Raw genomic sequence first — 144,179 nt, forward strand, 5'->3', positions numbered from 1 at the left:
TATCCATTGCTTAAAACGCGAAAATTTGCCTGGTTCTCCAAAGCTTAACTCGTCTTGAAAGCGACAGCGGTGAAGACATCTTTAAGTTGGCAAAAAGGTGCATATCATTCCACTGATCATATGGATTACAATTGAAACAAAACCTCCCAAGACGTTGAACATCATATTTTTCTCTCTTTTACTGATCCCAACTGTAAAAGCTATGTATTCTTTGATGAAAAGGGAGCAAAGGATTCATGTAAAATATGTTCTTATCACATAAAAAAATGTAAAATGCAGCCAAACAGATTCCATCGTAACAAGCTCAGACTTTCAAGTCTGTAACTCCGGGGTGGTGGAAGCTTAGAATTCTTGGGATGCTGATCCAATATTGCCTTTTCCTTTCCCCATCGACTTGGGCAAGAGATTTTGATGGATATTTGGCAAAACACCACCATTAGCAATAGTGACGGATCCCAAGAGCTTACTTAACTCCTCATCATTACGGACTGCAAGCTGAATATGCCTTGGAACAATGCGATTCTTCTTGTTATCTCTAGCAGCGTTGCCAGCAAGCTCAAGAACCTGTAACACAACAGCACATGCAACAAATAATGAATTCACACCATCCATCAGCATGATTGCCATGGGGGAAAATCCTCCCATAGATTAAACTTAAAAGTATGCATATATCGAGAAACGATTGAAGATTAGATGACATTATGACAATGCGATGCGAGTCCCCTAACTGAGAAAATCAACAAAAAATCCTTCTCACTGCTTCTCCGTCTTGGCTTCATTAACAATCTCTAAACACGAATGCCATTGAACCAGAATATTCAAACCAAAGCCAGTTCTTCACTGAAAAACTTAAAAAGACAAAGCAAATTATACTATAGACTGTCAATGACAAGATGAGAATTGATAGCTTAGTATCATAATTCATGTCTTGCTTTGTTTGCATTGTTTCCCGCGGACTTAATAGAAATGATACCACGTAATTTACCTCAGTAGTCAAAACCAAGAAATCAAATCCATACTCGCAAACTTATATATTGTTTAAAAAAATTTCGTTCTCGATTAACCCCCCGATTCCCCGAGCATGAGATTTCGGAACTCCCTTCTATAAAAACGAAGCTAGCAGCATGTGGATTCAGGGAATCTCACGGAAAAACCAAAAAAACAGAACAACTGTATTGCATTGGACGGAATGGAGTCGTCACTTATCCAATGCGAATACATCAAATCTATTTGAAGAACTAAACATAAAATATCGTGACGAACAAACAGACAATAATGGGATAACACAAATCGAAGATCGCACGGGAGACCGGAGACTGACCTCAGCGGCAAGATATTCCAATACGGCAGCGAGATAGACGGGAGCACCGGCACCAACACGCTCGGCGTACTTACCGGCCTTAAGAAATCGGGCGATGCGGCCAACGGGAAACTGAAGACCAGCCTTCTGAGACCTAGAAACAGACTTAGAGGATTTGGGCTTACCCCTTCCACCTTTGGCTGATCCCGTGGAACTCATCGTCGCGCAGACGGCCTTCGAAGAGTCAAACTAGGGTTTAGCAATCAGAGAATGAAGGCACTATTCGGTTTCGTTTCCGTCGGAGTGTTCCTCTGTCTGGACTTCTCCCCTCTCGGTTAAGCGCTCCGAGATTTAAAGCCGAGAGGACCAATACACAAATTGTGCAAAACTCTGCAACAAATGGCAGTATCTGATTGGTTACAATTAAGCGGCTCGGATTGCCATCGTGGAATGCCGCAGACTAGAACCAACGCAAGATCAAGGCAAAGCACCTCACGCATCTGATTTAAATTGATTGATACTTTTGAAATTTTTATGTCATATTCTTTTTATTTCCTTTTCTATTTTCTCAATACAGGCCGAAAGAAATTAGAAAGCTTATTCGCGCGAACCTTAATCATACCCCAATTAACAATAACGATGACAGTAACGTTTGACGACATATATTTAAGCCAACTTTATACCATCAGTCCTGGCCAAAGCATTTTGTGATCACTCATTCTGTTTATCACTCTCCACAATTTAAATTACTCGGACCACCTTGATTTGAATGTTAATAGAAATTATATTTCCATTTCCTTTGGAACAAAATAAAAGCCCTTTCCGCCAAACAGGAGACCCTGAACAAACGTTATTAGTAACTTTGCAGAGTTCCCTCAAAGCCGATGATCTCGAGATTTTATAGACAAAAAATAAAAAGCAAGAATATCGAGTCCATCAACGATGTCGATTTGCGTTTCGGCAAATTCAAGACAAATGCATTGACCAGAACAAATTAAATTTCTTTAATTTGGAAAATATGGATATACAAAGACGCCACTACACCCTACTTATCAGTTGAGAAGAAAGAAGCAAAAGATAATTTACTTCAAACTTTTGATAGATAACTAGCTAAGCTGTGGATCGCGTCTAAAACTCCTGACTCGCAGAGCCAACTTCAGGTTTGTCTTTTAGATTCTTCTTGGGCAATAAATTGGGATGGATTTTCGGCAGCACACCCCCACTTACAATAGTGACAGAACCTAGCAGCTTGCTCAATTCCTCATCGTTTCTCACAGCAAGTTGAATGTGCCTAGGTATAATCCTGCTCTTCTTGTTATCCCTGGCAGCATTCCCAGCCAGTTCCAGAACCTAGATACAGCAAATGATTATAAACAAATACAAAATTGAATAAAATACTAGTAATATAAAACCATTGGCAAACGAAGGAGGCATAAAATTACAAACCTCAGCCGCGAGGTACTCAAGAACGGCAGAGAGATACACAGGGGATCCAGATCCTACGCGCTGAGCGTAGCGACCAATCTTAAGATAACGGGCGACGCGGCCGACGGGAAACTGAAGGCCGGCTTTATGAGACTTAGACACCGATTTGGCCTTAGGTTTGCCCCTGCCACCCTTAGCCGTCGTTACCGTAGCCTCGGAACTCATGGCGGAAATGACAGATTTGAATTTGCAGAGAAATATGAACTGGTGACGAAAATGATGGGGACTTGTGAGTACGAGCAAGTGGCTTGGCTTTATATAGAGACTGAGCTACCCAGTGATTAGCTGAGCAAGGGTGCTCGTGGATCGCCAGCGTGGCAGACTAATTGATTTTTAAGTTTTGAGTTTGCGCTTTGAGGCGGGAAACAAATTCCCAATTCTCAAAATGTTTTTAATGGGTCGCATTCCAAGGCCCAAAAACAAGAGCCGTTTTAAGCTTCTCTTCTCAGTTGACTGAGCTTCCTCAATGGGCCTATTGGCTTTGCCTACTTAAAATCATGCAATCCCAATTACCAGTATGCCCCAATCTAAACTAAGTCTCCTATCATCATTTCAGAATTTGATTTTTAAATTTGTGTATGAAAAATATTACTCGTAAGAGAATAATCTTTTAAATGGCACTCAATTTTTTTGAAAAATAATCTCACAACTTTCAGCTGTAGAGATACTTTAGGCAACTAAAATAAATAAATAAATTGTGTCACCGGTCATATCTTTTTGGGGGAAAAAAACAAAAGAAACTTGAAATAATATATAGATATGTATATGTATAATTTATTAAAAATTATATTATTTATAAATTTATTTGTATTACTTTAATCCTTAAATTATTCACGTCGCCATCTTTTTAAGTTGGCCCTACAAAACATGATTTTCTATTCGATAATTAGGCGGATCTTGTGTATGCTTTAAAAATTTTGATATATTGTTTTTTTATTCTTCTATTTCCTAAATCCAAATTGAAGAGAAGGATCCACAAATCCAATTTTCTGATTGGTACAATGTTTTACCCTATGAAAATGAGGCATCTTATTTTGAATCTTGATCCCAAGTGCTAATTATTTGACAACCCTTACTTGCCTACACAGCATATTCGTCATAGTCTACTTAATGATCCATCAGGGTACAATTTTTAAATATAATGAATGACATGAAACTCAGTAGACATGTGTCAGTTTCACTAGTCTTTTTATTTTTTAATATATAGAAATTTTTGTTTAAGTTTATTCCTTAAAACTTGGATCAAATCCTCATCAACTTAGTTTTGTCTTTTGTTACCTTAAGACACCGAGCACCAAACAGGATATTAAACTTCTTATGTGCCACTTGAACATGGGAGCTCCCTTAGCTCTGGTTTCATCTCAAGATTTGTCATTTATACGAAAAGTGCACGTGACAAAAAGCTTAAAACACACAATGAGCGATGAGGTTTGAGAAAACCAAGCCGATCCCATAGCTTGCCTTTGTCATCCAAAGCTATCGTTCTTTCATTTCGTCTGAGTTATATCAGTCATGGCAATGAACCATGACGTAGAAGCAATGCAAAATAGAAGCAGGGCTGAGTTAGGAGAACCACTTATAGAGAAAAGATCGATCAAAGGCCAAAACTCCTCTCACGGGAATATCAGGGGCGAAGAATCTCTAGCATGTGTTTTCATAAGCACTCTTTTTAGTAATTGTTGGTTCATATGAATTTGGTTTTTGCGTGAGTCACTTTCATCCTTTCCAGCCATTTTGATTATGAATTCAAACTATGCTCTTCAGTTTAGCCAAGTCCAACCACCTTCAAGTACAAGCTGATAAACCAATAAATCAATTATAGTCAGGCACACATTCTTCTTAAACGTAATGCTGTTCTGTTATTGTTTCATATGTTGTTGTCATTATTTGGCTCATTGGTTACTGTCGGTGCAGTAATCGGTGCCAACACAAGCAGACATATGGCAGGCCAATGTGGTTGGAAATTGTCGCGAGTCCCATATCAAAAAGCCTTACAAGAAGTGTGATTTTTATACGTGTGAGGGGTTTTTTCACCCAATAAGCTGGTTTTTGGAATGAGCTCTCCCTTTCGAACCCCCTCACACATAGAAACCTCACACCTCTTGTAAAGCTCCTCGATGTAAGACTCATGACAAAAAGAAAGGGGTAAGAAAAAATTGAAGCTGAAGACTCTAAATTGACTGCAAAAGAATTGGTGGGTTAACTCAAGCAAGTGGCATTGAAGCTGACAATATTCGAGTTTTTGTATCCAGGCGCTTCAATCCCAGATGATATTTTTGACTCAAGCAGGCAATGAGTTTTGCTGGTTGGGTTGCAATATACTTTTCAAAGGTGTGGAGCTTTTTTTTCACTTCCAAAAACTTGTGAAACCCTAAGTTTAATGCCAATTAATTAACCAATGTAGTTTAAAAAATTACTTGTTTATTTGATATTAGGGGTCTTCATTGCTTTGTATTGGGAGGTTCTTCACGGGATACGGCATTGGAGTTCTCTCTTTTGTGGTTTGTTATGGATGACAAAATTTCTTGCTTTATATCTTTCTTTATTTCTCATGTATGTGTTCTCAAAAATGTTAATCCTAATATTGTTAGATGCCTATACATTTTGCTGAAATAGCACCAAAAGAACTCTGAGGTGGCCTGGCTACATTGAATCAGGTATGAAATTCTACTACTCCAGGCAGATTATTTGACCATAAAGAACTTAACGATTATATTTTTCTCTCATGCTAGGGACTGTAGTAACATGGCAAGCACTGCCTCTTACTGGTACATGATATATATAGTGAATGAGTGCAACCAATCTTTCCCCCTTAAAAAATTCAAATAAACTAATTAGCTAATATTTGTGAAGGCATTGTCCCCTCTCTACTGCTCCTAGGCCTTTATTTTTATTCCAAACTCGCTCAGGTGGCTAGTAGTAGCCATATTCAACCAGAAATTTTATTTCTGCCGAAGCAAATTATAACGTTACCTTAACCACAACTTTCAGGCAAAGGCTGGACATTAAAAAGAGTTCACAAATACATTAAGAAAGCTTCGAGGAGATGATGCTGACGATCCAGGTTTTGTCTTTCACCTTCTATGTGAAATAGTTGCTTGAGCCAAGTATGATATTTACGTAAAAGCAAGAACTGGTGGCTTAATTTCTGGGCAGGAGTATCTGCAAACCCTGACGTGCATGCCAAAAGTTGGAATGTCGGATTTACTCCAAAGAAGATACTTGCATGCTGTTATTATAAGCACCATATAATATGATTAAAACTGTTTACCAATCCACTGAAACTTCTATTTCAACAGAATAGGTACAAGGATAAATGAGACTAAAACAGCTTCTACTTCCTGCAATTGTCTATGATAATAAGTTTGCTTCAAATGTCCACCTAGGTTTCACTTCTGGCAAGCTCGGAGTAATAGCATTTGGCTGTATTCAGGCTTGATAATCCTTCTATATTTTGTACTTTTCTTTTTGACAATCGCAAACGGAATCAAAGTAGTCTAAGAGATAAAGAGGATTTCTTGCAGGTTCCCGTAACAGCATTAGGTGCTGTCTTGATGGATAATTGTGGCAGGAAACCCCTTCTTCTAGTAAGTGTAGATTTACACGGTGTCCTATCCCCCTAAACTTGTGTACAATTAGAAATCTTGTTCATATTGTATTTCAGGTATCTGCTATAGGCACATTCGTGGGGTACTTCCCAGCAGGAACATCTTTCTTTTTAGTGATTACATCAATTTCTTAAACATCAAGAAAAATAATGGTTTGCCACAACTCACGCGTGTGAAACTAATTTTTTGATTTTGGAGCCTCTCACTTGGGATAATCTGATTTAAGCCTTTTACACAGAACGATGGCATGTTACAAGGACTGGTTCCAATACTTGTTCTTGCTGGAGTACTAGTAACATACACACATACATTATCTCAATCCCATTCCCCTCATATTGACACACTTTTGTGAGCTCAAGTGTTATATATTCTCATCATCATTTTTGCATAATGCGTCAGATCTATTGGAATGAGAGAGATTCCATGGGTTATAATGTCTGAGGTCCGTTATCATTCTCTCTTGGCATAATATTCCCTCTACTTAATGCTTAAAGGGATAAGACATAGTCACTGGAGGATATGGCATTGCTTCATATATTTGCCATCAACACAAAGGGAGCAGCAGGAGGTTTGGTCAACCTTATGCATTGGTTCAGTGCTTGGGCCGTCTCCTACAGTTTCAGCTTTTAATGGAATGGAGTCCTGCAGGGGAATCTACAATCTACACTTCTTCACATGAAATTAGAGGAAACAGAAATAAAATAACATGGTCTTTCTTTCAGGTACCTTCTATGTTTATTCAGGATTCTGCACTATGGCTATATTGTTCGTGATCAAGGTGGTTCCAAAAACAAAGGGAAAAACTCTTGAAGAGATTCAGTCCTCCCTCAATTCAGAACATGAGAACAGATGAAATCGAGGCTGAGCCCATTGATGAATTTATGGTGTTCTGGTCGGGGGGGATGAAAGTTAGCAATGTGTGGTCATGGTCTTGATCTTGAGTGTTGGGATATAATAATGGCCGAGGCATAAGGAAAACATGGGGAATTCATGACATCGTGTTTCCATTACATTCAAGATTGAGAGTTGCTTCACGAAGTTAAAGCATCCGCAAATGGTTCCACTTGACATGACAATCATTCCTGAGTTGTTACTTTCTTACCTATCTCCAATACAAAAATCGAGGGATCAAACTTGATTAAAAAAACGTGCTCAAGTTAGTGAACCACCTCTTGTTATATAATTTGGCCAGGAATTTTTTCCTCAATAAAAAACAAAGTTAACTATGTAACGTGAGTGATTCTTTAAATGGTTGGAATGACCAACTTGTGATTGATATTATTTTGCTGCTTATCAAAGTCGTTCTTGATTTGCTAATCGGAGAGGTAGCACATTCAACGCTTGCCTGTATCTCGAACATGATTGTCTTCAAAATCATCAACTGTACAACAACAATAACAACAAGAAGTGGCACTGGATTTATTACACAATGAGAATTGCCAGAATGCCTCATAACTTAGCTACAGTGAGATGGAAAAATGCAAATAATAGAAGTCCAGATGATTGACCCATCCCTCCATGGACCTTTTCCTCTTTATTTTATGATAAAGTAAATTTTCATGTCTTCTTTTTTTATTATTTATGAGTGTGTGTAATAACAAGAATTGTTCATTTTCTTTAAATAAGTTATTCATGCATTTACCTTCACTTGTTTATATTTATAGTGATGTTATACTAATAATAAAAGTTGTAAATTTTATCTATGTTAGTTGTTAATTTTTTATATATCACTTGTTCATATTTAATACATCAGCTGTTTATATCATCACAGATAATAAAAAACATTTGAGTCAGGTCATTAATTTCATTTCATTCCTCCAAGTGCACAGTGAATTTTAGAATTTTAAAAAATTCATTGAAATTAAGTTAGGTTAGGGGGCTGCTGAAAATTTTCACAAATTTTTTGAACCATGTAAAGCTAAGTTGGAACCACACGAGATATGAAACATGAATACTTCAAATTATAGGGGCTTTTGCATAGATAACCCATATGCCAATTTGAATATTTTCTAAATTTAACTTTTATTTTTAATATTTTTTATAAATATATATAGGGGCTTTTGCATAGATAACCCATATTATAAGACCAAATAAAAGAAATAACTTATCCTTTTTTAAATTTCAAAAATAACTTTTTAATATCTAGATTATAATTAATTTATAAAATTGCCCTTTTTAATATCTATTTTTTTTTCAAATATCAAGAGATTCAAAATGCAATAAATCTCTTGAATGAAGAGACAAATGCGAGAGAGAAGATGGAACTTGATGCGAAAAAGACGAATGCGAGATAGCAGCAATGTGAGTGAGCCATCGTCACGATGGCAAGAGACAAATACGAGGCAAAATACATCGATAGAAAAGAGCACGCTAGCAGGGAAACAGAGCTACAGATTCATAATCTTTTATTTTATTAGTTTAGACATTTGATTTTCTACGATAAGCTACAAGTCTAAATTTTTTTTTATAGACTATGTTTGATTTGTTTTGGGCAAATTATTGTGTGTTTTTTGTATTACTGATCTACAATATTACATCATTGATATACAACTATATATCAATTATAAATACGTTTACGTTTGATTGTTTGGTTATATTAATCTACGATACTATTATATATCACTGATGTATAAGTCATATCAGCGAAAACCTACTAATTTGTTTATCATTAATATACAATCATATATCAATGATGTAGTATCGCAGATCAGTAATGAAGTTTTCTCTTCAATGTTTAATGTCCTCTTCGAAATATATGGGAGTAATAGAGAGGGAGAGAGGAGAAAAACTTTGCGATAAAAATAGTGATCTAGGCAAATTCGATTGAAAATTCTGATGAAGAAAATACTATACAAGAGATGCATATAATGATTTAGGAAAATCAAATCAAAAAATTTGATAAAGAAAATATTCATAGATAACAAATCAAAGAGAAAACACAAACAATATAATTTTTTATGATAAAAATGAAAGATCCAATCAATTAAAGATTAGTTAAATTAAATATATTTTATTTTGATAACAAGGATTAAAAAACACATCTAATTAATTTTAGATATTTGAATATCTCAAGAATTCTTTTTGAGATATTTAAAGCTAATAGAAGCATTTTGAAAGTTGAAAGTGAGATAAATGAGGACTTTTATAAATCATAATTATTTCTTTTCTACTCTTTAATTTTTTTTTGCAATCATGTTTCATGATTGGAGATTTTAGAACGGTGTTATTTAATTTTATTATGTATTTTTAAATTATTCAGTTAAGGTAGGGATGTAACTCAATTCAGGAGCTAGTTTTTTACTTTTTTATTTTGACTCTTTGTATTTATATTTATGAATATTTTTACTTTTTTCAATTATATTTATTTCTCTTATTCTTTATATTGATTTAATGACTGACCATCGTTTAATCAAATCTATGGGTAATATTGATGGACTAGGAGGTGAAGAAAGAATTTAGATATATAAAAATAAACATAAATAACTAGGTTAGAGATAGTTTTAGAAACTTGTGGTGACTTAAACTATAACTTCACAATTTAATTAGTTGCTTGAGTATCGTAGGAACGAATTCAATACTAATTAAAAATGGACTAATAATTTGAAAGAATATTAGAATATTTTAGGAATAATCATCACTATAATTGATTAAAGATTCAACTAAAAGAGTAAAACCTAGCAACTTATAGGGTAAATTCTAAACCTTAATACTTCAAATAATTGTGTTTTCATTAATTTATTTTTATTATAGTTTCATCAAATTATCTATTTTATTTATTTTTTCAAACTATTAATCATTTTTTATATTAAAAGATAGGTCAGAGGACATGAAGGTCAAACTATTAATCATTTAAAATAATAAACATGTAATTTTTCTATGAGTTCAACATTTAAAATACTTTGAATAGTATATTGCTGTGATCTTCTATACTTGTGAGAGCGATCAGTATCGTATCTTATATTTAAAAAAAATGAAAGTATTGATGTATTGAATATATATTGTATCAGATAAATGTATCAGTATTCGTCCAATCTAGCACGCGAGCAATGTTTTAACAGTTATTGATATTTTTTGTAAATTATGGATGATAAAGATAAAATTATGAATAACAAAAAATTTAGGAAGAATTAAAAATTGAAAAACTAAAATTGGATGAGGCGGGGCGGGAATGACAGAATCGGTTCTGCTGAGGAGCGCATAAATCATAATGATAAGGGGTCAGGATTCACCAACCTGCAGTGGAGTGCGCTTAAACAATATACATATAACCTAATCCTAATACTGCATTTTAAAGGAAGGTAGTAAAGTGGGGTGACAGAACGGGCACAAGAGTCCAAACCTCTTGCCTGCTTGTTGACCAAACGCGCATAACGCCAAAAACCTCCTCCACGGTGCCGCTGCCTCCCACGTCATTAACACCAAAGCCCATCCTCCATTGATTTCAACCCGCTGCGTTGGATTTATTTGGGTCAAGTTGAAATTCTCCAACGTAAAGAACCCCATATAATCAAATCCAATTCTAACACCTGAGTGTTAGAACTAACATGAAAATTAGATTATTAAATATTATTTTATTTTATTTTTTTTAGTTAATTTCACTTTTTATTTTAAAAGAATAAAAATTTTCAAGCAACATAATATTATGGTGTAGTTTTTTTTTTTCCTGTCCCTGTTAAAGGAAGACCAACTATTGAAAGACTAAATACGAAAGCATATTAAATGACATCTCGTTTTTATTTTTTCTTGATATTTTTTAAAAATATTCAAAGCAAGTAATTATCAGAACATTGAAGCTTCATTAAGGAGTGTGAAATGTTTAAACTCAAAGTTTAGGAAAAAGTTTATGAATGCAATTTTTATTTTATTAATAATAAAAAAGGAATTGGATATTAAAGCTAAGCTCATTCCAGTCTAGATTAGCTTGAATTTATTTAGGTTTATTTAGGCGGCTAAAATGAGTTTAAAATAAAAAACAATTATAAGTACACCCCTAAAACTTTTTGGATTTATTCAGGTTGACACAAGATTTGATTATCCACTCTAATCTCCTATGTTGAATATAAAACAAGTTTTAATTTTTTTTAGTTTTTATTTTCAATTAAATGGCAAAAGGCCCTAAAAAGCCTGGCTTTCTAAACTATTTTTGGAATACTTTTACTTTTAAAAGTTTTAAAAATAGAGCATTTTTATCCATAAGTTTAAAATGTCATATGCTTTTGAAGAAAAAGTGCCAATAAATTTTTTTTTCTTTAACCTTTTAACTTTCAATTTGACTCCTTTGTACAAAAAATTAACATAGTTATTAATATAAGAGAACAAAAATTGAAAATTTACATATTTTTTAATAATTATAAATATATAACTTTTATTTGATAATAAGTTTTAAATTGAATACATTTATATTATAATAAACACAACAACAATAATATTATTATTGTTATTATAATACTGAGAGGCAAGTGAAGTCAACAGACAACGTACAAAATGCAAGGTTTGGCTTTGGCATCATCGTTGAGGGACCATGTGAACGCGTGGTGCTCGTATAGCCGCCCTTCTCCATTAGGACGCGGCATGCCCATTTAATTACGACATCCCCCACCTTTTTTACCCATGCCACAACCCCAAAAATTAAAAATTAATTAAAAAACCAAAAATCACAACAAAGGTGAGTCCTAATTCCTAGTATGTGTCCTCCGCTGGTTTGGGGCTTAGGGCTTTCCACGGAGCGAAGGAGAACAAAGGTGGGGAGGAAGGGGTCCCACCACTCAAACGTGACGAGAAAAATCCAATCAATCAAATCACAACAACATAAAAGGAAAGCTCCCATGACACGTGGCAAGAGGCACGCTCCTCCACCCACTCAGTACTCACGACGCCTTCTTCTACATCCTCATCACGTTCATCGTATCGAAACTCGCCCTCCACGCCGCGGGACCCACACTGGTGCCACTTGTTGATCTCTCCCCACACCCCTTATGATCCTTAATACGACAGAGCCCTCCGCCTCAGCCCTAACGACATGAATTTTAAATGAAAATCAAGGGAAAAAAAAAACCTAGAAACCCGGTGACATCACGCCCTACTCGCTACCAGACAAGGTATGTGTCGCCGTCGCTGGTAATTTGATTTGCCAGTTGAGGGCATTGCTGTAAATTCAAGAAAATGCGTGCAGAGGAAAGCGGCAGGGCTTATTGTCACTACGTGTCTTGGCGTCGGCCGCACGCAGGAAACTCTTTGTCCACTGCCACCCCCCAACTTTTTTTCTTTACCTTTGTTTTTTTTTAAACTGCTTCTAGCCTTCCACCGCGTTACCTTTCTTGTTCTTTTCTTCATGTATAGTAATCAATCTTTATCTTCTTTTACTTTTTTGTTTCAAAAACATTAAGAATTCATATATATATATATATATATAAACATGCTTTGTTTAAATGAAATGCTATCGTGCACTGGAACATATAATTCATTCATTTGGTATGTATCAGAACGATTTATACAGAAATGAGAATGAGAATATTTAATATCTCGTTTAAAATGGGTTAAATAAGATATGAATATTTTTAAATTATCGTGTGCAATAGATTGAAAAAATGATAGGAATATAAAATATATAATAGCAATTAACTAAAGGCGAATTTAATTTTTGAGTCCTTTTAATTTTCATCAATTTTAAATTAAATTTTTATAATTTATTTGTTTTCAATCTACCACTTATAGTTTAATCGATTAAATATGTTAACTTCTAAAAATTATTTTTTTTTCATTCTTTGCAAATAAAATAAAGAAGTATATATTTTCAATCAAATATTATATAACTTTAGAATAAATTTAATTTAAAATTAAAAAAATAAAAGGGCATGCAAATGAATTTTCTAATGACTAAATTACTCTTAATAATATTATTATACATGTAAATAACGTGGATAAATTTATTCAGGGACAACCTCGAAATTACATGACTTATTATATTTACTCCCAAACAAGAGATTGCACCAATGACCTTGTGGTTTAAGGGCACCCTTGACATCTTTATGGTCTTATCATGTGGAGAGGGGGGATTAGAAAAACAGAGAAACATGACACCGCACTTCGTGTATTAATTATATTGAATCTCAACTATAAGCCATATAATTCATAGTGATTTATTATAATTATAAAATAGCTTTTTTAAATATTCAATAAGCCTCTTGGTCTAATGATATCTGCCACTTGGAGGACGCAAGTTCTCAATTCTGCTCTTAATGGTGAAGGTTGCAAGGTGTGTGCTTTCTATTATGGAGCACAACGTGCATGTCTAAATCATGACATAAAAAGAAAGTCAACCAAGTGTGAGAAAGTTTTGATTAATCCATGTAACTTGAATCATTAATTATAAATTCAAAGGTAATTTGAATTTTAAACCTGTATTGGTTAAAAAAAAATTGTAAACTCATAATTGATACATTTTAAATCTTGAACAATTAAAGTAAGTGTTTCATTACCCTTATTGTTAATTTTAACAGCTGCTATTTTTTAAAAGTAGTGGGACTCACATTTTTCATTCGCCCACCTTCTCTATTTATTTTCTCTATCAATTGAAACCCAAACCTTTGAACTTCAATTTTTACATCTAACACATCCCTTCATTTATTCATTCAAATTCAGATCCCTCTCTTCTCCTCCTTCTATTTAGATCCATTAGACTTTCCATCTCGAGGATTGGGGTTGTTAAGCTTCATATTCAAATCTAGCAACTATGCATGTGTTTGAAGGCATTATGAAGAGAGTCATTCTATCATACACCTATGTCGCCATATGGATCTTCCTCAGTTTCATCATCATTGTTCAGGAAAAGTACATCATTGACCGCAAGATGCACAATTGGCCTTGCTTGATTTCCTTCACTATGATCCACATAGCTTTCCACTCCTCCCTTGCTTACCTCCTTGCTCTTGTCTTTAAGCTCGTCGAGCCTATTTCAATGTTATGGGAGCTTTACATCAAATTCGCTGTACCTACTGGTGCTCCATACTCTCTTTCTCTCTAGTTCTCTAATTGTACTCATGCTTACTACTTTGTTTCCTTCATTTAAATGCTCAAAGCCCTTGTGCTTGTTGCTATTTATTCGATTAGGACTCTGTTCAAGAAGGAGAGTTTTAAGAGCACAACCTTGGCTAATATGGTGTCAATTTCTATGGGTGTTGCGATTGCATCTTATGGTGAAGTAAAATTCCAGGCATGGGGTGTGACTCTGCAACTTTTAGTGGTTGTTGTATGTGTGTCAAAAGTGTGTGTGTGTCAAAGTCCCACATTGACTAAAGGAAGACATCTCCTAGTGAATATATACTAAGGAATGAAGTGGGCTAGTAAAATGGGCTTGGAGGAGAAGTGGCCTCGCGCACATGAGACAGGCCAACTCAGGGCAATCGCAGTTGAAATCAGCCGATTCGCCCCCCCTGCGTGCGAGTTCAAGAGGCACTGGGTTCCTTTTACCGGGTTATTTTTACAAAAAATGGTTAAATAAATAATTATTTTTGCTTACTCGAAAAACCTCTGATTTAGCTGTTTTCAAGTTGAACTTGAGGCGTTGGGCAGTTTTTTGGAAACCGAATCCTGTGCGTTAATATTTTGCCTGCCAAACGTCTCCAGGTTGAACGCTGAACATTTTTAGATTAATGGACGTGCACGTTTCTGCTGTTTAAGGCGTGTAACTGAAGCATTAATCCATGAACGTTTGTTGTTTAATGTGTGTATAACTGAAGCATTAACCGGTAATTATAACCCAACATTTGTGTCTCATTCCTCAGCCTATAAATAGACATTGGTGTGGACAGAACAGATAGAAAAACATTCTCGTCCTCTCCTCTGATCTTCTGTTTGTCTGTTTTCGTTCGTAGTCTCCGCTGTTCTGTTTCTTTGCTCTGCCGCAGGAAGTGCTCGTTTAATCCTGGGGGACTGCCGGTCCACCGTCCAGGTGTGTCGAAATAGTTCTTAAGGACAGTGTTCATCCGGACACGACTTGAGCAATTAGTAGCTCGTTGTTCACCTCTGCATTTGCTGTCTCCAATATTCTTAAGAACTATTCAACCCAATGGCGACCGACGGTGCTGAGAATGTCACTCCCGAAGGTGTGCTCAGTGGTTCGGCTGGAGGTCAATTCATCCCTGCTGCTGTTACCGTTCCCCTGCCCAAGGCCATTCCCTGACATATCAATGATAGAAGTCTTTGATGGCCAGAACTTCAAACGCTGGCAGGAACGTGTCTTCACTATTCTTGACATGCATGGTGTGGCCACTGCTCTTGCTCAATCTGAGCCTCCTGCTGATACTGATCAAGCCCAGAGAGTTGCATGGACTCATGCAAACAAGGTATACCGACACACTATCATTAGCACTTTATCTAATGATCTGTTCGATGTCTACTGTGTCTACAAGGAAGCTTGTAAGATATGGGAGTCCCTGGTGACAAAGTACACTGCTGAGGATGCCGGCAAACAAAAATTTGTTGTGGGCAACTACTACAAATGGGAGATGACCGAGAACAAGGATGTCAAGGAGCAAATCAACGAATATCATAAGCTGCTGGAGGAGCTTCGTGCTAAAAACATCAACCTTCCAGACGAGTTTGTTGCTGGGATACTGATTGAGAAGCTGCCAGAATCATGGTCTGACTACAAAGAGCAGTTGAAACACAAGCAGAAGCAGCTGTCCTTGACTGACTTGATCACTCACATCATCATCAAAGATACCAACTGCAAGGGCAATACGTGCAGCTCGAACCAGAGAAATGACATCCAAAGCCAACCTGGTGGAGACAAAGCCTCACAACAAGAGGTATGATTCTAAAACTAAAGACAAGAAGAATAGGAAAACTGATTACAAACCCAATGCTTCTAACCCCTCTTTCAAAAAGAAAGGAGACTGTTTTGTCTGTGGTAAACCAGGATACTATGCAGCATAGTGTAGGAAGAGAGCAAACCGTGATAAGCCTCGAAAGCCAAATGTAAATTTGGTACAACGAGATGGTGACAGTGATGATGACATCATTGCTACAGTGGTGTCACAAGCTCTCTTGATTTCTGATGTGAAGAAATGGGTGGTAGACTCCGGGGCTACCAAGCACATATGTGCAAGCCAAGAGATGTTTACCACCTATAATCCTGTAAAGGAAGGGGAAGACCATGTTTACTTTGCTGATTCCCGAACTGCTAAAGTTTAAGGAAAAGGAAAAGTGATCTTAAAGCTCACATCAGGAAAGACTCTGGCTCTGAATGATGTTCTGCATGTGCCTGAAGTTATAGCTAACTTAGTGTTAATTGCTCTTTTAGGGAAAGCTGGGGTTAAAGTGTCATTTGAATCTGACAAGATTGTAATGACAAAAAATAATGTGTTTGTAGGCAAAGGGTATTGTAATTAGGGACTGTTTGTTCTAAATGTTGATGAAATGAATAAGACTGAATCTTCTGAGTATATGTCTGTTTATATGGTTGATTCCTTTGATTTGTGGCATGCTAGATTAGGTCACGTTAGTAAAGGTTATATAAATAGGATGCGACAACTTGGACTACTTTTTGAAATTAAAAACAGAGATTTTGGAAAATGTGAAGTATGTGCAGAAACTAAACAAAGTAAAAAACCTCATTTTTCTAGTCAAAGAGAATCTGAATTACTATCTTTAATTTATACAGATTTAGGTGACTTAAAACAAACCATGACTAGAGGTGGTAAAAAATATTATATCACTTTTATTGATGATTTTTCAAGATATACTAAAGTATACTTGTTAAGAAACAAAGATGAGGCTTTTGAAAAATTTCTGTTATATAAAGCAGAGGTTGAGAATCAGTTAAACGAAAGAATTAAAAGGGTTAGATCGGATAGAGGAGGAGAATATGTTTTGTTAAATGATTTTTGTGAAAAAGAAGGAATTATACGTGAGGTAACACCTCCTTATTCTCCCGAGTCTAATGGTGTTGCAAAAAGAAAAAATAGAACATTAAAAGAAATGATGAATGCTTTGCTTGTGAGTCTTCTGCCCCTGATAACTTGTGGGGAGAAGCTATTTTGTCTGCATGTTTTTTACAAACTAGGATACCTCGTAAAAAAATGAAGAAAACACCTTATGAGTTATGGAAAGGGTTTACTCCAAACTTAAAATATTTGAAAGTGTGGGGGTGCCTTGTAAAAGTTTTATTGCCTGATCCTAAAAAGAGGAAAATTGGCTCTAAAACTTCTGATTATATGTTTATTGGGTATGCTGAACAAAGTGCAGCGTATCGCTTTTTAGTTTTAAAAAGTGATGTCTTAGACCAAAATACAATTATAGAAACTAAGGATGCTGAATTCTTTGAACATATTTTTCCTTTGAAAATTAAGCATGTTTCTAAACCTGTTGAGAATTCAGAGTTTGAACAAAATTTTAACGAGGATTTGGTTTTAAGGAGAAGTAAAAGGCAAAGGAAAGAAACAAGTTTTGGAGATGACTTTTACGTTTATCTAGTACAAGATGAACCGTTAAATTTTTATGAAGCTATTTCTTCTCCTGATGCTAAATATTGGAAAGAAGCAATTGAAATTGAAATTGATTCTTTAAGGAAAAATAAAACTTGGGTTTTATCAGATTTGCCCCAAGGAGCTAAGCTATTGGGTGTAAATGGATTTTTAAGAAAAAATATTTTCCAGACGGTTCAATTGATAAGTATAAAGTAAGGCTTGTGGCCAAGGGTTTTACTCAAAAAGAAAATATAGATTATTTTGACACTTTTTCTCCTGTGACTAGAATCTCTTCTATAAGAGTTCTTATTGCTTTGACTTCAATTTACAAACTTTTTGTTTACCAAATGGATGTTAAAACAGCTTTTTTAAATGGTGATTTAGAAGAAGAAATTTACATGGTACAGCCTGAGGGATGTGTGATTCCTGGGCAAGAAAATAAAGTTTGTAAACTTGTAAAGTCTTTGTATGGCTTAAAACAAGCGCCTAAGCAATGGCATGAGAAACTTGATCAAGTTTTGACAACTGGTGGATTTTCTACTGTTGAAGTAGAAAGATGTGTTTATACAAAGTTTGTGAATAGTGAATGTGTGATTATATGCTTGTATGTGGATGATATCCTGATTTTTGGCTCTAAAATGTGTGTTGTTAATGAAACAAAAAATTTTCTTTCTTCAAATTTTGATATGAAAGATATGGGTAAAGCCAAGGTAATCTTGGGTGTAAAAATCATAAGGAATGGAAATGGAATCTTGCTTTCCCAAGAACATTATGTTGAGAAAATCCTCAAAAAGTTTGGACATCTTGAAGATGTTCCTTTGAGTACTCCTTATGATTCGAGTGTGCAATTAAAAAAGCACAAGGGTGACCCAGTTGCTCAATCTGAGTATGTACAGATTATTGGGAGTCTGTTGCATTTGATGAACTTTACTAGGCCTGATATAGCTTATGCTGTAGGCAGATTGAGTAGATATACTCACTGTCCAGGCAGTAAACACTGGGAGGCTCTGGTTGAGAGTCTTGAGATATTTGAGAGGTACCATGAATTATGGTATATTGTATAGTGGATTTCCTGCTGTATTGGAAGGATACAGTGATGCTAACTGGATTTCGGATTCAGAAGAGACAAAATCCACTAGTGGTTATATATTCACACTTGGTGGTGGTGCAATAACCTGGAAGTCAGCAAAACAGACAATCAACACAAAATCCTCAAGGAATTCTGAGTTCATTGCAATGGAGCTGGCTGGGACTGAAACTGAGTAGTTGAAAAACTTCTTAGCAAGTATTCCAATAGGTGAAAAGCCCACACCATTAGTGTCTTTACATTGTGATAGCCATTCTGCAATAGCAACGGCTAAAAATAAGACCTTCAATGGCAAAAGTAGACATATTTGATTGAGACATAATATTATAAGGCAGCTGCTTAAAGACGGGATCATCTCAATCGATTATGTGAGATCAGAGTTAAATCTGGCAGATCCGTTAACTAAACCTCTAGGGAAGAAATTTATTATTGAAATGTCGAGGGGAATGGGACTTAAGCCTGTTTGAAATTAACGGTGATGGCAACCCAACCTTTGTGATTGGAGATCCTATGAAGAAGGTTCAATGGGTAAGAACAAGTCACTTGTTAGTTCTGCTAGCACTGAATTTTGTCCCTTCCTATGGCTTGAGAAAGTGCTAGAATGCATTGAACGGAGGCTGAGCGAAAGCTCTTAATATTTTCATAGTCCTTACAGATGGTGTATTCATTGCAGATACACTTGATGAAAACACCTATACAAATGTGGAGTGGGGCCGCTCCTATGAGATTGTGGCAAAATCTCTAGAGCATTTGTTAAAACCAGGCGAGCGCATGGCCGATAACGTGCAAAACTATCGTTAACAGCAGAGACTGTGGGGGTATAATCCGATTAATAAGACCTCTAGCACATGCTCAAGATCTGTTGGTTCAATAACAAAGTTACACTAATTTTTTTGTGTGCTAAGTTTTATTAGTCTAGGTTTGGTTCAAGTCGACAGACATCAAATTCAAAGTGATTATCCTCCGTGTGAATAACACAGACGAATATAGATCCTTTTGACACATGTGGGGGATTGTTGTATGTGTGTCAAAAGTGTGTGTGTGTCAAAGTCCCACATTGACTGAAGGAAGACATCTCCTAGTGAATATATACTAAGGAATGAAGTGGGCTAGTAAAATGGGCTTGGAGGAGAAGTGGCCTCGCGCACATGAGACAGGCCAACTCAGGGCAATCGCAGTTGAAATCAGCCGATTCGCCCCTCCTGCGCGCGAGTTCAAGAGGCACTGGGTTCCTTTTACCGGGTTATTTTTACAAAAAATGGTTAAATAAATAATTATTTTTGCTTACCCGAAAAACCTCTGATTTAGCTGTTTTCAAGTTGAACTTGAGGCGTTGGGCAGTTTTCTGGAAACCGAATCCTGTGCGTTAATATTTTGCCTGCCAAACGTCTCCAGGTTGAACGTTGAACATTTTTGGATTAATGGACGTGCACGTTTCTGCTGTTTAAGGTGTGTAACTGAAGCATTAATCCATGAACGTTTGTTGTTTAATGTGTGTATAACCGAAGCATTAACCGGTAATTATAACCCAACGTTTGTGTCTCATTCCTCAGCCTATAAATAGACATTGGTGCGGACAGAACAGATAGAAAAACGTTCTCGTCCTCTCCTCTGATCTTCTGTTCGTCTGTTTTCGTTCGTAGTCTCCGCTGTTTTGTTTCCTTGCTCCGCCCGCAGGAAGTGCTCGTTTAATCCTGGGGGACTGCCGGTCCATCATCCAAGTGTGCCGGAATAGTTCTTAAGGACAGTGTTCATCCGGACATGACTCGAGCAATTAGTAGCTCGCTGTTCACCTCTGCATTTGCTGTCTCCAACAGTGGTTTCATTCAAGGCTATTCGGTTGGTTTCAACCTAGATTTTTTTTGAATTCTAAAAGGATTTCTCTTAACTCTATCACTTCACTCAACTATATTGCTCCTTATTGTTTGGCTTTCTTATCTATCCCATGGATGAACATAGGGTACTTGTATTTGAAAGAAACCTTTAATTTCCACCCTGACTTTGTCATTTTTGTGATCAATTTATTTTGTGCCCTTGCTTTGAATCTTCTCATGTTTTTGCTTGTTGGGAAGACAATGGCTTTGACCACGAATGTTGCCGAAGTGGTGAAGGATTAATTGTTGATTTCTTTTTCTTAGTCTATGATAAAGGACATGGTGACGCCCATCAATTTGAGTGGCTACGAGCTTAAATTCTTAACCATGTGTTCCCTACTATTTTTAAAAAGTCTCTGCTATAAATTTCAAATTAACTGTAAGGGTAAGTATGCATTTATTTTAATTGTTCAAGATTCAAATGTATTAATTACGGGCATATGATTCAAATCACTTTTCGACATATAATTCAATGTTCAAATTACATGTTAATCTATTCATATATTACCTTTTTTTGCCTACTCACCTTACTGATTTAATCGGAGCTGGGAATGTTGGAATTGATAGGCTAAGCTGCAGGGCATAAGTTTTAAAATGTTGGAAAATAGTTTTGTGCTATTTTTTTATCAACATGTACTCAAATGTTTAAATAAAATTTAAATCTAAAATTTAGAAAGATAAATATAATCTTAAACCTTTGTCTACTTTGAAATGTCTTGCACATTTCTTGTAATTAATCTTGTTTTTAATTGGGGTGAAAGCTGACAAATATCAGCAGCATAAAAATAACGAAGATGTCACTTGATGGCCTGGCGGTGGAGTTCAAGCCAATGCCGAAACTATTCCTTGAAAGAGTGAGACCCCTCCAACCATTCATTTATATTTTCATACTATCAAAAGCTATATTACATCTATTTTAAATTATAAAATAATTTTAAAAAAATTAAACGCATTAAAATATCAAATATTTTAAAAAAATTTTATTAACAATATTTTATAATATTATTATTTTCATTATATTCTCTCCCTTTAAAAAATAAAATATTAATTAAAATTATTTTTAAAATTTTTATTTTTTTAAAAACAGGTTATAAAATATATATTTAATAAATTTTATTATTAAGTCTGATTTTGTTTAAAAGTGTTGAAAGAGTGTTATATTTTTGCAAATATTTTATCCGCACGTGATTAGAAATCACAATCATTCTTGCTATGCTTTAATCTCATAAATTCATCATTATCCTTTTTCTCAGTTATTAACATTAATAGTGAGTATATAATTACTTATTAAAAGTTAAATCAAAGTTAAAGACAGCGATGTTTTTTTTTCTTTTTAAATATAGAGACGTTGATGTTGTATCATAATATGAGCAATCTTTTAGGGTAACGACAAACATAAGGGTTCTGAATGTCTATTTTAATTTTGAAAAAAGAAAAACCTAAACACATCTTGTAAACGAAGCCAAAACGGACTTGTCAATAGCCATCCACAAAAGCTTTGTAGTTCGTACACGGGTCGCAAGTCACCGGTCATTTATCGCTTTCTCTCTCGCCACCCAAACAAAAAACAAAATGAGATACGTGTGTCATGTTTTGGAGGAAATCAATTATCTAATCATTTAACTATGATACTACATGTTTACTTCAAATTTTCAAATCCAGTAAACATAAAAATTAATTGTAAATAATTTTGTTTATAATTTTAGTTAAATTACTTAAGTTTTCCTAAATTTATTATATATGCAAGTCATCATTTGAATATATTTTATTAATAATAAAAAATATAGTTAATTTTTATAATTTAAAAATACATAATCTACTTCTATAAAAAGTAATTATAAATTCCATATCATGAATCAAAATATAAATTTTTACTAAAAAAAGTGTTTATATTTAATATCCAGTCATATTTTAAACAAGACTGCTTCTACTAAAAGGATATATATAAATGATAAAAAAATTAATTATAAATTAAAATATTTTTACAATTTAAATATGTATTTATATTAATTTTATATTTTAAAAATATTAATAAATCAATATACCCTCCGTCATAAATTATAACACACTCTTTAAAAAAGTTATCATTTAAAAATATAAGATACTTTAAAAAAATTAAGATTTTATTAAATAATTTTTTTTTAATATTACTCTTTCTCTCTCTTTAATATTAATTAAGAGTAGATTTAAGATTATTAAATAAATAATATTTTTAAAAATTTATATTTATATTTTTTAAAAAATAAAATTATTAAGTGTATTTTATAAAATTTTATTTAAAAATATATTACAATTTGAGATAATACAAAATTTTTGGCCAATGTACATTTTAATTTCCGAAGAAAGGATAATTTAATAATATATGCATGGGATTGAGAAATAAATAAGGGGGGCGGGACCCACATAAACAGTTTAATTCGGCCGCCTGCTTTGTCGTCTCCCTCGTCTCCGTTCATCCATCCCCGTCGCTCCTCTGCGTTTGACCCTCCTCTTCCTATTTCTCTCCTCTCTCTGTCCGTTTCTCCCTGCACTGCTCCCTGTGAACTTTCTTGCTCTCTCATCCTTCCCCCCCCCCCCCACCTCTCTCTCTCTGTGTCTGAAATCGTTGAACTTTCTCAGCTCCTTTTGTTCCCTTTGTCCAGATAGTCGTGTCTCTTCTTCTCAAGTCACCTAAATCCCGCTTTCCATCACAAGACCCACATCCTACTCCTCTACTTCCTCTCATTTCATCGCTTAAATCCCCTTTTCATCGTCTTCTCGTTGTCTTCAAATTCCTATAATTATTATGAGGAGGCATAAAAGGGTGCCTCTTCCTGCCTGGCTTGCTCTTGTTGTCTAGGTGTCTTCTGTGCTTTCCCTTCATCTTCTGCTGTGTCCTTAGGGAGATAAACAGACATGGCTGGTGGCAATGAACTCAACCTCAATGAATCCAAGGTACCTACCTTCCTTTTATCTGTATCATTGGACATGACATTTTGGTATTTTGACAGAAAAAAGATGTTCTGGTTGAGCTTGTCCCTTGCCTGCTTCTTTCTTTTCTACTCCCATCTTTTCCTTGTCTAATTATGTGATGCGGGTCCTGATGATCTCAAGTTTATGGAGAAAGTTTTGATCTTTTAACTTTAATTGCAAGGGCTTGATGATGCGTCTGTCTCTCTCTGATCGCTGGCGGTGTTTTTCTTCATGGTTTTATTAAATAAGATGATGATATGATTCATGAGTCGGTTTGAATTTTTTTTTTCCCTTGTACTTTCCATTTCTTCTATGTAGGCCACGGTTTCTTGTTCCGGTAAGTTGGAAAACTCGAGTTTCATTTGGTGCGACAAGCTGAAAGTTCTGATCTTTCTTTTGGTGATTGTGAGTTTTCTTTAGGGATACATCCGTTTGTTTTACTTTCTCTGCATTAATTTCCCATTTCTCTTTCTCATTAACATTTCTGGATCGTCGTCTGATCAATATAGTCAAACTGCAGTTCAATAAATCTCTGATTAACGTTCTAATCACCAAAACCTACATTCTTGGCTTTTGCTGTAGTGTATTGTTCCACTCAACACCTGGGTTCTCATCTCCAATTTCAAGCTGGCCTACAATCTTCTTCGTCGCGCAGATGGAACATTGAACCGCGAGCTTGCCGAGTTCCTTGATCGGAAGGTCCCTGCCAACACAATTCCAGTCGACGGAGTATTCTCTTTTGATCACGTCGATCGAAACACTGGCCTGTTCAATCGAGTTTATCAACCAGCTCCTGATAACGAGGCTAAGTGGGGCTACATAGAGCTCGAAAAGCCCTTGAGTACCACCAAGGTTGTCCCTGTCATCATTTTCTTCCATGGCGGAAGCTTCTCTCATTCCTCCGCGAATAGCGCCATTTACGACACTTTCTGCCGCCGCCTGGTCAACATTTGCAAGGCCGTTGTAGTCTCCGTGAACTACCGTCGTTCGCCGGAACACCGGTACCCCTGCGCCTACGAAGATGGCTGGGCTGCACTAAAATGGGTGAAATCAAGAACATGGCTTCAAAGCGGAACAGATCCCAAGGTTCATGTGTACCTAGCCGGGGATAGTTCTGGAGGCAACATTGTTCATCATGTGGCGGAGAGGGCAGCCGAGGAGGATGTTGAGATTCTGGGTAACATTCTTCTTCATCCATTGTTTGGCGGAGAGAAGAGGACGGAGTCAGAGAAGAGACTGGATGGGAGGTACTTCGTGAGATTGCAAGACCGTGATTGGTATTGGAGGGCTTTTCTTCCTGAAGGTGAAGATAGAGACCACCCTGCGTGTAACCCTTTTGGCCCCAGAGGAAAAAGTCTCAGGGGACTCGAGTTCCCTAAAAGTCTTGTTTGTGTGGCTGGTTTGGACCTTCTCCAAGATTGGCAATTCGCATATGTAGAAGGTCTCAAGGATTCGGGTCAAGATGTCAGACTCCTTTTCCTGAAAGAAGCTACGATCGGTTTCTACTTCCTGCCAAATAATGATCATTTCTATTGCCTCATGGAGGAGATAAACAAGTTCGTCAATTCAGACGGTTAATAAACCACCACTTAACCTTACCTGCTACAACAAGGCCATACATAACAAAAGCGCCACACTTCACATGGGTTCTATTTTTGTATCATCTTTTTCTCTTTGCTACTTTATAAATATGGTGTGTAGTTACTAGTTATAAAAATTGCTATAGTAAACATCCATGGCGGTCAATTTGAGAGTTCTGAAACTCCGGGACTCTTGTCTGTTATCTGCCCATGTCTCTCTGAAGGGTAGTTTCAGCAGTTTGAAGTAGAAAGCTCTGTTCAGTCAGGTGGGGGGTTCATCAAGCTTGCCCTGCTCATCCTTAGTGACCATAATCACTGAAGGAAGATAGAGGATGAAGCTTGGTAGTCGGTCACTTTGGGTTAAGGAAACGGGGTTCCTATCGTAGCACTAATTTCTTAATGTAAAGTGGAGCAAATCCCATATTATTATTATTATTATTATCATTATGGACTTGTATCTTATATGGCTTTACCTTGTAGTTTTATCGAGCTGTTAACATTATACGCAGTTATTCTTACTGTTTTACACTGTATCCTGCGATATTAAATTGTCTCAACTCCACGGCTGTCACACAGCTCTTTCCTTTTCCTTGTACTAATGTTACATCTTAATGTCATCGGGATGAGTCGTGTCCGAAGCATTATTCATCACCAGCCATACTGTAGTTAAAGTTCTTGATTCATTCTCTGGTTCCCCTCTCTCTCTCTCTGGGCAATTACGTTGGTCAGGTCAAGTCGCCTCGAAAAGTTGATACACATGTTGGTAAAGAGGAACAAGGTCGTTTGTTGGGCGTAGTTAGGGAACTGTTAAAGAGTAATGAAGGGGCTAGTGGGGGAGAAAAGCCAAAGCCCTCCATGAACAGAAGAAGACATGAATAACGTCAAGAGAAAGAAGAATGATGGGTAGGAGATTAAAGATTGAATCAATATGGGAATTCGCCATCTTTCACTTTCAAGTTTCAACATCGAAGTGGAGTAATTCTTGTCATCTCCTCAATGCCCTATTGTAGAGAGGCGTGTTTGGAGCCTGGGAAAACAGCAAAAACAGGAATTTGGCTTTGTTTTGATGAGGGGAAACCCATTTCTGGTAGTGGTTGCGACTCTTGGATGTATTCTCGGGGACCACTTCTAGGAACCCACAAAACCCCACAAGCGTCCAAACAAAACAAGAGATGGAAAAAAACAGTTATAACACTGAGGTTTGAGATTACTTTGAAGTCTAAAACTGTGATATTTAAATGGTCACTAAACGTGGTAGGCACACCTAGGTTGGGACAAAGGACATGGAACGGTGTCTTTTTATTGACTTTGTTGGGCTCCTCTGGCATCATAGAAAACCATAATTTTTTCCTTGACAGCGAGCAACACTGAAAAGCTTTGGGATTTTTCCTTCAACTTTTCTTGTGCAGATTATGCCTGCAGTTGTGCGTGTCTTATTATGGGGTGTCCTTAGTAAATTAGCTGTTTATGTCTTGAAATTATTCCGCAAAACGACAGAGAGGGAGGTCGTTGTCGAGAAATGGGGCTTCTCTTTATTGACAAAAGAAAGGCTTCATCTGTTTGGTCAGTAGTGAGTAACTTGCTTTTTTAAAAGCATTAATTAAACTACGTCACTTGCTTCTTGTTTGCGCGTTTTCACCATTTCCATTTCATTATTCTTCCATTCACCCTCTCATTAATGCCTTTTTGTTCCTTTATCTTCATATCTTACTTCTTCCCTCAAACACTCTTTTACCTCTTTATTTATTTCTGGGTAGGTTATGAAAATCTGAATTAACTTACCTGGTTTAAATCAGTGTCTTAACTGATTTAATAAATTACTTTATTTATAATTAATTTAATTATAATTTAATTATAATTTTAATCATTAACCTTTGAACTAGTATCTTGATCAATTTAAATATTACTTTTTTGTCATTTAAAACTCAGAAAGTTTCTCATGCTTATTTCTTTCAAGTCTTAATAGTTAAATCATATTCAAGTATATGAATTTTATATTGGACACTGCTCTAGTTGTTTATATTCTTATCCTATGGCATTTTAAAATCTGGTGCGGGAATCTGGAATTATTTTAAGCCGCGCGGTCAACAGTTGGTGATTTGGAAAATGGAAGCTAAGCCTTATCCTTTGAATAGCTTAGTTATTAAGCCATTGATGTGCCTGTATTTTCAAACTGTTGGTGACACTTGGCCTCCTAAAAGCAGATCGATTCGGAAACAACTTAACAATGGGAAAGCAAAATATATACGCAATGTGATATTTCTTTTTGTGTGATGGGTTCATGGTGGAGATGCAAAGCAGTGTATGAATACAAAATATCATGACCACATATGAAGTGACTGAATTTGTGGCTTGTAGGAAGGAACACGAGAACATACAAAAAGTGGGATGGTGGTAGGTATGATTACGGAGGGAAGCACGAGGAAGAGGATGTTGAGGAAATACGAAGAGGGTGGTCACAAGAAAACATGGCAACAAACAAACAAACGTAGCTCCCACTCGTTACCTTTGAAAATAAAAAGGCCATCTTTTCTTATTTTGTCGGTGCACTGCATTGCTGTGCTTTTTTTCACCTCTTTTGCTTTCATGCCTATCCTCGACTCTTTTCATCCTCTTTTCTCGTTCTTAATTCAAATCTCAATTCCCTGCGTATTTGTGCTTGATATGTGAGGAGAGAACAAATGAACGAAAAGTAATAGAACGGACAGTACATCTTGATTTAAAATTTTAAATTAAAGCTCAAATTTATAAATTGTTTTACCTTATTTAATATTATTTATTGAGTTTAGTTTCATTCAATTCCTATATGGATTCAAATTCACTTTTATTTGGACGGCTTAACATGTATAATCATTATTGAAAAATATTGAAAAAGAAACCATTCATGAAGTGTTGACTGATTTATGTCAATCAAAGGAGGTGAGAATGTGATTTAAGGAAACAATAACTTCATCAATTTAGTTTGACATTTGCTGGTGAAAAAATAAACCCCCCCCAGCACAAACAATTTATTCAAAGTAACAATTATTTTATCGGCCAGATAAGGGAATCCACGCCCCTTGTCAACCACATGAGAAACAATAAGATAAAAACAAATAAAATTGTTTTAACTGCTCTCATTAAAAAAAAAAAAAATTGTTCTAACTGCCACAGAATACATGGCTTAAAACTCGCCAGCTTATGTTACTGGATTTAAGGAGTTAATGACCCGAGTGGGCCTGAGGTTGGGCCCATTTTGATAGTTCCTTGTTCAGCCCAATGACTATAAATATCCTCGGCCCAAAGAAACAACAAAAGAGCAACAACCAAGCTTCCCAGCACGCACGCCATGATTCATGAAATCAAATCCCCTAAGAATTGGATCGAAGCCCCACCTGAAGTTTCGTCTATGTTTTACCAAATAAGGCGTTCTGAACCAAACTCATACATATTTTCAGTAAAACTTCATGCATATTGGCCTGTGCTTAAAAATGGTTGTTCTAGTCTGCTTTCATTTTTCAACGTCACGAAAGAGTTTGCCTTTGCCTTTGACATCCATGTTCGCCAAAATACTTGCTCATGTTTCCCTTCGATCCTTTTTAATGTTTATAAGAACAACTTTAAAATGCCTGTTAATTTAATTCCTAAACCCCGCCCTCGTGAAATCTGACAAATTTATGTGTAAAAGCATACTTGTCATTGGCTTAATGCGAGTCAATGTGAAAACCAAACGCTTGTAGGATTAGCACGTAGCAAATATGATTTAAACCTTTTCTTGTTTTTTCCCCTCAAAACAACCCTCCCAAACAATTGAATGCAAGACTAATCTATCATCGGGCAAGAGCACAACGGGTTGGACTGTCGGTTCTGGGATTGAAATATATGAACATATTATCGAATTCTTAATTGAAAGATTAAACTGCCAATAGTATAGCAATGCCATCTCAAATTAGAAAGAATTAACTTGTTTCATAATGAAATGGAGATTAAAAGGGTCCCGAGCCCATACTGAACGAAGGGCAATTATACGACCCCAGACAACTCAAACTCTTGCCATTCACGCATGCTTGTGTGTGTTTGGCCAGACACACTGATGAAAAGTTAGCGATATCAGCTCTAAAGCTGGACTGCAGCTTAATATGCTTTCTAGCTTTGATTCACCAACGATCAACTCTCATCCAGGCACTATTACAAAGATGCCACAATGCTACTTAGTATCATTATGGTTGATCCCTACTCCAAATCATGGTCGTTCCAAATGTAGTTGACCTATTAAACATCATCCATGCTCTTGAAAAGTTCCACAACTTGAAGCTTTTCATAGTCTCTGAACCGAAGCAACATCTGCACTATTTCATCCAATTGTAGTTTTTACAGGATTCCATGATTATGAACATTGAATTATTGGCAGACAAGCGATATCAGCCTAGGTGGAATGGGGATCCGATTTAGGATTCTGGAGGCAACACCCTTCATCTGCCAAAGACTGCACCTATACAGCAACTCCACAATAATTGATGCCTGCAAGTCAAACCAGCATTTTTTTTTTTGGTTTTGTTTTGGAGAAGGGGGAGTAATGGGCAAACACATTCAGTTTACCAATTAGTTTTTTTTTTTTAAATGAAAAAAGTACAACTAGACGGGGGACAAGATTTCTTCCAAGGCAGAAAACAAAGCCGTCCGATCTCCACAGCATTATGCACCAGAGCATTAAAAAAAATTGGGGTTTAAGTAAAAACGCAGCTCCTTCATAAAAGCTCGTAAGTGACACACTTCGAGAAAAGAGGCATACATATAAACTGTTTAAGACCCCCATGCCACAGAGATGGTTGTACATTAGAAGCAATGAAGAGCTTTGCTCAAGCATTGGCACGAATATCCATTAAATGTATTCCCATCACGAAACATACTGCAGGGGGTTGCGTATTGATGTCCAGCAGCACAGATGCATTCAGCAGACCAATGTAAAGATATTCATTACACAATTAATTCATCTATCTGTGGGTCGCCAATAATGCTCCAAAAAATGTTTTTTACCATGGGACTGCACTCACTGGAAAATCAAATCCATGCTTGCACATGAGTCCCAATATTTTCCCAACCTTGGACCATTGATCACAACTTACATAAGCTTTATACAAAATCCACAATGTTTTCTTTGTCAAACTCAAGTTGACACCTACCATCTCATTCAGGACACTTCCAATTTCCTCAAAGCGCTTTTGTGATCCATACATGACCATCTTACAACGGTATAAGGAGAGGCAAATTTTCCAGTTGGAACATTCAGCACGCCTCAAAAAATTTTCTAACCTGTCCACTAAGTTTTTCCTAAAATAAGTCGCAGTGATGCATCTCATTATACCACTTGTTCTTACTAAGACTTTGTGCTCAAATGCATCATTGAGTTCTCCAGTTCCTCTAAGGAGTGCTCTTGTGCATAAAGCCTAATTAACAACACATTTAGCCATGCCCTGTACTCCTTTTCCAGAATCAACACCAGTAATTCCTGTATCTTCTTCACTCTATCAGGCTCGGAACTTTTACTATATGCACACATCATGCACCTGATCAAAGGAATTTCATTCTCATTGACATAATCCCTCACTAACTGATATGTCTCTTCCATCTTCTTCAGATTACCTGAATTAGCATGCCCACGTATCATCAGCAGGTATGAGTGTCAGGTATAAAAGGGTTTGACTTTAGCACTTGAAAAGTTTTTCCCATTCTATCCCACCTCCAGGCTGTAACATACCCAGCAATCAAATAATTATAAGTGCTTATATTCGGGGAGAGGCCTGAATTATGTAGCTCCTCAAATATTGCTTCCATACGATCTATGAGCATCAAGCGGCCAAAAACAGAAATAAGAATATTGTAGGTTATTACGTTAGGGCTACAAGTTTCAACCATCTTCATCCGCACAAATAATGACCGGCATTTCCCAGGAAGACCATTTAACATCTGAGCAGCCATCAGCGAATTATAAATACCTGTTGTTTTTATTTGCTTGTTTGCAGCTTCATTAAACAGGTCAACTGTAAGATCAATATTTCTAGATCTACCTGCAACTTTGATACCCTTAGAGTACTCGGAAGGAGCCATGGGAGTGCCAAGAAACTTTTATGGTCCAATATAAAACCTGAACGTTAAGACGGATAAACAGAAGAAAAAGTCAGCAGAAGAATTTTAAATTTTTATTTGAATTAGGTTTAAAATAACACCACTATACGGTTGTTGTCAGTTGTCACCTATCACCAACTTGAAATGTCCTGCCACACTTAAAAAACCTTAATATCTCGCCTAATATCCAAGTCAATTTTGCGGATCTAAATAGTACTAGTGGACAGAACTGAAAACATGTAACAAGAACCGAACAAGGCCTCATATCATGGTCACGTACCACTCAGAACTTATAGTTTCTCTTCTCGAGTGTCCAAATATGCTGAAGAGCATTCATTCACGAATTTGCAAGTGAAAACACGTATTTCTCATACAAATGTTATACAATACTCCAAGTGTGTGTCCACACTTTCAAGAGATATAGACGAAGTAAAAGTGGGACACACTAATTCTACCCATCAAATTAGACATGAAATCAGATCAACTGCATCTGTTGAAATTCAAATATACCATTAGAGACAAGTGAGACCATGATTCCATCACATCCAAAAGATCAACAAGGGCTGTCCCATCAGGACACCTCCAAAACAAAAACTGAGAATTCTTCTCCAAAACATTAAGAACTACACTAGGGTCATCGGCTACCCGAACCAATTTACATGCCAAGTTCATAACTTCCCTTTTGAAATCCTCTCTGGCTATCCAATTATGGAAATAGGGATTGTAGGAGAATAAACCAACGATCTCACGGAGCATGGAATGTTCGGAGGATTGAGTGTAGGTATTGACTTGGGTGGTGCATACGTAATTTGCAGAGCTTAGGAGGAAGATAGGAAAGGGGATAAGGGGTTTTGGTTTTGCAGAGGTTCTGTGGAAGCAGAACAACTCTGCTTGGGCTGCGTTGGAGAGTTTCCATGTGTGCTTCATCGTCTGGTGAGGGCAGTGCTGACCATTTTAGGGTTTCTGGGAGATGCATTGGCCGCCACAAATGGCAAGGGAAGGGCTTCTCAGATTTGGATCCAGATGGGCTTTGGCCGAAGGGAGACAGCTGTTTCACCAAGAAGTACAAAAACTATCAAACTAGCAGCTTAGCTGCTTGAAGAATTAAGACAGGCTTCTCTATTACCATCAGTTCTCTGGAACTCCTTCCCCTGTTTTCAAAACTCAATTGCCTGCCTCAAGAATAAGACTTGCTCAAAAGAAATACGTCTAAGCTGGACACAGAGATTAAACATAATGCTATTGCTATGGATGATTATGCTCCTCAGTCCTGAGGCCAATAATATTATGCGCAGCAAGATCATCAATGGTATAAAGCAGTTAAAGCACCGTTATCTTATACGGACTCACTAATAGGCTACAATGGTTGCTACATTGAAATTAAAAAAAATTACAAATTTTCAGCATTCTCACACACATTGTGAGAAATCTGAAAAATCATTTATACATATAGTAAATTTTACATACGGTAAAGTGCGATGATACAAGCTGGCATCAATTAAAAGGAAACAAATAATATTTTTTTACAAGAAAGTAAAATCATCTTTGGAAATAGTTACACTCCAAGTCAATAGACCTTAAACTTTAATTCTTGAAAATTAAGGAGCCACCACACCACACTGTTCATTAAGCTTCTCATCCTGAAAATAGAGATGAGTATGAACATCTTAGATATTAAGAATAAGAGTAATAAGATAAATATATAATATAAGTAGAAGTTTTAATTTGGACGGAAGCATAACCAAAGTAGAAGTTTATTTAAAGTATAATTACACAATTATACAATCTAAAAGACTAGCAAACTAATCCTCAGAGCAAGAAAAGAACTTTCTGAATTGATTAAAAAAAAAAAAAGACATACACTATACACATAAGAGATGTGTCATGTGTTAAGACAAAAAGGAAATTCTTGCATATCATCATTGCAGACTAGCATATATATGTTGTGGATTCACGTGTAAAAATATTGGTTAATCAATAATCAATTTTGAATAGACGCTTTTTCATAAAAGAGCACACAGGCCAACTCATACACACTGTGCAACCCTGAATATCCCCTTAAATGGGAGATAATACCATAACAATTTGTGACATGAAAGATGTACCATTAAGAGATAATGCATTATCAGTTGATTCTTTTCACATGAACTCCAATATGGATCAAGCAATATGGGTGAATACAGAGATGAAAAAGAATAGTAACGAGTGAAACAGTCATTACACTAAAAAAAAAAAAAAGAGCAAATTCAACATACCCAAGGTGCCAAGACTTCCCCGCTCAAATCAAAGGAGCCAAAGACATCACATTACTAACAGAACGGGTCTGGAACATCAACCAAAAAGTTTTGAAAAACATAGCAAAAAGGTGTAACTCATTTATAATTAGAAAACCAGAAATATAACTTCAACCATATTTTAAATGAATCAAGAAGAATTTCTTTAAATAATATTTAGCACTAACCAGAAGCTTTTATGTCTTCTGAGGATCTTTTTCAACAGTAAGAGAAGAGTTGGCCCGTCGAATGCCATGATTTTGAATAAAAAAGAATGAGCAATAATAAAAGCTCCAACATATAAAGAGGATGCAAATATGAATGTTGTCACCTTAATGGTCAGTGCTTATACAAGGTCAGTTTCTACTGTTATTTCTAGACTAGGGCTCTTGGATTGTATACCAAAACAATTGCCATTATTGAAAAGAATAATTGCTGCAACAACTTGAGGGTGGATGAGCTTTAATCAAATTAAGGATAAGGATTTCAACCACAGAAGGAGAGAGAACTCACTGAGAAGGGAGGGAACTTTGGAAATTGGGGATTTTCGAAGAAGTAAAGAACAGCGTGAGAATGGTCTTCGAACGCGAACACAAGACCGGAGCTGAGAACGGCGAGTGGAAAAGGAATCAGATGCAACTGCGATCACGGCGCTGAGGTTGAGCGGCAGCGAGCGTGGCGGTAGCTGAGACAGCGAGTTAAGTGACTGAGGGCTTGAGCGTTAGATGGAGTGCTAGAGGTTGAGGGACAATGACAGATAGATTCAAAAGGATAAATTAATTCATATCAAGTTTCAAGGTTCGAGAATTTATAAGTTCATTCAATTTTTAAATTTTATTACGATACAATTTATAACTTATGTTTCAATTTCCAAATTTTAATGTGAGTTAATATGTCTCATTAGGACCTCTATATTATCCTTCCTAAAATAAACCCGCCGGTTTCATAAAAAAAAAAAGAAGAAGAAGAAGAGGAAGAGAAAATCAAACTTAAATTCCTCACAACAAATATAACTACTATCAAACCCCACCAAGTGGCAAAAATATTGTGTAATCCTTTGATTCTTATTTGGCAAAAAAAAAAAATTCCTTTGATTCTTATATGTGAATATGTTTGCAAGCAAGATGATCCATTTATCCTAATTGAATTAATAGGAAAGAATGAAGAAAAGAGAGGCGTTCATGTGTGATGGACAAGAAAAAAAAAAATTAGGTAACAATAAGTTGAGGTTTGAATGGCTAGGCTGAAGTTGAGAAGGAGAATTGAAGCAAGGGCATATTCAATCCATTTCCATGCATATCAATTCTTAATATTAGTTTTTGATGGCTCTAGATGTTTTGGGGTCTTTTGGTAATAGTTTCAGTGAGTCTTTTATATGTTTATCAATAGCCACTTAAAGAAGAATATTGGAGGGGTCTCATCTCAAATTAATATATTTGCTTTTGTTCATGAGTCTAATAAGGTTTCTCTCTTTCCCTCTCTCTCACTACCTTAACCTGTAACACCCTCAAATTTACAGACCGATTTTTCGCAAATTATTAAAACCATTATCATGGTAGAAAAATTTCTACCACGATACATCCAAGACAATATACCACAGGTCTTAAAATATCTCAAAAAAAACAATTAGAACCATGAGGGACAGACATGATCCTCATAGCATGTTATTTAAATTAGGTCATGAATCAAAAGGGACAGACATAATCCTCTTGGACATATAAATGCATTTAATAAAAAGGATTAGAGTTTACATGCTCCATAGACAAGATATGTCCTAAGTTGGCACAAGATACATTGTATAATCCAAAATAAGAGGCAACGTAAAAGATGGTGTCTCATACACCATAATTACACCTCTGGTGCTTTCTCGGCCGGATTCGCTCCTGTAAAAATATTAACCACGGGGAATGAGACTTAAAAGTCTCAGTAACCAAAAATTAATATGTAATGATGCATGCGGATGTAACTAATCATGCGATTGCTAAGTGGGCACACAAAACATTTAACCGAACAATATTTTCAAACAAACCGAACAAGTATTTAATTGCATGACTGCACCTTATATCCTCCTTTCACCATGCTCGGACGCCAAATCACCCGGCCAAAGGTGAGTTGGACCAAGCGACACGCCACTCATTGGGTCCAATGAGGGCTTACCACGTGGTAATAATTAACCGAACAGAAATTCCCATTAACACCATACATTAAAATACCCTGACAAGTCATGCATCATTCAAATATCCAAACAGGAATATATCCGAACAATAATATCTCATCATGATAAACAAAAATAAATTTTTAACCCACTTGGCAATAATTTCAAACAAGTATATACAGTATTTATTTTCAATAATTCATAATTTTTCCAAACAACAAAACAACACATAACCATTCACAAACACACTCATCACAACACATTAATAATGGTTACCTTGTGTCTTGAATAACAAGTTCCCCTTCACAACTCCTTTTTCACCACTATCTTTGTCAATATAATCTACATAATTATTTCACAATACTATATATTAATTTTACATTAAAATAAATAACTCTAATTTAAAGAGTTAGAAAGTCTTAAATCTATAGTCCATATTAACACTAATTTAAGATTTATGCCTTATTTAACTTCCCAAATTCTTTTCTAAAATTCTCGTACCCTAATGAACTATTTTTTTTTATCCTCAATTCACTTCTAGTATCGCAATTTCATCCTTCTACATTCTAAAAATTCATCTAAAATAAATTAAAAATTTTAGAATTATCCTGAAGCCTCAAATCACCTTTCTATAACCTCAAAAATACCTATTCATACTTAAATAAATATTTAATAATCATAGATTTATCCCTACATCTCAGATTCCACATAAATTCAACCATATAGATCTAGATTTTAACTCAAAAATTCTTAAACATGAGTTTCAACCTTAAGAAAATATTCTATAATATTTACTATATCCCTAAGAATTTTAACCTATATTTTTAATCCATCATATCATCAGATTAACTATCCTATAGAAAAATCCTAATCAAAATATTTACTCTATCCTACAAAATAATCATATCACTAGAAAGCTAATATTATTTAGAAAATAACTATAAAATTAATTTTGTAATTAAATAAATTTTTAAATGCTAATCTAAACAGGAAAGTTAGAACATACCTGAAGAAAAAAGAAAATAATCCCCCCTTGCGAGAAAACGCCGAGCAACGTGAGAGGAAGAGAGAAAAATAATATAAAAATGGGATTGTGAGTCCCAAAATTATATTAAAAAAAAAACTATAGGTTTGAATTTAATTATTCAAACCTTTGGGCCCAAAGTTGCAATTTTCTCTAAATTGCATCTTAGCCTCTCATGCTTCCTAATGCACACACCCCCTCCTTTTTATACATGAAGGCACCTCTTCTCTTCCCTCATCTAACCAATGTGGGACTTAGAAACAACAACCTTCCACCCCCCCTTTTTTTTGTTCCTTCTACCTTCTCTTTTTTTTTTTAACACACACAAAAAAAATTATTTATGTATTATATCTTAACTAAATATTGCTTATGTGGTTTTAAATTTAAATTTTTAAATTCATAATTAAATACCTAATCATAATATTATTTCTAAATAACCTCAAATAATATAAATTCCTATTATTATCATTTTTTTTCTCAAAACCTAAATTCCACAATTTCTTTATTATATAAAAATCAGGATGTTACAATTCTCCCCTCCTTTTAGAAATTTTGTCCTCAAAATTTAATAGATAAGCTTAGAAACTATGTACCTAAGCAAATAAATGTGGATAATCTCGCCTCATACTCTCCTCGGTCTCCCAAGTAGCATCACCTAGGGCTCCACCCTTCCAAATCACCTTCACGAGTCGGATGGTCTTATTGCGTAGTTGTTTGTCCTTAAAGTCCTCAATTCGCTCCGGTTCGGATCTAAAGGTCAAATTCTCCCTCAATTCTACTTCTTCAGGTTCAATAACATGGGAGGGATCCGGGTTGTACTTCTTCAACTGTGATACGTGGAACACATTATGGATACCTGCAATCTGTGGAGGTAATGCAACTCTATATGCAGTAGATCCAATTCGCTCCAAGATCTCATACGGGCCCATAAATCTAGGTGTCAATTTCTTTGCCTTAATGGATCTACCAATGCCTGTCACTGGAGAAACCTTCAAAAATACATGATCTCCTACTTCAAACTCTAACGGCCGTCTCCTCTTATCAGCATAGCTCTTCTGTCGGCTCTGAGCGGTTAGCAATTTTTGCTTAATCATTGCAATCTTCTGGGTGGTTGCTCTACAATTTCTGGACCAATGATACTCCTCTCACTTAATTCTGTCCAACATAAAGGCGATCTACACTTCCTTCCATACAAGGCCTCATAAGGCGCCATCCCAATACTAGAATGATAGCTGTTATTATAAGCAAATTCAGCTAATGGCAAATGATTATCCCAACTACCTGGTAGTTCAATGGCACAAGCTCTCAACATGTCCTCCAAAGTCTGGATCGTCCTCTCTGTTTGTCCATCTGTTTGGGGGTGGTATGCGGTGCTAAAACTCAGTCTGGTACCCATAGCCTTCTGTAGCGCACCCCAAAAGTTTGAAGTGAACCTTGGGTCACGATCTGACACAATTCTAGAGGGTATACCATGAAGTCTAACTATCTCCTTAATGTATATCTCAGCAAATTTCTCTAATGTAGAGGTAAACTTGATCGCCAAAAAGTGAGCTGATTTGGTGAGTCGGTCTACTATCACCCAAATAGCATCCTTACTCGAGGGTGTTCTTGGCAGTCCAGTGATGAAATCCATAGAAATATCATCCCATTTCCACTTTGGAATATCTAACGGTTGCAGTGTTCCAGCTGGCTTCTGATGTTCTATCTTTATCTTCTGACACGTTAAACATCTAGAAACAAATTCAGTTACATCTTTCTTCATTCCTGGCCACCACCAACCTCGCTTCAAATCATGGTACATTTTAGTTATACCGGGATGAATTGTATATTTGCTCCTATGAGCTTCTTCTAAAAGGATATTCCTCAATCTTGGATCATTAGGTACACAAACTCTACCTTTATACTTCATCACTGTGTCCTCAGAGATGGTAAAATTTGGGGCCTTACCTACCACTATCTCCTTCCTTATATTCCTTAAGTAGTCATCACTTTGCTGTGAGACTCTGAGATCTTCCCAGAATTTGCTCTCAAAGTCTGCTACCTGGAGTGCGGCCATTTGATGTTCAATCACATCTACTGGAACATCATGAAAACTGTTCCATAAATGATATTCATGAACCATCAAATGTGCAGCATGAATAGTCTTTCTACTTAAGGCATCAGCTACCACGTTAGCCTTACCCGGATGGTAATGTAATTCAAAGTCATAATCCTTTAGAAATTCCATCCATCGTCGCTGCCTCATATTAAGCTCTTTTTGATCAAATAAATACTTCAGGCTCTTATGGTCACTGAAGATTTGAAACTTAGATCCATACAAGTAGTGTCTCCATATCTTTAGAGCAAACACAACTGCAGCTAACTCCAAATCATGAGTAGGGTAATTTTCCTCGTGTGGTCTCAACTGTCTGGAGGAATAGGCAACCACTCGGTCATTTTGCATCAAAACACATCCTAAACCCTTTAAAGAAGCATCAGTGTACAGAGTGTACGGCACCACAGGGTCAGGAATAGTCAATACTGGAGTAGTGGTTAACCTCTTTTTCAATTCTTGGAAAGCAGCTTCACATTTGTCAGTCCAAATAAATGGGGCATCCTTCTTAGTCAGCTTAGTTAAGGGCATCGCAATTTGCGAAAATCCCTTAATAAAGCGACGATAATAACCTGCTAAACCTAAAAAGCTTCGTATCTCTGTAACAGATTTTGGCTGTTCCCACTTCATCACTGCATCAATCTTGCTAGGATCCACCGCAACTCCATCTCTGGACACAACATGGCCCAAAAACTTTACTTCTTGGAGCCAAAATTCACACTTGCTTAATTTGGCATAAAGCTTATGTTCCCTCAAAACTTGCAAGACGATTCTTAAATGTTCACCATGAGCCTCCTCATCCTTTGAATAAATAAGAATGTCATCAATAAACACTACTACAAACTTATCTAAATAGGGTCGAAAGATCCTATTCATGTAATCCATGAATACCGCAGGAGCATTCGTAAGTCCAAACGGCATCACCATGAATTCATAATGCCCATATCTCGTCCGAAATGCTGTCTTAGGTATATCCTCTGCTCTCACTCTCAATTGGTGGTACCCTGACCTTAAGTCAATCTTTGAGAAAACTGCGGATCCCACAAGCTGATCCAGCAAATCATCGATTCTCGGAAGTGGATATTTGTTCTTGATGGTTACTTTGTTCAATTGTCTATAATCAATGCACAATCGGAGGCTTCCGTCCTTCTTCTTTACAAAAAGGACTGGAGATCCCCAAGGTGAAACACTCGGTCTGATGAAACCCTTCTCAAGTAGCTCTTCGATTTGCTTTTTCAGTTCCGCTAACTCTGAAGGGGACATCCGATAAGGAGCCTTAGAAATTGGCCCTGTACCGGGTACCAATTCAATTGAGAACTCTACCTCGCGCTTTGGGGGTAAACCGGAGACTTCGTCTGGAAATACATCCGCAAATTCTTTGACAATTGGGATATTCTTCACGCCTTCATCAATCTCAGCTTGGATAGAGAAGAAAACCATGTAGGCCTGGCAACCCTTCTTCATACATCTATCAACTTGCGCCGCCGACAAGAAAACATGATCTTGAGTCTCGACTGGGGTCACCGACAAAGAAGATAAAGACACACTCCTCTCTCTACAATCTAGGATAGCACCATTTGCAGCCATCCAATTCATTCCCACAATTACATCCATACCTCTCAGTGGTAGGATAATTAAGTCCATAGTTGTTTTCCTATTTTTAAACTCGACTACTAGGTTAAGGCATGCCTTAGCGGTCCTCACAGATTCTCCCGCAGGAGTAGACACATTCATATCAAAGGTAAAATACACACAGGCAAATCAAGGTTCTTTACACAAGTTTCAGAAATAAAAGAGTGTGTAGCACCCGAATCAAATAGTGCAACAATATCATGATGAAGGATTTTGATGTTACCTCTAATGGCATCTGGGGAGTTCATGGTGTCCTGAGTAAGAGCAAACACACGACCAGAGACAGTAGGATGTTGGGAAGGGTTCTTCATATTTGAGCCCTGGTTGTCCCCACAAAACTTTGCAATGTGACCGGGTTTCCCACAAATGTAACAGACCCAGCACTGTCCGAAATGACGACGCCCGCATTTAGTGCACTGTTGAGAGCTCGCTGTACTCGGGGCAGGGGTAGATACTGTTGGGCTCCTCTGTGACCCGTAATAACTACTATGATAGCTCCTCTGTCCTTGGCCCCTTTGAAATGGACCCTTCTGCCTTCCTTGGTTCCATGAGCTACTCGAACCCTGATGGTTTTTCTTCATAATGCCTCCGGTGGGTCGAGGGTAGGTTGGGGGTCTACTATATGAATAACCCCTCTTCTCTCTCTCAACCTCCTTCTTACTGCGAGCTACTACTTGTAGTTTTATGCACATTTCATCATAATCTCGGATATCTAGATGAGCCAATTGTTCCCTCAATTCTGGTCTAGCCTTCTCCAATAAGCGCTTAGCCTTCCATTCGGAATCATCCCTATACTGCAGGTACGTGGAGTATCTAGATAACTCCTGAAACTTAGCAATGAATGTGTCCTCATCGAGGTTCCCTTGCTTAAAGGCATGGAATTCCGCTTCCTTCTCAGACCTTAACTCTGATGGAAAGTAATGCCTGAATAATTTTTCCTTGAATTCCTCCCAGGTGAGTGTAGAATCATCCCTGGGCCCTGCTGTCTCCCACCAATCTCTTGCTCCTTTCACTAGGAGCACTAATGCTACTTGTACTTTTTGATTGCTGGTGCATGTGACTACTCGAAAGATGGATTCGAGTCTCTTCACCCATTCCTCTACCACGGATGGTTTAAGGTTACCATCAAACGTAGGAGGGTTAAACTTCCTAACAGTTTCCCACACATCAGTAATGGTCGGTGGGGCTCTCTGTTCCTCCTGCCTAATTTCTTTCCTTCTAGACTCATGATCTCTCAGAGTGGCAGGATGTGAGGAACTGCCTTCCCCCACATGACTCTCAACATGAGCCCTATCTCCATTTTCAGTTACCTTTTGCCTCTTTAGCTCCGTCAACTCTTGTTCGTATCCTTGAACCTTGTCTGTTAATGTTTTTACAAGCATTCTTAATTCCGCCAAGTCAGGCTCCTCATTTGGCAGTGGCGGTGGCAGGTGCTCATGTTGGAATCCTGAGTTACCACGAGTAACAGGCATTTTCTCTCCCCTCCTAAAGGATACAAGATATAAATAATAAAATTAGCCTAGCTATATCATGGCCATACAATGAGAAGCACCATAACAATGTATATTGCCAACCGACTATATGCTCTGATACCAATATGTAACACCCTCAAATTTACAACCGATTTTTCGCAAATTATTAAAACCATTATCATGGTAGAAAAATTTCTACCATGATACATCCAAGACAATATACCACAGGTCTTAAAATATCTCAAAAAAAATTAGAACCATGAGGGACAGACATGATCCTCATAGCATGTTATTTAAATTAGGTCATGAATCAAAAGGGACAGACATAATCCTCTTGGACATATAAATGCATTTAATAAAAAGGATTAGAGTTTACATGCTCCATAGACAAGATATGTCCTAAGTTGGCACAAGATACATTGTATAATCCAAAATAAGAGGCAACGTAAAAGATGGTGTCTCATACACCATAATTACACCTCTGGTGCTTTCTCGGCCGGATTCGCTCCTGTAAAAATATTAACCACGGGGAATGAGACTTAAAAGTCTCAGTAACCAAAAATTAATATGTAATGATGCATGCGGATGTAACTAATCATGCGATTGCTAAGTGGGCACACAAAACATTTAACCGAACAATATTTTCAAACAAACCGAACAAGTATTTAATTGCATGACTGCACCTTATATCCTCCTTTCACCATGCTCGGACGCCAAATCACCCGGCCAAAGGTGAGTTGGACCAAGCGACACGCCACTCATTGGGTCCAATGAGGGCTTACCACGTGGTAATAATTAACCGAACAGAAATTCCCATTAACACCATACATTAAAATACCCTGACAAGTCATGCATCATTCAAATATCCAAACAGGAATATATCCGAACAATAATATCTCATCATGATAAACAAAAATAAATTTTTAACCCACTTGGCAATAATTTCAAACAAGTATATACAGTATTTATTTTCAATAATTCATAATTTTTCCAAACAACAAAACAACACATAACCATTCACAAACACACTCATCACAACACATTAATAATGGTTACCTTGTGTCTTGAATAACAAGTTCCCCTTCACAACTCCTTTTTCACCACTATCTTTGTCAATATAATCTACATAATTATTTCACAATACTATATATTAATTTTACATTAAAATAAATAACTCTAATTTAAAGAGTTAGAAAGTCTTAAATCTATAGTCCATATTAACACTAATTTAAGATTTATGCCTTATTTAACTTCCAAATTCTTTTCTAAAATTCTCGTACCCTAATGAACTATTTTTTTTTATCCTCAATTCACTTCTAGTATCGCAATTTCATCCTTCTACATTCTAAAAATTCATCAAAAATAAATTAAAAATTTTAGAATTATCCTGAAGCCTCAAATCACCTTTCTATAACCTCAAAAATACCTATTCATACTTAAATAAATATTTAATAATCATAGATTTATCCCTACATCTCAGATTCCACATAAATTCAACCATATAGATCTAGATTTTAACTCAAAAATTCTTAAACATGAGTTTCAACCTTAAGAAAATATTCTATAATATTTACTATATCCCTAAGAATTTTAACCTATATTTTTAATCCATCATATCATCAGATTAACTATCCTATAGAAAAATCCTAATCAAAATATTTACTCTATCCTACAAAATAATCATATCACTAGAAAGCTAATATTATTTAGAAAATAACTATAAAATTAATTTTGTAATTAAATAAATTTTTAAATGCTAATCTAAACAGGAAAGTTAGAACATACCTGAAGAAAAAAGAAAATAATCCCCCCTTGCGAGAAAACGCCGAGCAACGTGAGAGGAAGAGAGAAAAATAATATAAAAATGGGATTGTGAGTCCCAAAATTATATTAAAAAAAAACTATAGGTTTGAATTTAATTATTCAAACCTTTGGGCCCAAAGTTGCAATTTTCTCTAAATTGCATCTTAGCCTCTCATGCTTCCTAATGCACACACCCCCTCCTTTTTATACATGAAGGCACCTCTTCTCTTCCCTCATCTAACCAATGTGGGACTTAGAAACAACAACCTTCCACCCCCCTTTTTTTTGTTCCTTCTACCTTCTCTTTTTTTTTTAACACACACATAAAAAAAATTATTTATGTATTATATCTTAACTAAATATTGCTTATGTGATTTTAAATTTAAATTTTTAAATTCATAATTAAATACCTAATCATAATATTATTTCTAAATAACCTCAAATAATATAAATTCCTATTATTATCATTTTTTTTCTCAAAACCTAAATTCCACAATTTCTTTATTATATAAAAATCAGGATGTTACAGGTTCAAGGTAAATAGCTGGTCTTTTCTTCTCCCTTTGTTTTTAACATCTAAACCAAATCATTCTCTCCTTCTTTGGTCGATGGATAGAGACCCCGTTTTTCATTGTTGTTGTTGCGTTTTAGGAAGGGTAATATTGCTTTGACTAATGTTGGAAATTATTTGATGATGAGGTTGAGCTAAACTTTACGTTTTATGATTCTGATTTTAGTATGATATTTCCCCATAATTTCTTTTAGCTCAAACTTGAGGAGAGTGGTTGTGATTTGAAATTTCTTTAAGCTTAGTTGAATTTTGGTGGGGATTTAATTTACTGAGTTAAATTGATTTGATTTATTTTGAAGAAATGAATTTAAGAGGCTGATTGATTTAAATATCTATATTGTGAAAATTTGGGAGATGGAGTCAAGGAAGAAAACAATTTAGTTGGAGTTTATGAAGTAATGCATGAAAGGTGGTTGCCCAAATGCTTATTAGGAGGAACTTTGTTTGAATATGTATTTTATGAGATTTAACTAACTCTTGTATGAGAAGCATATCTAATTGGATTGTTGATAAGTTATAAATTTAATAATAAACTTATTGGGTATGGATTTTTAGCTGTGATGTTGTTTAGAATTGAATTTAAATACCCACCAGGTGTATGGAAATTCCTTGATAAGTGAGATTAAATGTTGTAGTGAGAAAATGGAAATGTACGAGGGAGGTTTGTTTAAATGCTTAAGAGAAGGGTAAGATTGATTGATTAATATAGTTAAATTTAGGTTTATTGACAGGAAAAGAGAAATTTATATTTGGTTTAAAAGTTTATATTGTTGATAAGAAAGCTCTTAGAAATTTCATTTCAACATAAAAGTGAGCTGGTTAGTTTTAAATTAAGATGCTTGTTCTTGGATTTGATTTGGAAATTAGTTAATAAATGATTTTACAATTATGATTTATTTGTCAAAAAATTAAGAGCATCATTAGAATTAAAGTATAAAGTTAAGAGAAGCAAGCTTTAGAATTCTTGAGAATCCCTCAAGTGCGTGAGTGTGTCCCAATTATCTTAAAATTTTTCTTAAACTATCTTCATTTAATGCTTTCTTTAAAGTCTTTGTTATTATTTTCTCTGCGATTTATATAGTTCTCCCTATTTATCTTATTTTTATTCAATTGGGATATTATTGAAATTATTCTATTTTATCAAGAAGTTATGCTATTTTATCCAATATGTAATAAATTGATTATTTATTCAAAATAATCTTATTGTTTAAATTTAATGTTTGATTTGAAATCTATTTTTACAGTGATTCGTGCATAAAGAAATATTGAAAACGGAAGTTGACAGTTGAATCTTAAATTTTGAAAGGAATGATTTTTAAAGTGGATGTTTAGATCCATGCACTCTTGATTTTGATTAAGGGGATTGAGTTTAGAACATTAGTTGCTAATGATAGTTCCTTTAGCCCTTGATGTGCCATGGTACACTTAACTAGCAGGGTATTTGTAGAAGGTGCTAGCTCAATGCACAGGCCAACGCATGTGGAATAGAGGGATGGATATTTGTGAGTATCGTACTCACGATTGTTTTGTGGGCTTTATGCTTGTGTTTGTTTCATGACTTTTAACCATGCTTGATTATTTCGTGGCTTCTAGCCGTGCTTGTCAGTAACTTACCCTTCTATTTGAGATACTGTACAGAATAGGTATTGTTGTTTACTGTCTTGCCTTGTCTCAAGAATTTAGATGTAATAGCCCAAGAATTTTTAACAAAATTATAATTTATGATGAGATAATTTAAGTGTATTTTTATTAATTTTGGAGTAAATTTAACAAGATGTATTAGTGGTTAGTAGTAAACTTGCTTACTAAATACCCTCATGTTCTAGGTTCAAATCATCTTTTGGCCCAAGTGGAACATTTTATTTTATGTTTGCCCTACCTTACAAAATTACCAAAATGCCATTAAAAAGAAAGGAGAAAGTGAATCGGAAACCCAAAGAAAAACTCTCACACATAAACTTTCATCCTCTCCTTCCTCATTTTGGGGATTGTTCCAGAGCTAAGGGAGACAACTCAATCCTTCATCCTTCTATTCATCTTTTTCCATTTCTGATCGTCTATAGCTAGCAATAGTTGGAGTGTTGGCTGCCGCCGCCGCTGCTGTGGGTTTCGTTAGCTCACAATTTTTTCTTCCTCTATTTTGGCATCACACACTTTCCTTCTTCCTCTCATAGCTCCGCAACGTTACTGTCTTAGGTGAGTAGAAGAGTTCAATTCCTTCTTTCCATTCCTCCTTGGTGAGTTCAAACTCAATCTTTTTCCCTCTCAGGCTTCGAATCTATGTGATTGTAGTTGTTGAATAGGTTGCTGTAATAGGGGGAAAAACTGATTGTCTCATTGTTCTTGCTTGATGCGTAAATGGGAGAGTAGTTTGGACTAGGCAAACTGCAATTTATGTTTGAAGAGCATGAATTTTGATAAAAAATTTCCACTATAATTGTTTTGGGTTGTTGTTACTCTTGCAAGAGATAGATTAGATTAGATTAGATTAGATTTGGTTTTATTGAGTTAAAATTAATTTTGATGGCAAATCGAATTTGAGAAGCTTGATAAATTTAAATATTGATGCTAAAATTGCTGGGCGTGAGACTTTACGATTAAGGACTTGATCAAATGGTTTGGAAATTTAATGTTGAAATGTTTGATAGAAGAATTTCAGCATATGGTAGCCAAAAAAATGGCCTGGAGAAATATACTATTGTTGACTAAATTATTATAGTTGACAATTATTTGGTTGGAGATAAAGTTAGGAAATTTTAGAAAAATATATTTGGTTAATAATTCTATGTTAAAGTTTGTTTATTCTTATGACTTTTAGGTACATATATATAAAGTGTCCAATAAAAATTTTAGGGAAAGAGGTTTATGAAAATTGAATGTACATGAATGGCAATACCGATTAAATCATAGTTGTTTATTTTCTAAAGAAAGGCTTGGAAACCTTGAATGATATTTACATACGTATTCGTTGATGATTTGTTGATTTAAACTTAGCGTAGCATTTTATTTGTAAAACGTTGATGATGAGATTTTCTTTCCTAATTCTCAAAATTTGTTAAAAGATGTAACAATAATGTATGGTTAATTAGGAGTAAGTTATTTGTTTAGGAATGTCTCAGGTGAGTAAATAACGTTCAATAATTTGATAGTATATTCATTTTTTTGAATTTTTTTTATATAATATATGTATCTAATGTTGTGGTTTAATCCTGTTATTGACTATTATATATGAAAAGTTTTACTTTACATTAAATCTTGTGAACGGAATTGGAGTTTGTTTTTCAAACAAATATTTATAAGTATTACCATGCTAATATTGATTGATTTTACCAGTTAAAGAATGATTATTTATCATGATCAATGTGAAACATATTGAAATTTTTAAGATCCAGATTTAATTAAAATAATAATAAAAATAAAATATGCATAATTAAATTAAAATTAAGAATAATTTGATAAAGGCTCAAAGTTCAAATTCTACTTAGCAAAAGTTTAATTTTATTTTATTTTTAATAATGAAAAAAATTATTAAAGTTGCCCCAAGCTTTTGTGTTATAATAAAAATATTTGGGCCATTCTTTGTAATTTTTTCAAATTATTTTGTTCAGTTTTTTTTAAGGGTAAAGCATGTAGAAAACTAGATGTAACAAAGAAAGGAAAGAAACGAAACAAAGAGCAAGAACAGACGAGAGAGTGAGGGAGGGAGGACGACAAGGAAGTTAAGGCTCAGATCCAAGAGATTTTGCAGCTATTACAAGCCTGGTTACGCAATAGGAATTGTTGGTGAAACTTATTAAAAAGTTAAGGAACAAGCCAGGTCATATTTTTGTACAAGGAGAAGCTTTTTTGGTATAAAAGGGTTGAGGTAATACGAAAATTTATATTTTTTATTGCTTTGTTTAGCTATTTTGAGTAGATAATTTTATCTAGCATGCGTTACATCTTTTAAACAATTAAATGTAAACAAATATGTTTTAGGAGGGTTTATGAGGTATTATTTTAATAATAATATATTTATGTTTACTATTTATTTAATAATGATGTTATTTATGGAAATGAGATTATTAGCATACATTGTGATCATAGAGATGAAGAGTTGCAATTAAGGGTGTTCAAAACCGATCCAAACTGAACGGACCGATCCAAACCAACCCAAACCGAAAGGAACCGATTAAAACCGATCAACAATCAAGTCTGCTTCGGTTTTTAGGATAAGGAAACCGAATGGTTTGGTTCAGGTTTCGGTTTTGAAAATTAAAAACCGAACCAGACCTGATTAACAAAATATTATTCATTTATTTATAAAATATGTAACCTTAGTTTCAATCCAAATAAACCCAAACCCCCTTATGCCTTACCCAGCCCATTACCCAATAAATAATTAGTAGCCCACTTCCCAAGCCCAAATGAGATCAGGAGAGACCATCAGGCTCAGTCAAACTAAACTTCACGTCATGCTCATGCTCACGCCTCAGTCCTCACGGTCACGGATTCATCACATCACGGAGTGGTTCAGCTTCAGCCTGGCCAGAGAGAGTCACGACTCACGAAGACACGAACGACTCACGACCTACCTTCCCTTACGTGTGGCTCACACTTTAGGTTTAGGTTTCCTTAATGCTTGAGCCAGGCTTGCACAATACGCATCACACAGATAGACACACACAGACTACAGAGAACCTCAGAACCAAGCCAAAGACGACGCAGAGCCAGAGATAGACAGAGTCAGTCTTGGACGACCAATGACGGACACAAACGCAAAGTCCAGTACCCAAGTCACACACAAGCCACAGTCGTCGGCCACTCATAGCGTTGCACACAAGCCACAGCCGTCGCCCGTCGATCACTCACAGCGTTGCAGACCAAAGAGTTCGTCACAGAGCAAAGTTCACCGTCGGCTACTCAAGTTCGGTTTTCACTTTCTGCAGTTCCACTTCCAAGTCGCACACACTCACACAGGCTACAGCCGTCAGCCACTCGCGGCATCCCAGAACAGAGTCTACTCGAGTTTAGCTTCTACAGTTCCACTTCCAGGTTCGAGCCACAGTCTGAATCACTTTCTGCATTTTACTTCCCTATCTCAGTTGCCTGGACTCTGGAGCTTCGGTTGGTGTAATAATCTTGTTTCCTAATCCTAGCCGTTGCCTAATTACCTTGCCACTATTCTTATTCTTATCTTGGTGTTTAGGTTGACTTAGATTTATAAGTTATATGATGCGTTTGTTGATCAAAGATTGTTACCTAATTAGGTTGACTTGCTCTGTAATTGATAAAAGATTATTGCTTTGATTTTAAAACAATATAAGTAAGTGGGACTGTGGGGTAGACCGGTAGAGCAAAGAGACCAAGAGGGACCACTTAGGTAAGCTTTGATTTTGTTTTGATATCATATCAATGATATGCACATGAATACAATAGGTAATAGAGTAAACATAATTTTTAACTTTTTTAATAAAGAGGATAGCATATTGTCTTTTTAATAGAACAACTTAATTTAATTTACTTTATTAAATTATCTTTCCTTTCATAATATAATGCAGGATTATTTGTCTTTCTTGAAAGGCCACTTGCACAGTGCATATCCTAGAGTTTCAATATGAGTAAAAATGAGGTAAATGTTTTATATGGTATTTTTTTTACAAAAAGCATTTAGTATCATATTTGATTGATATAATTGCTTATGTTTTTTTCAGCAAGAAACATATATGGAGTTGATGGATGTTCATGATGATGATGAGCAACCTAAGAATAACAAGCCGGAATTGATTAACAATGCTCATGTAACTATGGATTCAAATCAACAAAAAGAGAAAGAGAAAGAGCAAGAGAAAGATCAAGAGCAAGAGAAAGACAAAGGTGAAAAGCAACTAGAAAATTCAAAAGTTACAGGTAAAAGAAAACCAACTAGACCTGAATCTTGGGTATGGAGTCATTTTACTTTGATGGAGGGTTGTGATCCTGAATTTCCAAGGGCCACATGTAATTGGTGTGGCTTTGATTATGCTTGTCATAAAAAAAGAAATGGCACTTCTAACATGGCAACACATTTAGAAGAAAGATGCAAGAAATTTGGTGCTAGAGATACAGATCCTAAACAACCTAAACTTTCCTTCCAACCAAAAAAAAAGAAGAAGGAGAAGGTTGTGGAACTAGTTTGAAGGGGGTGACATTTGATCTTAATTCTTGTAGGCAAGCTCTTGCTAGAATGATAATTATTGATGAGTTGCCTTTTAAATTTGTTGAGAATGAAGGTTTTCAATATTTCATGAGTATTGCACAACCTCTATTTCCCCTTCCATCACGTACTACAGTAGCTAGAGATTGCTTGAGTCTTTACTTGTCTGAACAAGCTAAGTTGAGGAATGTATTTTGTAAATCAAAACAAAGTGTTTGTTTGACCACTGATTGCTGGACATCTTTACAAAATATGAATTACTTATGCCTCACTGGACATTTCATTGATGATGAGTGGAAATTGCATAAAAGAATTTTGAACTTTTGTCAAATTGCTGATCATAAAGGTGAAACTATTGGTGAATTGATTGAGAAGTGTTTGTTGAATTGGGGAATTGATAGAGTTTTTACAATTACAGTTGATAATGCCTCAAGTAATGACACTGCTATATCTTATGTTAAAGATAGGATACTTGATTGGAATGGGCACATTATGAAAGGAGAATACATGCATGTTAGATGTTGTGCACACATCTTGAATTTAGTTGTTAATGATGGGTTGAAAGAGATTGGTGATACTTTAACAAGAATTAGAAATGCAGTTCGATATATTCGTGCATCACCATTACGGTTCCAAAAGTTCAAGTCTTGTGTAGAGCAAACAAGAATTCAAGAAAAGGATATTGTGAAGTTAGATTGTCCTACAAGATGGAATTCTACTTACATGATGCTTGAAAGTGCCTTGAAATTTCAAAAGGCATTCAAGAGATTAGAAGAAAAGGATACTACTTTTGCAATTGATAAGGAAGGACCCCCAACCATAAAGGATTGGGAAAATGCACGTGTTTTTGTCAAATTCTTGAAAATATTTTTTGATGTCACCAAAAAAGTCTCTGGCTCATTGTATGTTACATCTTCTCAATATTTTCATGAGTTTTGCTTGGTAGTAAAGACTTTGAATGATATGTGTCTAAGTGATGATCCTTTATTGAATTCAATGGCAAGGAAGATGAAACAAAAACATGACAAGTATTAGGGGAATGTTGATAATTTGAATATGATGATCTTTATAGCTGTGGTACTTGATCCTAGGTACAAGTTGAAATTTGTGGAGTAGAGTTTGAAAAAACTCTACGATGAAGATATGGCTGAATATTTCACTAGGCAGGTGAAAGAGTTGCTCTTCAAGATGTATGATAGATACAAGTCTTTTCATGGCCTTAAAAAAAGTTCAACCAATACTCAATCCCAAGTGAAGGAAGGTGTTTCCTATGATGATGGTGAAAAAGATTCATTTGCAATGGAGTTTGATAAAGTTATGAATGAAGATGATAATGTTGAAAATCAATCAGAGTTGGACCTCTACTTGATGGAGACTAGAGAAAAAACAAATCCCAAATTTGACATACTTAATTGGTGGAAAGTGAATTCATCTAAATATCCTGTCATTGGACAAATTGCTAGGGATGTATTAGCCATGTCTATCTCCACTGTAGCTTCTGAATCTGATTTCAGCACTGGGGGTCGTATACTAAATGAGTATAGATGTTCATTGGGTATCAAGATAGTGGAAGCCCTTATTTGTGCAAATAATTGGTTTCGATCTACTCCATTAGCAAGTGATGTTGAAGAGAAGGTGGATGAAATTGAGAAAATAGAAATTGGTAATATTTTTACAATTGAAAAGTGATGTTTATTTAGTTTAATTATTTATTAGATTATTCATTGCTTTGACAATTTGTTTTATTATTATAGATCTTGGTGTTGTCACGTTGAATGAAGATGATGATAATTAGCTATCAAGATCTTCTAACCTCTTTTTGTATATGTAATTGGTAATATTTTTATAAATTAAAAGTGATATTTATTTAGTTTAATTATTTATTAGATTATTTATTGCTTTGATAATTTGTTTTATTATTATAGATCTTGGTGTTGTCACTTTGAATGAAGATGATGATAATTAGCTATTGTAACATCTCAATTTAAATTTTAATAGTTAATTTGGGTTAATAGAAATTTAAAAAATATTTAGAGGTAAATAAATTAGTAGAAAATGATTATTAAATCTAACTTAGGATATAATTCTAAAAAAAATAATAAATAAAAATAATAATAATAATAAAATATTATTAAATTATTATTATTATTATAAAAAAAAACAAAAGAAAAGGTGTAAAAACAAGAAAGGAGAAAAACAAGGAAACTTTCGGCCGCCGTACATGAACAGTAAAATAAAATAATAAAAAAAAAGAAAGAAAGAAGAGAGAGAAAAGAATAAAAAAATGTGTGGGACCCACTGAATTTTTATAAAACTCACCCGTTTCCTTTCATTTCTTCAATTCTTTTCCTGCGCGCAAGCTGAGGCGGAGAGAAGCGAGTTGCCGGTGCGAAATATCTAAATTTTTAAGGTAAGAGTTTTTAATAGGATATTTAGGGTGTGATTTTAAGCTTTTTAAGACTAAGTAAGTGTTCTGAAAATTTTTCTTAGTCATCCTTCTTCTTTAGTTTCTGAGTTTGTAGTGGTAGAAAATTTAAGATCTGGAAGAGGGATGAATTTATGTTGAATAAATATAGTTTTTGAGGTTGTCAGTAGTATAATAAATGTTCTAGAGTATAAATTTGTTGATGATCTTTGAATCTGTGGCTTATGGATTAAATTCTAAACTAGATCTGAAAATATATGTTGATTTATTGAGGTTTAGATGATTATTTGGGATGAGAAATGAATTATTATGGTTATAGGATTATGATTCTAAGCTAGAGACTTAATTTTTAATTTTTGGGTATTTTAGGTACGAATTTATAAAATAAAAAGAAAATTTTGATAATAGAAATTAGTTTAAAATTTGATTTTTAGATTATTAATGTTTATTGATAATTAAAAGAGGAGTTAAAAATTTTACTTAATAGTATTAACTATAGATTTGTATTAAGATTGAAATTAGGAATTATATTATATTTTTAATTCTATTATTAGAATTATTTTATTAGTTTCAAAAATTGAAACTAATATTTATAAATAATATGTTATTTGTAGATTGTATTACTGGTGAAGATTGTGGTGAGAGAGAAATTTTAAGGAATAATTTATTGAAAAAGCCACAAGGTAACCATGCTTTTAACTTGTGATTAGTGTTACTTCATGTTAATTGGGTGATTATTGAGAAAATTATGAATTTTGTAATATTGTATAATTGTGCAATATTATTATGAATTGTTTAATTATTGTGGGAGGTGTTGGGAGACTTGCTATTGTTGTTGTATTTATGTGCCACGTGGTACACCCCTATTGGAGCTCAATAGGTGGCTTGTAAGGGCTCGGGCTAATCTACCTTTGGCCGGGTAATTTAGCACCGAGTGAGGACTACGGCTCGAGGTTAATGGAGGGATATAAGGATGGTTGTTTGTGTTTATTATAATATTTCTTATATTTGTTGAAATTATATTATTTTTAATTCTCACTTAGTAAGCACACACTTAACTGTTTGTATACACTATCATAAATTGGCTTTGGTTACTGGGACTTTTGAGTCTCATTATGTGGTTAACAATTTTCAGGAGAAGAGCCACGAGTGACACGTGGAGGAGTCCCAGAGGCTTAGTGGTATAGATCACTGTCTCTTTTGGGTATTTAATTTATGATTTATAATGTGTTATATTGCCAATATTAGGGCTTTTTGTTTATTGTCAATTATATGAATATATAAATGTAATCATGCCTTTCAAACTATTTCTACTTTTAGTACAATTTGGATGACTGTAATTTTAATATTTGGTTTACTTTGGATTGGTTAAAATGGCATGATTATAAGGCCAAATAACTGGCTTGTGTTGAAAATTTATTAAATTGCTTATTTTACTTGTTGGGAGTATAAGGATGGACAAATGTGATTTAGTTTACTTGTTGGGAGTATAAGGATGGACAAATGTGATTTAGCCTAATGGCATGTGGGAGGTAAAAATTTATCTGAAATGTTAATTATAAAATATTTTATATTGAAATTATTGATATAAAAATGTGTTGGGTGGCTGTAACCCAACTATGGTTGAGTTAAATTATTTAAAAAAAAATTTTGGTGTGTTACAATTTTTGGTATCAGAGCTTCATGGTTCCAATTCTTATAAATTATGAAATTGTTATACATTAACTTAGTTATTGGCAATATACATTATTAAATCGTAATACTTCTGCATTATTTTTTTCTTGTCTTGAGATTAGTGTTAACTTAATTATGTGACTTCCATCCTTTAGGAGGGGAGAGATGGTGTCCAAAACTAGGAGAGGTGGTGAAATTATCGGTGCTTCTATAGAGCCAATAGGAAATGACATACCTTCACTGCCACAACCAGAGCCCACACAGCAACAAATCGGGCAGGGCGAGCCTATACAGTCACAACTAAGGCAGGATGAGCCAACTATGAGGCAAATGATGGATTTACTATATAATCTTAGTGACCGCATGAAGAGACAAGAAGAAGAGTTGGCCGCTTTAAGACAATATAAGGAGAATTCCAACCGAGAGGGAAATGGCCAACAAGAAGGAAGCCATACCAAGGTATTAAATGCGAGCCAATCTGCTGATGAAGGCTCACCTCCCTATTCTCACCATGAGACTAGTCCGAAGAATGTGAGTCTTCACTCTAAGCAACAGACATCCACGATCACAAAGATCTGGAATACTTTTCGTAAGTTTAATCCTCCTACTTTCGATGGAAATCTTAAGCCAGCGGTGGTTGAAGAATGGATAGATCAATTGGAGAGTATTTTTCGTATGGTTGTGTGCACTTCTAATCAAAAGGTGCAGCTGGCAATATTCCTACTACAGAAGAGTGCTAAGAAATGGTGGGAAACATCAGGACCGAAGGATGATTCCTCTCTTACTTGGGAAGATTTTAAAGCCATATTGTTCGAGAATTATTTTCCTACTGCACTAAGAGCAGAAAAGGAGGCTGAGTTTCATGCATTTCGTTAGGGTGATCTAGATGAGGATGAATTTATTGAACAATTCTTAGAATTATCTAAATACTCCACTTACCTCCAAAAACATGAAGACACGGAGTGGATGGCTGAACGATTGTTAGAGAAGGCGAGGCCTGATCTAAGGAAATAGTTAGCCCCTTTTGAGATCAAGACATTCAGTGAGATGTGCAATAAGCTTCGAATAGTTTCTCGGAGGAAGAGAGAGGCTAGATTAGAAGCTGATAGAGAGAGGAGGAAAGAACCTCATGGGAAACCCCCTATCCACACCAGACCCATTGGTGGAGTAGAGAAGAGGAGCAGTCAAATCTTTGGAGGCTTTAGAAATCAAAAGAAGAAGGGCTACTACCATAAGGGCCAAAGCTACAGAGGGAATTAGAGTGGGAGTCAGGGGTCCTACAAGAGCCCAGCAACCTCTACTCCTACTTCCGGTGCTGCTAGTAATCAAGCATGCAGTAAGTGTGGGAAGTTTCATTCTGGTGATTGTTGGGTTTGTTACATCTGCCAGAAGCCTGGTCATATTGCCCGATTCTGCTATCAAAATCAGAATAGGGGTAATGATCAGAGACCTACAGTACCAGCACGAGTGTATGCCCTCTCTGGGCCAGAGGCTGCTAACAACCCTAATGCTATCCGAGGTATAATCCGAATCCTTGATAATGATGTTTGTGCTTTGTTTGATTTGGGTGCTACACAATCTTTTGTGTCTGATGAATGTATGAAAAGATGTAAATTACCTGTGTGTACCTTACCTTTTGATGTGAAGATTTCTACTCCTGCTGGTTTGACTGTAAGGACTGCTAAGGCATGTCTAAATGTAGAGGTTGAGTATGAGGGTCGAAAGACCACCATAGACCTCATTTGTTTGTCTTTGTCTGGGATTGATGTTATTGTGGGGATGGATTGGTTGTCTGCAAATGGAGCTGTACTTAATTGTCAAAAAAAGAGTGTGTCACTCTCAGCTCTTACTGTAACTCCTGTAGAGTCCCAAAGTCCTATGTTGTTGTCTGCCGCTCAAGTAGAACAGTGTATAAGAAAGGGCTGTCAAGCTTTTATGATTTTCTTCTCAATCAAGGTAGAGATTGAAGAAGGTGTAGATCAGATTCCAGTAGTGAGAGAATTCCCTGACGTCTTTCCTACTGAAGTGATCGGTTTGCCTCCAGAACGAGAGGTTGAGTTCTCAATTGAGCTCGTACCTGGTACGGGGCCTATTTCTAAGGCACCCTATAGGATGTCTCCATCGGAGTTAGCTGAGTTGAAGAGACAAATTGAAGAGTTGTTAGAGAAGGGGTTTATCAGACCGAGTGTATCACCATGGGGGTCACCGGTACTGTTTGTGAAAAAGAAAGATGGAAGCCTTAGATTGTGTATTGATTATAGACAATTGAATAAGGTAACCATCAAGAACAAGTACCCCTTACCTCGAATTGATGATTTGTTAGACCAATTAGTCAATTCAGCAGTGTTTTCTAAGATTGATCTAAGATCAGGGTATCATCAATTGAGGGTTAGAGCAGAGGATATCCCTAAAACTGCTTTTAGGACTAGATATGGGCACTATGAGTTTCTAGTGATGCCGTTTGGGTTAACAAATGCCCCAGCTGTCTTCATGGATTATATGAATCGAATCTTCAGGCCTTATCTCGATGAATTTGTTGTAGTCTTTATTGATGACATACTTATTTATTCTGAGATGAGGTGGACCATGCTAGACATCTTAAAATTGTTTTGGAGATATTAAGAGAGCACAAGCTCTATGCCAAGTTGAGCAAATGTGATTTTTGGCTTAAAGAAGTTAAATTCTTAGGCCATGTTGTTTCAGAAGAAGGGGTAGCGGTGGACCCTAGTAAGATAGATGCAGTGATGAAATGGGAGCAACCTCGAAGTGTGACAGAGATTAGGAGTTTCTTGGGTCTTGCAGGCTACTATCGTCGTTTCATTAAGGGTTTTTCACAAATTGCAATGCCCTTGACTAAGTTGACCAGGAAAGATGCTCCATTTATTTGGACGAACGAGTGTGAAGTTGCCTTCCAGGAGCTAAAAAAGAGGTTGACCACCACACCGGTGCTCACCTTACCTGTTCCAACTGCTCCTTATACCTTGTATACTGATGCTTCTAAGAAAGGTTTAGGTTGTGTATTGATGCAGGAGGATCGAGTAGTGGCTTATGCCTCTCGACAGTTGAGACCTCATGAGGAAAATTACCCTACTCATGACTTGGAGCTTGCTGCTGTGGTATTTGCCTTGAAGATTTGGAGGCACTATCTTTATGGTTCTTCTTTTGAGGTCTTCAGTGATCATAAAAGTTTAAAATATTGTTTGATCAAAAGGAGCTCAACATGAGACAGCGCAGATGGATTGAGTTTTTGAAGGATTATGACTTTGAGTTAAAGTATCATCCAGGGAAAGCTAACGTAGTTGCCGATGCTTTAAGCAGGAAGCTTGTGCATACTGCTCACATGATGGTTAGAGAACATGAATTATGGAGTAGTTTCCATGCAGTAAATGTAGAAGTAGTCGAGAATGTTTGGCTGCTCTACACATTACTGAATTTGAGAATAATTTTTGGAAGAAATCAGAATTGCGCAACAGAAGGATGATTATTTGAATAAGATTAGGGTAGAGATTGGGCTGGAAAGGCTGAACATTTTGATGTGACCGATGATGATGTCGTAAGATATAAAGGTAGAGTGTGTGTGCCTAATGATACTCGATTGAAAAATATCCTACTTGAGGAGGCTCATCAGAGTAGATATACCATTCATCCAAGAGCAACTAAGATGTATCATGACTTAAGACGTGGTTGGTGGTGGCCAAGAATGAAGAGAGATGTAACTGAACATGTAACTCGTTGTTTGACTTGCCAGAAAGTCAAAATTGAGCATCAAAAACCAGCGGGATGCTACAGTCTCTTGATATTTCAGAGTGGAAATGGGACAGTATTTCTATGGACTTCATTACAGGATTGCCTAGAACATCTTTGGTCATGACACTATATGGGTAATCGTAGATCGACTCACCAAATCAGCTCATTTTCTTGCTACTAATATCAAATATTCTCTTGAAAAATTAACTGAAATCTACATAAGAGAAGTGGTGAGATTGCATGGAGTGCCGACAAATATTGTATCTGATCGTGATCCGAGGTTCACATCAAACTTTGGAAGTCATTACAGGAATCCATGGGTACTCGTCTGAGTTTTAGCACCGCTTACCACCCCCAGACCGATGGGCAAACGGAACGAACCATACAAACTCTTGAAGACATGTTAAGAGCGTGTGCCATTGAGCTTAGAGGTAATTGGGATAGTCACTTGCCATTAGCTGAATTTGCCTACAATAATAGTTTTCATTCTAGCATTCAGATGGCACCTTATGAGGCATTGTATGGAAGAAAATGTAGATCGCCACTGTGTTGGACAGAATTAAGTGAGAGAACTGTTTTGGGGCCAGACATTGTTGATGAGACTACCCAAAAGATTGCTTTAATCAAGCAAAAATTACTCACAGCTCAAAGTAGACAAAAGTGTTATGCGGATAAGAGGAGAAGATCGCTTGAGTTTGAAGTAGGTGACCATGTATTTTTGAAAATCTCTCCGGTAACTGGTGTTGGAAGAGCTATTAAGGCTAAGAAATTGACACCAAGGTTTATGGGCCTTTTGAGATCTTAAAACGAGTTGGACCAGTAGCGTACTAAGTAGCATTACCACCCCAAATTGCTGGTATACACAATGTATTCCATGTGTCACAACTGAAAAAGTATCAACCAGATCCTTCCCATATAATTGAACCCAAGGAAATTGAACTCAGGGAGAATTTGACATTCAGAGCTGAACCAGAAAGGATTGTGGATTATAAGGACAAGCAATTAAGAAATAAGACCATTAGATTGGTTAAAGTCATCTGGAAGAGCACAACTCTAGGTGATGCTACGTGGGAGACCGAGGACAGTATGCGACGTGATTATCCTCGTCTTTTTGATTAAGTAAGTAGTTAATAGTTACTAATTTCAAATTTTGAGGACAAAATTTTTAAAAGGAGGGGAGAATTGTAACATCTCAATTTAAATTTTAATAGTTAATTTGGGTTAATAGAAATTTTGAAAAATATTTAGAGGTAAATAAATTAGTAGAAAATGATTATTTAATCTAACTTAGGATATAATTCTAAAAAAAATAATAAATAAAAAAAATAATAAAAAAATATTATTAAATTATTATTATTATTATAAAAAAAAAAAGAAAAGGTGTAAAAACAAGAAAGGAGAAAAACAAGGAAACTTTCGGCCGCCGCGCATGAACAGTAAAATAAATAATAAAAAAAAGAAAGAAAGAAGAGAGAAAAGAATAAAAAAATGTGTGGGACCCACTGAATTTTTATAAAACTCACCCGTTTCCTTTCATTTCTTCAATTCTTTTCCTGCGCGCAAGCTGAGGCGGAGAGAAGCGAGTTGCCGGTGCGAAATATCTAAATTTTTAAGGTAAGAGTTTTTAATAGGATATTTAGGGTGTGATTTTAAGCTTTTTAAGACTAAGTAAGTGTTCTAAAAATTTTTCTTAGTCATCCTTCTTCTTTAGTTTCTGAGTTTGTAGTGGTAGAAAATTTAAGATCTGGAAGAGGGATAATTTATGTTGAATAAATATAGTTTTTGAGGTTGTCAGTAGTATAATAAATGTTCTAGAGTATAAATTTATTGATGATCTTTGAATCTGTGGCTTATGGATCAAATTCTAAACTAGATCTGAAAATATATGTTGATTTATTGAGGTTTAGATGATTATTTGGGATGAGAAATGAATTATTATAGTTATAGGATTATGATTCTAAGCTAGAGACTTAATTTTTAATTTTTGGGTATTTTAGGTACGAATTTATAAAATAAAAAGAAAATTTTGATAATAGAAATTAGTTTAAAATTTGATTTTTAGATTATTAATGTTTATTGATAATTAAAAGAGGAGTTAAAAATTTTACTTAATAGTATTAACTATAGATTTGTATTAAGATTGAAATTAGGAATTATATTATATTTTTAATTCTATTATTAGAATTATTTTATTAGTTTCAAAAATTGAAACTAATATTTATAAATAATATGTTATTTGTAGATTGTATTACTGGTGAAGATTGTGGTGAGAGAGAAATTTTAAGGAATAATTTATTAAAAAGCTACAAGGTAACCATGCTTTTAATTTGTGATTAGTGTTACTTCATGTTAATTGGGTGATTATTGAGAAAATTATGAATTTTGTAATATTGTATAATTGTGCAATATTATTATGAATTTGTTTAATTATTGTGGGAGGTGTTGGGAGACTTGCTATTGTTGTTGTATTTATGTGCCACGTGGTACGCCCCTATTGGAGCTCAATAGGTGGCTTGTAAGGGCTCGGGCTAATCTACCTTTGGCCGGGTAATTTAGCACCGAATGAGGGCTACGGCTCGAGGTTAATGGAGGGATATAAGGATGGTTGTTTGTGTTTATTATAATATTCCTTATATTTGTTGGAATTATATTATTTTTAATTCTCACTTAGTAAGCACACACTTAACTGTTTGTATACACTATCATAAATTGGCTTTGGTTACTGGGACTTTTGAGTCTCATTATGTGGTTAACAATTTTCAGGAGAAGAGCCACGAGTGACACGTGGAGGAGTCCCAGAGGCTTAGTGGTATAGATCCACTGTCTCTTTTGGGTATTTAATTTATGATTTATAATGTGTTATATTGCCAATATTAGGGCTTTTTGTTTATTGTCAATTATATGAATATATAAATGTAATCATGCCTTTCAAACTATTTCTACTTTTAGTACAATTTGGATGACTGTAATTTTAATATTTGGTTTACTTTGGATTGGTTAAAATGGCATGATTATAAGGCCAAATAACTGGCTTGTGTTGAAAATTTATTAAATTGCTTATTTTACTTGTTGGGAGTATAAGGATGGACAAATGTGATTTAGTTTACTTGTTGGGAGTATAAAGATGGACAAATGTGATTTAGCCTAATGGCATGTGGGAGGTAAAAATTTATCTGAAATGTTAATTATAAAATATTTTATATTGAAATTATTGATATAAAAATGTGTTGGGTGGCTGTAACCCAACTATGGTTGAGTTAAATTATTTAAAAAAAAAAATTTTTGGTATGTTACAGCTATCAAGATCTTCTAACCTCTTTTTGTATATGTAAGTACTAATGTACTATATAGTATATATGTGTCAATTATTTTATTTGTCATAAAATTATTCTTTTTATTTGGATATTGACTTGTTTCTTCCTTCATTTCAGGTGTTATGCCTCATATAACAATTGATTGATGCTTGAGATGGAATGATTTTTTTTTTTGGATAATTTCAAGCATATGAATACTCTTTTTAGTTTAAGGACAAGTTGTAATTAAATATGTCAATTTTTTTTTGGAATGCTAGACATTTGGTATAGTTTAAGTGAATATTATGATAGATATTATGATATTGAGAAATGATTGCTAAAGACATGAGGTTATATAAATTGTATGTGTTAAGAAATAAGAATCTAACAATTAGTATCATCTTATTGCTTTAGATTAAGATAGCAACATGTGGCAACTTTTTGCTTTCTCTATGTTTGAATAATTATTGGCTTATCACATGCACACCTTGAAAGAAGTCAATGATTAACATGTTCTTTTTTATTTTCACAAACTTCTAGCTCATAATCAAAGGCTTGGCCTCATTGTTGCCTGTCGTTCTCATCAATGTAAGAATGGAAAAAACAAGATGAGTTAGTGTCAGCGTGAGAAAGTGAAAAAGAAAACAATGATGACAAGGATTTGTCATAATGGAAAGAGAATAAGAGATTACATTATATTGACAACTATATTATAAACTTGGAAAGCTAAAATGTTAAAAAAAGAGAAAGAATGATAAACATAGACCATGATGGGTGTTGGTCTGCTGGATATGTTGTTCTAAATTACAGTATAAGTATATAATAAATGTGCCCTAGCTTCCTGACTCGTTTAATTTCGTTCCTCCCCCATGCTGCTTTCGAGGATATTTGTCCTCTAGTTTTGTCTACACAAAAAGACTTAAACCAAAAGTTTCATATATTCAATTTTTTACAAGAAACATTTTGTTTAGAATTTTTTATAGTTATTTTTCGTTATATATTACATGTTAAAATATAGATATGTAGATAAATATTTTTTAAATGACCTGAATAAAAATTCATAACATTAAATAATTTTAATTCTAAACACTATTACTAATATCAATTTTTATGATTAATTGTTGTTATCATATTAAAATTTTATTATATTTTTATGCCTCTATTTATTAAAAAAGGAGTCAAAAAATTAGGTTTAATGAATATGGATAAAAAAGAAAAATAAATAAATAAATAAATTCATTAAAACTTGATCTAAACATTAACCAAACCAAACATAAAACCGAACTAAACCGATTATAACAAAAACCAATAAGGTCCCATTAATAAGTAAATCGATTGGTTCGGTTCGGTTTGGTTTTTGCCCAAAACCAAACCAAACCGAACCTATGAACACCCCTAGTTGCAATTAGGAAAGTGCAACTAGGTTAAGTACCTTAGATAGGCTAAGGAATCACTTAAGGGAGGAACTATAAGTGTTATACTATGGTCAATACTTAGAGAAGGTAAAAAAGGGTTGGAGGCATGCTCTTTATAGGAGTTCACCAATGAGAGATATGATCTTGTGATATTCTATAGCTCACTGCTAGCACTTAGTGTTGTTGTACCTATTTGTGGGCTCAGTTCACTAAAAAGGTTAGTAGATTGAGTATTTGACACCTTTCAGTGGAGAGGGAATCCGACATGAGAAGTGTAAGATTAAGTGCCTAGGCCAAGGTAGCTCTCACATAGAGAGAAAGTCAGGCTGATTCTAGGAGGGAGTTAGTTTTGACTTCCCAGAATCCATATCGAAGGGGCACATGCAGTTCAGTGAATTAGATCATACCGTAGATTATATTTTGTACCTGTAGAGGTACAAGGGGGTATGTGGTTTACCTATGAGTTAAAGAGTGCCACTACAAAAAAATAGCTAGTGATGGAATTTTCCATCGCTAATCAGTGAAAATTTTATCGCTAAATGGATTAGCGATGAAATATTTTGTCGATAAAAACACCATCACTAATTCATTATAGACAAAATTGGCAACAAAATTAGATATGGAATAGTGACAGAAATTTTCCGTCACTAAATAAGGATAAGTTGTTCTAACTTTGCGACGTAATGCATTCCATTGCTAATTTTTCAATGGGCTTATTCATCGTTAATTTATTAAGTGGACTAAAATATCATTGCCATATCACCCAATAGATTAATGTCACCTCACCACCACCTAATCACCCAGTGGATCAGTGCCACGTCACCGCCATGTCATTTATCACTGTCATGTCAAATATTATTACCTTCAATTGTGCCTTGGCTAGGTTTGAACTTGCAACCTCACACTCCCTAGTGCTTTTGCATCCACCTTATTGCCAGTTTAGTTGAAAGGAATCTTCAGTCTTAATTGATAAATTAAATATATAATAACTAACCACATACACATATATTAATAAATATATTATTTAAATTATTATTAAATATAGTATTTAAATTTACTTATTGTTTTAACATTATTTTTATTTATTAATATGGAAAAATTAATTTATAAATAATAATAATTTATATTATATTTTTATTTAAAAAATAGTGTTGATAATAAATTTAATATTAAATTGAAAAATATTTTATTATCATTATATATTATATTATAATTTGTATCTATATAATATAATATTTTAAATTTTCAAATTTTTATTTTTTAATTATTTTATTTTATTTTTATTTTTAAATAAGAATAATTAAGTATATAATTTAAATTATTATTCATAATATACAAATAATTTAAAATAATAAATTATTTTAAATTATAATTTTAAAATTCTTTATTATAGCATAATATTAAATTATTAAATAAATTATATATAAATATTTATTATAAATAATAAAATTAAATTAAAAATAATTTGTGATGGAATTAGCGACGGACTATAACAGAAAGCTTTGTGATGGAATTTTTTATCGCTAATTCTGTCACTAAATTAGAATAAGATATCCCAACCATTAGCAACAGAATTTTTCATCGGTAAATTCCGTCGAAAAATTATTTCTAATGGATTAGCAACGAGAGTAATGATAAAATTTTAGTGACACAAAATTCCGTCACTAAATTGGTGATAGAATTAGCAATGGATTACTGACGGATTGGCGATGAAAAATTATTCCATTGCTAATCCGTTGTTTTTTTGTAGTGTGCCAAGGGCATTTTATTGGTCAGGAAAGGCCATACTGGCCTATATAATGCATTCAAGCATTTTAATTAGCTTAATTATATGTATTTTGAATCTATTATTTATTTACTTGATTATGACTTTTCTTTGTAATAGGGAATGTCGATTTCTTTATTATTGAGACTGTGGTTGTCTCACCCCTTTCTTTCAATATTTTTAGGTCCAGGCAAAGGATCTGGTGGTGGATAGGGAAAGGAACAGAGCTAAGGGTTGTTTATAGATTGTAAATATAATGACCTAAAGTTTTATGTAAATAATAACAATAAATAAATAAATAAAAATAGATTAAAAATATATAAAAAATAAATAATTAAATTAGTTAAATTAAATTTATGAGTTATTTAAATATATTTTTATTATTTTTGGGAAAGATATGCCTAGAGAGATGAAGTGGCTTTGTGGAAATTTAATTGGTGTTTAGCATTCTCATTGAAGGTTTGAATCCTCAAAATAAAATGAGGATTTTTTTTATTTTAGCTTTATAAAATTACCCTATTGCCCAAAACTGAAACCATCAGAAATTTTTTCCTTCTTCTCTTCTTTCCCAACACGTGTTCTATATTAAGAAGAGAGCCAACAATTTATGTTTGAGAAGCTTCAGTCCCTTTACCTTATAATCTTAGTGCCTTGCCTTCACTTGTTTGCTGCCATTAACACCCGTTCAAGCACCTTTCTTCTTTGATTGAAACGCCGGCATCGACTATAGTCCCTTAGTCTGTGTGGTTCTGTGTGTGTCTAGATCTTCTTCTCCATTCGCCTATGTTCGTGTTCGTCATTATAATATTTTGAGGAGGAATACATATCTGTGGTGGTTGGGTTGCATGGACATATGCAAGAACAAAGCCATAAGGTCAAACTTCGTTTGGATACACATAGCAAATGCACTTGTAAAAATCGAGAAAGAGGGAGAGCAAGCCCAAAAAATGAATTCCCACTACTCAACTACTTGGAAGTTTTCTGGCTCCTAAAACCACCCACACCAATTATGTTTTTTAGTCGTGCGTGCATGAAGCAAAAGTGTTCCCTCCTCTGAAGTTTTAAATCATTAAGGGAAAATTGCATATCTGAGCCAGAGTATATTACAGTTTCTAGCCCAAATCTTCTCTATATTTCAATAAAGATCTCATGGGCTCATATTAGGCCTGATCCACCAAAAGTGGATTACCCAACATTTCCCACTCACACTTGGTGGAGAATATAATGTCAATCCTATCTCTTTCTCTTTCCTTTCTTTATACAAAGTACTTTGCCGTGACTACAAAGGCTTGATGTCTTCATTTTGGATGTTCGTACTAGGAATCCTATTAAAGACCAGTATAAATAACCCTAAAGTTGAATTTATTCTTAATTGAATTCATGCCTTAATGTCTTAGATTTATCAATATATACTTTCTCATTATGACTAATTTGATCCCTCTTAAGTCAATCTAAGACTCAGATAGTCTCTCTTATATGCATAGTATCCACACTTAGGAATCAATAAATTATTTCGAAAGGGACATGTCTTGAATACAAGCATAGACATGTATATTTAAGATAATCTTCCTTTTGTCCATATACCACTTTGATAAGAAACAGTGGTTTCCTAATACGATACATTTAGGTCGCATCAATCATGACCATAGGATGTATGTTAAAGTAGCAAACACTGTGACATATCTTTATGATAATGTCAAAGTCAAAGGACATCATTGAAAGGATTTTTCCTTTTTAGGACTCACGCAGCAATGAAGCAGGGATTTATTCACTTGTTTCCCATTGTTATTCTTAAGCACATGTGGTATGAAACACACGTTCTAGTGTTACTCTTGCTTGTAAGAGCGTATGTCATTTTCATTTATTATTAACACCATACAAACTTAAGTTTAGATATGCACTATACCTAAACCCAAATTCTTCTTTTCTATTGATCTCGTATGATGTCAATTTAGAAGAATTTATTGTTTGGCTACAAGTATCATGGATATAGGGATCCATGAATCGATTTAAGTATACTTATGGATCTTATCTCGACTTGCTCTTTGATCGATGCGACAAATTATTTATGTTTCTCCTCTACCATATCAACATTTCTATTGCCTTGTTGGTGAACACAAATGTCATATCTTTGATTTAAATGTCAAATGCTGTTGCTCGTGTGAGAGAGTCAACCTTATCAACTTGTACAACATACTAGACATTGTATATTCTTGAGCGTACACAAATGGAAGTAATGAAAATTCTCATTAATGTAACCAAAATATTACAAGAAGTCTGTCTTTTCACAATCTAGCCATGCCAAGAGCCCTTACATGTTTCTCAAATATCTCCTTAGCTATAGGTTTTGTTTGGGGATCTGCTATCATACACTTTGTTAAAATGTATTGAACAGTGATAACTTTTTGCACTACATAATCCCTTACAAAATTGTACTTTATGTCTATTTGTTTGGTTTTGCTGTGGTATTTAGGGTTTTTAGTGTAGGCTATGGTTGCAGTGTTGTCACAATAAATTAACACTAAATTTGTACTTTCATTTCCAAACCCAAGATGTTCTAAAAATCTCTTCAGTTATATAGCGTCTTGTATAGTATATGTTATAAACTCAGATTCCATAAAGTGTAGGGCAATACATGTCTACTTCTTGCTGCTCCAACAAATGGCAACATTATTTAGCAAGAAAGTGTAGCCTAAAGTCAATCTTCATCCATCTTTATCTCCACCTAAATCTACATCGGAGTATCGTGTCAGGCGTAAATTACTTCCTTATTAACACAGTGCATAGTCAATAGTACCCTTTAAGGATCTTAAGATCCTCTTTACAGCCTTCTAATGTCCCTCATTGGGGTTGGATTGGTAGTGACTCACAAGTCCTTCAGCATAACAGATGTCTGGTCTTGTACACATCATTGCATACATCAAACTTCTAACTGCACTAGCATATGGAACTCTTTCCATTTTATTTTTGGCTATCTCAGTTTTAGGACCCATATTAGGACTAAGCTTCACACCTGAAGCTACTAGGGTATTCATAAGTTTATAGTCTTTCATATTAAAATGCTCAAGAATTTTCCTTATGTAATTCTCTTATGAAAGAGAAAGGAGCTTCTTAGAGCAATTTCTTTGGATTTTAACTCTAAGAATGTATTCTACTTCACCCATGTCTTTCATTTCAAAATTCGATAAAAGCCATTCTTTAATAGCGATTATCACATCCAGACTATTTCCGGCTAGTAGAATATCATCCACATAAAGAGATAATACTACGAAGTTCCCGTTAAACCTCTTGATGTAAACACAGTGGTCTTCCTTAATCATTTGGAAGTCATATGAGGTTATTGCTCTATGAAACCTCAAATACTACTATTTGGATGATTGTTTTAGTCCATAAATTGATCTATTTAATTTACATACTTTATCTTCTTTTCCTTTTTCAATGAAACCTAATGGTTGTTGCATATAAATTTCTTCATCTAAATCACCATTTTAAAAAGAAGATTTTACATTCATCTGGTATAACTCTAAGTCCAAACTATTTACTATTGCCAGAATTAGTCTGATAGAATTGAAGTGTACAATAGGAGAAAATGTATCCTCATAATCTATTCTCTTTTGTTATGTATACCCTTTCACTACTAAGCGAGCCCTTGTATTTATTAATTGATCCATCCACTTTTCTTTTAATTTTAAGAACCCACTTATTCCTAATAGCCTTTCAGCCACGTGGTAAATCAACTAATTTCCATACTTGGTTAGTCTTCATGGAATCCATTTCTTCATCTATTACCTTTTTCTATGAATCCTTAGCAGGTTCTGATAAAGCTTTATTTACAGAATGTGGCTCATCATCATCTTGAGGAGTTACCACTAATGCTTCACCCTCAATTTAGAAGCGTCTTTTCAGCACACTTTCTCTATTACTTTTTTAAAGTGGGGTTACTTGTAGATTTTGATCCTTTTTAGGTCTTCTGGCAGACCTTTTAAAGCTTTCACTCAGATCAACATTTTGTGATGATTTAGGCCTATCTATTTGTTCTATATTATGTTGTTCTCGTGTCTCGTAAAGAGATACAATTTGATTAACCTCACCCCTGCTAGGAAACTCATTTTCTAAAAATGTGATATTCCTAGATTTAATTTCAGTTATAGTTCTATCATCATTTTCACCAATGAAAACATAACCCTTTGATTGCTCAAAGTGTATCTTATAAAGATACATTTCTTCCCTCTTAGACCTAATTTTCCATATTTATGGGAATCATCATGGACATATGTAGCTAACCCCCATGGTCTTAGGATATTTAAATTCAGTTTGCATTTTGTCCATAACTCATAGGGTGTAGAAGTAATTGATTTTGAGGGCACATGATTAAATATGAAGGCTGTAGTCAGCAAAGCATCCCCCCCAATACGAGATTGGAAGATTTGCTTGTGCTGTCATTGACCTAACCATGTTTATAAGAGTCCTAATTCTTCTTTCAGCAACTCCATTTTGTTGTGGAGTGCTCAGAATAATTAATTGTCTAATTATTCCTTTTTCTTCACAGAGTTCTTTAAATTGATTAGACAAGTATTCACGTCCTTAATTAGTTCGCAATGCTTTAATTTTACTATCCATTTGATTTTCAACCTCATTAATGTATCATCTAAAGCACTTAAGAGCTTCAAACTTTTGTGATATCAAATAGACATAACCAAAACGTGAAAAATCATCAATAAAGATAATAAAATACCAAGCTTCGTGTTTTGCCCTTATGCTCATAGGACCATATATATCATAATGGATTAATTACAATGAATTTTTAGCCCTAACACCTTTACCAAAAGGTTTTCTTATTGCTTTATTAGCTAAACAATTTTCACACAAGGACATTTCCATGTTTTTAATTAGACCTAGCATTCCTTCTTTAGCTAGTTTAATCATTCTATTTTGATTGATATGCCCTAATCTAGCATGCTAGATATTCATATCAACATTATTGGAAGAAGTGGTAAATCAATCATGAAAGTAAACTTTGTCAGCAATATCCATAACAAAGAACTTTTTTGAAAGAAAAGCACAACTATAAAAAGTTGAATTGTACATAATGTCAGCAACCTTGTCATAAAAATTAATTACAAAACCAAATTCTAAAAGGCAAGTAATTGAAATTAAGTTCCATCAGATGTCCGGTGTATGTAAAGCATCATAAAGAATTAAGGTTCTTCTACATCGCAAGATCAATTTGCAAGTTCTTATGCCTTTTACCTCACTTCTCACATTGTTGCCAATGTAAACCCACTTTCTTTGATTTGGCAACTGACGGTACTCTATGAAGCATCCACAATCCTTGCTTACATGATTAGTGGAGCCTGAATCTACAATCCAAGAAGTGGAAACAGTTTCCATTAGAAAAATATTACTAGAAACATAAGAAAAATGTGAATTCACATAATTCACAAGTACCTAATCACATCCACTTTTCTTAAGACAATCCTTTGCAAAATGGCCCATCTTTTAACAGGCGAAACATTTGACCATTTTAAGGTTAATTCTCTTTTTACCAATCTTCTTTCCCTTCTTCTTGAAAGGTTGTTTATCCTTTTTTACTTTAAGGTCACTCTTATTACCCTTCTTTTGTTGCTTCTTGCCCCTCTTAGGCTTAACATTTGAAGGACCACGTTCCTTGACAAGGTAAGCCTGTCCAGATGACTTGTAAGCGTCTAGACATTTAGCCTTAGCTCCATGTGCTTAGCCACATCGTTAAAGTTAACAATGTTTTCATCGTGGGTTAAGTTAACTTTCATATGCCCCCAGCTAGTTGGTAGCGATATGATTATAGCTCGTACTTGTTGTTCATCAAACAGATCGTGCCCGGCTTCTTTAAGTTCATGGATCATATTTAGGGGTGAGCAAAACCAAATCAAAACCGAAAATTGAATCAAATTTTTTTTATTTGATTCGGTCTATTTGATTTTTCAATTCAATTTGATTTTTTTTATTTTAAATATTTCAGTTGATCGGTTTGATTCGGTTAGTAAAATTTAAAATCGAATAGACCAAACCAACCGAATTACATATAATTTATTAATTTATAAATTATATTTAATTTATAAATTATTTTATTTTATTTTTATTTTTTATTTTAATAAAGAATAAAAAATAATAGAATCACTTGAAACCCTATTTCGGTCAGTCACTGTCATCAGTAAGTGTTGTACTAGATTATGGTGTTGTGGCTAGATTATGGGGCCATTATTTGATCATCGGTGTTTATTTGTGGTTGTTTATTTGATTATCTATGCCTTTATAATATTTGGACTTTATGTCATATGGGTGTAATTAAAATAGGCTCATATTAAAAAAAATGAATAGAAAAAAAGGCTCAATTTTGTAGTGTTGTTTATTTTAATATTTTAAAAAATGGGCCCAATTTCAATAGTCCAATATGAAATCCAAAAACTGAATTAACCGACCGAATCGAATTATTAAATTTTGGTTCGGTCCTTGTTTGGTTTGATTGGTTTGTTCGATTTGATTCGGTTTTCATTTTCAGTGTTATTCGATCGACCGGTTCTGCATATTTTAGGATCAAACCGAACCAAACCGACTGATGCTCACTATAACAGCCCTCCTGGGTCACCACTGCCTCTGCAGGTCTTTTCCCAGGCGCTGGACAACACACATGTCGCCACATGATTGCCGGCTTTCCCACTGGTGGTACAGTGATTATTCCTCACCCCACCCTCACGGGGGTCTTTTGGAACCTCCCCAGACTCGAACCTCCAACCTCTACCACCTTAACGAAGTTGAGGCGAAGTCTGGGGAGGTTGGAGGTTGGAGGTTGGAGGTTCGAGTCTGGGGAGGTTCCAAAAGACCCCCGTGAGGGTGGGGTGAGGAATAATCACTGTACCACCAGTGGGAAAGCCGGCAATCATGTGGCGACATGTGTGTTGTCCAGCGCCTGGGAAAAGACCCTGGAGAGGCAGTGGTGACCTAGGAGGGCTGTTATATATGTAACACCCTCAAATTTACAGACCGATTTTTCGCAAATTATTAAAGCCATTATCATGGTAGAAAATTTTCTTACCATGATACATCCAAGACAATATACCACAGGTCTTAAAATATCTCAAAAAGCAATTAGAACCATGAGGGACAGACAGGATCCTCATAGCATGTTATTCAAATCAGGTCATGAATCAAGAGGGACAGACATAATCCTCTTGGTCATATAAATACTTTTAATAAAAAGGATTAGAGTTTACATGCTTCACAAAGAAGATATGTCCTAAGTTGGCACAAGATACATTGTATAATCTAAAATAAGAGGCAACGTAAAAGATGGTGTCTCATACACCACAGTTACACCTCTGGTGCTTTCTCGGCCGGACTCGCTCCTGTAAAAATATTAACCACGGGGAATGAGACTTAAAAGTCCCAGTAACCAAAAATTAATATGTAATGATGCATGCGGATGTAACTAATCATGCGATTGCTAAGTGGGCACACAAAACATTTAACCGAACAATATTTTCAAACAAACCGAACAAGTATTTAATTTGCATGACTGCACCTTATATCCTCCTTTCGCCATGCTCGGACGCCAAATCACCCGGCCAAAGGTGAGTTGGACCAAGCGACACGCCACTCATTGGGTCCAATGAGGGCTTACCACGTGGTAATAATTAACCGAACAGAAATTCCCATTAACACCATACATTAAAATACCCTGACAAGTCATGCATCATTCAAATATCCAAACAGAAATATATCCGAACAATAATATCTCATCATGATAAACAAAAATAAATTTTTAACCCACTTGGCAATAATTTCAAACAAGTATATAACAGTATTTATTTTCAATAATTCATAATTTTTCCAAACAACAAAACAACACATAACCATTCACAAACACACCCATCACAACACATTAATAATGGTTACCTTGTGTCTTGAATAACAAGTTCCCCTTCACAACTCCTTTTTCACCACTATCTTTGTCAATATAATCTACATAATTATTTCACAATACTATATATTAATTTTACATTAAAATAAATAACTCTAATTTAAAGAGTTAGAAAGTCTTAATCTATAGTCCATATTAACACTAATTTAAGATTTATGCCTCATTTAACTTCCCAAATTCTTTTCTAAAATTCTCGTACCCTAATGAACTATTTTTTTTATCCTCAATTCACTTCTAGTATCACAATTTCATCCTTCTACATTCTAAAAATTCATCCAAAAATAAATTAAAAATTTTAGAATTATCCTGAAGCCTCAAATCACCTTTCTATAACCTCAAAAATACCTATTCATACTTAAATAAATATTTAATAATCATAGGTTTATCCCTACATCTCAGATTCCACATAAATTCAACCATATAGATCTAGATTTTAACTCAAAAATTCTTAAACATGAGTTTCAACCTCAAGAAAATATTCTATAATATTTATTATATCCCTAAGAATTTTAACCTATATTTTTAATCCATCATATCATCAGATTAACTATCCTATAGAAAAATCCTAATCAAAATATTTACTCTATCCTACAAAATAATCATATCACTAGAAAGCTAATATTATTTAGAAAATAACTATAAAATTAATTTTGTAATTAAATAAATTTTTAAATGCTAATCTAAACAGGAAAGTTAGAACATACCTGAAGAAAAAGAAAATAATCCCCCCTTGCGAGAAAACGCCGAGCAACGTGAGAGGAAGAGAGAAAAATAATATAAAAATGGGATTGTGAGTCCCAAAATTATATTAAAAAAAACTATAGGTTTGAATTTAATTATTCAAACCTTTGGGCCAAAAGTTGCAATTTTCTCTAAATTGCATCTTAGCCTCTCATGCTTCCTAATGCACACACCCCCTCCTTTTTATACATGAAGGCACCTCTTCTCTTCCCTCATCTAACCAATGTGGGACTTAGAAACAACAACCTTCCACCCCCTTTTTTTTGTTCCTTCTACCTTTCTCTTTTTTTTTTCACACACATACATAAAAAAAATTATTTATGTATTATATCTTAACTAAATATTGCTTATGTGGTTTTAAATTTAAATTTTTAAATTCATAATTAAATACCTAACCATAATATTATTTCTAAATAACCTCAAATAATATAAATTCCTATTATTATCATTTTTTTCTCAAAACCTAAATTCCACAATTTCTTTATTATATAAAAAATCAGGATGTTACAATTCTCCCCTCCTTTTAGAAATTTTGTCCTCAAAATTTAATAGATAAGCTTAGAAACTATGTACCTAAGCAAATAAATGTGGATAATCTCGCCTCATACTCTCCTCGGTTTCCCAAGTAGCATCACCTAGGGCTCCACCCTTCCAAATCACCTTCACGAGTCGGATGGTCTTATTGCGTAGTTGTTTGTCCTTAAAGTCCTCAATTCGCTCCGGTTCGGATCTAAAGGTCAAATTCTCCCTCAATTCTACTTCTTCAGGTTCAATAACATGGGAGGGATCCGGGTTGTACTTCTTCAACTGTGATACGTGGAACACATTATGGATACCTGCAATCTGTGGAGGTAATGCAACTCTATATGCAGTAGATCCAATTCGCTCCAAGATCTCATACGGGCCCATAAATCTAGGTGTCAACTTCTTTGCCTTAATGGATCTACCAATGCCTGTCACTGGAGAAACCTTCAAAAATACATGATCTCCTACTTCAAACTCTAACGGCCGTCTCCTCTTATCAGCATAGCTCTTCTGTCGGCTCTGAGCGGTTAGCAATTTTTGCTTAATCATTGCAATCTTCTGGGTGGTCTGCTCTACAATTTCTGGACCAATGATACTCCTCTCACTTAATTCTGTCCAACACAAAGGCGATCTACACTTCCTTCCATACAAGGCCTCATAAGGCGCCATCCCAATACTAGAATGATAGCTGTTATTATAAGCAAATTCAGCTAATGGCAAATGATTATCCCAACTACCTGGTAGTTCAATGGCACAAGCTCTCAACATGTCCTCCAAAGTCTGGATCGTCCTCTCTGTTTGTCCATCTGTTTGGGGGTGGTATGCGGTGCTAAAACTCAGTCTGGTACCCATAGCCTTCTGTAGCGCACCCCAAAAGTTTGAAGTGAACCTTGGGTCACGATCTGACACAATTCTAGAGGGTATACCATGAAGTCTAACTATCTCCTTAATGTATATCTCAGCAAATTTCTCTAATGTAGAGGTAAACTTGATCGCCAAAAAGTGAGCTGATTTGGTGAGTCGGTCTACTATCACCCAAATAGCATCCTTACTCGAGGGTGTTCTTGGCAGTCCAGTGATGAAATCCATGGAAATATCATCCCATTTCCACTTTGGAATATCTAACGGTTGCAGTGTTCCAGCTGGCTTCTGATGTTCTATCTTTATCTTCTGACACGTTAAACATCTAGAAACAAATTCAGTTACATCTTTCTTCATTCCTGGCCACCACCAACCTCGCTTCAAATCATGGTACATTTTAGTTATACCGGGATGAATTGTATATTTGCTCCTATGAGCTTCTTCTAAAAGGATATTCCTCAATCTTGGATCATTAGGTACACAAACTCTACCTTTATACTTCATCACTGTGTCCTCAGAGATGGTAAAATTTGGGGCCTTACCTACCACTATCTCCTTCCTTATATTCCTTAAGTAGTCATCACTCTGCTGTGAGACTCTGAGATCTTCCCAGAATTTGCTCTCAAAGTCTGCTACCTGGAGTGCGGCCATTTGATGTTCAATCACATCTACTGGAACATCATGAAAACTGTTCCACAAATGATATTCATGAACCATCAAATGCAGCATGAATAGTCTTTCTACTTAAGGCGTCAGCTACCACGTTAGCCTTACCCGGATGGTAATGTAATTCAAAGTCATAATCCTTCAGAAATTCCATCCATCGTCGCTGCCTCATATTAAGCTCTTTTTGATCAAATAAATACTTCAGGCTCTTATGGTCACTGAAGATTTGAAACTTAGATCCATACAAGTAGTGTCTCCATATCTTCAGAGCAAACACAACTGCAGCTAACTCCAAATCATGAGTAGGGTAATTTTCCTCGTGTGGTCTCAACTGTCTGGAGGAATAGGCAACCACTCGGTCATTTTGCATCAAAACACATCCTAAACCCTTTAAAGAAGCATCAGTGTACAGAGTGTACGGCACCACAGGGTCAGGAATAGTCAATACTGGAGTAGTGGTTAACCTCTTTTTCAATTCTTGGAAAGCAGCTTCACATTTGTCAGTCCAAATAAATGGGGCATCCTTCTTAGTCAGCTTAGTTAAGGGCATCGCAATTTGCGAAAATCCCTTAATAAAGCGACGATAATAACCTGCTAAACCTAAAAAGCTTCGTATCTCTGTAACAGATTTTGGCTGTTCCCACTTCATCACTGCATCAATCTTGCTAGGATCCACCGCAACTCCGTCTCTGGACACAACATGGCCCAAAAACTTTACTTCTTGGAGCCAAAATTCACACTTGTTTAATTTGGCATAAAGCTTATGTTCCCTCAAAACTTGCAAGACGATTCTTAAATGTTCACCATGAGCCTCCTCATCCTTTGAATAAATAAGAATGTCATCAATAAACACTACTACAAACTTATCTAAATAGGGTCGAAAGATCCTATTCATGTAATCCATGAATACCGCAGGAGCATTCGTAAGTCCAAACGGCATCACCATGAATTCATAATGCCCATATCTCGTCCGAAATGCTGTCTTAGGTATATCCTCTGCTCTTACTCTCAATTGGTGGTACCCTGACCTTAAGTCAATCTTTGAGAAAACTGCGGATCCCACAAGCTGATCCAGCAAATCATCGATTCTCGGAAGTGGATATTTGTTCTTGATGGTTACTTTGTTCAATTGTCTATAATCAATGCACAATCGGAGGCTTCCGTCCTTCTTCTTTACAAAAAGGACTGGAGATCCCCAAGGTGAAACACTCGGTCTGATGAAACCCTTCTCAAGTAGCTCTTCAATTTGCTTTTTCAGTTCCGCTAACTCTGAAGGGGACATCCGATAAGGAGCCTTAGAAATTGGCCCTGTACCGGGTACCAATTCAATTGAGAACTCTACCTCGCGCTTTGGGGGTAAACCGGAGACTTCGTCTGGAAATACATCCGCAAATTCTTTGACAATTGGGATATTCTTCACGCCTTCATCAATCTCAGCTTGGATAGAGAAGAAAACCATGTAGGCCTGGCAACCCTTCTTCATACATCTATCAACTTGCGCCGCCGACAAGAAAACATGATCTTGAGTCTCGACTGGGGTCACCGACAAAGAAGATAAAGACACACTCCTCTCTCTACAATCTAGGATAGCACCATTTGCAGCCATCCAATTCATTCCCACAATTACATCCATACCTCTCAGTGGTAGGATAATTAAGTCCATAGTTGTTTTCCTATTTTTAAACTCGACTACTAGGTTAAGGCATGCCTTAGCGGTCCTCACAGATTCTCCCGCAGGAGTAGACACATTCATATCAAAAGGTAAAATACACACAGGCAAATCAAGGTTCTTTACACAAGTTTCAGAAATAAAAGAGTGTGTAGCACCCGAATCAAATAGTGCAACAATATCATGATGAAGGATTTTGATGTTACCTCTAATGGCATCTGGGGAGTTCATGGTGTCCTGAGTAAGAGCAAACACACGACCAGAGACAGTAGGATGTTGGGAAGGGTTCTTCATATTTGAGCCCTGGTTGTCCCCACAAAACTTTGCAATGTGACCGGGTTTCCCACAAATGTAACAGACCCAGCACTGTCCGAAATGACGACGCCCGCATTTAGTGCACTGTTGAGAGCTCGCTGTACTCGGGGCAGGGGTAGATACTGTTGGGCTCCTCTGTGACCCGTGATAACTACTATGATAGCTCCTCTGTCCTTGGCCCCTTTGAAATGGACCCTTCTGCCTTCTTGGTTCCATGAGCTACTCGAACCCTGATGGTTTTTCTTCATAATGCCTCCGGTGGGTCGAGGGTAGGTTGGGGGTCTACTATATGAATAACCCCTCTTCTCTCTCTTAACCTCCTTCTTACTGCGAGCTACTACTTGTAGTTTTATGCACATTTCATCATAATCTCGGATATCTAGATGAGCCAATTGTTCCCTCAATTCTGGTCTAGCCTTCTCCAATAAGCGCTTAGCCTTCCATTCGGAATCATCCCTATACTGCAGGTACGTGGAGTATCTAGATAACTCCTGAAACTTAGCAATGAATGTGTCCTCATCGAGGTTCCCTTGCTTAAAGGCATGGAATTCGCTTCCTTCTCAGACCTTAACTCTGATGGAAAGTAATGCCTGAATAATTTTTCCTTGAATTCCTCCCAGGTGAGTGTAGAATCATCCCTGGGCCCTGCTGTCTCCCACCAATCTCTTGCTCCTTTCACTAGGAGCACTAATGCTACTTGTACTTTTTGATTGCTGGTGCATGTGACTACTCGAAAGATGGATTGAGTCTCTTCACCCATTCCTCTACCACGGATGGTTTAAGGTTACCATCAAACGTAGGAGGGTTAAACTTCCTAACAGTTTCCCACACATCAGTAATGGTCGGTGGGGCTCTCTGTTCCTCCTGCCTAATTTCTTTCCTTCTAGACTCATGATCTCTCGGAGTGGCAGGATGTGAGGAACTGCCTTCCCCCACATGACTCTCAACATGAGCCCTATCTCCATTTTCAGTTACCTTTTGCCTCTTTAGCTCCGTCAACTCTTGTTCGTATCCTTGAACCTTGTCTGTTAATATTTTTACAAGCATTCTTAATTCCGCCAAGTCAGGCTCCTCATTTGGCAGTGGCGGTGGCAGGTGCTCATGTTGGAATCCTGAGTTACCACGAGTAACAGGCATTTTCTCTCCCCTCCTAAAGGATACAAGATATAAATAATAAAATTAGCCTAGCTATATCATGGCCATACAATGAGAAGCACCATAACAATGTATATTGCCAACCCACTATATGCTCTGATACCAATATGTAACACCCTCAAATTTACAGACCGATTTTTTCGCAAATTATTAAAACCATTATCATGGTAGAAAATTTTCTTACCATGATACATCCAAGACAATATACCACAGGTCTTAAAATATCTCAAAAAGCAATTAGAACCATGAGGGACAGACAGGATTCTCATAGCATGTTATTCAATTCAGGTCATGAATCAAGAGGGACAGACATAATCCTCTTGGTCATATAAATACTTTTAATAAAAAGGATTAGAGTTTACATGCTTCACAAAGAAGATATGTCCTAAGTTGGCACAAGATACATTGTATAATCTAAAATAAGAGGCAACGTAAAAGATGGTGTCTCATACACCACAGTTACACCTCTGGTGCTTTCTCGGCCGGACTCGCTCCTGTAAAAATATTAACCACGGGGAATGAGACTTAAAAGTCCCAGTAACCAAAAATTAATATGTAATGATGCATGCGGATGTAACTAATCATGCGATTGCTAAGTGGGCACACAAAACATTTAACCGAACAATATTTTCAAACAAACCGAACAAGTATTTAATTTGCATGACTGCACCTTATATCCTCCTTTCGCCATGCTCGGACGCCAAATCACCCGGCCAAAGGTGAGTTGGACCAAGCGACACGCCACTCATTGGGTCCAATGAGGGCTTACCACGTGGTAATAATTAACCGAACAGAAATTCCCTATTAACACCATACATTAAAATACCCTGACAAGTCATGCATCATTCAAATATCCAAACAGAAATATATCCGAACAATAATATCTCATCATGATAAACAAAAATAAATTTTTAACCCACTTGGCAATGATTTCACGGAAGTATATAACAGTATTTATTTTCAATAATTCATAATTTTTCCAAACAACAAAACAACACATAACCATTCACAAACACACCCATCACAACACATTAATAATGGTTACCTTGTGTCTTGAATAACAAGTTCCCCTTCACAACTCCTTTTTCACCACTATCTTTGTCAATATAATCTACATAATTATTTCACAATACTATATATTAATTTTACATTAAAATAAATAACTCTAATTTAAAGAGTTAGAAAGTCTTAAATCTATAGTCCATATTAACACTAATTTAAGATTTATGCCTCATTTAACTTCCCAAATTCTTTTCTAAAATTCTCGTACCCTAATGAACTATTTTTTTATCCTCAATTCACTTCTAGTATCACAATTTCATCCTTCTACATTCTAAAAATTCATCCAAAAATAAATTAAAAATTTTAGAATTATCCTGAAGCCTCAAATCACCTTTCTATAACCTCAAAAATACCTATTCATACTTAAATAAATATTTAATAATCATAGGTTTATCCCTACGTCTCAGATTCCACATAAATTCAACCATATAGATCTAGATTTTAACTCAAAAATTCTTAAACATGAGTTTCAACCTCAAGAAAATATTCTATAATATTTATTATATCCCTAAGAATTTTAACCTATATTTTTAATCCATCATATCATCAGATTAACTATCATATAGAAAAATCCTAATCAAAATATTTACTCTATCCTACAAAATAATCATATCACTAGAAAGCTAATATTATTTAGAAAATAACTATAAAATTAATTTTGTAATTAAATAAATTTTTAAATGCTAATCTAAACAGGAAAGTTAGAACATACCTGAAGAAAAAGAAAATAATCCCCCCTTGTGAGAAAACGCCGAGCAACGTGAGAGGAAGAGAGAAAAATAATATAAAAATGGGATTGTGAGTCCCAAAATTATATTAAAAAAACTATAGGTTTGAATTTAATTATTCAAACCTTTGGGCCAAAAGTTGCAATTTTCTCTAAATTGCATCTTAGCCTCTCATACTTCCTAATGCACACACCCCCTCCTTTTTATACATGAAGGCACCTCTTCTCTTCCCTCATCTAACCAATGTGGGACTTAGAAACAACAACCTTCCACCCCCTTTTTTTTGTTCCTTTTACCTTTCTCTTTTTTTTTTTCAACACATACATAAAAAAAAATTTTTATGTATTATATCTTAACTAAATATTGCTTATGTGGTTTTAAATTTAAATTTTTAAATTCATAATTAAATACCTAACCATAATATTATTTCTAAATAACCTCAAATAATATAAATTCCTATTATTATCATTTTTTTTCTCAAAACCTAAATCCCACAATTTCTTTATTATATAAAAAATCAGGATGTTACACTCACCCCTAATCATATTGGCCATCTCCCTAAAGTGTTGTCGCATAAGAGTATTCAGTTTTAGTTTATATGTGTCCAACTTAATTGTAAGCTTTCTTATTTTGGTGGTTAAGGTATCATCAAACTTTTCTTTTAAGGCAGCCCATATGGCCTGGACAGTAGAGTGCTTCTTAAATTTTCACATCAGATCGTCCGCCATAGTACTTAGAAGTTGTTATTTGTGCAATGCTATTTTTTTGTTTCCATCCTGCAAATGCATCTTGGTCACTCCTATGTTAAGCCGAGTTTCCCACCTCATGCTCGGCTATGACTACAATCAGTGGCTTAACAGCATCTTGTTCTTCCAAAATATGACATCTTACGGTGTCAGATATCCCACTTATCCTCGTTTAATTTGTCGCCCTTATTCAATTCAGTGATAATGCTTTTTGTTGTCATTCTTAGTTATGAGACGAAACTATCTCATATTAATAGTTTTCTATATTAAACCAAGAATAAAATACTTATGAAAAACATATAATGTCTTATATTTATATTATTCTTTATTAGAGTGATAACAACTCTATTAAGTCAATGATCAGGAGGTTACATTTGTATCTCCCATCACATTGATTCTAATAAAATCACTATCATTTATAAAAAATTTTACAAATATTTTTTATAATCGTTATATATAACTCTTAAATGACTTATCACTTTAGAGCTTCCATTCAAACAAAGTATATATAAAGCAATAAATAAAATAAAATAACATGCTTCATATACATCATAAATCATTAAGGTCTTAATACAACATAACTTAACTAAAAACAAATTCTTGAAAAAATAGAAAAATACTTAAGGTACAAACCTAAAAAGACAATTCTTAATTATGCCTTTATATTTTTCTTGTACTTTCATCCCCTTGATAGCTCTATTCCATAGAGGATTTCCTAAGTACGACTTGTTTCGCTTGTTATGTTGCACAAGTTCTTTGCTAAGTTGTTTGAAAATTTCTCCTACAACCATTGCTTGTTTTTCTTTTGTTATGAAGCTTGAATATGCTCTTACTATTGGAGAAATTTGATCCAGCTTTTTAATTCTTTTAACTTCTCTTTTTGCTATATTTATGATCACTGAGGGTGTGAAAGGTTGTTCCACATCTTCATCTGTTGGATAAGGAGGCGCAGTGGAAGATTAAAATTTTAAAGTTCCTATCCTAATATGGACCAAAGAACTCATTTAAGTCAAGGTGGATAGAAGAGTTACCTTTTAATTCTTTGAAATTGGCGCACATTCTCTTTAAGAGTCTGGATTTTAAGAGCTAACAACGTAGATCTGCTCCCTCTACCGGTATCCACACGAACAGCTCTCTAACTCGAACAGCGTGCTAGCGCTCTCAACATCCGTTCTTCTTTGAACGTTAATTTTCCTTTCTATAAGGTGTTTTGTGGCTCTCAAAGTGTTTTTGCTGTCAGAACTTTTCCAACTCTCTTCTCCTTCATAAAGGATGTCCCTATCTATATATAGCATATAGATAAGGGTTTTCGTCTTCCACTTAAAAGCCCATGAAAATTTAATTAAATTTATCTTATAAATTTAATCCATAATATCATATCTAATTTGAATTTATCTTATAAATTCAAATTATAAAACTAACATGATATTTTCTCATATCATGTTAGTTATTAAATTTAATCTATCATATAAAAGTAAATTTAAAACTAATATAATATAACATAACATAATATAATATAATATATATCACATATACACGACTATATATATACACATATATTTCAAATATATATATATATATATATATTATATTATCTATATTTAATTTTATATATCATATACATATATCATATATATCTGATATATATATATATATATATAATACATATATGAATATATATATTTTCAAAAAATATATATAATTATATTTTGAATTTTATATTTCATATAAATATATATATATATATTTATCAAATAAATATTCAAATATATATATTATTTATATATATAGAATTCATTCACCCTATATTACATTCATTGAATCTAGACATATTTCAAACTCAATGAACTTGGGCATAATAGCTCGAGTTGGGCTATTTTTGTATGTGATCCTGTAGGCCCCATATGAAATTGGCAATAAACTAATTACGCTATTAGCCCACAAGTCACAAGTGGCCTCTAGTAAGACATTGCAACTACCTAATTCACATGGGGGATCGATGATCCAATGTAACCTATCATGCAACCATATCACATCCTTTTTGTCACATGATATTTCGGTCAAGTATGAGACATGGAATTGTCATTCTCCTTTACCTGACCATTACTTTCTCGATCTCTAAGTAGACTGAAAGTAGCAATAAAAAAAACCCTTTTCATTATAGCATGGCCATATATTTTCTCAGTCTTACTCATCGAGGGGCCTAATAATATCTCTTACTTAATGTAAGGGACAAATTTCATCTTGACCACTCATATTCCTCTACATGAATATCACTAAACTCAATCATAGCATTTATGATCACCCAATCAAATGTGACTTTTGACTAATAGTTTGATCAGGGATACAGTTATCATATTGAACATGCAATTTTTATGATAACAAAAGAGAAATTCATTAAATAACAATATGCATAGTACAATGATTAGCCCTAAGGCACAATTTCCAACATCATCTTCATCTTGAAGATTCTCATTACCCTCTGATTCATATTTTGGTCCTAGCAACACACACACTTCTTTAAGTCCTTCCGGCACATTTTCGAGATCAACATTGGAATTTTCTTCAAGATCAGAATCAGAATCCTTACTTTGAGGTTCATACTCCTCCTTCTCCTTTTCAAAGGGTTCCTGGTCGGAATCTTCACTAAGAGGTTTATAATCTGATTTTTTTAGATACTCCACGCTAATAGAATAATTTTAAGTTATCAGTGCTGCTAGGAGACTCTTGCTTCATACTTGCCTAAAAAAATAAAAAAATTAAAATTTTTTATTAAACTCATAAAATGCACTAGATAATTCAAAAAATAAATTCTTATTTTGTCTTAAATATGATAAATAGTATATCCAAATGAAGATCTCAAATTTAGGAATTTTTTACGACAAACTGTGTCCCAATCTGGTCCCACACACACTCACATGCGCCTCAAGAACAGTTCTGGATTAAGAAATTCTAAAAAAAAATTAAAAAGTAGAATATTCCACTCTCGGAGGAGGTACATGCACCACAAGCGCCGCCTTCTCGTGCTCTGGTAATGACACATGTCGACAGCTTTTAGATGGGGTCAACCATGCACCGATTGAGTCTCTCAGTGAGTCTCATGACCACATGTCCAAATATATATTTTTTATTTTAAAAATTTGAATTATATATATTTTATTATATTTTTTTGATTGAGGTTAGGTTTTCTATACCTGACTTGTGGACCTACAACCTAAAACAAATTTTTTATTTTGGGTTGGGCTTGTAAGCCCAAAACTATTTTTATTTTTGTTTTAAGGCTTTTGGGAAGCCAATTTTTTTTATTGAACGATGCATCAAAACGACTTGATGATAGAAACAACGCATCATTTCTATCGTCGTATTCCTCCAACAGGATCAACTTGACCTGGTTCCTCTAGCAGGTCGAGTTTGTTGGACTTGAAACTTTTAAAGACCATATCTCCTTTGTCCAGTCTCCATTTTATGCTTTTTTGGTGTTGTTTTCTTTATTTTTTCAAGCTCCACACGTTTATGCAATCCTTTTTTCCAAAAAAAAATTAATTTTCAAACACCCATTATTTATTTTTTTAGTTGTAACATTCGGTATATCAAATCGCATGCAAAACGTGTATAGCCTTATGTGAAACACTTATATCAACAAAGAAGCATATAAACATGTTAATTTTGGTGAGAATAATCATAAAGATGGACAAAGGTAGATTATGCGAATACACAAGGAAAAAAACTAAACTTTTAGATTTGCATGTATATGGTTAAAATGGAGCCCAAAAAAATTAACCGCTCTAATACCAATATAAGATTATGAGGAGGAATACATACCTATAGTGGTTGAGTTGCACAGACATATGTGGGAACAAAGCCACAAGGTCAAACTTCTTTCGGATACGCACAGTAAATGCACTTGTAAAAACCGAGAGAGAGAGCCTAACGACCGAATTCTCAATCACTACTCAATTGCTTGGAAGTTTTTTGGCTGTTAAAACCACCCACACCAGTTATGGTTTTTGATCGTGCATGTGTGAAGCAAAACCGTTCCTTCCTTTGAAGTTTTAAATAATTAAAGGAAAATTGCACATCTGACCCAAAGTATATTACATTTTCTAGCCCAAATCTTCTCTATATTCTAATAAAGATCCCATGGGCTCATATTGGGCTTGATCTACCAAGAATGGATTACCCAACAATCATTGTGATGTTCGTGTTGCATGGGTGTATTTGAACTTCCTCCCCCTCTGTTCTAGTTGTCCATCGTCGTGAGTGTAGGGGGTGGCTCACTGTTGGTGGTGGTGTGAGTCATGAGTTTTGTTCTCCCCTATTTCATTTGTTATGTTAGCTTCTTCCTTTTGTGTCACGCCCCGAAAATAGTGGGTGACTGGCCTGGGTGCAAACTACATCGTTCATTTTCGTAAGCCTCAAAATGAAAATTCATTTTTTTGTTTTTAAATAAAATAATCAGGTTATATGAAATTTCTAACACTTTTAATACTAATTGTCATAGCAAAGCTTCAATGTTTTTTCCTGACAAAACCTCCCTCATAAAAAGGATCTTAACCATAGTCTATGTGGAGCACTTATAACATTATTTATAGAAGTACAATATACAAAATTAAATTTTACATAAAAAATTAGAGATGAAAATAGAGATGAACCATTATAGCATCTCAACTTTAACTCAGTAATAAAGTCCCTTGAATGATTTGACAAAGGTACAAGTTATCAGAGACAAAAAATTTTTTTCCATTAAATGACGTCCCAACAATAAATAATTGAATATGAATAAAAGGAAAGTTTGAAACAATTATGCAATTTAAAGAGGCAACTATTTTTATAAAAATTTAATAAACTTCAAAAAATAAAAGGATTCTATAAGATTTTAAATAAAATCTTGAACTATTAAAATATCATATCAAATATTATTATCGCTTGATTGCAAGGAATCAAATAAATAAAATAAATAATTATAAATAATTTACTAATTAAAATTAATGGAATGTAAACTCACTCAAATAATCAAATTCATATGACAGGGACTTATCAGAACAATTAACAAACGTGGACACACAGTCCACAAGGGTAAATTACCAAATGTGGGTTATGCCACGAAAACAAACGTGGACACACAGTCCACGGGGGTAAGTAACCAAATGCAACCAAAACCACGAAACAAACATGAACACACAGTCCACGAGGGTAATGCTTACCAAACGTGATTATGAGACCCACAAACAACAAACGTGAGAATATAGCTCATGAAAATCAAACTAGCTAGTCGTTTACCATGACGCGCCAAGGGCTAACGAAACTGCCGTTAACAACCAGTGTTCTGTATAAAGTCCCCTTTAAATTCATTTTCAAACATGTGAGAAAATCATCACTTTCAAAATAAAATTTCCATTTTCAATGTCAAACTTGCATAAATCGTTTTTCCATAGCAATTCAATAATTTTCAAAATGAAATCCCATAATCAAAGTCCAAACTTGTATATAGTAATTAACTAACATTTCAGAACTAATAAAGGTAATTTCACAAAATAAAGAAATTTAATAAACAAATTATCCAACAATCACATCATTGTTATTAAAATGATTTGCATAAAAATGTAATATTTTAGTAAAGAAATTTTTATTGAAAAATCAGTTGGGACGCTATCCGCTTTCCTAATAGATTTTCAAGCGTATCGCTAACTTCCAAATTAGCCCTTTTTGCAACAACTCGAGATCCTTAAATTCCTATTGTCCAAATAATACTATAATCATTCTCTTATATACACTCTGCAAATCCAAAATATACAACCTAAATTTATTCAAGGATAACAGTAGATAGATTTCTTTTCCAAACATTGCATTAATTATTCCTTAGAAATTTCAAAAACTAACATATCAATGGCAATCTAGTTCTTGAATTATCCATCAAATTATCTATTCCACAAATCTCTAATTTCTGTCTCAATTTTCATTATAAACTGTCTTCTATAACATTTTAACCAACAACAATACAACTATCACAAGAATCTTGTCATAATATGTCAGATTTTTCTAGCAAGTATTATTCCAAACACCTTGCAAATACTATCGATTAAATCATGATGTCAAGTTCTATTCTCTTCTCTTCCAATCTCCTTATAACATATAATAGGATTTTATTGGACTTTCTACAACTTCACTATCAAAAATTTCAAAAAAATAACACAAACAATCCTTATCTTTCATTTTTCTCAAACATCTCTATTTCTAATTCCGACTTCCTTTCAAGCATTTTATCGGATATCTCATATGCATCAAAATTCAAACTAATACTGAGCTTCTTCCTCTGTAATGTCCTTTCCAAAATTTTCCAAGTATCAATATTTATATTAATCAACACTCTCAAATCCCATCCTTTAGCATAGAAAAATTTAGCTTTAACTTCAAAGGCAAAACCAAATTCATATTTATCTCCAATGATAGCAACCCAAATCAATTCAGTTTTTAACCAAATCCAAGTTTTCTTAACCTTCAAATTTCATTTTACTCAAATCCCCCCAAACCATAAAAACACAAACATCAACAGCAAAACACACAGAGCAACAACCAGCATCAAACATGCACAGCAATAGCAAAACGCACACAGAGGAACAACCAGCCATCAAACACGTACAACAACAGCAAAACGCACACAGAGGAACAGCCAGCCATCAAACACGCACAGCAACAGCCAAACGCACACAGAGGAACAGCCAGCCATCAAACACGCACAGCAACAGCAAAACGCACACAGAGGCATAGCCAGCCATCAAACACGCACAGCAACAGCAAAATGCACACAGAGGAACAGCCAGCCTTCAAACATGCACAGCAATAGCAAAGGAGAAGAGACTCCAAGATCCTTACCTCAACTATTGTAGAAATAAGGAGGAAAAGGTTCTGGGCGTGCTAACAGGGAGGAGGAAAGAAGACTCTGCAACACCGAATAGGGGAAGGGCCGGACGTCAAGTACGGAAGAAGGAAAAAGAAGAAGAAGAAGAAGAAGAAGAGGAATGTCAGCAGCACAAAGGGAAAGAGAAACGCATACCCAAGTGACAGATGTACCTTCGGTGCTTAACCACGATGGCGACAAGCTGACAGTAGAGAAGAGAAAGAAGAAGGATGGCATCAATGCTCACAACTGCTACACAAATAGAGCAGAAAGAGCAGAGGATTTATGAGCTCCCTAACACCTATTGTGGCCGTGGACAATGCACCCAAGTTCGTTAGTGATAGACGATCAAAGAGGAGGAAGAAATTTCTGGAAGCACTCTCAATCTCTCTCTCTTGTTGCAGCCGACAAAAAGGAAGAGGAATGAGGGAAAAATCTGGTGCGTTACTTTTATTTTAAAAGGAGGGGCATTCTGGTAATTTTGCAAAACTGAAACCAAATTAAAAATCCTTCTTTGCATCAGCCAGAATCAAACTCATGACTTGATACATGTAAATCATCAATACAACTCCCACTAGACTAATAATGCTTCTTGTCAAAATATTTTCAGACTTAATATAAATATAATTAAAACACATTATTCTATATTTTAATTTTACTTCAACTTCCTGGGTCATTACATTTTGCTTTCTTTATCTGTCATTGCCGATTAAGGCAAGAAACATTGAACTCTTCTCATGGATTTTGTACACGTGGGTGTATCATCTAATAATTGAAGATAAAATTTTTTTACTCATTCTGTGCTGTTATACATGTTGATTGTGAAGGGGAAATTGAAATTTAAACAAGCTAAAACTAACATTAACAAGTATGCTTTTGATAAGCATTTTATCTATTCACGAGGTAGTTGCTATTAGAGGAAGTTGAACGTGAGTTCTTGGTCCTCTCCCATAGCTTCAAGTTGTCAAACGTGCATCTTCTTCTCTTTGTTTTGCATCAGTACTGTTATGAGTTTGGGGGGGCTTTGAATTCTTTACATATTGTGCTTGGTGAAATCTAGCTTTATCCTCTCTCTTTTTCGTATGTTGTGAGCTTTATGGTTTGCATAATTGCTTAGTTGTATCTGTGATTGTTTAAGTTAGGAAGAGAGGGGAATTTGAGTTCAGTTGAAATTTTAGTCTAAAAGCAAGATGAAGACGATGGATTTTGATCTTAGGATTGATTGTGTAGGTTCTGAAAAATTTATCTTTAATGCTGTCTTGGAAAAAAAAAATCCAAGTTTGTTCAATTGCATTCACCATGTCGTGTTGTGATTTTTGTGCAAATTAAAGGTCATGCTTATTGTCCTCTAGCTCATCTGATGTAAACTTTCTTTTTAATAAAATTTTGAACCAAAATACTGAGCAAATAATTGTCTTGTAGTTCTTCATATAATCTAAATTTTGGCTTTTAGTTGACCTTATGCTTTGCAACATAAATGATTATTGATAAATGTTGATATTGTTTCAATGGTATGGTCTCTTTAATTTTCTTGTTCTAAAGGATTTTTGGGACAAAATATTGATGTTCTCCCTACTTTGCACTTGAATCCATAAGAGGGCATTGGTGGTGGGAGTCGTTGTTATGTTAAGATCATTGGTAGACTTTAAGTCTTGCAAAATAAATATTTTTTTAAAAAAAAGAACAATGGCTTAATTCGTATGCATACATTATATAAACTTGAATTTTGTGTTAAGGTTTATCTTCCAAAATAAAATAATCCCTCCGAGTTCCAGCAACAACTTAATTAGCTTTGCCTAAGATATTATGAAGAAACTTTATGATATAAATGGTGATGTTAGGGAAAACTTTTGCATTATTTAGATTGATTATGGCTGTGTTGCAGTTGAAAGGGAATTTATTGAACTGGCAGAAAATCTATTAAAATCTTAATATATTTTATAGTATGTTTAGAAGAAGAGGAACTTAATAGGAGTTGAATGGAATAAATCTTCGAGATTTGAGAACTTAGCAAGTAAGTGAATAGCACCCTACTGACTCATTGGAAAATTCATTTTCATAAATATATTAATTTAGCATATTCATGTGCCATCTCTATTATTTATGTGACCCTTTTATTTCTACAAGAACACATAATAGCGTTTTAATTTGTTTATTTATGTAATTAATTAATTAATTATTTTGGTTCATAATCTTAATTTTATTATCAATAGTCACACATGGAAATGTTTTTATTATATTATATCATATAGAACATGTTGGATTTATCTTTCAATTGAACATTTGAAAGTATTTGCCATATTGGAAATGTTGATTTTATGTTTAAAGAACGATTTAACTATCATGATTCATACATGGGTAATATACAGATGAATTCATTTATGCTGAATATGATGAGAAATGTTGAAAAGAGATAGTATATTGGTTTTATTGACCCCTGCATGCTTGATTTAAAATATGGGACCAAATCAAAATGCTAGTTGTTAACGGCAGTTCTGTTAGCCCTTAACGCGCCATGATACACCTAGCTAGCTGGGTGTTTGTAAGAGGTGCTAATCCCGTGCACAGGCCAATGCACGTGGAACGGAAGGATGAATACTCGTGAGTATTGTAATCACACTTGTTTCGTGGCTTTTGCTGTGCTTGGTTACTACCCTTATGGACTGTGTATCCATGCTCGTTGGTTACTTACCCTCATAAACTTTGTGTCCACGCTTGTTAATCATTCTAATAAAGTCCTATTAAAGAATGAGTTTTGAATATTATTTTTCTTAAAATTCCAATTTTTTTGTAAAGCAAATGGTCCTTTCTACTTTATATGGATTTTTATAATTATCTCCATAATTCTCTAGTGTTTAAAGCATATCTTTAACATTAAAAGTGGAATTTGAATTTCTAATCATTTTTTTAAATTTATAAATTCAAGGTTTATATATCTTCATGACTATTGATCTATGAAATATGTGTTTATATTATTTCAATTGATTATTCTATTTAGTTTATAATTGATTCTTTAATGATATTTCCATTAACTCCTACAATTGTAAATTGGGACTTTATTCATTGGAAATTTGTTGTTGGTCTCAAATCCATTAAGTGGTGTTGTACTTCCTGCTGACCTCTGCGGGGCTTATAGTTGTGTTGGATGGAGATTTATTGGAACATTATTATCTCCATTATATGTAACTATAAAGTTTATGTATTTCATTTTGAAAAGATGACTAGGTGCTCCACATAGACTATAGTTAAGATTCTCATCTTGATTAACTATTATTTGTTTATCGACTGAAAGGAGTAGAGCTCCTTGTAGTTGTTGTGCTAGATTTTCTATTGAAATGGGTTGGGAGATCTTATTTAATAGAGAGGTTTTGTCATAATTTTTACAAAAGTATTAAAAATTTTGTTTGTTTGTGTGTATGTGTGTATTGGTAAAATCTAATCTTATGTCAAATATATTCACAATTTACACTTAGAAATTTCTCAAGTTAAGGTTTAAGGTATGCTAGTTTCTATGAATATCCTCTATTAGCTACACCCAATTTTTGGGACGTGATAGTAAAAAACTGTAACCCCTTTCTTTCGAGCAAATTTATTGTAATGTATTTAGAAATAGAGTACCAGTAGAAAGTGATTATATATATGTGTGTGAATATGTGTGGATTGTATGCCTTTGTATGAACTTTTGTCTGCTTGTATACTTGTTATTAGGAAACTTAGTTATAATGTGTGGTTTTGATAGATTAATTTGGTAGATCAAGTTTCCACTACAAGAAAATATTTATTTTGGTATATATATGAAAATGTGTGATTCTACATGCAATTGTAAAGTGGTTGTATTGCGAATTGTGTACTATGAGTGAATATACACCTTGGATAGAGAGAGCGGGTGCATGGATGCCGCAGGGATCTCTAAGCTAAGTGAAATGTTTAGCATGTATATTTATATGAGATATGATGTTTGTATTGGTTTTTGACCTCTCTTGTGTGATTTGTGCATTTTAAGGGCTTATGGTCCATTTTGAAAAATAACACCCAGGTAATCAAATTTTGATATAAGACATTTTTCTATCATTTGAATATTCTATTAGATACTCCTAGTCCTATTTAACATGTCCAACATGTTTCCACAAGTTTGTAACTATTAAAATGAAATTTAGACAATTTTGAAAATGATTTTTACCAAAAAGTTGTGCTTTTGCATTAAAATTTAGACAATTTAGATAAATGTATGAACCATGAATATATAAATCCAAATTAAAATTATTAGAAGTTTAAATTTCCTTTCCTTTTATTTATGTTATTATTTTTTTAAAGATTTCCACACATACCTAAACATCTTAGGATATATTTATCGTTCAATATAAAATTCATATATAATAAAAATAACAGTTTGCTTTTTGAGATCAAATTCAAAGAAAATAAGTTTTAAAATTCCTTTTTCAATGAAACTTAATTAGAACGATTAATAAGTGTGGACACACAATTCTTGAGGGTAAATAACTAATAAGCGTGGACACACAATCCATGAGAATAAGTCACCAACAAGCGTGGCTAAAAGTCACGAAACAAGTACAGGCATGAAACCCACAAAACAAGCGTGAGTACGATGATCACGAATATCCATCCCTCTGTTCTATGTGTGTTGGTCTGCACACGGGGCTAGCACTTCATATGTCACGCCCCAAAATAGGGGGTGACCGGCACGGGTGCGAACTACATCGCACATTCCCATAAGCCTTAAAATGAAAATTCATTTTTATTTTCAAAAAAATTAATCAGATTATATGAGAATTTTAAAACTTTTGTTATTAATTGTCATAACAAAGTTTCAACATTTTTGTAGAAATTTCGACAGAATCTCCTTCATAAATAGGATTTCTCAAAAATTTTACAAAACAAAAAATTTCCTAAACATTATATCAATCAATATTAAAATAAAACTCTAACTATAGTTTATGTGGAGCAACTAATCTTACTTCTAAGCTAAAATACATGAATCTTAAATATTTACATCAAGAAGTAACTATACCAAATAAAATTTTCATCCCATATAGCCATATGCCCTTCAGAGGTCGGCAGTAGAATCAATATTAACTAATGAATCTGAGATCAAAATAATTTTTCAGTGAATAACGTCCCAACAATAAATAATTAAACATGAATAAAAATAAAGTTGAAATAATTTTTGCAATTTAAAGAGGCAACGATCTTCATAACAATTTAATAAACTTTTGAAATAAAAGAATTCTATAAAATTTTAAATAAAAATCTCGAACCATTAAAATATTATATCAAATAATATTATCACTTGATTGCAAGGAAGCAAATAAAAAAATAATTATACATAATTTATTATTTAAAACCAATGGGATGTGAAATTTCCAAACAATCAAATTCATATAACAGAGACTTATCAGAACAATAAACAAACATGGACACACAGTCCACGAGGATAAATAACCAAACGCAGTTTATGCCACGAAAATAAACATGGATACACAATCCACGAGGGTAAGTAACCAAACGCGGCCAAAGCCACGAAACAAACGTGGACACACAATCCACGAGGGTAATAATAACCAAACGCGGCTCAAAGCCACGAAATCAAATGTGAGTACGATGCTCACGAGTAACCATCCCTCCGTTCCACGTGCGTTGGCCATTGCACGGGGCTAGCACCTCCTATGAACACCTTGCTAGCTAGGTGTACCATGGTGCGCCAAGGGCTAACGGAATTGCCGTTAGCAACCAATGTTCCGTATAAAGTTCCCTTTCTTTTTTTAAATCATTTTCAAACATGCAAGAAAATCACCACTTTCAAAATACAGTTCTCCTTCTCAAAATCAAACTCGCATGAATACTTTTAAGCATTAAAATTTTCCAGAATAAAATTTCATATCCAATGCTCATACTTGCATTTATCAAATAATCAAAAAAACTTTCAAGGTCAAACTCATAAGAACCATTCTCTGCATCAATCCAATATTTGATAAATTAAAAATCTCATAATCAAAATCCAAACTTGATTTAATTGATCAAATAACATTTCAAATTTGGTAAAGCTAATTTTTTAAAATAAAGCAATATTAATCAACAAATATTCAATAATCGTATTAATGCTATTAAAATGATTTCCAGAAAAACGTAATATTTTAGTAAAGAAAATTTTAATAAAAAAATATTAGTTGGGACGCTATCCACTTACCTGCAGTACTCCCAAGTGCAAAATTCCTCCTTGTAAAGCTTCAATCCTCCTTTACTACCTCAATCAAGATTTTCTTCCTCCAAATCCCCTATTCAATAATATAGAATTTTGGTGACCTTTATTCACGTTTACTAATCTCCTTTTTCCATAACAACATTATAGTCACTATATTCTTAAGTCAATTCAATATATAACTAAAGTTCTTTAGCCCTTACAATACTTTTTATATATATATATATATATCCAAAGCTTTGTTTATACTATACTTGTCTTTCCAACTCCACGCAACCACAAGTAGTTAACTTTTAATCAAGCTATGTATATTACATGAGTGCACACCCAACTCTAAAAAAAATACTTCTACAACCCACTTTATCAAACACCTTAAGTGCACTTTAGAATGAGTCAACACCATAATTTATAAATCATCGATAATGCCATTTTCAAAAATAAGTTAACCACCCAATAACTACATAGTTAAAATTCTACACAAGGCTAAGTTGACTTAAAAGAGGCCATACCAAATGCATCATCATAATAATTGGTAAAATTCATAAATTTCATAATTAAATAAAACTTCTTTTAATAGACATTTTTGTCCAATGCCTATCACACATTAATTCTTAAATTCAAATCACTCATTTTCCTCCCTGATTCCATCTCCCAAAATTTTGCAAAATAGATATTTAACCCAATCAACCTTCCCAAATTCCATAAAAGATAAATGTCTTCCAATGATAATTTATTTAATTAGCAATAATCATCATCATATATAAAGATCAAGCCTTTATAATAACAACACTCTCTCTTCAACAGTCTACCAAACACTTTGTGAGCATTTGAGCTTCAACTATAATCAAGCTTTTTCTTATTCAATTCCATTTCCCAAAATTTCTAATATAGACATGTAATTAATCAGCTTTTACGATTCCAGTTAATCGATAAATAATCAGTCTTAATTCAAGGAAAAAAATATTCATTCTTCATGTTACTCACGACAGCAAAGAAAGGAAGGAAAGATTTCACAATCCCAATCCCCAATCACTCATGTAATAACAGAGAAGTGAAGAAACGGATTACCTCAGCTCAGATTATCCACAACATGGAAAGGAAGAAACAGAGAAAGGGCGATCGAATAGGGGAGAAGAAGACAGTTTCATCCTAACTTCCAGCTCAAGAATCAAACTTCCACAATCTTAGATCAGCTCCTCACGTGCTAATAACTTTCGAACGGAACAAATGGAAGAGGATGAGGATCCGACAGCACCCATCGAGAAACACGAAGAACAAAAATGAATGGGAACTAAGAACTCCTTACCCAGAACACAGTGATCCATCACATGGCCAGCGACCTGAACGGCGGGAAGAGGAGATGGAGAAACAGGATGAAGGTTTAGTGCACTCTCTCTCTCTCTCTCTCTCAGTCTGGAACTTTCGAATGAGGAAGAAGAGGAATGGAGAAAATGAACGAAACCCTTCCCCTGATCTGCTACTCTCTATTTTTTTAAAAAAAAATCTGATGGGTAAAATAGTAATTTTAATGAAAACAAATAGCAAAATAAAAATCCTTTTCTTGCACTGAGAGGGTTCGAACCTTGGACCTATCAGCTACTACTAAACTAACTCTTCTTCTTGATAATCTTGATCAAAAATTAATATAACTATTATTAAAGCACCAACTTATATATATATATATATATTCTTATTTATTATTATTATTATTATTATTATTATTATTATTTTTCTGGGCTATTACATCATACAAGCACCTTACTAGCTAAGTGTACCATGGCACATCAAGGGCTAACAAAACTGCCGTTAGCAACTAGTGTTCTGAACTTCCCTTAATCAAAATCAAAAATGCATGGATCTAAACATATACTTTAAAAATCATTCTTTTCAAAATATAAGATTCAATTGTCAATTTCCCTTTTCAACATCTCTTTTTATATGCATGAATCATCATAAAAATTGATTTCAAACCAAATATAAAATTTAAACAATAGGATTATTTTGAATAAATAATCAATTTATTACATATTGGATAAAATAGCATAATTTCTTGATAAAATAGAAGAATTTCAGTAATATTCCATTTGAATAAAAATAAGCTAAATAGGGAGAGCTATATAAATCATAGAGAAAATAATAGCAAAGACTTTAAATAAAGTATTAAATAAAGATAATTTAAAAAAATTTAAGATAATTGGGACGCATTCATGCACCTAAGGGATTCCCAAGAATTCTAAAGCTTACTTCTCTTAACTTTATACTTTAATTCTAATGATGCCCTTAATTTAATTTCCTGATAAAAATCACAATTATAAAATCATTTATCAAGCAATTTTTCAAGCACTTAGTGAGCATTTAAATATAATTCAAACAATATTAAAGATAATATTCTAACCAGTTATGTTTCAAATATACTTGAGTTAGTTAAACCTTTGACAACTCTCAATTCATCCTCATATCTCCTTGTAAATTATTCTCAACTATAAGTCACTGAACTATAAATTTCAAATAAAATCTCAAATCATTAAACTATCATGGCAAATGATAATATCACTTGATTTCAAGAAAGCACATAAATGAAATAAATATTTATAAACAAATTTCTAAATAAAAACCAATAGAATATGAACTTATCAAATGATTGGATTCATAATTATAGGGACTTATCAAAACAATTAACAAACATGGACATACAGTCCACAAGAGTAAATAACCAAACGCAACTTATGCCACGAAAACAAACGTGGACACATAGTCCACGAGGATAAGTAACCAAACGCAACCGAAGCCACGAAACAAACGTGGACACACAGTCCACAAGAGTAATGCTAACCAAACGTGACTCAAAGCCACAAAATCAAACATGAGTACGATACTCATGAATAACCATCCCTTCATTCCACATGCGTTGGCCATCGCACGAGGCTAGCACCTCCTATAAGCAACCTGCTAGCTAGGTGAACCATGGCGCGTCAAGGGCTAAAGGAACTGTCATTAGCAACTAGTGTTCTTATAAAGTCCCCTTTAAATCCATTTTTAAACATGCGAAAAAATCATCACTTTCACAATAAAATTTTCATTTTCAAAGTCAAACTTGCATGAGTCATTCTCTGTATCAATCCAATGTTTTGTAGAATAAAATTTCATAATCAAAGTCCAAACTTATATTTATTAATTAATTAAAAAACTGATAAAGGTAATTTCACAAAATAAAGAAGTTTAATAAACAAACTATTCAATAACCACATCATTGTTACTAAGACAATTTTGCATAAAAATGTACTATTGTAGTAAATGAAATCTTTATTGAAAAATCAGTTGGGACATTATCCACTTACCTATAGAATCTTCAAAACTCAAAATTCATTACTTACAATTCCAATCGAGCTACCTTTCTTATAATTACCCTATAAAGTATAATAAGATTTTAATGAACTTTACTTTCGAATCAACAAATCTCTTTAAAGGGAATCCATTCAACAACAACAAAAAAAAACTTTGAAATTTTAGCAACAAAATTTTATCCATAAAAGTTTTTCCTTAGGCTTTTTACCAAGCATCTAATGTACAACATTCCAAACCATTAAATAAACATATAACCTTTAATTCTCTTAACTAACCATTTCCAAACATCCAAGTATGACTTCTAAATTGATAATACACCTTGTACACTCTTGAACCTTATAACTCAATGATTCTAGAGCTTAGATAAGATCTCAATAATTCCTTTAATAAACTCCTTTGCAAAAGTCCAATTTAGATTTATAGGTAATAATGTTTAAGTACTATCATTTATGTCACTAATTTCCTCCATAATGCTTTAGCCATATCAACCTATTTACTTGAGATAATATCTTCTCTTCGGTATATTGTTTCCAACCATACAATTAGAATTTTCTAACCTATCATATTTTATGCAACACTTTATTAATAACCATTCTATCCCCAAGAATTTAAAGTCACATACAAATTCATAATAATTAAATTCCTTTAATTTGTAACCTACAAGCTAAATTCATGAATCAATAACACTAAAATTAAATGTATCTATCACAATAACTAATCAAATTTCATAAATCTAAGATATTCAAGCAAAACTCTCATAGAGGCATTTTATTAAACACTTATCATCCATTAATTCTCAGATTAACACCAAACCTCTTCCCCTTAAATCTTATTTCCTACAAATTAAAAAATTGATATTGAACTCAATCAACCAACCCAATTTTGATTCTTTAACAGAAAAAAATTCAATTTGACCTTAAAGAAAATTAAATCTAATTCCTCTTCTTGAACATAAACACAAGTGCATTTGTCTACCAAAAATCACACTCCTAGGACTAAATTTTCAGCTTGTTTAAATCCCATTACTCCTCCTCTTTATGCATAGCAACAACAAGAAATAAGTCACAAATCAGCCACATAACACACTCACATATTTAGCGAGAAGGATAAGACCCAAAACACCCATCTCAATCAGCGAAGTTAGCAGCAGGATGAGGAAGTTAACTAAGCAAAATAGAGGATGAAACTGACACACCCATGGCTACCCACACTTGAACACAGTGACGACATTGAACCAAGAAGAAACAAGGGAAGCCATCGCACGGTCAAGGAAGAGCAGAGGAGGAAGAAGATCTCAAACCCACAACAGTACCTGTGACAGTAGTGGACCAACGGAGGGAAAGAAGGATGAGCTTCACCCATTATAACCTAGACAACGCCGAAGGAGGGAGAAGAAGGAATCAACGATGAAGCCTGAGCAAGAAGTAAGTAGATCGACTTGAACAGCTTTCTTGTAGCAGTAAACTCTGGTGATCTGAACACAGCAGCTAAGGAAGAAGAAGATGCAAAGACCAAGCACACTTCATCAACATTGAGCAAAAATCGATAGCAACCAGAGACAGGGGAAACGAGAAGCAATGCCGTTTCATGACAGATCCTCAACGAAGAAGAAACAAGCAAGCTCAGTGGCGGACATATGACAAAATAAAAGGAAAGATGCAAGCCAGCGACGGTGAGAGAAGAAATGAAGAACAACAGCGAGGAGGAGATGAGCAGAGAATGAACGAAAGATTTCTCTAACTCTCGGTGGTTCTGAATTTTTTGAAAATGCCGAAGGAGAAGGAAAAAAATAAGGCAGTGCATGCGTATTGATCGAGAAAGAGAATATAAATCTGAACTTTATGAAATTGCAAAAATTACAAAAGAGGGCCTAAAATTTCTTCTAATAACATAAAAGACATGAATACTTTGGTAATTTTTCTATAATTTTAAACTAAATAAAATTAATTTATTACTAACAAAAATTAAAAACTTTTGACCTTCAAGTAAGCTATTAGCATAAGTTCTAGCAACTCACCCTTCCATTTTCCATAAAACTAATTTAAAGAAAATATAAATTAGGAGATTTTTTTTTAGACATCTGATAAAATAGAGTAAATTTACAATTTAAGGCTTACAGGATGTGTGAAACGGTTCACATTCCATGCCGATCACTCTCCAAATTTTGGGGCGTGATAGATTACCTCATCATGCAATAATATAGCTTAATATTTATGAATTGTGACATCATGCAATAATATCATTTTCTAAGTGGCTGCCTTTTTTCTTTGTATCAGTACGTAATATTTTGAGAAAAGATATTTACAAATTTGCCCAAGTCTCTCTTTATCAATATTATAGCCCACAGCTTGTTTTGAATTTAGATAATATATATTTATTTGCTTTAAATATTTATCTTTTGTTATTTGATATTGCTTAATTATTTAATTGCTTGTTGTATCGAAAATATATGTATGTATCTAAATATTTAATATTTAATTATTTATATAGCTATAACCGTATCCTAAAATTTTGAAAATTTTTTGTATCTGCATATCATGCCGTATCGTATTTGATACTCGTACCCATATCAGTGCTTCATTGACCACAGCAGTATGCAGTGCCTGAAAGGGAATTTACTGAAAAAACATGAATTAACAAAGTGTAAGGACATGGAAAGCCATAAACAAGTTAAATGATTGAAATTAATTTTCCGACAACACTAATAAATTAAATTCAGTATATACAAGCTAATTAGTATTGCCCATATCTAATCCCTTCAAGTAATAGGTAAATGCAATACTTCTCTACAAAACAAAATGAATCTAAAAGAAGGAAAAAAAAAAAAAAATACCAACCAACGAGTTCTAACCATATAGAATATTGCTCTCAAATTCAATTAATGATCCCATTCCTTGAAATACCAACCAACATATTCCTTTCCTCCCAAGCAAATTCCACTCTTCCTCCAATATTAAGAAAGAAAAAAGGAAAGATAAACTTAATGAACTAAATAGAAATCAAATAGCTACAAAAAAAGCCAATTATTTAGGATTAACGAGAGAAAGTAGAGAAAGATCATATCAATATTTTTCTGCAAGTAAATAACTAATCATACATTGCATCAAGAATAGTAAATATTAGGAATTTTTCAGAACAGAAATCGTAATATTTACTGCTAAAAGTTAAAATCAGTTTATTAAATATAAACATAAATATTGCTCACCACCTAAGCCAAAACAAAAGAAGATCAATGCCTTCAAACCACCAAGAGGAGCAGCCAAGAGAAAACCAATCAAACCACTAAGGGACCATGGAGGGCCGGAAAATGCAGATCGGAATGGCAGATCGAGCATGCCATTCAATTTCTGGGCAAGGCAACTGTTCCATGACACAGAACTTGGGGGTGAGGGTGCCGAGTTTGATGGAGGCGGGCTGTTTAAGGTCGAAGCTGAGAGGGAAGGGGACATTGGGGTTTAGTACTAAATATTCTGACAAGTTGAGACGAAACGACATGGATTCCGTGAAGATTCGGTGCTTGGTGACAGGGATTTGTAGATCTGGATCCTTCAGCGATGGAGTGAGCTCAGTTGGGATGGCGTCGACGGCGATGCGTTGCTCTGGCGAGATGCTTCAACTTGTGCAACGGCGTCGGTTGTGGCATAAATGGCCTGGACTTAGAAGAGAGAGGGGGAGACGATGAAATTTTGGGGTTCTGTTAAATGGAATGGGTATCCGATGGGGTTTTTAATTAATATTTTGTTTAATTAAATGGAATGGGTATCCGATGAATTTTGAAAAGAGCTCTTACATATTGTAGATTTTGAAGTGCTTTTTTAAAAGTACTCCGAAACATTACACACCATTTTTCAGAGTGCTTTTTACATAAGCACTTCAGAATGAGTGTTCCCATAAGCATATTTTGTTGTAGCATCTTCTCATTATCCTTCTCCTTTTCTTCTCATCCCATTCTCACTCTTGAATTAAAAATTTAATAATTGAGATTTAATCAAATTTATTTTTTATTTTAATTATAGCCTATGATTAGTTTATAGTTGTGAATTTCCCATATTTCTGTAGCAAAACAGAAGATGCCTATTTCTTACTATGTAACTAATGGAGATGCATGGAAATAGGATGCTTGTCATTTATTGCCTCCAACTATCTCAGATCAAATTCACAAGGTTAACATTGATGTCCCTATAGTAGGTAGCCTATCATGCTCTTAGCATCTCAGACCACATGGTGACTTTACAGTTAAATCAACTTACAAGACCACACAAGTAGTAGGGGAGACAAGGGGGCATGACCCCCTAACTTTTTTAATTTTTTTTAATCACTATTACAAAAAATACCTATTAGAGCGCCTATATAAGAGCATTTATTAAAAAAACACTCTGAAAAATGAGGCGAAACTTACCGAAGTACTTATTTTTTAGCGCTTCGAAAAGTTTAGTCTTTCAGAGTGCTTTCTATAAAAAGCGCTCTGAAAAATTAAAAATAAAATAATGTAAAATATTTTATGACTTTTGGAGTGTTTTTAAGATAAGCGCTCCAAAAAAACCTTTAATGTAAAATTTAATAATTTCTTAACAATTTAATATTTTTAATCATGTTAATATTAATTAGTTTATTATATTTTTTTATATTATCAGTTAATATATTATGATTATTTTAGATATTAAAAATAATTTATAAAATGTTAGATTATTATTTTATTTAATATCACACTTCTCTAATTAATTCATATTAGTTTTGTAAATTTATTATAATTTTAATGTTTAATTAAATTATTATTTGAAATACTATTTTAATTATTATTTAGTTTTCTAATTATTTTATATTCAATATATTAGTTATTTAATTAAATTAATAATTTAATATTAAATTTTAGTATTTATTTTTTTAAAAAAATAACAGTTCTTTTGGAGCGCTTCACGTGAAAGCGCTCTGATAAATTGGGCCTTCTGGAGCACTCCACAATGGAGCGCTCTATATGGCTCCATGTTTTGGAGCGCTTCCATGCAAGCGCTCCAGAACATCAATTAAAAAAAATGAAAAAGAGAGTAGTCTTAATGATCTGCAAGCGCTCCAGAACATCAATTAAAAAAAATGAAAAAGAGAGTAGTCTTAATGATCTGTTCGGAACCCCAAACACGACAGCTTCCCCGTCTTCCTCAAAACTCTATTTCTCTCACTCAGGACCAAACCCATCTCCTCCTGCGCCGTAGGACTTGAAGCTGCTCTGTTGCTGTTCCGTTAAGAGGCCGTGGCTCAAAACCATCTCCATTGCAGTTTGACGCGTCATCAAGATCTGCAAAAACCAGATCTGATTTTATGAAGCATGACCAGTCGCTGCCCGTCTGTCAAGAGGCCATCCATCATTCTCTAGATCTTCTTCTTAGATCAAGGTCGGTTTTGGCGTGCAAAGAAGAAGCTCCACGAAGATCTTGATCTCTCCGGCATTCTCTTTTCTAGATCATCTGCAGATTTTTTTCGAAGTATCTCATTCTCTTTTCTCCATGGATACTTCTCTTTCTCTCTCTCCTTGAGCTCTCAGACTGTTCTTCTATTTTCTAGATTGAGATGGAAGCCAAAAATCAGAGCTCATCTCAAGCAAACAGGTTTGACTACTGGGCATTCAATACTATTTTTCGTTTTCTTTTTTGCTTCTTGCCCTGTTGGATCACTGCTTATCTCTCCTTTGTCTTTTTCTCTAGTTCCTCTTAGATTTGATGCTACTGTTTTTTAGATCCATTTTGGTAGTGAAATCTTGAGATTTAGTTGGAAGTGGAGATTTTAGATTTGGTTGCATAATCAACTTGGATTGATTTGCTTCAGACTTTCCTTTTATCAAAGTACAAAGAAATTATATATGTACGATGTGATTTAGTTGATAGGATGTGAGTCATTGAAGATGGAGGATGTAATTGCAAGTGTATTTGGGTCATTGTCAAATATTGTGAGATATTTGTAGGACCAAGCCCTTTATTCTGCTGCGTTTGCCTTGTGTAGAAGGTAAAAAAGGAAAAAATATTCAGGTTTTGTAACTGAAATGGGAAAGACTCTTGGAAAGTTGCTGCTATTTTTTTTTTTCTTTCTTTAATTTCAATTATTCGCTCGCAATTGTAAATTTCAGTTGTTGTAAGATATTTATAGCTTCAAATGCCCTTCATTGTGTTTTGTTTTTTTGCCTGATAGGAAAAGAAAAGAGATTTTTCTAGTTGAAATGGGAACAACTCTCTTGAAAAGTTAGAGCTGGAGATACTATTTGATATATTATCAGAAAAGCAAGTTCGGGTCCACAATGGCTTCTTTCACTTTTAATTATTCTTTCTTACAAATCACTTTTAATTTTTCTAACTCAATGATTGCTTTTTTTTCCTTGACCATTTTTTTGGTTATTTGTCCATCTCGAAAAGCAAGTGATTTGTCATTGCTTCTTTAGGTCGGTATTTCTAAAAGTGGGATTGACGATGCTGTTAAGAAATTGGTAGCTCGTGGGTAAGGATGCAGTTGGAATTTTATTGCCGGATCATAGTTTATTTCTTCTATTTAATGCCATTGGGATGATAGAAAGCTGTATGATATGCAAATACAATTAATAAACGTAATTGTCTGGTGATGTTTAACAGTGACTCAATGAAGGCATGTGTGAGATCACACCATGTCTACCACTTATTAAGCCTTTCGTAATTCCAGGTAGGTGTAAATGAATCTAATGTTGACAATCATTTTAGATGTCAATTCCATATGGGTGGAGACACTGGAGAAGCAAAGGCCAAAGGCGTTAACTCTGTAAGTTTTACCTTGCATTTAATCATATTGTCTTGAATAAATTCATGCATTTTTTTTTTGTAAACTAGTTGTGTGTGATAATTTTGCTTCAATAAAATGCTTCATTGATATTTTTACTGTATAATAATGACAGTCTAACCTGTATAACCTGTAATCTGATACTTTGATGTTCTCTTAGTCTCCTACTTTTCTTTTATTCATCTTTCCACTATCATTATCTCAGGTATGCATTTATTCATCTTAAATTATGAAGCTCTCATGTGAGTTTATTCAAATAAGAAAGTTGCTGTTGAACTTGGAATTATCATTTGAAAGTTGTTCTTATCCCTGTTATTTAAACTTTTAGAGTTGAAATTTATGCCTAATTCTAAGTATTGCTTGGTCTCAAGCTGGACAAATTTATATATTGACAAAATTGTTGACCTTGTCATTTGTTTCAGGATTGTGTGTGTATATTTTCATATTTATGGCCAAGAGATCATTTTTGTCTCTTGTATGTGGGCTATTAATTGATAATATTATTGTTTGAATTATGTATTATGTAGTTTGAATTAGTTCCTTTTATTTTTGTCCTATTCCTTTTTTTTAAATTTTTTCTCCTCCACTGTTCACTGCTTCAAGGCAATTAGGTATGCATCTGTTGTGTGCAGTTTGCCTTGTTTCATGTTGTTTTTGTCTGCGTTCCTTTTTTTAAATTTTTTTTTCTCCTTTTTGTTGAATCAAAGAACTTGTCTTGGCTACCCCTACAATCTTATTTTTTTAGGCCCTCCAATTAAGCGAATACAAGGATAAAGTTGATGTGAGCCACTCCAATCTTCAATATACTTTACTTTTTCAATGTTTATGATTTTATTGTGCAATTTGTGTTATGATTTACAATTCTTTTTGTATATAATATATTGTGCAATTTGTGTTATGATCTTCTTGTTTTTTTATTCATCCTAATATTTTATATAATATAATTTGCAATCTATATTTTTTTAGGATTGAAAGATGTCTAGGGAAAAAACTATTGATTCATTTTTTAAGAGAAAAGAGATAGATGATGAAAGAACACTATCTATTTCTAATGTTAAAAATGTTGTTGAACAACCTACATTGTCAACTGTGGAACAACCTACTGTCCAACCACATTCTTCCAAATCTATGAGGATTGAACAAGAAAAAGTTAACATTGACACTTTGATTTATGATCCTGGAAAGCGTCCACAAATTTGGGATTATTTAGTTACTCAACAAGATGAAATTCATAGAGCATACATAAAGTTTGGGCCATATCAATTTATAATGGATGTGTATCTATTTTCTAGTCAAGAAGATCATCCTCGTTGATTTCAAGCTCATTGGTTTAAAGATTTTCCTTGGTTAGAGTATTCACCAAAAAAAGTTGCTGCTTTTTGCTTTCCTTGCTATCTGTTTTCTAAAAAATCAAGTACATTCAAATCAATAGGATTTAAAAATTGGAAGAGTGAATAATGGGAAAGAATGTGCTTTTTTATCCCATATGGGAAAAAGTCCTAATTATGCTCACAATATTACTATTTAGATCCTTTGATGACTTCAAGAATCAATCTTGCCATATTGACAAAGTATTGGCTAATTAAACAAATTGCACAAGAAATTTTGAGCAATTGCTTGCGACTAAAAGCCTCTGTGGATGCTATTAGATGGTTAGCATTTCAAGCTTGTGCTTTTAGAGGACATGATGAAAGTCTGGGATCAAAGAATCAAGGTAACTTTCTTGAAATGATAAAGCTTTTGGCTTCTTATAATAAGGAAGTAGATGAAGTTGTCTTAGAAAATTCTCCACAAAATGAAAAATATACTTCACTTGATATTCAAAAAGAAATTTTACATGTATTTGCTAGAAAGGTACAAGGTGAAATTCAAGAAGAGATTAGTAATGCAAAATTTTGTTTGATTGTTGATGAATCTCAGGATGAGTCTAGAAGAGAACAAATGGCTCTTGTTATTAGATTTGTTGATAAGAATGGATTTGTCAAGGAGTGTTTTCTTGATGTAGCACACATTAAAGATACTACTGCAATCACTCTCAAGCAAGAAATTTGTTCAATTTTGTCTCATCATAATCCCAACATTTAAAATGTTAGAGGTCAAGGATATGATGGAGCTAGTAATATGTGTGGAGAGTGGAATGGTTTGCAAGCTTTAATTCTTCAAGAATGTCCCTATGCATATTACGTACATTATTTAGCTCATCAATGACAACTAGCTCTTGTTGCTGTAGCTAAAGAAGCAGTTGATGTTCATTCATTCTTCCAAAACTTGAATATGATTGTTAATGTTGTATGTTCTTCTTGTAAGCGCAATGTTGAATTACAAGATACTTTTGCATCTCAAATTGCCAATTTGGTTGAAAATAATGAGATTCAAACTGGAAGTGGGGCTAACCAAATTGGCACATTACAAAGGCTTGGAGACACTAGATGGAGTTCTCATTTTAATTTTATATGTAGCCTTTTACACATGTATAGTGCAATTGCTTCAGTTCTTGAAGATATAGCTAACACAGGATCTACTTATTCTCAACGAGGTGATGCTACACATGCTCTTAAAGCATTGATGTCATTTGATTTTGCTTTTGTTTTACATCTGATGAAAGAAATTATGGGAACCACTGACAAACTTTGTGAAGCATTACAACAAAAATTTCAATATATTTTGAATGCTATTTCCTTAATATCTATCACAAAATCACTTATTCAAAAGTTAAGAAATTATGGTTGGGATGATCTTCTAGAAGAAGTTACATCTTTTTATAGTAATCAAGCTATTGAAATTCTTGATATGAATTGTTTTTACTCTGATATAATTTGGTCTCATTGATATAAAGATTCTGTGACTGTTGAGCATCATTATCGTGTTGATATATTTATACAGTCATCGATTATCAATTGAAAGAATTAAATAGTAGATTCAATGAGCAAGCAACAGAGCTTCTAAAATTAAGCATGGATTTAGTTCCTAAAGATGCATTTAAATCATTTAGTGCCAAGAATATCTGCAATCTTGTTGAAAAATTTTACCCTTCAAATTTTTTCGATCAAGAAAAAATTTAATTAGAATATGAATTACAACATTATGAGCTTGATGTGCCTAAAGATCCTCATTTTCAAAACTTGACTACTATGAGTGAGTTATATCAAAAGTTTGTAGAAGTTGGAAAGTTGGAGAGTCCAATTCTTATCCATCGATTGATAGATTATTAAGGCTTGTATTGATTCTTCCAGTGTCAACAGTAACCACTGAGTGAGCTTTTTCAGCAATGAAAATTATAAAGACAAGGCTTCGCAACAAGATGGAAGATGAGTTTCTCACTAATTTAATGATAGTTTATATTGAGAAAGAGATTGTTGAAAAATTTACCATAGACATGATCATTGATGATTTTTATGCCATGAAGAATCGACGTGCAAAACTTAAAAAATGAAAGTACATATTTATTTTGGTTCTATATTTTTAAAATTAATAAATATGAACATAGCTAGATGTTGAAATATATGCTATGTTAGATTTTTCTTTTCTTCAGTTATAGTATATGCTTTGAGATCTCGATCCTTTCTACTTAAAAATCCTGGCTCTGTCCCTGCACACAAGCCTTAAAATGGAATAATTTCGGTAGCAAATGGAAGTATGTTTGGAAGCTACCCGTTGCTGAGCGTGTGCAAAACTTACTCTGGTTAATGTTTAAGGGCAAGCTTTTGACAAATTAAACTCTGAATGTTATTGCCAGAAGTTGTGTGGTGATCAATGGTGTTCTCTTTACCGTATTCTTGTTGAAGATATCAACCATGCTCTCAAAGACTGCACCTTTGCTACTAAATTCTGGAAAAAGATCCTACCCACAGATCCCTTTGCTGAATTCCAAAAGAACAGAATTGACGCATGGGTCCTCAACTCCCTGACGTCACCAGTTTTGGAGCGCTCCTAGAAGATTGGATTCACTCTCACTTGTTGGAAACTCTAGGAAGCATGGAACCTCCATATTCTCACAGCCTTCAAGCCTAATGTCGAAGATTTCCTTGTGCAACTTAGAGTTCTAGTCAACCATACCATCAATGCTTATTCTAGTTACAAATCCTTGATGTAATTTTGTTTTTTCTTGCTGTCTGTACAGTTTTGTTTCTGTTTTAATGATATCTCCTTTTCACCCAAAAAAAAAAAAATTAAGAATGTTGTAGCACCTCCCTTCTCTCTTTTTCCGTAGTATTCTCTCTCTTACTCTGTTATATTTTTTTTTTTTTCAAAAGAAAAGTACTCTTTCCAGTTCCATTTAGAAGTCAGATTTTAAAAAATTTATTTGGTCATATTTATAAGTCACGGTGCGGCTTTTTAAATAGTATTTGAAAAATATTTTTAAAATTATTTTTCATGAGATAGAAAAGGTAACATGATATTACTTTTTGAATTTATTATATAAGGGCATATTTAAAATCTTACACATTTTTATTTTTTATACTTTCTTTGTATTAGTATTGGAGATTGGTAGAAATGGCTTATAAAGAGGATTGGAAAAGTATGTCTTAGATTTTTCTTATTTTACAGAGTCACGTGCATGGTTTCCAATAGTAAGGTGTAGATATTCAATAATTTAAGGACAAGCATGGAGCGAGGACTTTGCTTTTGATCAGAATTGGTCGGATCGATCTCATGTAGTCATCCTGTGAAGTCTTTGATCAGAATTGGTCTCATCAAGGTCACCAAGCTACATTATTGGTTAACACGGCCTTGACATAAAAATTTCTTGATAGTCAAATCTCTAACAGCACTTAGAAAAAAAATTAAACACACAACTTACCCTAAACTTTTTGAAGAAATGCTTGGTATCCTATAATGAAGAGTTGAGCAATATCCTTCTAAACAATTTTCAAAGAGCAATATTACCTCTTTATTAAATATCGGTTAATTTGACTATTGATTAACCCAAAATATTATAGAGAATGATTTAGAAAACTATAAAAAAAAAACACCTAGAAAACTACATAAAAATTTTTTATAAGAAAATTAATACTGGTTAAGTCTCTTAAATTACAAAAAAATTATAATAGGCTAATGTTATTTCTTATTCATATAAAAGATTAAAATATTATTTTAACCAACTATTTTGACTAGCTACAAGGTGATTATCATATCACTATTACTAGCAACAACACAAGTAAGTAATTAAAAATATTAAGTTTCTAAATAACATCTTACTAAGATATTAATATTTTAATATTTGATAATTAATATTATTACAAATCTTTACACACAATTTACAAGTCAAACTTTAATGTATACAAATTTTTGAAGGATGATTTATTAACTTTGGAAGAAGACTTGCAAAGTATCATACTATTTTAATTTTCAAATTAAATCACCTATAAATTTTTAAAAAAATTAGTTGAGCGTTTAATATTTAAAAAATGATTTATAAATTTTGAACCAATATTTAAAAATAATAAAATTTAAATAATAAAATTATTAAGTATTTAAATATTTCAACAAAGTTTTATTAAAATAAATATAATATTTTTTAATTACTAGAAACATTGGTGACTTAATAATCACCCAATGGTGGGTAAAAGTTATTAGTTAAAATAATATTGTCATATTTTATATCAATAAGAAATAACACAAGTCTATTAGTGTTTATTTATAATTGAGTTAAGGGTCTAAAATATCCCTCAACTAAGCGAAAAAGGTTAGGGTAGCCCCTAAAGTCAAGAAAGAATTATTTATATCCCTTAACTGATAAAATTTTAAATTCCATCACCCTGTCATTTATTTCATCAAATTTCATCGTTAGTAAAATCCACATTTAAATTTTTTAATATTTTTAGTGAGTTTCACTATTTTTATAGGGTTAAAAATTTAAAATGCTCATCAACTAAGTAAAAAAGGTAAGCATTGCCTTTAAAGTCAAAAAGGTAATTTATATCCTTTAGTTGCTAAGAGTTTCAATTCCAACATCCAGCTATATATTCTGTCAAATTTCACCTTTAGTTAAACCCATGTTTAAATTTTTAAAATTTCTAGTAGGTCCCACCATTTTTGTAATAATTAGGATATTTAAATTAAATTAAATTAAATAAATCTTAGTCTATATTTATTAATTTTGGAGTAGGTTTAGCAAGTGAGAGAGTTGGTCCAGTGGAATTGTGCTTGTAAGTCATATTCTCAGTCCCTAGTTCGCGAAGAAATCCATATTTTCTATTCTTCTGTAAAATTACCTAACTGCCCTTTAAAAAAAACAAAAAGAAACTAAAATAGCATCAGATTTTATTTCACCTCTCTCCAAAATCCTTTCTTCGAACAAAACTTAAGCTTTGAACCCCAAATCCTCTGCATCTCTGATCTTCTTCCTTCTCATTCTTCGCCGCCGTCCTTTCCCGTCTCTGATCGTCACCGGCGTGGGTATGGGTGAGAGTTCCACTACAAGAGTTTAAGACAACGACTTCTCCTCTTTCTATGCGTTATGTCGCCGTCGCTCACTGCCGTCGAGTTCCGTCAAACAATCAGCTTCTTTCTTCTCCGGTGGTAACTACAGCGTCTTTTCCTCGCCGGCGTTGGCTGTATGTTGGGTGAAGCTCATTATCTCCCCTTCTATGTTTGACGTCTTGTTCTTTTCCCCTGTTCGGTCGGCCTCTTTCTTTTCCTTCCTTTATTAATGGTGACTTGAGGTAAGGAGTTTCAAGCTTCACTTCTCTATTGCTGTGTATGTGCATATGTTGGTTGAAGTCGTGAATTTTGCTCTTCTTTGTTTTGTCTACTGTGAATAATGTGAATGTGGGATTTAGTTTTATTCGAGTTTAAAATTGAGTAATGTTGAAGGAATTATGTTTGAGAAGCCCAATGAATTTAAATATTGTTATCTGAGAATTATGTTTAGAGAAGAGCCTAGAGTCAAAGTTTAAAAATTGGTGCCTCCAAAATGTTTGTTAAAATGCTTGTTAGATGGAGCTGTTTGATTTTGTATTTCCTAAAATTTCATTAAATCCCTTGGAAGACATGACTAGTTGGAATACTATTATCTTGTGAATTGAGCTTGACATTCTGTAAAAATTTTATTATGAAGGTAATGTGTAGCTAGTTAAATTCTTTCGATTTATGCGGTTGATGAGGATTTTTGGGTGAGAAATTTGAATGCTAAGAAGCTTTATTGTGAGGTTTGAAAATGATGGATATTTGGTGTTTTGATTAAAAAAAAAAAGATTAAGAGGAGATGGTATTTTAATGGAGTAATTAACTATGGCTATTGAGGAACTTTAATATGTAAAGTCTTGGTTCTAAAGTTTTAAATCTATTATAATTTAACATTAGTGGTGGTAATGTTGAAAGGAAACTATTGAACTAGTTGAAATTTATTAAAACCTTATTATATTTTATAGGGTGTTTAAAAGAGGAGAAATTCAATTGAAGTGGTAAGAGATGAAATTTGAATTTTGAAAACTCTTCAAGTAAGTGAATATTGTCCTAATTAATTTATTAATAAAAGTCTTTTATTGAAATATTATATTTTTATATAGATCATTTTTAATTACTATGATAAGTATTGGATACATCATTAATTAAATTATTTTTATCATGTGAAAATATAAAAAAATTGTGGCAAGAAATATTAAGTCATGACATGTGAATGAAATTTTCCCTATGAGTCATATTTTCAAGATTCATGAAATTATCTTTGATTAGCTTTGGAAAATTTTGGCTATCCAATAAATGCAATAATGGACATCAATTATGAAACTTTATTTTGACAAGTATTAAATTGATTATTACAATAATTCATGGGAGTTCGACATTGAAAATGAAAATTTTATTTCAGTAATGATTATTTTTCTTGCATGTTTGAAATGTAATTTTTAAGAAGACTACATGCAGAACACTGATTGCTAACGGTAATTTTATTAGTCCATAGTGTTTTGGTTGATGACTAGCTAGTTCAATTTTTTTTCCACAAGCTTTGTTTTCACGTCTATTATTTGTAGCTTCGACCATGTTTGGTTGTTATCCTTATGGATTGTATGACCACATTTGTTTCGTGACTTTGACCATGTCTAGTTATTACCAATATGAACTATGTGTCTAAGTCTATTATGTGTTATGTAAAATCCTCATAAAATTTATTTTATTGGATTTGTGAAATATAAACTTCATTATTTTTAATGAGTAAATATTTCTATTCCTATTTAATTATTTAATTTATTTGATTTCTTATAGCTAGATGACAAATTGTTTATTTATTTTTAATTTAGTGGTTCAGTACTTGTGAAGTTTATTAGAATTTTTAAATTCTCTAATTTATTGATTTTTTTTAATTTGTTTATAAGTATCTAAACATATTTATCTATATTCTTTTAACTTTAGTATTGGGACGTTATTTACTAGAAAATTATTTTGGTTTCAGATTTATTAGTTGATATTGAACCTCTTGCCGATCACTGAGGGGCTTACAACTGTGTGCTGGATGGATATTTATTTTGGAACTGCCTTTCCTTTTTATATAAATTTTGAAGTCTATGTATTATGTTTTGAAAATGCAGTTTAGGGCGCTCCATGATAACTATAATAAGGGTCCTAACTTTTTATTATGTTGTTTGACCTTCTGCTGCTGGGGAGCAAAGCTCCACACTCTAATTTTTATTTTGTAACATTTCGGTAGAGATTACAGAAGGTCCTATTTAAATGGGAGGTGTTGACAAAATTTCTACAAAAAGTCCAATATTTTGATTTGAATCAAAAGTAAATATAGTTTAATGTATAATTATGCTTATAGTGTGTCCAATGCATTTATTTTGAATTTATCCTTAATTGAGGCATTAGGGGTGTATGTTTGTACATATGTTTTATGTCATTCATGCTTAATTTTTGGGGTGTGACAATTTTTTTAATACTTTTAGTATATCTCCTCAGGGTTTAGGCCACACCTCTGAGTGAGTCATTATTCAAGCTTGTAAAAAATGTAAACTTCTTGCCACGGCTCTCCAATGGCTCCACGCTCAATTTTTCTCCGTAATTCCTAACATTGTCCTCAATCTGCCATTGTTAAATGGTGCCAAAACTCTACTAACCATTGCAGGAACATGCTTATGGTGCACTCTTCGGCCTAGCCATTCACGACGATAAGAAGACTGCAATAAGTGAGCTAGGTGCTTTGTCGTCGTTACTCTAATTGCTTCAATCCAAGAATGAGCAAACAAGAGAGGAAATGAAGGTGGGGGATAGAGAAGAGAGGGAGAGAGGGAGAAGAGAGGGGTATGTTTTAAAATTATAAAAACATATTAAAAAATTATGGTACCCACTAAAAATGTTAAAAATTCAATTGTGGGCCCTACTAATAGTGAAAATTGACAAAATAAATGAGAGGGTGATGAAGTTGAAAATCTTAATGATTGAGAGATAAAAATGACCCTTTCTTAATTTTAGGGGTGACTCTGACTTTTTCTATTTAGTTTAAGGGCATTTTAGACCTTTAACTCAAAAAAATATAAAAGAAATTAAGTGGCTGCCACTATTATATTTTATTATTAAAAATATTTAAAAAATTCATGTGGGCCCCACTAATAAATAATTAGGGGCATGGAGGATGCAAAATTTTAAAGTTGAAGGATAAAATTAACCTCAATTTAAATTTAAGATCATTTGTGAATTTTCATATATAATTTAGGGACAAAAATGGCTATTTATCCTTTATAATTCAAAGGACTTGGTCAGTTTTAATTTTCTTATAATATATTTTTATGTAATTTTTTAGGTCATTTTTTACAATTTTTTAGATCATTCCTTATAATTCTTTTTTTTCAATCAATGTCAAATTAATGAATATTTAATAAAGGGGCAATATTGTTACTTAAAAAATTATTTTAGAAATTCCCCCACCCTTCACTACGGGTGACCAGTCCTTCTTAAAAAAATTACAGATAAATTAAATCTTTAGCCAAAAAAATTCCTGCAGCATAATGGTGACAGAAAAGAACGGGGAAAGTAACGAGAATGACAAGTATTTAAAATCCAACAATATCAGTGATTCACTATAAAAGAGAAAATTACTGATATGATTTTTCTAGGCTTCACACACACACACACACACTTTTTACATAAAACACCAGCATATCCAAGTAGAAGAATGTTTTTTTACGAGTTAAAAAGCTTCACAGACACACCCAACGTTTGAACAGGCTCATCCATAAGAGTGTTCTCAATCTTTTAATTTTTGATCGACACTAAGCTATACGTCATGAGAAACACTCTATCTCTAGGGAGATTACAAGTTTAATTATATTTGCCGCTACTTCTTCTACATCTTCACTTCCAACACCTGGTGAAGAAAAGATTAACATGTAAATTTAGCTAATACTTCAATTATCAAAGAGACTTTTTGAAGTTCTCGTTATACTTGATCAACGAATTTAAGAATAAACTTCACCATAAACCTGGTTTCAGAAGACACATTTGATGAGGAAAGGAATTATATAAATTAAGGTACTTTGCTTAAATTCAATTAATTGTTACTTGAATTTTAAAATATTTAACATTTAAATTCAATGTAATAATAAAATACGCAGAAATTGTTACTCAAACCTGTTGTTAATTTGTAGACCAGACGTTCTAAAGAATCTAATTAATGGAGATTTAAAACTTCAAGCCATGTATCCCCAGCTTCTCTTCAGTAGTATCATCAAGTCGTTTGATCATGTCCAGTGTGAGAAAATTCTTGGAATCTCCAACTGTTCCACGTCTAAAAAAATTCTTACTTTTCACCCCGGAGGACACTTTTCCACTTTTATTCACTTCCAAATTGCTCAAATTTTCAAAACTACAGAGCTTCAATATGTCACCCACAACATCATTTTCTTCTTCTTTGGAAAAACCATACCCAATAAACTCAGCTAGTTCCTTCAAAACCCTCACCGGCTCACCCTTTAGATCCTCAAACCTCAAAAACATTACCTTCTCTGGTCTCTTCAAACTCTCCTTGTAATAACCCAATATGTGATCCCAAAACGGCCCGAAAGGGTTCTTTCCCTGGCAAAACTTCTCAAACAAATCCTCATCAACCACGTTGCTCGCTGCTTGGCTTTCTGTTTTGAAGAACGGACTTGTAAAGTGCCAGTACGAGACAAGAACGTCCTTAGGATTTCTGCACAAGTACACTATCTTACATCTCGATGACTTTACGGACTCCGGCAATGGTAAGTGTGGCAGATGGGCCGCGAAAAGCCTCGGCGATGAGAAGGAGCTCAGATCTGGGTTGTTCTCAAGATAGAGACGGAGTTCCAAGAAGGGCACAAGATCATGAGGGTTGGTAGTGAGAAGAGGGTGGGTCGGGTTTAGATTCGTGTTCGGATAATGGGTCTTGCGATTAAGGAGTGAGTAAGTGAGGGCCTTGAGCCAGGTCGTGCCAGATTTTGGCATCGTGACGAGGATGATGTCAGAGTCATGAGCCTGAAAGTGTTTATGCAAGTTGAGGACTCCTTGGATGACCCTTTTGTTGTGCCAAAAGCCTTGGAATTGGTAGAGCCGATAGATCTTCCAATACGGTTCAGAAGGTAGGGTTGCAATGAGATTTCGACACTCTTGGGATAGAGCTTCGTCGTCTTCATCCCAGAACTTGGGAATTACGACTGGAAGACCAGAGGCTTTGGATTGTTCTTCTGACATGGTTATGTTATTGTTATAGATCTATGTAAGGAGGGAAGTATGGAGGTAAGAAATTAGATTTATGGAGATTTCCATGGGTATAGATAATGTTTTAGACGAAAGGATCAAAATTGTTGCTAATCAACATCAGACCGTCGTGTGGGCTCTGACTTTTCAATTTTTCTTTTTTTGGTGAAAACTTTTCAATTTTTCTTCAAATCATGGAGTTACTATATATAGGCCAACTCCTTTTTTTTTTTTCAATTCACAATTAAATCTCAAAATATTAAATTAATTATAAGTAAGTCCCTCATAAATTGTTTGAAAAATAAATTAAAAATATTAATTCAAATAATTATAAATTTAAATTTTTTTAATTATAAATAAGTATTTAAATATTAAGTTATTAAAAAAATTTATGTTTATAACTTTTAAATTAATATTTATATTTTATTTTAAAAAAATTGCCAGAAACTATCACTAATTTTTTAATATCTAACTGCCGTTTTTTTTATTTTTAATTAAATGTGATTTTATTTTAAAATATTATAATTTCATTATTGTTCATATGTGTCAGACCATCATGTGGTAGCTCTGATTTCTGGCATATAGTGAAAATTGGCTGTCACGTGATGATCTACTTTAATTTTATTTCTTTTAGAGAAAATTAGAAAGAAGGACAATGATTACTCAAAATTCTTGAGGAAAAAAAAATAAAAAAATTACATATATATATATATATATATCCTGTACTACATTTTTTTTCACAAATATGAAATTCAAAAATTATATCAAGTCCGGAATCCAAAGTGTAACTTGAGGATGGAGTACACAGACAATATATTGCTCCTATTAATTTAACTTTTTTTACAATTACAACTTACCTTCACAATGTGCAAATAAAAATTCATAAAAAATAAAATAAAATTCATAATTTATAAATTAAATTTCTTGTTTAATAATATTTGATATAACATGGAGTACTCTCCATAGAGTTAATTATACCTATTGTAATGACCTTACTTTTAAATTAAATAAATTTATCTATCAATTAATATTTTATTTAATTTTTTTAATTTTATAGCAAGTGAATATTGAAAACTATATTAATAATTTTTTGAATGTTCATAATTCAAATTTTATTGAACAAAAATTTAGTTTTATTTTATTTTAAATTATAAAAAAAATTTGTATCCTTTTTGTAATTCTTCCAGTTTCCTTGTAATTTTCCCAATTACCTATTTTGTTATCTCCCAGAAACAGGGCAATTGCATTTCTCTTTGTTTTTTACCGACATATCTCTTCTCCTCCACCGTCGAATACTCCAGATTCAGCGGAAGAGAAGCTATGATCAATCTTCATCTCATGCTCGCCTTTCCTTTTGAGTTGGTTGTCGACGTCGCCGTGAGTTCGCTGCCACAAGGAGTCCAATTAAGGCCGATTTGTTCCTCCCTATTCCTGCTTCTGTCAACATCTTCATCCTCCTACAAAGTCGAAGCCGCCAAACTTCCTTCCTCCTCTCTCATTTCATTTGGCCGTGAGTGTTGAAGTACGGTGGAGATTGGTTGCTGTAGGGAGTCTGAGCTGTTGATCGTTTCTTTCCCTGTACTGTTACTCTTCCTCCGCTTCTGTCATGGAGGCTTCAAGTGCTTCCAACTCTTCTCCCTACTCCTTACTCGTTTCGTGTGGGTGTGTTTAAATAATGGACATTGTGATGATCTGTTGCGTTTCTTCCTTTCCTCGCTGCCGTGGGAAAGTGTGACATGAAAATATAATTTTCTTGAGTTAAGGTTGATTTACTCATTGAAGAATTGAAACTTAGAAAGTTGATTTATTTAAATACTGATGTTAGAAAATTTTTGGGAACGAAAGTAAATAGTAAAAAAGTTTGGTGTTAGTTTAATCATTAATGCTTATAAGGTGTTTGATAAAATATCCTTATGAGAGTCTTGCTTGATTTTATGTATTTTTGAAATTGCAATAATTCTTGTAAGAAATATATTTAGTTTTGGTATTATTGATCCATGAATTTAACTTGTAGATTGTAAATTGATCATGAAATTATTTGTAACCGTTTGAATTCTTGAGAGTTGTATAGTTATTAATAAATTGTAGGATAAGTGATGGAAGATTGAAAAATTTTAATTATATGGTTGGAGATAATGCACATAAAGTATTTAATGTAAAGCTTAAGGGAAAATTTTATTTATGGGGGAAATTAGTGATATAGATGTCTATACTTGGCAAATTCTAGAGCATAAATTTTAGTCTTGGAATTTTAAATGATGGTTGGTAGTTGATTGAGGATGAGCTACAAAGAGGTATGAGGATGGATTGAAATTTGTCAAATGGATTAATTGACTAAAGTGTACTTGAAATATAATTGATTATAGTATTATCTTTAATATTATTTAGATTGAATTTAAATGCCCATTAAATGCTTGAAAAATTACTTGAAAAATGATTTTAGAATTATGATTTATTTGTCAAGAAATTAAGAGCGCCATTAGAAGGGGGAAAAAGTTAAGAGAAGGAAGATTTAGAATCCTTAAAAAATTTTCAGGTGAGTGGATAGTATTCTACATAAATTTCTAATAATGTTTTACAAAAAAAAATTTATTTGAATTTTAATATTATTCCCTTATAAATTGCATTGATATCCTTTTCAATTCAATTTTTATAATAATTGTTTTATTAATAATCATGTCTTGATTTTACTAATAATTTATGTTATTGCAGCTTAATTATTTAATTTCATGTTTATTTTGAAAAATGAATTTGAGCAGTGGCAATTAATTGTAAAATAGCATGGTTGAAGTTGAAAACTTTGAAATTGCTTTCTTGCTCTATGCACACTTAATTTTTATTAAGGGGACTGAGTTCAAAACGCTGGTTGCTAATAGCAGTTTCATGAGCCTTTGGCACGTCATAATATACTTAGCTAGCAGGGTGCTTGTAGGAGGTGCTAACCCTGCACATAGGCCAACGTACATGAAACAGAGGGATGGATATTCGTAGGTCACGCTTGTTTCATGGGCATTGTCCTTGCGCTTGTTTAGTGGCTTTTAGCCATCCTTGATTATTTCGTGGCTTTAAATCATGCTTGTTAGTTACTTACCCTCGTGGATTGTGTGTTTGTGCTTCTTATTCATTTTGATAAAACCCTCCTAAATTTAAATTAAATTTTATTATTTTTAGATTGGTTCTTCAAAAACATTTTATCGAATTGCACTATTATTGAAATGTTTTTATTTTTTATGAGCAGTAAAAATTTTAATACATTTATGTGATTCTATTAGCATTGTTAAATTTTATGGTTATGTTATTGAGAAAATTCCTTCTTTATTGTTAATTAAATATATGTTTAATTATTTTGTTGAATTTTTTTCAAATTAAGTTTATTATCACTATCTTCATAATTTTTTTTATTTATAATTTTAAATGGAACGCTACTCACTAAAAATTCTTTAGACTCAGATATTGTAGCCGACCGTACACCTCCTTTAGATCATTGAGGGGCCCTAATGTTTTTGGAAAGAGGAAGTGCATTGTGAATATCCCTTTTTGGTGAAATTATGTATTGTATTATATCATTGTACTGTAGTTCTCCATGCATACTGTAGTTAGATCCTAGTGTTATTTGCTAGTATGAAATCTACTGATGTGGAGCTAGTCTCCTTTGCTAGATTGGCTGACAGGTTTGCTATTGTAGAAATTTTGAAAGCTCCAAACTCTACTACAAAAAAAGGAAATATTGGACAATTCTTTTTGCCTATGTTGGACGATTATGAACCATCCAATATGGCACCGTCATATATTGATAAAATAAATATTCGACAGTTTTTAATATTAGAATATTGGACAGTTCAAAGACTTGTCTAATATAGTGTCAAAATAAGTGGTATAGGTATAGAATATATTGGATGGTTATTTAGCAGAACTATCCAATATAAGGACATATTGGACAGTTATAATAATACCCATCCAATATACTGTCAAATATTGGACGGTTATGGTCACAACCGTTCAATATATTCATTATATTGGATGATCATCCTAAATAACCGTCTAATATATTGATTTTTTTAAATACGCTAGCTGCATTTCTTGCAATCCCCTTATAACAGTATAATGCAAATACAGACCAGTCCAATTCAATCCATAATTATACTAAATTAAATTGAATTATAGTAAACTAACAATTTTATTAAACTAAAAGGATTTGTTTCCCATACAATTGCTTAACATAGTACTAAGTAAAATAAAATTATTTGCTGTGAAGAGATGCTTTGTTTTTTTGAGTAGTGGCACCAAAAATAAACCTATGTCTGGAGCTGGAAGAAGAAATAAAGGCACATATTGGACGGTTGAATTTTTAATTGTTCAATATAATACAATCTTATTGGATGGTTATTTAAAATAACCATCCAATATTGTTTTTTAAATTTTTTTAAAAAAGTTGTCAAATTTGAACATATATTGGACAATTCTTTTAATAACTGTCCAAGATATTAAATATATTGGATGGCTGTTTTAGGAACCATCCAATATAATTACTTGTTGAATGGTTATAGATATAACCGTCCAATAAGACCTATCATTTATCTTCATTTTTGTAGTAGTGAAATTATAGGGGAGTCTCTGCTGAAATGTTTACAAAAATATTTAAGACTTTACAAATTTTATTATTATATATAACTTCTATATCAATATTTTAATTTAACCTTTAGCTAATCAAGGATTATAGAATATGAGTTTATCTCATATTTTATGTCGATCATATCTTTAGTATTAGAGTGTGACACCTACTTATTATAAGGTTGTAATTATAGAGTGAAAATGAATTTTTGATACCAATTAGACCAATTTTATATAGCTTTAAGTAGACATAATTAACTTCATGGAGACCTCATGTTATATCAAGCATTAAACAAGAAATTTAACTTGTAAATTATGAATTTTTACTTGTAATTATGAAGTTGTTGTTAAAAGTGAAAGCTAAATTTTAAACAACACATAGGCTAAATATTTGCTTAAAAAAAGACATAGGATAAATATGTAAATGTCAAATGAACTCTATTATAAGTGTTGTTAGGCATGCTTATGAGGATTATATTTAGTTAATGAGCTCAACTTATCATCACTACAAAAAAATGTCTTTAGCGATAACTAAAAAAGTCATTGCCAAAACTAGACTTTTAGTAGCGGCAAATCAAAGTCACTGTCAAAAGTTTACTTTTGGTGGTGATAAATTGTTGCCACCAAAAGTCATGGCCAAAAATATACTTTTGGTAATAACAATTAAAATTCGTTGCCAAAAGTGGACTTTTGGCTGTGACATTTGTAGCCACCAAAAATATTTTTATAAAAAATAATTTATATAATTTACTTTTGGCGTCAACATTTGTTATCACTAAAAGTATTTTTATAAAAAATAATTTAAAAATTAAAATAATTTATAAAATCTACTTTTAGCGGTGACAAAGTATTTTTATAAAAAATAATTTAAAAATTAAAAATAATTTGAAATTAAATAAAATCATTCAAAATATATTTATGAAATTAAATTTCTTATTTTATGTATAGCATTAGAAATAAATGATATAGAGGATCGTGAAACAAAAAGAAAATAGTCAAGATGTGTTAAGTTTAATTATTAAATTATTTTTAATTTGTATTATTCATAATTTTTTTAGACATATATATCTCATATTTTTTTAAAAATCATGTTATTAAGCTAGTATTTTAATATGATAAATTAAAATTTTGATGGGTTATTACTTTTAATTATAATTAGGTTAAGTTATACATAAATTATTACTTACATACAAATAATGGCATTGGGATGTTAAAGTTGTACAAAAGTCGCGATGTGCAAATGATATTGTAAACTACTTGCCATATTATGCACTTGGTATTTAACTTGATATACATATGGTGTCTACTTCTTCTATTGATCTCTAATAGCTTTTAGACAAGGATTTTATGTAATTCCTCCTAGTATATTTAGGTTTTCACTGTTATAAAAAAGAAATTACTAATAACATTTGTATAACTAATTACTAAGAAGAATAATATGAATAACTATTTAAATTTACCTTGCTATGAGATTGATGATGATTAGATGTTAAGATTGATCACATATGAGATTCTTGTAATTATCATATATTGCAAAAGTTATTAGTATTCATTTCAAAATTATTCAAAATGACTACTAACAAAATTTACTTGGTTAAAATTATTTTTTTATTAAAATAATTTTTTAAGATATTGAAAAATTATAGATAAAATATATTTTTAATAAAAGAGGGGGAAACATTTAGCTATTTTGAGAGAAGATAAAAATTTAATCATTTAGTTTATCAATTTTTGAGAAAAATATGGAGAAGAAAAAAGTAAAAGATATTTAACATAAAATAATATAATACATATTGATAAATAAGTTATATACTTAATAATTTTCATTTAAAAAATAAAATTAAAAATTAAAAATTTGTTACAATGTATATAAGAATATTATTTAATATTTAAAAATTATTTATTTTAAGTTCATTTTCCTAACAAAAATAATATTTACTGGTAAAAAATAATATTTTATTAAAATTATAATTTAAATATTCATATAAATCATTTTGTCATATTAATAATTGAAAATAACATATAATATATGTATATCTTTTTAATGATATATTATTTAATTGATATATGCATATGTAGTTACATAACATATATTTAATTTTGCATATGATAACTATAGATGTATTTTAGTTTAACTAGTAAAGAACGGAGGTTTAAAACTTGGAGGTGGGAGAGATCAAGGGTGCAAACTTTGACTTTGTCATGTTTTGCAACAAATATGTGACGTGGTGCATGAGGTGGCTTGAGGAGGCACACATGTGGCAGGTGACGTACATGTGTGGCGGTGATGTGGCGCATGAGCTGGCTTGAGGAGGCACACACATGGCAGGTGACGTGGCACGAGATGGTAGCGTATCACATGAGGTGGCTTGAGGAGGTGCACACGTGGCGTGTGACATGGCGTGAGGTGGCAGGTGATGTGGTATCATCTATTAAACATGTGGCCTGTGACGTGACATCATTTGTCACATATATGGTAGGTAACGTGGCATCACATAATGCACATGCGGCAGAGTGTTGTGACATAAAATAAATTATTATTTCTTAAAATAAAAGTTTTGGTAGCGATATTTGTTGCCACCAAAAATACTTTTAGCGACAAAAACCTAATATCACCGTTAAAAGTATACTTTTGGCAGCGACAATATGTGTTGCTGTCAAAATCTATTAGCAACAATTGTTATAGCGACAACCTTTTAGTAGTGAAAAGTCGCCATTAAAAACTCTTAGCGGCAACTTTTGGACTTTTGACGGTGACAACAAAAGTCTATTTTTTTGTAGTGCGCGTGCATGTTTTTAAAGTTTTGGAATTGTGATATAAGTCATATGTGTGGTTAAGGAACAACCAAATTATACGTAGTCTACAATGTTAAGAGATTATGGTTGGGACTTGGGATGATGTTCAAGAAAATGATTACCTCTTTCTGTAACAACCAAATTATCGAAATTTTTTATATGGATTATTTTTTTACTTTAATATAATTTGATCTTGTTGACACAAAGATTATGTGACAATTAAGTATCATTATTGTTTTAATCAATGTTATGAAAACTGAACTGGCTATTGAATCGGTCAAGATACTGGTTTATGGTTCAATGAATAAATAAATTGATATATTTTGAATATTATATGTTTAAAGTATAAAAAAAAATCATATATAGTAAGAAAAATGAGTATTTAAATTTCAAAAAAAAATACAATAAAAAGATAATATCTATCAATATTACATCATTTTCATCCATATATATATATATATATATAATTATTTCATAATTTATAATTTATAACTTTAAAATACACACACACACAATTCATACATATTGCTTGCATTTTTTTCATTTCATAATACTTATTAGGCATAAATATGTATAAATTATAATTTAAAATATGAATTAAAAATAAAAAATAGAAAAGTAACTTGTCCGGTTTGATGCAAATGTTGCTTGACTTTATTTATTTATTTATTATTTTGGAATAAATCATTGATAGGCTCTCGCAAGTGCATGATATCAATATATTAATAAATTCGGAGTATTCTGGGTCAAACCCAAAGGAGACAGTGAGCTTTATTATTTAAGGAAACAAATAAGGATTTTTGAAAAATATTTAATAATTAAATAAAGTAAATAAATAAGAAAATTGATAAAAGCAATGAAAACAATAAATCAACCAATCAAACAAGACCAAGGATCAAGATTCATATACCAAGATGGATTATCCTAATTCAGTTAATTATCTTCCATTTTTTTTAGTGACAACTATTTCTAAAGTGTACTAATTATCTTTTAGTAGGTTGTAATTAATTAGAGTTAAATCTAGCTCTCACTAAATTATACTCTCTAACTAAACCATGAAGCTATGATCTAAGCCACCTCATACTCCTAAATTAGTTTTAATTTACTTATCTACATTTATCTCTCTAGATCTAGGTAAGTTTTTCACCTTTTAATTCATCAAACTACCCACAAGTAGATTATATACTAGCCACATATATAAAAAGTAATGAAAATGAGAGAGATAAATATAATAGAAAACATAAATTTCATATACAAAAAAATTCAATGTTCAATGGAGAAATAATTCAAATCAAATAAATAATAAAATCCATTCTAGTCAGGCTACTCCCTACCCAGACTAAGAGTTTAGCAAGAATTCATAGAGTCAAAATTCAATCCCAGATAAAAGACATAAAAAGAATCTAAAGAAAAAGAGAAGAGAGAAAGCTCCCAACTCAAAAGACTTCCATAGGCTTAGAATCCATCCAAATTATGCCTTATCTCATTAGACATGAAATTGGATGTGTTGAGAGGCTTTTGGGAGGGTTATTCATAATAAATTTGACCCCCATAGGCTTAGAATCCATCTAAATTATGCCATATCTCATTAGGTAAGATGATACATAATTTAAAATGATTTAAATATCATTTTTTCCTTTCATCTGCCCATGGACATGAATGTTCGCCCTTGGTTGTGCACGTCTACCCCTAGTCAAAATTTTTGGAATTGAATTTCGCATTCATTACTGCAAGAAGGACTTTTAACAACTGTTATTTTAAACTTTTAATGTCGGTTATTAAGGAGAAGTAAAAAAAAGTGAAAACTAGACTTTTAACATCGATTATTTAACCGATGTCAAAAATCACTTTCCATGTTGGTTATATAACTAACCGATGTGGAAAGTATGCAAAAATTAATTAATTTTTTTTAAATTAACTTTTAACAACCATTATTTGAAACAGTTATTCTAGATAACTGTTGTTAAAAGTTATTTTAACAATGATTTTCCATTAACCATTGTTAAAAGTTTATTTTTTAAAAAAAAATTGTTTTTTAACATCTAGAACTTAAAACCTATATATTTTCCTTTAAAATAGGATATCCTAAAATTTCAGCAATCACAAAATTCTATCTATCAACAATTGAAAATATCTATTGAAAACATAATAATTCTAAAACCTTAACTATCCAAATTACACAACAAAATTTATCACAATAAATTTAATTCTTCTTATAAAGTATAAATTTCATTTTATCAAAAACTCAACAACAAATCAAAGAATTTCAATTTCTCCCCTTAACATAAACAACATATCAAAAAAAAAAATAAAAATTTACAAAGAACAAAAATAAAAATATGAAGACAATAATTCAAATCCAACTACAATAATTTTCATAAATCAATAAAAAATAGAAAAATGATAATGAGACTTATTTGAAATCTACTGAAGAAGAAAATACAACTCAAAAAACCCACTTATAGTAACACCTAATAAGGGAGAAGGAAGAAGGAGTAATCATCCACTGATAAAAAAATGCATCTGAAGAAGATCCACCTACAATGGGAGAAGAGGGAAGAAGGAAGAAAACAAATGGCAATCCAAATCAAAGAACTCACTTGAACCCATGCACAAGAGATGGCAACAAAGGATTTGCTTCAAAGATGAAGATTGACAGCAACAGAGCTTGACTACGAACAACAAAATGAGATGGCCAACAAATGTTGACGTATGGTGAACGGAGCTCCTCGATGACAAAAGTGGACAAAGGTTGAAGCTTCAAAGGCTGGGCTAGTTTAGCAAGAGAACTTGAGAGGAGAGAGAAAGAAGAAAAAAAGAAATGGCTGTTCGAACGGGGGGCAAAGTGAAATTAAATTTAAAGAGAAACAACATTTTTTTTTTTTTTGAAAAACCGATGTTCTTTCTCTTTTCAACGTCGATTTATGAAAACTAATGTTGAAAATTTTCAAATTTCCTCTTTTTTATTTTTTTAATATTTTTAATGTCGGTTATTCAAAGAGCCGACGTGGAATATTCTTCTAACATCAGTTATTCATATAACCAATGTTAAAACACTTAGCCTTATCTATAAAATTGCCATTGCCTTTTCTTAACAATGGATTTTTGCTCAACTAACATTAAAAAGCAACATAAAAAGTTGCTTTTTTAGTAGTGATTTTAGGGTATTTTTCATGCTATTTTTGTCTCCTTTTCTTGAAGAAGAAGAAGAAGAAATGTTAGAATTACTTGATTACAAAATTTTAATATATAATTTTTTCACTAAAAAAATGAAAAAATAATATAAAGATAAATAAATAATAATGCGTTAGCTATTAGCTTCTTAAATAATTTGCTAAAATCTCTTCACACGGCCCCCTATGTGAGGGAAGGAAGTGGAGAGAGCCAATGAAAATGATCAATGTGAACATGAATATTGCATAATTCAACATGATTGTCTTAGCAAAAACACACTTATTTAGAATAATTTATGCTTTGAAACGAATAGAGTAGCGTTACACGAAATTTTCTATTATATCATATTCGTTGCAAATACTTCACCGTTTTATAAAAAGTATCACAACTATTTTTTTCGTTCAGATTTTTTTTATAATGAAAGTTCAGGTTTTCTTTATGGCAAGTGGGGTGAATTTGTACTGGTATACTACTGTGCTTTGGTTCATTAATTGTTTGTCTTTTTTGAAGATGGGGGATGCAAGTGATATGAATTGTTGTGTCGGCCAACATGTGCTCCGTCTGACGCCAAAGACTAGTGACAAGTGGTCACTGGGTTTTGTTTTTTGTAATGCTTTTTTTATTATTATATTGCATGTATTTTCTGGAAAACTTAAGATATTATCATTTCGGGCCTAAACTAATCTAAATCCCACTGAGATCATTTGACATATATATTTAATATGAATGTGTATCGAAATCAAAGTAAAACCCCATGACAACTAATTTCTACATAACACATCAATTTTGATAGTTTTTCGTAGTTTGTATATTTTTTAATATTAGCATGAGTTAGCATTATACAACGGAGGGAAGTAAAATTATGCGTAACTTTAATATAGTTTAGATATCAATGTCATTATCTATTGTTGTCACAAATTGCCACTTTGAACTGGTACGCATAGGATTTGATTAGTAATACAAGTTCATTCATTGTGTATCGTACCAACGGTTCAATTTAATCAAAACGATTGTTAGAGATTTTATCATATGATACTTAGAAATATTGAATCTCAATTTTATACATGACAGTGTATGTAAATAGTGTTATGATCGTGAGAGTTATTTTAAATTTTTGAAATAAAATATATTTTGATAATTTTTAAAGTATCGATGAAATTGAATAACGATACTTGAGATATTCATTGAATGAGTAAATTTAAGCTATCTATAAGATTCAAATCCAACGTGGCATGTCTTGCAACCATTTATGCAACTTTTGTTCTTATATGATCATATTTAATTTAAAATTCTAAATTTAATTTATATCTTCTTTCAATATTTTGGGAGGGGGGGTTGAGGAAGTTATATCCTTTCGGAATATCTAATATCGGCCACGTGGTTGTGAATATTAATATAGACACGATATATGGATGTAGAGGTTGGGCTAAGGCAAAGCTCCACCTGTCCATTACCTTTGTTGTTTGGCATTGCAGAACATATCCATGCTTTTGATTTTTCCACACACATATATATAAACCTTCATGACTTAATCATTGATTTCAAGTGTTCTCACTATAACCATGGCCGCAGAAAACTCTCAGAACTCCAATGTTCCCAAGTATCTCCGGAAAGTCGAATTAACCCAAGAAAACAAGCAACTCATTGCCACCTTACCTTGCGATACATTTTGGCAACCACTTACCATCCATCAATATAATGGTTTCTGGCACACCACCAAACAATTGCAAGGTATCCTTAATAGCCAGAAACACTTCATAGCTCGTGACTCTGACATAATTATTGTTACCCTTCCAAAATCTGGCACCACTTGGCTCAAAGCCTTAGCCTATGCGATTCTGAATCGCAAGATCCATTACCCAAATCCAAATCTTCATAAGAACCAATGTCACCCTCACCCTCTCGTCACTGCAAACCCTCATGATCTTGTGCCCTTTTTAGATATCAATCTCTACATCCATAAAAACATCCCCGATCTGTGCTCGTTCCCATCACCAAGGCTCTTTGCAAGCCACATGCCATACATTTCATTGCCAGAGTCTGTGAAGCAGTCAACTTGTAAGATCGTGTACTTGTGTAGAAATCCAAAGGATATGTTCACATCACTGTGGCACTTCATCAGAAAGTTACTACCACAAGCCCAAGAGCCCAGGTCAGTTGAGGAATCATTTGAGAGATTTTGCGAAGGAAGGAGTGCTTGTGGCCCGTTTTGGGATCACATCTTGGGATACCACAAGCAGAGTTTGGAGAGGCCAAATAAGGTAATGTTTTTGACGTATGAGGAGTTGAAGAGCGAGCCAGTAAGAGTTTTGAAGGACTTAGCTGAATTTATAGGGCATGGATTTACTGAGGAGGAAGAGAGTGGTAATGTTATCAATGATATAATGAAGCTTTGTAGTTTTGAGAATTTGAGCAACTTGGAAGTGAATAAGACTGGAAAATTATTGACTGGGGAAGAGAATAACATTTACTTTAGGCGTGGAGATATTGGAGATGGGGAAAATTTTCTGACCTTTGACATGATTGAAAAGCTTAATGCTATTACTCAAGAGAAGCTGGGGCTGCATGGCGTGAACTTCTAGATCCACAAATCTTGATTGGAATCCTGGTCGGCCGAAAATGATGAGGTATGGCTAAAAGGTGGTTTCAACTACTTTTTATATATATATATATATATATATATTAATTTAACGGAATGTGAAACATTTTTGTTTTTTCATCTATATTACAGTTTTTTTTATGTTCTTTCGCTTTTCATTTTAAACTGTTTAAGTATCTTTTGCTGCATTTATAACTAGTATTTAAAATATGTTAATCAGATCAATAATTAAAAAAACATGTAAGAAATAAAGGAAAGTTGTATAGCTTTTCTTTTATCTAGGGTCCCTTTTTTGACCTAATTAATTTTTTCATAATGCAGGTGAATTTCTTATCGATTATCACTGTGTGCTGCAATAAATGACCATAGTCCATACACCTCCAGGGTATATGTATGTTTGTGAACTTTGGAGTCTTAGCTGACTTTGAAGAAGCATCTCGCGAAAGCGTTTGATAAGAGCTATGATTGTTATGAAGTTCGAAGTGACAATCCTCTTGTGAAGCTTTTCTTCAAATGTTAAGATAGATGTCTCTGTATTACTTGCAATATTATTAAAATGGAAATCAATAATAAATATTAGATTATGACTAAAATTATTAGTTACTGGTTTGAAAGTTTCAAAATTTTTCAATATTACTCTTGGATTGTTAATGAAGAATTAATACTTACGGAGTTATTACTATTATTGCATGTCAACAAAAATATATTATTTAAGGGAAAAAAGAGAGAATATTAATAAAAGATCTTTAAAAGGATCTAACAAGTGAACATTAACAAATTAACAAGTGAAATTATTGTTTTAACAACTATTTGATATATCCAGGGTCCTTATTAGATAATAAATTGTTTTAAGAATCTTTTATAGATATTCTCCCAAAACTCTCAAAGAGAACCAAGGATAGAAGACTTTTGCAGTTATGTGCAAATTTACAAATACGTGTAGATCATAGAAGATTTTTTTGGTCAATGGAAGACTGGTACTGAAAATTGAAGAGTATTGAACAATCTCGAAGAGGACCAGAGATAAAAGACTTTCGCGGATACTCGCTGGCTCATGGAAAGAAAGTTGCAGTTGTAGTTACGTGCAAATTGTGGAAGATTATTTTTGAAGGCAATAGAAGAATATTGCAGACTGTTGAAGAGAATTTGGAGACTCTACAATATTATTGGAAAATTTTGCTAAAAAGTTGTCATCCTATTCTGAAAATTAACCAAGCATGTAAATTTTTCATGATAGAATGATATATTTTTCTTGAAAAATCAAAGTCAAGGCATCAACCTCTTAGTTAATTAATTATTTTTTTCCTGAAAATTTGTCATCCTATTTTTAAAATTAACCAAGTGTGTAAATTTTTCAGAATAAAATGATACATTATTTTTCTTGAAAAAGCAATGTTAGGTGTATCAAGCTCTCATGTTAATTATTGTTTCCTGAAAACTTGTCATTTTATTTTAAAAATTAACCAAACATGTCAATTTTCAAAATAAAATGGTACAATTTTTCTTGAAAATTCCAACGCATCATCATTAAGATATTTAAAAGATTTATTTATCTTTTCGCTTCTGGAGATATTGACACCGAAAAACTAGGGACGGATGAAATGTTTCAATGAGACTTTTTTCCAACTACTTGGACCTGCTGGATGGTGCTTCTCTCCAATTTCCCTCATTTTTTAAAGAAAAGAACGAGGAAAGTGAGGCTAAGTTGGATCTGTATCCTCTCATTATCTTTTTCCTTTTCTTCTCCTCATCCATCCTTACTCTTGGATTAAAAATTCAATAATTGAGATTTGATCAAATTAATTTTTTATTTAATTTTAGTCTACGATTAATTAATAGTTGTGAATTTCCCAGATCATTTTTTAATTAAATCTATTTATTTATTTATGTTATTGTAATAATTTTATAAAATATTAAATCTCAACCGTTAAATTTTTAATCAAAGGATGAGAAAATATGATGAGAAGAAGAAAACTAGTGAGTGAAATCAGTACCGAAGAGGCAGAGAAAAAGGGAGGTCGATTTGCGAGCTCCACATTGTAAATAGATCATTTTTATTATTTAATATAGTTATTCCCCATATAAGATACTTGGAGGGAATGGGAGAAGGAGTACAGATCTCAAAAGAAAATTAATATTAAATTAATAATTTTTAAATATTTTAGTATTGAAACATGGAAGAATGTGTATTGAATTTGAACATTTTAATTGAGAAGAGATTCTAACTTAACGTTAATGTTCTTATAAGGTTATTATTTATCATTCTCCTTAATTTTTTATTTTTTTACAATCAGATGTTATATGAAATATTTATTAATGCATTCCAAAAACTTGTCTAATGAAAAACTAAAAAACAGACATGAAATTCTCTTAATTATTCCAAATAGGTTGAAATATATAATTAATTTTTCGAATAAGTTGAATTGTCTTATGATTAATTCTTTTAAATAAGATGGGGTCATCACTGGAGTGGTCGCACCTCTTTTTTAATTATCTTATCCAACCCTATCCACATAGGGAAGGAAGGGGCACACACATATATCACTCACTCCAACACATAACATACAACCCCTAACTCAACCTCCACACGCCCCTATCCTAATTGGTTTTAACACCTGTCACACTATACTTGTTGATAAAAATATATGAAAATATTTTATGTGGCTTTCATAATGTGCACGACCACGGGACAAGAACATTGAGAGGTCCATTTTATACTACTTTTGTTATATTTTAGCTCTCAATTTGAAGAAATTATGACATAAAAATATATGATATATATATATATATATATATATATTTTACCTCACATAGCACTTTGTGTGATTTGTAGAGTAAGGGAGCTAAAAAGGACAAATAAACACACCAAAGAGATGAGAATCATAAGTCTCGCTACGTTCGGTTGCAGACAGGAAAGCAACGGTGTGTCACCGATCGCGAATGAAGCCCTCTGAAATGAGTTGTGGGTTTTGTTAAAGACTGCCGGCGGTTGAAACACGACCATGGGTGGTTGAAAGATTGGTACATGCTTCGACTGCCGACGGTTGAGATAGAAAGGACATGACCATGGGAGGTTGAAAGATTGATACATGTTTTGACCGTCGACGGTTGAAAATACGAAAGACATGACAGTGGGAGATTGAAAGGCTGATACGTGCTTCAATCATTATCGGTTGAGATTACTAAGGGCACAACTGCCTGCGGTTAAAAAATCAGAAAGGCACGACCGCTAGAGAATCAATCCATAATTAAAATATGTAAAATAGAAGAACTAAAGAGATTTGGGCTAGTGAGCTTTTAGGTTTTCATGGTGCGAAAGCTATAAATAATACCTCATGGAGCTTCATTGTGATCATCAAATTTGACATTTGAGGGATGGAGGCAGAGTACGGAGCGTGAAGGAGTTTATTTGAGTTGAGAGTTTTTCATCTTTCTTTATTCCTTTGATTTTGTCCATGTCTTTTATTGAGGATTTGTGTGATTTCTCTATGAGTTGTTTCTAAATTTCAAGTCAGGGTAGGGCGTAGCCTAGCTAAGATAGTTTTTCTCTTATATTTATTTTTATTTATTTTTTCTATTGAACATTGGATTTTGTCCATGAAATTTATATGTTTGCTTTTATATTTATCTCTTTTGATTTTAGTGTCTTTTTATATAGATGGTAATTACTCTCGCAAGTATATGAGATCACAGTTATAAATTACCTGGAGTATTTAGGTGTCGAACCTTCAAGAAAGTTGCGCTTTTACTAATTAAAATAATTAATAGTTTGATGAAAATATAAATAATAAAAAAATCAAGAAAATAATGATGAGGAAAACACAATCACTTGAAGCGTTTGGGATTATGATTCACCCTATAGGTTACTAATTTCTATTCTTTTAGTTGACTTTGATCAACTATAGTGACAACTATTCTTAAAGTGTCCTATTATTCTCCCAAATTGTTAGCCCCTTTTTAATTAGTTTTGAATTCATTCCCACGATACCCAAACAACTAATTGAACTGTGAAGTTATAGTTTAAATCACCACAAATTTCTAGAATTATCCCTAGCCTAGTTATTTATATCTATTTCTCTAGATGTAGGTCCTCTCTTCACCTTCTAGTCTATCAAGATTACCCATAGATTTAATTAAATGATGGCTAGTCATAAAATCAATATGAAGAATAAGAGAAATAAATATAATTGGAAAAAAAAAATATTCATAAATATAAATGTAAAGAGTTAAAATAAAGAAAGTAGAAAACTAGCTCCCCAATTAGGCTACATTCCTACCCAACTGGATAATTTAGAAATATATAATAAAATCCAATAACACTATTCTAAAATTCCTAATCATGAAAAATGATCACAAAGAAAATTACAGTGTAGAAAAGAAATATTTATGATTTGTAGAACTCCTCAATGATCTTGATTTTAGCATTCAGAATGCTTCTACGAGCTCAAAATATCTTAAAGAAAATTCTTGAGATACTTATATAAGTGATTGGATGCATTCTCTCTTGATGGAGGGGATTATTTATAGTTAAAGTAGAGGCTCTTTTTCTTACTCATATTCAACTTGGAACTCTAATATATATGTATATATATATATATATTATTTGCTCATGATATGATATATGAAAATCTTCTCCTTCAGTATATATATATATTCTTTTCTTTTTCTGCATTTCCTTCCTTTTGTTTAATCTATTATTTTCCTGCAACATATAGAAAAGAAATATATGAGTAGATTTTGCATCAAAATTTCTTTTTATCTTATAATTAAGTGATGAGAGGAAAATATATAAATATTAATTAAATAGATATGAAATCTTAATAAATATGATCAAATTTAAACCTATTTAATTATAAAATATTTACTTATCGAATCTCCCACAGTTAGCTTGTTGTTTATCCTCAAGCGAATACTTTTGCATTTAGCCTCATTCCTTATATAAGTATATCAAATGTAGGACCTTTGCTCAGAGTACTAGTAAAACTTAATTGTACAACCAACCTACCAAACTTCAATGTGAGAGAGAAAACTAATAATTTCGCCAGTACCACCACATGGAGTGAATTTAATTAGTTCTGATTGAGCACTTATGTATAGAATAAATTTATTTATACCTTTGGACCTTACTTGTTTTAATGAGTTAGTGTAATGTGGTCACCATTATTAGCTATTCATGAATTGCCTTTCTTCCTTAAATAATTCTTAAGTCCTTTTGACGCGAACCTTCATATTAGTGATGCAAGGGCTTGATTACTCAGACTTAGGGAACTTTGTTGGCACACTCTTGACACTTACTAACATGTTCGACGTGAAAACCAACATTGGTGATAAAGGCCCTCAGTTACTAGGCCCAGTTGGCATCAGCTAAGTGGATACTTAGCATTTTTTCCTTTTTTTTTTTCATTTTTATAGGATCATTTCCCTTTTTAACTACTTTATAAGGTGTTAACTTTTTAGGCATAGATATGAATAAATGGGATAGATAATATGTGCATTAAGTATATTTTTGATAAACTCTCATGGGTATTGGCAGCCTTAGATTCTTTCTAAAACATATAGTTGCCCTTAGTAGTTATACAACTAAATAAAACAGTGCAAAAAAGCAAAAATTTCCAAAAAAAAAATCAAAATTTTCATAAATAAGGCCAATTACTGCATGTAAATTGTTAAGAAAATCATGACAATATAAGTAATAGAAAATTATCATGATACACTATGACACTTGCCCCAAGTGTTATCCAAAAATCACCCAAGTCAAATAAACTAAGTGTGGTTAAAGAGTTGATCCTAAAATCAACTTAGGAAACACACTATTTAAAATACCAAACAATCTACACAATAGCAAAACACACATTTAAATTAATTTTTTTAGAAAAGTATAAAGAATTATGATATAGTGCATGGAAGCAAACTAGGCAAACAGGGACATTTAATTGCTGTCATGACAGCATTAATCTATCATGACAGCCCTCCCGAGAAAACTTCCGAGAGGCATCAATTCATCATCTGGCCTCCGATTGAAGTGATTGCAAAGTTCACATGTCACTTATAATGTGTATTAATAGTGTTCCAAATTTTAAAAAATCCAACAGTCAGATTAAAATCTGGACACGTTACAAATTTGGACATTTTTGCTATTATGACAGCACCTTGGACCAACTTCTGGAATGCACCATTCCATCATCTGACATCCAATCAGAGTGATTCAAGAATCCATTTGTCACTTTCAAAAAGTACTACAAGTGTACCGAATTTTAAAAAGATCCAATGAATGGATTAAAATTTATACGTGTTCCAACATCAACACCGTTGCTGTCATGACAGCAATTTAATATTGTCATGATAGCACCTCTGGATCAAATTTTAAAGTGCACCATTTCTCTATTTGGTGTTTGATCAATGTGATTCTAAAGCCCACACAAAGCTTATAAAATTTTTACTTGTGACCTAAATTTTAGAGAAATTCAATAGTCGGATTGAGATTTGGATACCTAGATGTAAAAGTGCAGTTTTTTTGATAAAAACTGTTTTCAAAATTATCCAAATCTCATCCTAAGGGTTACAAAGTTGTGGAAACACTTTAGACACATATAATAGGACTAAGAGTACCTAGTAGAATATTCAAATGATGGAAAACTCCTATACATCAAAATTGACCACTCAGATGCCATTTTTCAAAATGGACCCTAAACCCCTAAAATATATAAATCATACAAGAGTGGTAAAAAATCAATCCAAACATCATGTATTTATATAAATGCACATGCTAAACATTTTCACTTGGCTAAGAGATCCCATGGGGCCCATGCACCCATTCTCTCTATCCAAGGTGTATGTTTTCCTTTAGCATACAATTCGCAATGCAACCACTTTGCAATTGCATGTAGAATCACACACACACACACACACACACACACACACACACGCACACACACAAATAAACATTTGTTTATAGTGAAAAATTGGTCTATCAAATGAATATATCAAAACCACACATCATAACCAAGTTTCCTAAATATAAGTCTACAAGTGGCAAAAATTCATACACAAGCACACAATCTACACATATTCACATATATGTATAGTCACATTCTACTAGCACCCTAATCCTAAATACATTACAATATACTTGCTCAAAAGAAAAGGGGATGTTGTTCTTTATAAATCACAAGCAAACTCCTAGTTTGGCTCTTTTTCCCATCTACTATTGGATCCTTCGCTTGGACCTGTAAATATTGTAAAGAAAGGGGGGAGACAACCACAATTTTAGCAATACAGAAATCTACATTAATTATTACAAAGTAAGCCATAATCAAATAAATAAATAATAGATTCAATATAGTATATAATTTAGTCATTTCAAATGCATGAATGTATAACATAGGCCAGTATGGCCTTCTTAACTAACAAAATGCCCCTTGGCACTCTTTAACTCGTAGGTAAACTTATACCCACTTGTACCTCCTCAGGCACAAAACATAATCTAAGGTAAGACTTAATCCACCAAACTTCCTATGCCCTTTCGATGTGAATCCTAAGCAGTCAAAGCTAACTCCCTCCAAAGTCAGCTCGACTTACTTTCCATGTGAGGGCTACCTTAGCCTAGACACTCAACCTCACACTTTATATGTTAGATTTTCTCCCTCACTGAGAGGTGTCAAACACTTAATATGTCACACCCTAATACTAAGGGTATGATCGGCATGGAATATGACGCATGGAATATGACATGAACTCACATTCCATAAGCCTTGATTATCTAGAAATTAAGTTGAATTGGCGACATATGCAAGTTATCTATAATAGTAAAGTTCTTAAAGTTTTTAAAGTTTTTGTAGAAATTTCGACAGAGTCCCCCCTATAATTTGAACCTCTCGAAATTTCCATAACAACTACAAAACTTGTCAATCAAACCAGCAAGGAGACTAGCTCTATTCTAGAAATTTTCACAATAACAAAAAAAAAACTAGGATCCAACTATATGGCACGTGAAGCACTAACTTATAATTTACAAAATACAATATAAGATTTCACAAAAAAGAGTAATCACCATGTACTTCCTTTATCCAAAAAGCAAGAATGGCCCTTAATGGTCAGTCGGAGGTGCAGGGTCAGTTATAATAACTGGGACTAAAAATTTATTGGTGAGTAGCGTCCCAATCTAGATTTTAATAAAGAAGATATATAAAGACAATAAATAACAAATTTAACTTCAAATAATTTAATGAAATAATGAATTATCCAAAATTTAAAATAAATAATGATTTTTCATAATAGTGTGATTGTGAATTTAGACAAGGCTGATAGAATCACATATGGGTATTAAAAATTTCACTGTTTACAAAATATAAAAACTTATAATAAACACAGTTCGATAAAGTACTTTCAAAACATTTTCTGAAAATGATAAATTTAAATTTGAAATTTTAGGAGGGCTTTATCAGAACGAATAACAAGCGTGAATGCATAGTCCACGAGGGTAAATAACCAATCAAGCATAGCCAAAGGCCATGAAACAAGCACAGTAGAAGCCATAAACCAAGCGTAGGCTTGAAGCCTATGAATACAAGCGTGAGTACGATACTCATGAATAAACATCCCTTCGTTCCACGTGCGTTGGCCGTCACACGGGGCTAGCACCTCCGATAGCACCCTACTAGCTAGGTGTGTGATTGCACACCAAGGGCTAATGAAACTGCTGTTAGCAACTAGCATTTTGAACTCAGTCCCCCTTTAATTAAAACCAAGCGTGTATGGAGCAAGAAAGCATTATCAAAATTCTCATTTTCAAACACTATTCAACTATCATTTTCCATTGCACAAATTTATTTTCATTTCCTCCATACGTGAATAATTGCATAAAAAAATTTATCAACATAGAATTAAATAATCAAACTACTTCTGAGAAACAATACCATTTGTCGTATATCCATTTCAATTATTACTTATCAGTAATATAAATAAGTAAAATCAATGCATTTTCAATAATAAAACAATTGTTAGAAAGAAAAATTAGAATTACAAGAGTATTTGTACAATTTATAAAGGAATAATAGTAAAATTTAAATGAAGGAGATTTATAAACATTTACTAGAAATTGATTCGAAACGCCACTCACTCACTTGAATTTTCAAAAATCTTATGGTCAAACTTTTTTAATTTCTTGCTTACTTCAATTATGCCCCAATTTAATCTAGCATGTAAACTACCATATTTCATGTCATTATGATTTCCTTTCTTAATATAAGCAAGTGAAATTAACATTTAATCTCTTCAATTATTCATTAAATTTTTCAATAACCCCTTAAATTCTCACCAAACCCTTCAACAACCTCTATTAAGTAGTCAACAACACTAGACACATTCAAGCACAATCATTAATGCAACTCTTTTTCGAAGCTTAATAAAATTTTAATAATCCTATTCCCATCAACTTCTTCTTTCAAGCATACTTGCAAATACCTCGAGTATATAAAAAATTTGGTTCACAATAATCATCCGATAATTTAACCAACCTTTAACAATAACTTTATTATCACCATTCAGCTCATCTCCAAACTACATCAGCACATATAGCATCCACTTAAAGTACAAATCAATTTCCTCAAAATTATAACAGACATTAGGAGGAGCAAAGACACATTCTTTGGCCAGGGGAAGGAGAAAGGATGATTCACGCTGCCTATAAATTCAAAGGAGAAGAAAGGATCACCGTCTATCCTTGAATAGAAGTGCAGAAACAACAGCCTCTACTTAGTTCATAGACTACACCAAAAGACAAAGGAAGAATTCAACTTAGTTGCTCTACATGAGGAAGAAGCAGAATCAGCATATATATATATATATGTATATATAATACTTGAGCTTTCTCTACAAACATACACGGTGCCTAGCAGTAGAGGAAAAAGAAAAACTAAGGCAGAATATGCATGCTTACACCACCTTTATTAGTCACCAAACAGAACAAAAATTTAGATCATCACCGGACAAACACGAATGAACAGCGAAGAGGAAGATAATGAATGAGTTTTGTAGTGAGGAGAAGAGAGGATCAGCGATTTACCTCAAACTACAGTACATCAATGACAATTCAAGATCAGCACGTGGTCGAGATTGGTGAAGGAAGCAAGCTCTGTTCTGCAACTCAAATAAAGAAGACGGAAACCAGAAATCGTGACCACAAAAAGAGAAAAATTTAGCTTATCATACACCTATATAAAATGTTTAGCAGATAGAGAGCAAGAAGGATTGAAGCTACACATAAGCACACACACACGGACACTCTACCTGGATGGATAAGCAAAAGATGACAGCAAAGGGAGAACAGATCCTAGTGAGCCACTTCTAGCTGCCTAGACGCACCAGTTCAGCCACCTGTGAGAGGAAGAGCAAGCCGAAGGTGAAGAGATGGAGTTCGATGGTGATGAGAAGAGAGAACTCATGGTCGGTGAAGAACAAACGCGAATGCTCTGTTTTTTTTCTTTCTTTCACGCGAAGAAATACCATCAGATAAGGAAGTTTGGGAAAATTATAAGAAAAGCACCAGGAAAACTATAAAAAAAGACCCAACAAAAATTACAAAAAGGACCCAAAACTCTCCTATAATCTAAAATAAAATAACATCAAAGTTGCAAAAAACTTATTTTAATAAAATATCCATTGGAAGGAAATTTTGTTCAAATTAAAATTTTTTTATTGTTACATAATATACTAACCACTTTAGTGCACCGAGCCCACAATATGTAAGGCAATACTAAATACTAGCAGTGTGCCATAGAATATTACAAGTTCATACCTCCTTATTAGTGAACTTCCACCAAAATCATGCCTTTTACTCTTGTCTACCTTTCCTGAGTATTGACCAATTCGACACTCTAAGGTAGTATAATATTTATAATTCTCCCTTAAATGGTTCCTTAGCCTATCTAAGGTACTAACCTAGTTATACTTTCTTAAATGCAACTTCCATTTTTTATGATTATAATACATGCAAACAATCTCATTTCCATAAAAATATTATTGTTAAACAAATAGAAAACATATTTGCACTTTTATCAAAGTAGTACCCATAAGCCCTTATAAAGAACATTTAATCTTTTAAAACATGTAATGTATGATAGCTAGTAATATTTATTCAAAAATAACTAAACAAAGTAATAAAAAGTATAAATTTCCCTGTTATCTCAATCCTTTAGTACCAAAAAGGTTCTCCTTGTACAAAATAAGACTTGACTTATTCCTTAACTTTTCAATAAGTTTCACCAACAATTCCCTACAACATATAAGTGATTCACATTACTTTTCATGGAAAATAGCTTAAAAGAAGACTATAACTCATACCACACAACTTGGGTGAATGAGCCATAATACATGCCAATAATTCATGTATTAAACCAACTATTCTCATAGTATCGCTTAACCACCAAAATCATTTATTAGCCACCACTAGGCCAATTTTCAAACCATACAATTTTTAATCAACTAAAAACTTTCACTCAGCATTACCAACTTTCACCATTTGTCCTTATAATAAAAACCAAAGCTTAATTTAAATTTTAATGGATTCAAATAGTACAGTTATAACTAAATCAATAGGCTTAAACCATTGAAGAGCAAAACCTAACCTCTTAGGGTTTGACTTTTTTTCCTAAAACTCTATTTTTCATCCAATTTCTCACTCAAAATATTAGAGCACTATATAGAAACTTAAAACAATCTCCCTAGGACCTAAGGAAACTAAAGCTTACAAGAATAAAGCTTTTGGGATCAAAATCTAAAATATACCTCTTCCAAAAAAATCAAGAAAACTAAGAGGGAAGGAAGAGGATTGAAGTTGGCAATTTACCTATCGTGTAGCCGAGCTCATAATGACTATAAAGCCTCACGAATTCAAACCTCACTCCCCCTCTTCCTCCTCTCTTCTTCCTCTTGTCTGTCTCATGTTTCTTTCCTTTTCTTTCTTGTTTCATTTTTTATTTTATGTGATTTTCCCTTTTAAAACTGATATTAAAAAATTTTCAGGATAATTACAAGAAAAGACCCAACATTTTTTATTATAGCACAAAAGCCTAGGTCACTTTGGTAATTTTTCTCATAGTTAAAAATAAAATAAAACTAAATTTTTGCTTAGTAAAATTTAAACTTTGGACCTCTATCAAATTATTCTTACTTTTAATTTAGTTATAGATATTTTATTTTAAAATAAACCTGAGTCTTAAAATTTTAGGAATGTTACATATACCCTCCCCCATATTTAAACTCCACATTGTCCTAAATGTTTGTAGAAAAAAAAAAAGATAAAGGAACTAAAACTTTCCTAGTTTAATTTGCTTTGATGTGACTTTGATAACCTTTAAGAAGATCCCTTTTGAGTAATTTATCTTAAAAGGGGTCTTAGTAATCAAATAAAATTTTATGGGGATAACAAATGGTAAAATGAACAAATTAAAATAAGAATGAAAATGAAATAACTAAAAAAATTTGGAACAAATGCTACTTTTAATGTCTATAGCTAGCCATCGTTGTAAAATCAAAAGATGCCTTTTGAGTATCGTATGAATCCTTGTTTTCGTGAATTAGAAGACACCTTCCTACCCAAGTAACATTCATCTTCCCTTTGGAAAGAATTCTTGTTAATGAGTAAGGGACTTTCCAATTTCACTCCAATATATGAGTGCTTGAACTTTTGCGAGGACTAGTGGGTAGATCTTTAGGATGCTTTTGTAGCTCCCTCCTTTCTCTATTGCTAATTTCATCCTCTTTTTCTAAAGCATGTAAAAGAGGGTCTTTTGGATGGTTCTCCTCTTCTTGTGTCACCTATATGCTATGTAATGATTTCTCAAAAATAAGAAGGTTAGTAGCTTTAGTAAATTTAAATACCTTTTTTTGTCACCTACTTTGAATATTAATTCTTCCTTAGGAACATTAATTAAGGCACCGCCAGTGGCTAAAAGTGGTCTTTCTAATATAAGTAAGACATTTCAATTATCCTCAATGTCTAAGATAATAAAATCTGCAGGAATATAAAATTTATCAAATTTCACTATGACATCCTCAACTATACTATATGGATATTTAAGTGATCTATCTGCGAATTGAAGAGTCACATTGATCAGCTTCATATCTATTATACCAAGTTTCCTACATAAAGAATAAGGAATTAAGTTAACACTTGCACTCAAATCACATAAACAATTTTCAATAATATTAGAACTAATATTACAAGGAATAGTGAAACTTTTTGGACCTTTCAACTTGGGTGGTAGCTTTTTTTCTTGTATAACCATGCTGCACTCCTCTATAAAGGCATCTTTGCTAATACCTCTATAAAAGGAATATTAATTTGAATTTTCTTGAACATTTCATGAAAATTTTAGAAGCCTAAATCTGGATCTCTTTTTTTCAAAGACGCTTAGGATATGGAATGGGGGTTATATAAGGGTTGGCTTCAGAGGGAGAATGGCCATTTTGAGTTGCACTATTAACTCTAGGTACCTCGGTTACCTCATCATCTTCATCATTTTTCTATTTGCTTACCTTGTTAGATATCTTTTTAGCTCCACTATCAACCTCTTAGAGTTCTTTACCATTTTGTTAGGTGACTGCCATGACATACTCTAGTGGATTGACTTCAGTATTGTTTGGAAGTTTATTTTGACTCTTTCTGGTAATTAAGCTAGCCAAATTTCTTATTTGAGTCTCCATATTCCTCAAAGAATTATCCAATTGAGATTCCATATTCTTCATAGAAGCTTGAGTTGTAGCAATTGTTTGTTTAAGTTGGTCAATCTCTTGATTAATGCTCTTCATGTTATTCACTTGGTAAGTCGCCATTTGAGCTAAAGATTCCTCTAGCTTTATTGTATGATCCTCAATTGTGTTTCTTTATTGTTGGAAGCTTGATTGTGCTTGTGGCCCCTGAGTGAAAGAATTCTTCCAAGAGGAATTTGGATGATTTCTCCATCTAGAGTTGTATGTGTTGGAGTATAGGTCATTCCTAGGATTAACTCGATCAGTACCAGCTCCCATATACTTAGCCTTCTCCACATTATCACCATCATAACCTATATAAAGAGAATTATTAGTAGAAGAAGAAAGGGAATTAACAGAATTAAAATTTTTTAATAATAAATTTAAACTCTTTGCTAAATCTTGTAGTTTATGTGAGACATTTGATGTAGAAACTTCATTAGCCATTGCCCTCCTTGCTCGAACTGCCTTTTGCCTTGAATTTGACTTAAATTTGTTACTTAGATCACCCCAAGTTACATTATTAACTTTTGATTGGAATTCATAATTGAGCCTATCATAAAAAAATCCATCAATAGTATATGTGAAAATTAGTGATGGGGACATTGGCTTATAAGGAGATTATAACATTGCAAAGCTTTATGGAACAATTCACCATTTTGCTATGTGAAGAAGTGAATCATGTCCCTTGATTCTAAAGTCTTATGAGGAGAATAATATTTCAATATAAATTACTTATACATCTCCATCCAAGAGCTTATGGAAGCTTCTGATAAGCATAACAATACAGCTTTAAATCATCATCTGATAGATTATTTAGTAGTAATGTATCAATTATCGCATAAAATTCTTGTATAAAATCTGAGGTATCTTCAGTTCAATGCCTACTGAAGTTAGGTAGCACTTTTAATTGAATATTATTAAATTCATAATTATGCGCTCT

At 33.4% G+C, this 144,179-nt stretch overlaps 7 protein-coding genes, 4 long non-coding RNA genes and 1 pseudogene across 12 annotated transcripts; 4 read left to right on the forward strand and 8 right to left on the reverse strand.

Annotated features, from left to right (window-relative positions):
- Window positions 1-86: 86 nt before the first annotated feature.
- LOC129291184 (histone H2AX-like) lies at window positions 87-1,724 on the reverse strand. Its single transcript, XM_054928420.1, has 2 exons — window positions 1,322-1,724; window positions 87-564 (listed from the first exon to the last, which is right to left on the reverse strand). The coding sequence occupies exons 1-2, from the start codon at window positions 1,517-1,519 to the stop codon at window positions 343-345; spliced, it is 420 nt and encodes a 139-aa protein (XP_054784395.1). The 5' UTR covers window positions 1,520-1,724; the 3' UTR covers window positions 87-342.
- A 556-nt stretch (window positions 1,725-2,280) lies between these two features.
- LOC129291546 (histone H2AX-like) lies at window positions 2,281-3,009 on the reverse strand. Its single transcript, XM_054928976.1, has 2 exons — window positions 2,747-3,009; window positions 2,281-2,650 (listed from the first exon to the last, which is right to left on the reverse strand). The coding sequence occupies exons 1-2, from the start codon at window positions 2,948-2,950 to the stop codon at window positions 2,429-2,431; spliced, it is 426 nt and encodes a 141-aa protein (XP_054784951.1). The 5' UTR covers window positions 2,951-3,009; the 3' UTR covers window positions 2,281-2,428.
- Window positions 3,010-23,353: 20,344 nt separating this feature from the next.
- Window positions 23,354-25,816, forward strand: LOC129291441 (gibberellin receptor GID1B-like). Of its 2 annotated transcripts, XM_054928787.1 has the most exons (3): window positions 23,354-23,756; window positions 24,093-24,179; window positions 24,357-25,816. In XM_054928787.1, exons 1-3 carry the CDS (start codon window positions 23,718-23,720, stop codon window positions 25,350-25,352), a joined length of 1,122 nt encoding a protein of 373 aa, XP_054784762.1. In that variant the 5' UTR covers window positions 23,354-23,717; the 3' UTR covers window positions 25,353-25,816. The 2 variants fall into 2 exon arrangements, with proteins under 2 accessions (XP_054784762.1, XP_054784763.1); XM_054928788.1 differs by lacking the exon at window positions 24,093-24,179 and having other exon boundaries at window positions 23,359-23,756.
- Window positions 25,817-29,239: 3,423 nt separating this feature from the next.
- On the reverse strand, window positions 29,240-34,494 carry LOC129290585 (pentatricopeptide repeat-containing protein At2g30780-like). Its single transcript, XM_054927390.1, is given in 4 exon segments — window positions 29,240-30,740; window positions 30,743-31,018; window positions 31,021-33,099; window positions 34,246-34,494. Coding segments are annotated over 3 exon segments (1,071 nt in total). The 5' UTR covers window positions 31,442-33,099; window positions 34,246-34,494; the 3' UTR covers window positions 29,240-30,366.
- Window positions 34,495-35,477: 983 nt separating this feature from the next.
- LOC129291883 (uncharacterized) lies at window positions 35,478-37,194 on the reverse strand. Its single transcript, XR_008588784.1, has 3 exons — window positions 36,894-37,194; window positions 36,164-36,229; window positions 35,478-35,615 (listed from the first exon to the last, which is right to left on the reverse strand). It is a non-coding gene; the product is annotated as an uncharacterized LOC129291883 (long non-coding RNA).
- A 5,298-nt stretch (window positions 37,195-42,492) lies between these two features.
- LOC129290396 (uncharacterized) lies at window positions 42,493-44,088 on the reverse strand. The gene is made up of 3 exons (XR_008588362.1): window positions 43,893-44,088; window positions 43,164-43,229; window positions 42,493-42,615 (listed from the first exon to the last, which is right to left on the reverse strand). It is a non-coding gene; the product is annotated as an uncharacterized LOC129290396 (long non-coding RNA).
- A 2,392-nt stretch (window positions 44,089-46,480) lies between these two features.
- LOC129290171 (uncharacterized) lies at window positions 46,481-50,867 on the forward strand. Its single transcript, XM_054926878.1, has 3 exons — window positions 46,481-46,677; window positions 50,022-50,092; window positions 50,175-50,867. Exons 2-3 carry the CDS (start codon window positions 50,078-50,080, stop codon window positions 50,637-50,639), a joined length of 480 nt encoding a protein of 159 aa, XP_054782853.1. The 5' UTR covers window positions 46,481-46,677; window positions 50,022-50,077; the 3' UTR covers window positions 50,640-50,867.
- Window positions 50,868-84,876: 34,009 nt separating this feature from the next.
- Window positions 84,877-88,697, reverse strand: LOC129289777 (uncharacterized). The gene is made up of 3 exons (XR_008588230.1): window positions 88,455-88,697; window positions 88,274-88,340; window positions 84,877-85,791 (listed from the first exon to the last, which is right to left on the reverse strand). It is a non-coding gene; the product is annotated as an uncharacterized LOC129289777 (long non-coding RNA).
- A 14,162-nt stretch (window positions 88,698-102,859) lies between these two features.
- On the forward strand, window positions 102,860-107,340 carry LOC129290817 (uncharacterized; annotated as a pseudogene).
- A 7,337-nt stretch (window positions 107,341-114,677) lies between these two features.
- On the reverse strand, window positions 114,678-116,461 carry LOC129290334 (cytosolic sulfotransferase 12-like). The gene is made up of 2 exons (XM_054927079.1): window positions 115,222-116,461; window positions 114,678-114,958 (listed from the first exon to the last, which is right to left on the reverse strand). Exon 1 carries the CDS (start codon window positions 116,299-116,301, stop codon window positions 115,273-115,275), a length of 1,029 nt encoding a protein of 342 aa, XP_054783054.1. The 5' UTR covers window positions 116,302-116,461; the 3' UTR covers window positions 114,678-114,958; window positions 115,222-115,272.
- An 11,925-nt stretch (window positions 116,462-128,386) lies between these two features.
- LOC129291805 (cytosolic sulfotransferase 12-like) lies at window positions 128,387-130,718 on the forward strand. The gene is made up of 2 exons (XM_054929331.1): window positions 128,387-129,515; window positions 129,809-130,718. The coding sequence occupies exon 1, from the start codon at window positions 128,451-128,453 to the stop codon at window positions 129,468-129,470; it is 1,020 nt and encodes a 339-aa protein (XP_054785306.1). The 5' UTR covers window positions 128,387-128,450; the 3' UTR covers window positions 129,471-129,515; window positions 129,809-130,718.
- Window positions 130,719-136,575: 5,857 nt separating this feature from the next.
- On the reverse strand, window positions 136,576-139,922 carry LOC129290566 (uncharacterized). The gene is made up of 3 exons (XR_008588447.1): window positions 139,775-139,922; window positions 139,551-139,624; window positions 136,576-136,713 (listed from the first exon to the last, which is right to left on the reverse strand). It is a non-coding gene; the product is annotated as an uncharacterized LOC129290566 (long non-coding RNA).
- Between the last annotated feature and the right edge of the window lie 4,257 nt (window positions 139,923-144,179).

This window comes from Prosopis cineraria, unplaced genomic scaffold, assembly GCF_029017545.1.
Source record: "Prosopis cineraria cultivar Desert tree isolate PC_DT_omini unplaced genomic scaffold, ASM2901754v1 PC13, whole genome shotgun sequence".
Taxonomy (NCBI): domain Eukaryota; kingdom Viridiplantae; phylum Streptophyta; class Magnoliopsida; order Fabales; family Fabaceae; genus Prosopis; species Prosopis cineraria.

What these genes read in the sequence shown, in the direction of transcription:
- LOC129291184 (XM_054928420.1), bottom strand. Translation starts at nt 1,519, where the DNA reads ATGAGTTCCACGGGATCAGCCAAAGGTGGAAGGGGTAAGCCCAAATCC. An exon ending in TGGAATATCTTGCCGCTGAG is followed by an intron (nt 565 to 1,321) that starts GTCAGTCTCCGG and finishes GTTGTGTTACAG; the next exon opens with GTTCTTGAGCTTGCTGGCAA.
- LOC129291546 (XM_054928976.1), bottom strand. Translation starts at nt 2,950, where the DNA reads ATGAGTTCCGAGGCTACGGTAACGACGGCTAAGGGTGGCAGGGGCAAA. An exon ending in TTGAGTACCTCGCGGCTGAG is followed by an intron (nt 2,651 to 2,746) that starts GTTTGTAATTTT and finishes TGCTGTATCTAG; the next exon opens with GTTCTGGAACTGGCTGGGAA.
- LOC129291441 (XM_054928787.1), top strand. Translation starts at nt 23,718, where the DNA reads ATGGCTGGTGGCAATGAACTCAACCTCAATGAATCCAAG. An exon ending in TCAACCTCAATGAATCCAAG is followed by an intron (nt 23,757 to 24,092) that starts GTACCTACCTTC and finishes TCTTCTATGTAG; the next exon opens with GCCACGGTTTCTTGTTCCGG. An exon ending in TGATCTTTCTTTTGGTGATT is followed by an intron (nt 24,180 to 24,356) that starts GTGAGTTTTCTT and finishes CTTTTGCTGTAG; the next exon opens with TGTATTGTTCCACTCAACAC.
- LOC129290334 (XM_054927079.1), bottom strand. Translation starts at nt 116,301, where the DNA reads ATGTCAGAAGAACAATCCAAAGCCTCTGGTCTTCCAGTCGTAATTCCC.
- LOC129291805 (XM_054929331.1), top strand. Translation starts at nt 128,451, where the DNA reads ATGGCCGCAGAAAACTCTCAGAACTCCAATGTTCCCAAGTATCTCCGG.